This window comes from Carcharhinus amblyrhynchos, chromosome 17 (genome assembly GCF_965287045.1).
Source record: "Carcharhinus amblyrhynchos chromosome 17, sCarAmb.v2.hapA, whole genome shotgun sequence".
Lineage (NCBI taxonomy): Eukaryota > Metazoa > Chordata > Chondrichthyes > Carcharhiniformes > Carcharhinidae > Carcharhinus > Carcharhinus amblyrhynchos.
This window is the reverse complement of record NC_137340.1, coordinates 1,409,597-1,520,379: the sequence shown is the minus strand read 5'-3', so window position 1 is coordinate 1,520,379 and position 110,783 is coordinate 1,409,597. Positions and strand designations below refer to the sequence as shown.

At 43.6% G+C, this 110,783-nt stretch overlaps 1 protein-coding gene across 1 annotated transcript; it reads right to left on the bottom strand.

Moving 5' to 3' along the window:
• Positions 1-2,697: 2,697 nt before the first annotated feature.
• On the bottom strand, positions 2,698-109,186 carry hk1 (hexokinase 1). Its single transcript, XM_080205378.1, has 18 exons — positions 108,789-109,186; positions 100,106-100,268; positions 72,756-72,904; positions 65,463-65,582; positions 57,656-57,751; positions 53,225-53,324; positions 51,515-51,698; positions 50,812-50,967; positions 48,639-48,872; positions 37,475-37,779; positions 34,525-34,673; positions 33,067-33,186; positions 32,823-32,918; positions 20,471-20,570; positions 11,925-12,108; positions 8,987-9,142; positions 8,665-8,898; positions 2,698-3,549 (listed from the first exon to the last, which is right to left on the bottom strand). The coding sequence occupies exons 1-18, from the start codon at positions 108,849-108,851 to the stop codon at positions 3,408-3,410; spliced, it is 2,751 nt and encodes a 916-aa protein (XP_080061504.1). The 5' UTR covers positions 108,852-109,186; the 3' UTR covers positions 2,698-3,407.
• Between the last annotated feature and the right edge of the window lie 1,597 nt (positions 109,187-110,783).

Here is a 110,783-nt window from a genome sequence, read left to right as displayed (position 1 = left end):
TGGGAAGTGGGGTTTGCCAAGTCTAACTGGGACAAGCCTTGAGATTTGTAGTTCTGACCACATGACATCTGATCATATAATATTACATCACAGGACATACAATCACATGACTGACAAATGTTATTGCATTCACTCTGAAGGTTTGAACTCCAGTTCAAGAACTTGTTTGTGGTTTCACACCTGCAGCTGCTGCATGGGAAACTCCAACAATGAGGGAACTCTCCACAAGCAAATGAAGAGAAAAACTGAGGCTGGGGAAGAAGATGGATTGAGGTGGGAAGAGGGAGAACATGGTGGGAAAGAGGATTTGGTTGGTCAGGGTGGGGGTAATATATAGATGTGAAATGAGGGCTAGAGTTTTGTCAGTGGCATAACTGGAAGTGAGCACCATTTCCACTCTCTTGCTTTTTCCCAGATCCCACAAGATTCGAATGAAAATGTGAAGTGCCAGCAGCATGCATGGAAAACACTTAATTGTTGGGGCTACTTCAGTCAAAGAGATAAATGTACAAATATGCCTCTGAGTTACAGGACAGTTAGAGACATTTCTTTATTGTGGACAAAACAATTATGTAAATTTTTGTTCATACTTTATTGAATGGTTAAGTTAATGTCCAGTGTTGTACTCACCACTCTGTGGGACATGACTGAATTTACAGGTTCAGCTGTCCTTCCTTTCTATGCTGTGTCAAAAACAATGCCTGAGATTAATCTTAACAGAGATGGTTTCAAGGTGGTAAATAAACTCAAACCCCTGTAAGGACTTGGCCAGCCAACATCCTGAGATCGACCCACATGTGGACAGTAGCAACACTGCCTTTTTAACCCCTCATTTTCTTACTTCGATTGACTGTTCCTACCACTGTCCCTCTTCCCCAGTCACACCCAGGACTCCCCTCTCCACACCCCCTGCCCCCATCACTGACTTCCCCTTTTGGTCCTGAGCCTCCATGCAAGTGGCCAGTCTCCTACCCCTCTCCACTGTGCCACAGAGACTGGGTAAAGATACCCTTTCCAAGAATAAGTACAGAATCTAAGACCTGAATGGCCTCTTTCTATATTGTAGGGATTTTATGGAATATTTAAAAAGTGGAAGGAAAAGCAGAGAAAAGTTTGGGGAACTTCCCAGTTTGAGACCAGAAAAATGAAGGAGGTCCTGTTCCAAGGTACCCTTGCTCTATCCCAAGGCCCTGTTCCCCACTCCACCCCCCAGCAGTCTCCTCTGTTCCCCACAGTCCACATTTCCTGGTCTCTCCCATGAGCCCCTATTCCCACTCCCCCATTATCCAGCATGATACTGAAGCATCCGACTGGATTAGCAATGCCCTTGGTCTCAGGGCAGGACAGCCAAGTTGACAATGGTATCTTCATATGGGGAGTTATAGCGGAAGTGTGACTGTTTCTAACAGAGTGCTGTGCAAGGAATGCAATCTCCCTCTCCAGCTAAGGAGAAGCAAATGGGTGTTGGCAGTTCCTTTGAAATTTATATCTCACTTCTAAGCCATAGTGTAGTGAATGATTTGACATTGGAGGTCTTTCTTGTTTTAATTAGAGACAGAACTTTCAGAGGAGCTATGTAAAGAGCAGGTTTAAGTGTAAACATCACCACATCTGCTTCACTCCTTTTGTTGAATTCAGAAGATCCTTTGCATTGAAATTATTTAAATAAGATTTCCCAGGTTGTCAAGAACTGTGTGTGTATCAATTGTTGCGTAATCATTGGCTCCAGTAATAAGCTTAGTACTTACCTCCAGTACTTACTTCATCCCATTGTATTCTTTGTATACTTTGCTAGGGATAGCAGATGTGTCGAGTATAGGGCTAACGGGAGGACTTTGAATAGTGTGGATGAACAGAGGGATCTAGGTGTATGTGTACATAGATCCCTGAAAGTTGGGAATTAAGTAGATAAGGTTGTTAAGAAGGCATATGGTGTCTTGGTGTTTATTGGTAGGGGGATTGAATTTAGGAGTCGCAGCGTCATGTTGCAACTGTACACAACTCTGGTGCGGCCGCACTTGGAGTATTGTGTGCAGTTCTGGTCCTCACATTACAGGAAGGATGTGGAGGCTTTGGAGAGGGTGCAGAGGAGGTTTACCAGGCTGTTGCCTGGTATGGAGGGGAGGTCCTATGAGGAGAGGCTGAGGGATTTGGGGTTGTTTTCGCTGGAAAGAAGGCAGCTAAGAGGGGATCTTATTGAAACATATAAGATGATTAGAGGTTTAGATAGGGTGGATAGTGATAGCCTTTTTCCTCGGATGGAGAAAGCTAGCACGAGGGGGCATGGCTTTAAATTAAGGGGGGGGGTAGTTATAGGACGGATGTCAGGGGTAGGTTCTTTACCCAGAGGGTGGTGAGGGATTGGAATGCCCTGCCTGCTGCAGTTGTAAATGCGCCTAGTTTGGGGGCGTTTAAGAGATCCGTGGATAGGTTTATGGACGAAAAGGGATTGGTTTAGGTTAGAGGGTCATTGTTTTTTAACTGGTCGGCGCAACATCGTGGGCCGAAGGGCCTGTTCTGCGCTGTAGTGTTCTATGTTCTATGTAACATGTCCAATCCCTAATACATTGCCAACTCTGCCCTAAGCGCCCACTTGTGTCTCCAATACTGGTGGTTCGCACCCAATCAGTGTTTTGTAAAGTCTTGTAAAGTTCCCTATCAAGTTCTCACAAACACATCACATTGTTCTACATGAAGCACATTAGATCAAGTTTAATGTATTCACAATGTCACTTTAAAACATGTGCGCCTCTACAAGAGTGTATAAAATTAAAGGTTTTGCTATGTCAATAAGGCATGCATTTCACACAGATCTTAACAGACTTGCCTACAAGAGGTGACAGCAACGTGTAACACAACCAACGCTCAACTACAGTTCCTAAAAATATGTTTCAGATTTTTAACAACTGTTTTCATTTCTCAGGGGAATTTTAAGTTACCAAATATATATACTTTTGTTAAGACACAACACAATACTTCACAAAATTATATAACAGAGGTAAATCAGAATATCTTTGTTACTTAATGTTGTACAACTACAACAGAGCCGGTGAGGGGAACTCAATTCCAGTTTCATCTCCTTCAATAGCCTAAGAAAATTCAATGAAGAGACAGTTTAAAAGCTAGTGTATTTGGGTGACAATAAGCACAAAACTGGAGCTGATACTGAGCACAGAAAAATTGGGATTTCTGCAAATCCAGCAGCCTCTAATTTACGTGTGTGTTGCTGCAGTTCTTTTTGGCATTTCATACGGAAGTTTTTTGCATGTTTATCTATACAGTGCTCAGCAGAACACACTCCAAAAACCTCAACTATGACCTTGGAGACATAGCTGATTAAAAAGAAAAGTGCAGGGAATATGCAATAGTACCCCTGTTCCAGGAGTTGGTGCTGTCCGTGAGACCTTTTACTGTCCAGATTCACGAAGTCTACATGCCACTGCTGTAATGAGGGCAGCGCCCTTTCCGCTACCATCTTCTGATAACAGGAATGTCACATCACATTTTGGGGCCAGTTCTTTGACTGTTTTGTGCATGATCTTTGAAAAGCTATTCAGAAAAAAGAAACATGTGTCAGTGTCTAAGCATGTATTCTGCCTAGCCCAAGTCCCATAACAGACCACATCATCAATAAACAAGACCCGTAGTTCTGCAATGAGTTAGTGACTGTAAGTATCAAGGGTACATGAAGGATTCCCAGGAGTTAAAGTAACCCAAACCTGACTGACAGAACATGGTCATAGCATAGACTGTGGCTGGTTATGGGACTGGACCATTAATGTATAGCCTGGAAAAGCTCCAAAGTTCCACCATTAACTTTATTGCAATGCCCATGTGGCCACTCCTGGATTTGCATGTATGGTCAAAATATTGCCAGAACCGATGATTCTGAATTTGAGACATTACAAACTATTATAACATTAGCACAGCATGGAACTCAACTGACTGCCCATTCCTCTTGGTTTTAATGCAAAGTTAAAATGTTAAAGTTCAAATTTGTACAGAGTCCTAGAAAGTTTTATGTTTGTTTATTATTGTCACAAGTAAGCTTACATTAACACTGCAATGAAATTACTGTGAAAATCCCCTAATCGTCACACTCCGGTGCCTGTTCGGGTACATGGGGAGAACGTGCAGACTCCACACAGACAGTGACCCAAGTGGGAATCAAACCCGGGTTCCTGGTGCTGTGAGGCAGCAGTGCTAATCACTGTGCTGGGGCCTCAACTGTTTACCATTTACACAGACAATCTGGAGGAGGCTGAGTGTAGGGTAACAAAATTTGCTGATGAACAAAGATGCGGAAAGTCTGCAGAGAGATCTGGATAGGCTGAGTGAGTGGGCGAGGACCTGGCAGATGGAGTATAATGTTAGCAAGTGTGAGGTTATCCACTTTGGTAGAAATAATAGTAGGAGGGATTATTATTTAAAAGGCGAAAAGCTGCAGCATGCGATGGTGCAGAGGGACCTGGGGGTCCTTGTGCACGAATTGCAAACACCCAGCCTGCAGGTGCAGCAAGTGATCAAGAAGGCGAATGGGATGCTGGCCTTTATAGTGAGGGGGCTAGAATATAAAAGTAGGGAGGTCTTGCTGCAACTGTACAGGGCACTGGTGAGGCTGCAACTGGAGTAGTGTGTGCAGTTTTGGTCGCCGCACTTGCGAAAGTATATATTGGCCTTGGAGGGAGTACAGAGAAGGTTCACCAGGCTGATACCGGAGACGAGGGGGTTAGCCTATGAAGAGAGATTGAATAGACTGGGTCTGTACTTGTTAAGAGTTTAGAAGGCTGAGGGGGGGATCTTATAGAGACTTGCAAAATAACAAAGGGGCTAGATAGGGTAGAGGTAGAGAGATTCTTCCCACTTAGAAAGGATAGCAGAACTAGAGGGCACAGCCTCAAAATTAAGGGGGGTGGGGGGGGGCGCAGTTTAGATCGGAGTTGAGGAGGAACTTCTTCACTCAAAGGGTGGTGAATCTCTGGAATTCTCTGCCCGTTGAAGTGGTGGAGGCTACCTCGCTAAATATATTTCAGTCACGGGTAGATAGGTTTCTGATAGACAGGGGAATTAAGGGTTATGGGGAGAAAGCGGGAAAGTGGAACTGATCCACTTCAGATCAGCCATGATCTTATTGAATGGCGGGGCAGGCTCGAAGGGCTAGATGGCCTACTCCTGCTCCTATTTCTTATGTTCGGGGAAAGGTTCACAATACAAATGGACACTAGGTTTCCACTGTCATTGTTACTCAGACAGATCTGGAGGTGCTTATAATGTGAACTGAACAAATGGCACACTGGCTAGCTAGTGGAAAACTTATTGAGGTAAACTGACAGAACTACTTTATCTGACTGTATCCATCAACTATAGAATATTTCTTTCATGTTGATACTGGGTGTGTGAAATGAGAAGTATTTCATTCCTCAACACAATATTCCTGATAAGACTGGCTATATTGGCAACTCTGTAAATAAGGCCTGAGCCATTTGCTCACTGTGCAAGCTTGGTGCTGGAACAGGGCACATCAAATAAATCCTACGGGGTAACGGCTACGCCAATCATTTTGTGCTGATAGTGCTGGAGATTGTCAGAGGATACACAGGATATAGCTAGATTGAAGAAGGAAGGTGTACAAGAAAGGAAAGGAAAGAAAGGAAGGTGTACAAGAGGTTCAGGGAATTAGGAGATGTTAAAGATCTTGAGGAGTATAAGGACTGTAGGAGGGAACTTAAAAGGGAAATTAGGAGAGCCAGAAGGGGTCATGAGAAGACCTTGGCGAGTAAGATTAAGGAGAATCCCAAGGCCTTCTATAAATATGTGAAAGGTAAAAGGATAAGAAGAGAAGGGATAGGACCGATAAAAGGTGAGGGGGGAAAGGTTTGTGTGGAACCAGAAGAAATGGCGGAGGTGCTTAACGAGTACTTCGCCTCAGTATTCACGGTGGAAGCCGATCTGGGAGATTTTGTTATGGATTTGCAGCAGATGGAAAGGATTGAGTACGTGAATATTAAGGAGGAGGATGTGTTGGAACTTTTGAATTCTATCAAGGTAGATAAGTCGCCGGGACCAGATGGGATGTACCCCAGGATACTGTGGGAGGCGAGGGAAGAGATTGCAGAGCCCCTGGCGATGATCTTTGCGTCGTCAATGGAGACGGGAGAGGTTCCAGAGGATTGGAGGATTGCGGATGTAGTTCCTATTTTTAAGAAAGGGAACAGAGATAGCCCAGGAAATTACCGACCGGTGAGTCTGACCTCAGTGGTTGGTAAGCTGATGGAGAGGCTTCTGAGGGACAAGATTTACGAACATTTGGAGAGGTTTGACATGATCAGGAATAGTCAGCATGGATTTGTCAAGGGCAGGTCGTGCCTTACAAGCCTAGTTGAGTTCTTCGATAATGTGACTGAACACATTGACGAAGGAAGTGCCGTGGACGTAGTGTACATGGACTTCAGCAAGGCGTTTGATAAGGTCCCCCATGCAAGACTTCTTGAGAAGGTGAGAGGGCATGGGATCCAAGGGCCTTTGGCCTTGTGGATCCAGAGCTGGCTTGCCTGCAGAAGGCAGAGAGTGGTTGTGGATGGGGCTTTTTCTGAATGGAGGTCAGTCACCAGCGGAGTGCCTCAAGGATCTGTTCTGGGACCCTTGTTGTTTGTCATTTTCATAAATGACCTGGATGAGGAAGTGGAGGGATGGGTAAGTAAGTTCGCTGATGACACGAAGGTCGGTGGTGTTGTGGATGATCTGGAAGGATGGCAAAAGTTGCAGCAGGACATAGATAGGATGCAGGACTGGGCGGAGAAGTGGCAGATGGACTTCAACGCGGATAAATGTGTTGTCGTCCATTTTGGCAGAACCAACGGGATGAACGAGTACACTATTAAGGGCAGAAGTCTGAGTAGTGTTGAGGAGCAGAAGGATCTTGGGGTCCGGGTCCACAGGACTCTTAAATCGGCCTCGCAGGTGGAGGAGGTGGTCAAGAAGGCGTATGGTGTACTGGCCTTCATTAATCGAGGGATTGAGTTTAGGAGTCGGGAGGTAATGCTGGAACTTTATAAGACCCTTGTCAGGCCTCATTTGGAGTATTGTGCGCAGTTCTGGTCGCCTCACTATAGGAAAGATGTAGAAGCTATTGAAAGGGTGCAGAGGAGATTTACAAGGATGTTGCCTGGACTGGGAGGCATGCCTTATGAAGTTAGGTTGAGGGAGCTGGGACTCTTTTCCCTGGAGAGACGAAGGTTGAGAGGCGACCTGATAGAAGTTTACAAAATGTTGAGAGGAATAGATAGGGTGGACTCTCAGAGGCTATTTCCCCGGTTTGAAATGGTCGCTACGAGAGGACACAGATTTAAGGTGCGGGGAGGGAGGTTCAGAAGTGATGTTAGGGGTAAGTTTTTCACTCAGAGGGTGGTGAGTGAATGGAATCGGCTGCCGTCAGTGGTGGTGGAGGCGAACTCGCTGGGGTCTTTTAAAAGACTTCTGGATGAGTATATGGGGTTTAATGAGATTGAGGGTTATAGATAGGTCTGTAGGTTGGTAGGTGATGTGGTCGGCGCAACTTGTGGGCCGAAGGGCCTGTTTGTGCTGTAGTGTTCTATGTTCTATGTTCTATGTTCTAAGACTTGAGCACAGAAATGGCAGTTGGAGTTTAACCTGGAAAATGTGAGGTGTTGCATTTTGAAGGATCAAATTTAGGTGCGAATTAGACTGTAAATGGTAGGAAAATTAACATACAGATGGACCTGGATGTGCAGGTCCAAAGTTCCCTAAAAGTGGCAACGCAGGTGGCCAAGGTGACTAAGACCACTTATGGCTTGCTTACCTTCATCAGCTGGGAAATCATGTTGCAAATATATAAAACATTGATTAGGCCACATTTGGACTATTGCGTGCAGTTCTGATCACCACACCACCATAGGACACGGAAGCTTTGGAGAGAGTGCACAGAAGGTTCACCAGGATGTTGCCTGGTCTTCAGGATGTTGACTATAAGGAGAGGTTGAATAAACTAGGGTTGTTTTCACTGGAAAGATGGAGGCTGAGGGGAGACCTGATAAAGGTCTACAAAATTATGAGGCATAGAAAGGGTGGATAGTTAGAGGCTTTTTCCTTTTTCCCTGGATGGAAGTGTCCATTAAAAGGGAGCACCAGGTTCAAGGTGACAGGAGAAAAGTTTCAGGGAGGCACACGGGGTGGGAGTGGGGGGGTGTGAGTTTTTCACGCAGAGAGTGGCGGGTGCATGGAATGTGCTGCAGAGGTGGTGGAAGCAGACTTATTAGCAACATTTAAGAGGCATCTGGATGAGTACATAAATAGGGAGGGAGTAGAGGGATAAAGTCAGAATAAGGCAGAAACTTTTTTTAAGTTTAGCTGGGGCATCACGATTGGCACAGTTTGGAGGGCCGAAGGACCTGTTCCTGTGCTAAACTTGTCTTTGTTCTGATATCACACAAACTCATGATTGGTCTTAAAACCACCACTTTCGGTTTTGTAAAGTGTCCAGTCCACCTCAAGTTACTCAGGAAGGGTAAGGTGCCTCAAAACTTGGAGCTTTGGCAGCACGCCCCTTTTATCAGCAATACTCAAGTTCTGTACAACTGAGCAACCATCTGAATTCTCCTAATCTTAACCAGCACAAAAATAATTTTGTGAAGTTAAAGCACTTACTGTGGGTGCAGCTTATAGAGCGTTCCATCAACACCAACAGTAACTTCCAGGTGATCCAAACCCCGGTTCTCCCTTATCTTGTCAACGACAGCAGCCATTCCTGCACCACAGAGCTGGGCTGCTCTCTTAGAAACAGCACCACACACTTCCTTCACAATGATACTGTCGTCACAGGTACTGTCCAGGCCAAGCTGTTGCAGGATTGCACGGACTTGGAGCAAAGCCAAGCGGTCACTGGTCATAAGAAGGGAACAAAGGGGACGTCAGCCATGAATATCAGTATCAGCAAGCTACACGAGTCACCTAAAAAGCAATCACATACCTTTCTATCTGCGACAGAAATTTTGTTTCAAAGATGCTTCTTGTCTTTAGTCTCTCTGAGATCTGTCCTCTGAACAGGAATCCTCGTCTGGTGAAATCGATGACTACATTTCGCACAATCTCACCAAGATACATCCCACTGATCATTTTTTCATATCTGCAGTGACAGAGACAAAATAAAATCTTCAAATGTTTGTGCAACACTTACCATTTAAGGTTCCCCAATGATTGTAGACATTGAGCCAGAGCTTCCAAAATCCATCACTGTTGTGCCAGAGGACCCAACATGTAATTGCCTGGGAAATTCCAGTTTCTAATGGGCTGATTGTGTTGCCTGGGACTCTTCACCAATCTCAGTGTAAGAGACTTGAGCTAGATGCACGCTAATAACCCAGATATTTGCCCTTGAATTGTTACACAGTTAAATCGCTGATGTAACTCAGTATTTTACAGCATAACTCAATCCACCATCCCAACTGACCTCCAACTGTATTCCACCCAATCTGACTTCCCAATACCACATGACCCTCTGCACCCAACTGTCCACCCTCTTTCCTAACCCAATGTCCATATTCACTAACCAGACTACTCACCATCCTTGATCAGACCCTCTGACCCCACTGCCCCTTCCAACTCCACTGTCAACTCTTTCCCATAAGACCATAAGAAATAGAATCAGAAGTTGATCAGAATTGGATCAGAAGCCCGTCACGCCTGCTCCACTATTCAATAGGATCATGGGCGATCTAACATTTTTCCTTCACTTGCCTGCCCTTTTCCTGTAATCTTTTACTGATCAAAAATCTATCTCAGCCCTAAATATACACAAGGACTCTGTTCCCACAGCTCTCTGTGAAGGAGTCCCCAAGACTCACAACCTTCAGTAGAAATTTCTCCTCATCTCAGTCTTAAATTGGCACCTCTTTATTCTGAGACTGTGCCCTCTGGTCCTAGACTCTCCCATGAGGGGGAACTTCCTCTCAGCAATGACCCATTCCGGCCCCTTAAGAATCCTGTATGTTTCAATGAGATCTCCTCCCATTCTTCTAAATTCCAATGAGTAGAATCTCAATCTATTTAACTTTTCTTCACAAAACAATCCCTCCAAACCGGGGTCAGCCTAGTGAACCTTTTCTTAACTGCCTCCAATGAAATATTGGATGAGATTCTCCAGCCTCCCATCTGCATGTTTCCCACCAGCAGGAGGTGATGCGTTGTTTGCTTGCGGTGGGATTCTCTGGTCCTGTCGTCAATAGGAATTCCTACTGATGTCACCCCACGCGGATGAGAAGCTGCCAACAGGGGTGTGCTGCCAACAGGACAGGAGAATCCCACCGGTGTGAACAGCAGAATTCCAGCCATTAACTTTCCTTAAGTAAAGGATCAAAACTGCTCACATAACTCCAGATGTGGCCTCACCAGTACCTTGTACAGCTGCAGCAAGACTTCCCTCCACTTTTAGCTTCAATGTCCTTGAAACAGGAGCCAACATTCCTTTTGCCTTCCCAATTACCTGCTGCACCAGTGTACTAACTTTGTGTGTGTGTACAAGTTCCCCCAAGTCCCTTTGTGTTGCAGGCGTCTGCAGTTTTTCTCCATTTACAAAGAACAAAACAGCCCGGGAAACAGGCCCTTCGGCCCAACGAGCCCACGCCACCATTTTAACATTACCAGTCCCCCCTCCACCCATGACCCTTATCTCTGCTTATGGCATTCCACATTGAGGGAAGACTAATTTAGGGACAATTTATTACCTCCAATCAGCCTAAGAGCACATCTTCGGGGTGTGGGAGGAAACCGGAGCACCCGGAGAAAACCCACGCAAGCATGGGGAGAATGCGCAAACTCCCACAGACACTGGCCCAAATCCACGTGTCTGCACAGCAAACAGTGATAGTCACTGAGCTGTCGTGTTGCCCAGAATCTGGTCCAGTTTAAGTGCACACTAACGACATGAAGTACTAGGCTACTCTCGAACATCCAAGAGCAGCCTTTGTACAACCCATCGCACATATGCCCCTCATTGGACAACAAGGCAGACCGACTTAAAACCTGTGAATTAAAAGAATTTGGAGAATACTCTGTTCTTCTTTTCTCTCTTCCAAAATGAACAACTTCATATTTTCCCACAATATACTTTGCCAACTTTTTGCCCACTTACTTAACCTGTCAATAGCTCTTTGTAAATTGTTTGCATTCCTGTTGCAACTTGGCCTTTCCACCAATTTTTGTGTTGTCTGCAAATTTGGCTACAGTACATTCGCTTTCTTCCTGTCTTTTGCTATTCCTCTCCAGTTCTGCTGTCAAATTTGAACTAGATAGGACGAGTCAGGGTCGATGCAGAAAGAATGGTGGGGGAGTTCAGAACCAAGAGTCACACTCTGAAGATACGGATAAACCTTCTTCACACGGAGAGCGGTCATCCTGTGGAATCCTCTACTACAGAAAGCAGTTGAGGCCAAAACATTAAATGTTTTCAAGAAAAGAGTTATATTCAGATCTTGTTGTTAAAGGGAGCAAAGGACATGGGAAGGAAGAACAGGTTACTGAGCTGGATGATTATCATCATGCCGAGTAGGCTTGAAGAGATGAATAGTCTACTCCTGCTCCTATTTTCTATGTTGCTGTGTAGCAGGACAGGAAGACCTGGCTGGAATGAATGAAAAGGTTGTGATGCAGTGAACTTTGAAATTACTCCAGCATCATCTGAGGCAAACAAACACTAGGACCTCACAGGTACTCATAGCTGACTGAAAATAATGAAACACTGGACTAATTTTCCCCAGCACTGAGCTTATGCCTCTGCAGTGGATGTTAACCATGCACAAAATTTCCCAAACGTTAAACCAGCCAAAGGTGAAGAATCTTCAGCTGCTATTGTTCAGGTCTGGTTGAAATGATTCAGACTGGTGTATGAAATTTCCATTGTGCTAACTTACTTTTGTTTCCCTTGGTTTAATGAGAAATCATCCACAGCATTGTCGTACTCTGTCCTGATATCATCAAGGCATCCATTGTCACCAAAAGCTCCCCATTCCATATTCACACACATGAGCCCCTCGTCTCCCTCCACAGTCTCTGTGTTCTTTGCCTCTTCCATGTAGCAAGTATTACTGCCAGTCCCTGGACAGAAACAGTGACATCAAAGGCTACATGAAAATATCACAACACAAATAACTGCATGGTTTAAATTAAAATAAATATCAAATAGATTTTAAGTAAATGCAACAATTTCACTCGCAGAGTTCAGCCTTGAGTTTGGAGAGCACAAGATATTTGAAATGGAAAGATTTAAAATTGAAACCAGCTTGAAATGTCTTTAATGCATTAAACATCAAAAGTTGCTTTAAGGACTTCCAGTAAAGAGAAAGAACCTGAATTGAGACAGCACGAATGAAAAAATCACTGTTCACACAGCAGCCAGTGGAGTGTTACTAACGTCAAAGTTAAAGACCTGTGTTTGAGGATTTTGACTGAAAGTAGTAAAGCAGAGTCGACTGGTGTCTGTGTCAGGGACAGTTTTTCAGGGGAATGGGGAAAGGTGGTGAGATTCAGAAACAAATGGAACAATGCTGGTGATTAAATTTCTGAGATGACAAAGCAGAATTGAAGAGAATGGTTGTTAGGAAGATGTGAGGAGTTATTAGAGGAGAGCAGACATATGATTGAGGATAAAGAGTTACTCAATTCAGAGATTTTGGTAAGGAAGGCTGTTGAGCAGGTTGGGGTGGAGCGCACACACACACACACACACACGCACACACACACACAGACTGGTTACAATGCTCAGCCAGTGCCTGTTCTGGGCATAACTTTCTGCTTTGTCCCTCACATCCTTTCTGTTTTCTTTTTGGATACACATTGATGTTCATTTAAATGAAATTTTCCTACTTTGTCACTGATCCTGAGCACTTACACATCTTTAAATCAGATCAGTAAATGGTGAAACTGCTGTGGATTTGTTTGCTAAATAATAATCTGAATCCACAGGGCAGTTGATAGGTGGGATATTCTGGCTGTTCCTGACGCTGGGATCATCCTGTCCCATTGAAGGTGAGTCGCTGCTGCAGGTTCCCCACTGCTGGAGGGTGCGAACAACATGAATCCCAGTTGACAGCAGTGGGACCAGAAGATCCCGCTGCTGGCTTATGGTGGGCTGCCTCTGTAAAAACAGGTCACAGGGAAGTGGAGAATCCCAGACAACTTTACAAATGATATCAACAATGTAATAAAATCTGGGATTGTTTTCCATAGGGCAAAGGAAGTTTGGAACAATTTAACAGAAATGCTCAAAATGATCAGGAGTGGAAAATGCACGCATGGTGGGGCAGTGGGCGTGTGACTGGAAACAGATTTAAGGTCACTGGCAGGAAGTCAGCGGGGGGGGGGGGGGGGGGGGGGGGCGTGGAATATAAGCACAGCAAATTGTGATGTAGAATACACCGTCTAAAAGATTCAATGGTAATTTTCAACGGGCAGTTGGATAACTACTGGAAGGGAAAAGGAAAATGGCAGGACTTTTGAGGGAAGTGTAGGAGAGCAGAATTAATCAGATAGATCTACCAAAGAGCTGGTTTCCTTCATAATTCTGGTAAAATGGCACCTATGAAGAATCTCCCAGCCTGTAGCAACCTATAATTTTTCCCTGCTGCCATAAGACCTTTGAATGGACCTACCTTGCATTAAATTCATCTTTTTCTACACCCTGGTTATGACTGTAACGCTGCATTCCGCGCTCTCTCCTTCCCTTCTATCCCAATGCATGTGACAATAGTAAATCAAACCAAATTGGGCAGGGATTACATTGCAGGGAGCCTAAGTCAGAAAATCAGGACTAAAATGTTACCGTTTCATCTCTAGCCTGTAGCTTTTGCTAACACAACTCCCCACAGGAAGCATACAGAAAGGAAGAAATAACTTGCATTTATGTAGTATCCAGTATAGCCACACAACGGACCAAAATGTTTCATAGCAATGAAGTAGTTTTGAAATGTAATCACTATCAAGATCAGCCATGATCTTATTGAATGGCGGGGCAGGCTCGAAGGGCTAGATGGCCTACTCCTGCTCCTATTTCTTATGTTCTTATTATAATGTAGGAAATGCAGCAGCAAGCTGCCCAGTAATGATACAATGAGTGAATAATCTATAATTACACATTATCTTACACTTGTACATTTGAGCTTTCGAAAATCACTGAATGTCCCAAAGCACTCTGCAACTGATGAAGCATTTTTGAACTGTAATTGCTGTGGTAATGCAGGAAAGGTGGCAGCCACACAGCAAGATCCCACAAACAGCGATGTGTTAATGAGCAGATAACCCATTTAAATTATATTGATTGAGGGATAAATATTGAGCTGGGCACCAGGAAGAACTCTCCTATTCTTCTATAAGATAGTGTCATGGAATCTTTTATAACCACCTGAGAAGACAGCATCTCTGACAGTGCAGCATTTAATAAGAACATAAGAAATAGGAGCAGGAGTAGGCCAACTAGCCCTTCGAGCCTGCCCCGCCATTCAATAAGATCATGGCTGATCTGTCGTGGCTCAGTTCCACATTCCCGCCCTCTCCCCATAACCCTTAATCCCCTCTCTTATCATTCTTAATGTATGAAGCTTTGGATAGCATGGCGGGCTAGATGAATAAACAAGGTGAAAGGTGAGAAACAGCTCAAGTACAGATCAAAATAGAGCATGGAGCACTGAAAATATCATGTATTTCTAGTTATAAATTCACAGCTAAAAGGTGAAAAGGAACCAAGAGCTACAGTTCGCAAAGAACCCAACTCAAACGACCAAGAGATAATACAATAAACTGTCTACACAGAATAGTCGCCACCACAAAGTTGAATTACAGTGAACTGATGAAGTACTAAAAATTTCAAATCAGGTAGCAAACATATCAGACCCAGTTGAACTTCATTAAAAATAATCAAAGAATTGGTTTAATTTTAACGACTACTTCATAGAACATAGAACATAGAACATTACAGCGCGGAACAGGCCCTTCGGCCCACAATGTTGCGCCGACCAGTCTTATTTTTAAAAAAAAATTGACCCACTAATCTAAACCAATCCCTTTTCGTCCATAAACCTATCCACCAATCTCTTAAACGCCCCCAAACTAGGCGCATTTACAACTGCAGCAGGCAGGGCATTCCAGTCCCTCACCACCCTCTGGGTAAAGAACCTGCCCCTGACATCCGTCCTATAACTACCCCCCCTTAATTTAAAGCCATGCCCCCTCGTGCTAGCTTTCTCCATCCGAGGAAACAGGTTATCACCATCCACCCTATCTAAACCTCTAATCATCTTATATGTTTCTATAAGATCCCCTCTTAGCCGCCTTCTTTCCAGTGAAAACAACCCCAAATCCCTCAGTCTCTCCTCATAGGACCTCCCCTGCATACCAGGCAACATCCTGGTAAACCTCCTCTGCACCCTCTCCAAAGCCTCCACATCCTTCCTGTAATGTGGGGACCAGAACTGCACACTGTACTGCAAGTGCGGCCGCACCAGAGTTGTGTACAGTTGCAACATGACGCTGCGACTCCTAAATTCAATCCCCCTACCAATAAACGCCAAGACACCGTACGCCTTCTTAACAACCTTATCTACTTGATTCCCAACTTTCAGGGATCTATGTACACATACACCTAGATCCCTCTGCTCCTCCACTCTATTCAAAGTCCTCCCGTTAGCCCTATACTCAACACATCTGTTATTCCTACCGAAATGGATTACCTCACACTTCTCCGCATTAAACTCCATCCGCCACCTCGCGGCCCAGCTCTGCAACCTGTCCAAGTCACCCTGCAAACTTCGACACCCTTCCTCACAATCTACCACACCTCCGACTTTGGTGTCATCAGCAAACTTACTAATCCACCCAACTATACCCTCATCCAGATCATTAATAAAGATTACAAACAGCAGTGGCCCCAAAACAGATCCCTGAGGCACACCACTTGTAACCGAACTCCATGATGAATAATTACCATCAACCACCACCCTCTGTCTCCTATCTGCTAACCAATTCCTGATCCAAGTACCTAAATTACCACCAATCCCATACATCTGCATTTTCTGCAGAAGCATACCATGGTGAACCTTATCAAACGCCTTACTAAAATCCATATATACCACGTCTACTGCCTTACCCCTATCCACCTCTTTGGTCACCTTCTCAAAGAACTCAATAAGGTTAGTAAGGCACGACCTTCCCGCTACAAAACCATGCTGACTATCTCTAATCAATTCATTACTCTCCAAATAACTATAAATCCTATCCCTAATAATTCTTTCTAAAACCTTGCCCACTACAGAAGTAAGACTCACTGGTCTATAATTCCCAGGGAAGTCTCTGCTCCCCTTCTTAAACAATGGGACAACATTCGCTGTCCTCCAATCTTCCGGTACTATACCAGAGACCAACGACGACCTGAAGATCAGAGCCAGTGGCTCTGCAATCACCTCTCTTGCCTCCCATAGAATCCTAGGGTAAATCCCGTCTGGACCAGGGGACTTATCTATTTTCAACCCTTCTAGAATATCCAACACATCCTCTGTATCAACTGCAATACTTTCTATTTTACACCCCTTCACCCCAGTGACCTCCTCAGCTACATTCATATCGTCCTGCGTGAACACCGAAGAGAAATAATGGTTCAATGCATTCATAGAATGATTAGAAATGGAGCGCCAGTCAGGATTTCATGTTGAAACCTTTGTTGGGGTAATATAACAACACATCTATCGGACTGGCTGATTAACAGGAGAGAGGTGTCAGGAAAAATGGATCAGGTTGGAAACTGGTAACTAGTGGAGTGCCACAGCAATCAGTGTTGGGGTCTCAACGAAATACACATTACTGACTTGGATGAACCAACAGTATTGTGGCTGACAATATAAAGACAGGTAGGAAAGCAAGTTATGAGGACAGAGTCTGCAAAGTGAAGTGAGTGAGGAAAAATGTGGCAGCAAGCTGGCACAGTGGTTAGCACTGCTGCCTCAGTGTCAGGGACTCAGGTTCAATTCCATTCTTGGGTGACTGTGTGGAGTTTGCACGTTCTCCCTGTGTCTGCGTAGGTTTCCTCCAGGTGCTCCGGTTTCCTCCCACAGTCCAAAGATGTGTGGGTTAGGTGGAATGACCATGCTAAAATGCCTCTTAGCGATCAAAATATGAAGGTTAGTGGAATTAGTGGGTTAAATACAATGATAGGACTTGAGTGGGATGCTCTGACAGAGAATTGGTGCACTCAATGGGCCAAATGGTCTCCTGCACTGTAGGGATTCTGTGATGAAGTTTAATAAATTCTTCATTTGCCAGGATAAATAGAAAAGCAGAATATCACTTAAATGGAGAAACTACAGAATACTGTGGTACAGAGGGACCTCGGTGTCCTTGTATAAACACAAGAATGAGACATTGGTGAGACCGCAATTGGAGTACTGTGTACAGTTTCAGTCACCGTACCTAAGGAGAGATATATTTACATTGGAAGCAGCTCAGAAGATACAATAGGCTGATTCCAGGGATGAAGGAATTTTCTTATAAGAAAAAGTTCAGACCCAGTGGAATTCATTGAATTGGTATAGTGCAGAAGGAGGCCATTTGGCCTATCATATCTGCATCAGCTCTCCAAATGAACATTTTATGTACTGCCATTCTCTTGCTATCTTCCTGTACTGAGAGATGCAAGGGAGGAAATTGCTGGGGCCTTGAGAGAAATCTTTTTATCCTCATTGGCTACAGGGGAGTCTCAGAGGATTAGAACATAGCTCGGCACAACATCAAGGGCCAAAGGGCCTGTACTGTGCTGTACTGATCTGATCCATGGCCGAACCCAAGATCAAGCTATCCCACTCCCTATCATTCTGCTGTGCTCCATGTGCCGATCCAATAACCACTTGGAAGTTCCTAAAGTGTCCGACTCCACTATCACAGCAGGCAGTCCATTCCACAACCCAACCACTCTCTCAGTGAAGAATCTACCTTGGACATCCCTCCTATATCTCCTACCATGAACCTTACAGTTATACCCCCTAGTAACAGCTACATCCACCCGAGGAAATATTCTCTGCATGTCCACACTATCAATCCCTCTCATCATCTTATAAACCTCTATTAAGTCGCCTCTCATCTTTCTCTGCTCTAAAGAGAAAAGCTCCCTCAACCTTTCCTCATAAGATCTACTCTGGTAAATCTCCTCTGCACTCTCTCCAATGCTTCCACATCCTTCTTATAGTGAGGTGACCAGAACTGCACACAATATTCCAAATGTGGTCTCACCAAGGTCCTGTACCGTTGCAGCATAACCCTAGCTCTTAAATTCAAACCCCCTGTTAATAAACACTAACACACTATAGGCCTTCTTCTTGGCTCTATCCACTTGAGTGGCAACATTCAGAGATCTGTTGGTACGAACCCCAAGATCTCTCAGTTCCTCCATATTCCTCAGAACCCTGCTGTTGACCCTGTATCCGCATTCAAGTTTGTCCTACCAAAATCAATCACCTCACACTTATCAGGGTTAAACTCCATCTGCCACTTTTCAGCCCAACTCTGCATCCTATCAATGTCTCTTTGCAGCCTACAACAGCCCTCCACCTCATCCACTATTCCACCAATTTTGGTGTCATCAGCAAATTTACTAACCCACCCTTCAGCCCCCTCTTCCAAGTCATTGATAAAAATCACAAATAGCAGAGGACCCGGCACTGATCCCAGTGGTACACCGTTGGTAACTGGTGTCCAGTCTGAAAATTTTCCAACCCTCTGTCTTCTAGAGATAGCCAGTTACTTATCCAATTGGCCAAATTTCCCTCTATCCCACACCACCTTACTTTCTTCATGAGCCTACCATGGGGAACCTTATCAAACGCCTTACCAAAATCCATGAATACGACATCAACTGCTCTACCTTCATCTACACACTTAGTTACCTCCTCAAAGAATTCAATCAAATTTGTGAGGGTAAGACTTACCCTTCACGAATCCGTGCTGACTATCCAGGATTAAACTGCATCTAGTCATAAATCCTGTCCCTCAGGACCTTTTCCATTAACTTACCAACCACCGAAGAAAGACTAACTGCCCTATAATTGCCAGGGTCATTCCTATTTCCTTTCTTGAAGAGAGGAACAACATTCGCCACTCTCCAGTCCTCTGGCACAATCCCCGTGGACAGTGAGTACCCAAAGATCAAAGGCTCTGCAATCTCATCCCTTGCCTCCCAAAGAACCCTAGGATATATCTCCTCTGGCCCAGGGGACTTATCGACCCTCAGGTTTATGGGCGCAGGTGGGACTGTGGATTTACAGCCATAATCAGATCATCAATGATCTTACTGAATAGCATAGCCTTCTAATTTTTGAGACAAGTTTGCTACCCTTGGGTGTTGGTTGATCTAAGTGAAAAATATACTTTCAGATATAGGAATGCTAGAAGTTTATGGGTGGTGGGGATAAATAATGCTAAATCTGAATTGTGGATACACAAGACTGAGATCTGATGTAGATTGGTACTTAAGGTGTTAATTCAACATTTAAACCCTTTTGACAAAACTGGACTCCATGGGCAGGATTTTCTGGCTGTGCTCGCCCCAAGCCCAGAAAATTCCACCCAAGGTCAACGTATCTTTGCATGGTCTGTGTCCCTCCCACTACAATTCCCATGGCAGGCAGGACGGGAAAATTCTGCTCAATGTGATTGAGACAATTGTTAAGGTTTGTGGATTGTGTGAGGTCATTTTTGACTGATCTTCTGATAATGGTGTGGATATCAGATGTTTGTGTGTAGGTTGACAATAATTTTTCAACTATTAATTGGTTGAAACATTGACTATTGAATTGCTCTCCTGACAGATCAGGTTCCCATCAGAAGCACAATTTGAAGAACAGCCTCAAACACAACCCTAATGTTTTACAACTTACTTCTCCTGATATATATGGACAATGAGTCCCAGTTGGCAACCCTCCCTCCTAATTTTCCAATTGCCTACACTCAAAACAGCCTATGTGCCCTGCCATTAGACAAAGCTTCAGATGTGAATCATCGAATCCCTACAGTACAGAAAGCGGTCTTCAGTCCATCAAGTCTGCACTGACCACAATCTCACCTGGGTCCTCCCCAATATTTACCCACTAATCCCTTTAATCTACGGATCTCAGGACATTAAGGACAATTGTAGCATGGCCAATCAACCTAATCTGCACATCTTTGGACTGTGGGAGGAAACCGGAACACCCGGAGGAAACCCACGCAGACATGGGAGAATGTGCAAACTCCACACGGTGACCCAAGCCAGGAATCGAACCCAGGTCCCTGGAGCTCTGAAGTAGCAGTGCTAACTACTATGCTGCTTGTGTGGGTGTTAAATTTTAACATTTAACCCTTGCTTTTAGATCGCTTCCAACTTTTCGTCATGTATAGGTTGTAAATGGTGCAGGTTTCAGAATATTGGCAGTAAATTACTCACCGACAATCATACCAACTTCACAATGTGGATCTTCATAAGCACAAGTCATCATTGTTCCAACTGTGTCATTCACAATTGATACAACATCAAGTTCGAACTCCTAGTGGGAAGATTTAAAAAAATGTCAGACATCAGAGAACCAGTATAACCTACCCCAGTTCCTAGCTAACACACCCAAGAACTTTCTATCAGTTAGATGACAGCTATTGATTTTGAATTATTCTAGATAAGTATCAGCAGGTTGTCACTTCAACAAATGTTCTGAAATGAACAGTTTTCTCCAGGTAAACTCAGCTTCCTCCTCACACACCAGATACAGCAGGCTCCAGTGTCTATATAAGAAATATAGCTTTACTCTCCACCCAATCCTCCAGTCACCTGTGTCAGAGGAAGTCTGTTTGAGGACGGGGATCTCAGCATGCTGAGGAAACAGACCTGGTCTATCACTGAATTTGATAGGGAATAATCATAGAAGCCCTTCAGTGCAGAAAGAGGCCCTTCAGCCCATCGAGTCTGCACTGAACACAATCCCACCCAGGCCCTACCCCCATATCCTTACATATTATACCCACTAATCCCTCTAACCTACACATCTCTAGAGTCTAAGGGGCAATTTCTTAGCATGTCCAATCAACCTAACCCACACATCTTTGGACTGTGGGAGGAAACCCACGCAGACACGAGGAGAATGTGCAAACTCCACACAGTGACCCGAGCCAGGAATCGAACCCAGGACCCTGAAGCTGTGAAGCAGCAGTGCTAACCCACTGTGCTATCGTGCCACCCATAATGATCTCCAAAAACGTGCAAGTGGCCTCACTGTGAATCAAGGCCGTATTTCTTTTAAAATCTTAGCAGCACCTATCACCACCCATTACCACAGCAAAGAGGTAAAGAGCACAAGAACACACAAGGGAGTTCCTGGAACAAACTCCACCCCAGAGCTAAAAGAATTAAAAACTACATTACAGTACATATGAGGAAGCAAATGTGATGAAAGAAAATATGTCAGGATGATTAAAATATCACTTACAACTCCCTGAACAATTTGGGGGAAATTTGTTTTCCGGAACAAGGATCAAAGAACTTGCATTTATATAGCACCTTTTACAACCACATTCTTCAGCCAGTGAAGTGTAACCACCGTTGTAATGTAGAAAACTGAATGCTGAGTCATGGCTGATCAAACAACAATCCCAAATTTGCATCCCGCATAACCCCAATAGCCTATCACTCCCTTGTTAATCACCTCTGTCTTAAAAACATCCAAAGTTTACCAGGATGTTGCCTGATATGGAGAGTATTAGATTGAATAAACGGAGATTGTTCACCTTGGAAAGACAGAGGCTGAGGAACAACCTGACAGAAGTTTATAAATTTATGAGATATAGATAGATGAACAGTTGTTCTTTGGCAGAAATGACAATTACAAGGAGACACAAGTTCAAGATAAGGGGGAAAGGTGCAGTGGAGATGTGCGGGGGAAGTTTTTTTTTACACGTAGAGTGGTGGGGGCCTGGAATGCACTGCCAAATGAGGTAGTTGAGGCAGTTACATCAGCCACATTTAAGACTTATCTTGATAGACATATCAACAGACGGGGAATAGAGGGATATAAACGGTTGATCTAGATAGGTAAAGGTGATCGGCCCTAGGCTTGGAGCGCAGAAGGGCCTGTCTCTGTGCTGCACTATTCTTTGTTCTGAAAAGGCTCTGCAAGAGTGTGTGGGAATGACACAATTGCTCGTAGTGATTCAGCATTAGCTCTCCCTGCATTAATGCCTTTACAAACTTAAAGATATTACAGACCTGTTTAACTCACTTAAACAGGAATAAAAACTAAGTTTTGGAAGTACGTTTAATATCAATAATAAGAAACTCCAGATCATAATGTTTAGGTTATCTGTTATGTCATAAGTGAGGTACTGTGTATTTCTCACATTTATTTGGTTTCATATCAGATTTCCAGCATTTGGAGATTTTCCTTTTTTGATTCTAATATAAAAGGATCTAAATATTTTAATAGCAAGTGATTGTGGTGTATTTATCGACTGGATTTATAATGGGCACAATTTGTATGAAGTAGGAACAAGAATCTTCAACAGCTGATGAGGGAACCCATGGAGTGGCAGTGATGGTGGCAGGGTGTGAATGATTGAGGGTGACAGCTACATTAGATTTACAACGAACTGATGAAGAGTGAGCAGTGAATTGAATTATGGAAGCATGTATAATCCAGTGATCATTAAGTTGCTAATTTTAAGATAAATGAATTCTTGAGTGAGGAGGGAAGCTATGAAGTGGATGTGAAGCACATCTGGATTGCTTGCTGATGTTGGGAACACACATTACCAGATCATGCCAGTCAAACTAGACTGAAAGTTATAACACATTAAATGGAACTGCAGCTCTTCTTAGATTCACCCCATTCCTTCTCGAAGTACATTTTCAAAACCTTCCTGGTTCTGCTCAGTAACTTCTGAATTTGGCAAAAATCTTTGTATTTTTGTCCCCACCATATAATGCAGCTGTTCAAAATGAGAAATGAAAAATGAACGGTCTGGCTACAAGTCTTTATTTTCGTGGATACAATCAGTAGTTACCTTTTACAATAATTGAAAACTGTCCACCTTCAAATTACTTCTGGAAGGGGCACACTAGAACAAGGATGTTCCACAGATATTAGTACCATTTTAATCCATATAGACAAGGAATTTGGTATATATTTAATGAACAATCCATTCCATATTATCCTATACTCTGTTACATCACTTCAACAATCAAAGCCTAGCCAAGGGAGATCCAAATTAATCACATCTGAATCCTAAATAAATGTATATGTATTCTCCCCTTACAACCTAGAGTTATGATGTGGAGATGCCGGCGTTGGACTGGGGTAGGCACAGTAAGAAGTCTCACAACACCAGGTTAAAGTCCAACAGGTATATTTGGTAGCACGAGCTTCATCAGGTAAGTGAAGAATTGGGTTCACAAACAGGGCATACACAGACACAAATTCAACTCAATGAAGACAAACATCTCGCCAAGGCCATCCCCACACCCCCACTTCTTGCCTTGAAACAACTGCGCAACCTCAAACAGACCATTGTTCACAGCAAACTACCCAGCCTTCAGGAGAACAGTGACCACAAGACCACACAACCCTGCCACAGCAACCTTTACAAGACATACCAGATCATCGACACGGATGCCATCATCTCACGTGAGAACATCATCCAGCAGGTACACAGCACATGGCTCTTGCAATTCGGCCAACGTTGTCTACCTGATACGCTGCAAGAAAGGATGTCCCGAGGCATGGTACGTTGGCAAGACCATACAGACGCTATGACAACTGATGAATGAATACCGCTCAACAATCACCAGACAAGACTGTTCTCTTCCTGTTGGGGAACACTTCAGCGGTCACGGGCATTCAGCCTCTGATCTTCGGGTAAGCGTTCTCCAAAGCGGCCTTCACGACACATGACAGTGCAGAGTCACTGAGCAGAGACTGATAGCCAAGTTCCACACACACGAGGACGGCCTCAACCGGGATCTTAGGTTCATGTCACACTATCTGTAACCCTTACGACTTGCCTGGGCTTGCAAAATCTCACTCACTGTCCCATCTGGAAACAATACACATCTCCTTAACCTGTGCTTAACCCTCTCTCCACTCACATTGTCTGTACCCTTAAGACTTGATTACCTGTAAAGACTCACATTCCAATCATTAGTCTGTAAATTGAGTTTGTGCCTTTATATGCCCTGTTTGTGAACAAAACTCGCATTCACCTGACGAAGGTGCAGCGCTCCGAAAGCGAGTGGCATTTGCTATCAAATAAACCTGTTGGACTTTAACCTGGTGTTGTGAGACTTTTTACTGTGTTTACCCCAGTCCAACACCGGTATCTCCACTTCTTGGCGGAAGCCAGAGGATGGTTACAGAATTGTTTTTCAAATTGGAGGCCTGTGACCAGCGGTGTGCCTCAGGGATCAGTGCTGGGTCCACTCTTACTTGTCATTTATATTAATGATTTGGATGAGAATATAGGAGTACTCGGAGTACTGTGTGCAGTTCTGGTCCCCACATTACAGGAAGGATGTGGAGGCTTTGGAGAGGGTGCAGAGGAGGTTTACCAGGATGTTGCCTGGTATGGAGGGGAGGTCATATGAGGAGAGACTGAGGGATTTGGGGTTGTTTTCGCTGGAAAGAAGGAGGCTAAGAGGGGATCTTATTGAAACATATAAGATGATTAGAGGTTTAGATAGGGTGGATAGTGATAGCCTTTTTCCTCGGATGGAGAATGCTAGCACGAGGGGGCATGGCTTTAAATTAAGGGGTGGTAGTTATAGGATGGATGTCAGGGGTAGGTTCTTTACCCAGAGGGTGGTGAGGGATTGGAATGCCCTGCCTGCTGCGGTTGTAAATGCGCCTAGTTTGGGGGCGTTTAAGAGATCCATGGATAGGTTTATGGACGAAAAGGGATTGGTTTAGATTTGTGGGTCAGTGTTTTTTTTTAAAAAAAAACTGGTTGGCGCAACATCGTGGGCCGAAGGGCCTGTTCTGCGCTGTAATGTTCTATGTTCTATAGGAGGCATGGTTTGTAAGTTTGCAGATGACACCAAGATTGGTGGCGTAGTGGACAGTGAAGAGGGTTCTCTCCAATTGCAACGGGATCTTGATCAAATGGGCCAGTGGGCTGACGAATGGCAGATAGAGTTTAATTTAGACAAATGCGAGGTGATGCATTTTGGTAGATTGAACCAGGGCAGGACTTACTCAGTTAATGGTAGGGCGTTGGGGAGAGTTACAGAACAAAGAGATCTAGGGATACATGTTCATAGCTCCTTGAAAGTGGAGTCACAGGTGGACAGGGTGGTGAAGGCGGCATTCAGCATGCTTGGTTTCATCGGTCAGAACATCGAACAGAAGAGTTGGGACATCTTACTGATGTTGTACAAGACATTGGTAAGGCCACACTTGGAATACTGTGCGCAATTCTGGTCACCCTAATTATTAAATTAGAAAGTGCGGAAAAGATTTACTAGGATGCTACCAGGACTTGATGGATCGAGTTAAAGGAGAGGCTGGATAGACTGGGACTTTTCTTCTTTGTAGTGTCAGAGGCTCATGGGTGATCTTATAGAGGTCAATAAAATAATGAGGGGCACAGATCAGTTAGATAGTCAATATCTTTTCCCAAAGGTAGGGGAGTCTAAAACTAGACGGCATAGGTTTAAGGTGAGAAGGGAGATAAGGGGCAATTTTTTCACACATACACATTTACCATGGCCAATCCACCTAATTTACACATCTTTGGACTGTGGGAGGAAACTAGAGCACCCAGAGAGATCCTGCACAGATACAGGGAGAAACTGCAAACGCCACGCAGATGGTGACCAAAGGCCAGAACTGAACCTGGGCCCCTGGTGCTGTGAGGAAGCAGTGCTAACCTCTCTGCCACCGTGCTACTCTATCACCGTTTTTCCAATTAAAACATCTCAGTCCTTAGGCAAAGTTACAATTCCATATAAGAAGCTGAAATATAGATAATACCAGCAGACATAAGATATATTTGTGGATCTATCACACACTCTTCCTCAGCACTCTCCAGCGTGAACACCAACCTGGATCAATAATAAGAATACAAAGGTTTGCTGTTCAGCTGTGTTTGTCCAAGATCTTTGGAAGGGACAGCAGTAAAGAATGTGATGTTCCTTTGGACACACATGATTTTCTCTTCTGAGAGTTGTGAGAATGAGATGAATTCAACAAGTTGCCTACATGAATAAGTCAGACACAAATACATCCTAGACAATTGTTTAAGACAAAGTTATCTTATGTTATTGACCATCTTTTGACCTTGTAAAAGCTACAAAAGGGAATTTGAATAAGAACTTGCAAGGAATACGAAATCAACAGAAAAAGTTTTCACAATTATACTTAGACAAGGTAGATGCTGAATAGCAATGTGGGTGCCTTGAAAACTGAATGTGGGATTATCAATGAAAGTTAGGGATTGGCGAACATGTTGAATAACACTTTAATTCAGTATTTATAAAAGAAATAGAACTGCAGGTCTGAGAGGCACGAACTGGGATCTGTCTGTGAGGATCTGCATAGAGGTCGTAATTATAACTGTATTTATTAATAGAAACTAGAAGCAGGAGGAGGCCATTCAGTCCTTCAAGCCTGCTCCGCCATTCATTTTGATCATGGCTGATCATCGAATTCAATATCCTGATTCCTCCTCCTCTCTCTCTCTCTCTCCCCCCGCAGCACCCCCCCCCATATTCCTTGATCCCTATAGCTCCAAGAGCTACATCTAATTTCTTCATGACATCAGACAACATTTTGGCCTCAACTACATTCTGGGCTAGTGAATTCAACACATTCACCACCCTCTTCTCACTTCAGCTCTAAAACGTTTACCCCTTATCGTGAAACTATGACCCCTAGTTCAGGATGCCTCTGCCATTGTGTTTGTGGACATTGTGTGCCTCGTGGCAGGTTGGTGCAAAAGGTTAAATCTCATGGGATAAAAGGTGAGGTGGCTAGATGGGTGGAGAACTGGCTTGGCCACAGAAGACAGAGGGTAGCAGTCGAAGGGTCTTTTTCCAGCTAGAGGTCTGTGAATAGTGCTGTTCCGCAGGGCTGTGTACTGGGACCTCTGCTGTTTGTGATATCATGATCTGGAAGAAGGTGTAACTGGTGTGATCAGTAAGTTTGCAGACGACACAAAGATGGCTGGACTTGCGGATAGTGATGAACATTGTCAGAGAATACAGCAGGATATAGATAGGCTGGAAAACTGGGCGGAGAAATGGCAGGTGGAATTTAATCCAGATAAATGTGAAGTGATGCATTTTGATAGAACTAATGTAGGGGGGAGCTATACAATAAATGGCAGAACCATCAGGAGTATAGACACACAGGGGGACCTGGGTGTGCAAGTCCACAGATCCTTGAAGATGGCAGCACAGGTGGAGAAGGTGGTGAAGAAGGCATACAGCATGCTTGCCTTTATAGGACGGGGCATAGAGTATAAAAGTTGGCATCTGATGTTACAGCTGTATAGAACTTCGGTTAGGCCACATTTGGAGTACTGCGTCCAGTTCTGGTCGCCACACTACCAGAAGGACATGGAGGCTTGAGAGAGTGCAGAAAAGATTTACCAGGATGTTGCCTGGTATGGAGGGTCTTAGCTATGAGGAGAGTTTGGGTAAACTGGGGTCGTTCTCCCTGGAAAGACGGAGAATGAGGGGAGACCTAATAGAGGCGTATAAAAATATGAAGGGTATAGATAGGGTGAACAGTGGGAGCTTTTTCCCAGGTTGGAGGTGATGATCACAAGGGGTCACAGATTCAAGGTGAGGGGGGGTGAGGTATAACTCAAATATCAGAGGGATGCATTTTACACAGAGGGTGGTGGGGGCTTGGAATGCACTGCCAAGCAGGATGATGGAGGCGGACTCGCTGGGATCGTTTAAGACTTATCTGGATAGTCACATGAACAGACTGGGAGAGATACAAATAAATGGTCTAGTTGGACTAATGAGCGGCGCAGGCTTAGAGGGCCGAAGGGCCTGTTCCTGTACTGTATTGTTCTTTGTTCCTGGATCTATAAGTTTCTATGAGATCCCCTCTCACTCTTCTAAACTGCAGTGAATATAATCCTAATTGATTTAGTCTCTTCTCATATGACAGACCTGCCATCCGAGGAATCAGCCTGACAAACCCTTGCTTATTTTCTCTATAGCAAGGGCATTCTTCATCAGACAAGAACACTATTATTTCTATAATAGAAAGGATATTATTAAACTAGAAAGAATGCAGAAAAAAAACTTACTAGGATGGTACCGGGACTTGATAGTTTAAGTTATAAGGTACTGGGACTTGATAGTTGTGAGAGAGGCTGGATAGACTAGGACATTTTTCTCTGGAGCGTAGAAGGCTGAGGGGTGATCTTATAGAGGTCTATAAAATAATGAGGGGCACAGGTCAGCTAAATAGTCAATATCTTTTCCCAAAGATAGGGGAGTCTTAAACTAGAGGGCATAAGTTTAAGGTGAGAGGGGAAAGATACAAAAGGGCAATTTTTTCACACAGAGGGTGGTGAGTGTCTGGAATAAGCTGCCAGAGGTACTAGTAGAAGCGGGTGCAATTTTGTCTTTTAAAAAACATTTAGACAGTTACATGGGTAAACATAGAAACATAGAAAAACTACAGCACAAACAGGCCCCTCGGCCCACATGTTGCACCCTACATGTCCCTACCTACCAGGCATACCTATAACCCTCTATCTTACTAAGTCCCATGTACTTATCCAAAAGTTTCTTAAAAGACAAATCTGCCTTCATCACCATCGCCAGCAGCCCATTCCACGCACCCACCACCCTCTGAGTGAAAAACTGACATCTCCTCTGTACCTACTCCCCAGCACTCTAAACGTAAACCTAAACCTGCATTTGGCCCATATTCCTCTATACTTATCTGTAAGATGAATGTAGAGGGATATGGGCCAAATGCGGTCAATTGGGATTAATAAAGAAAAGGGCAGCATGGACAAGTTGGGCTGAACAGCCTGTTCTCATGCTGTAAGCCTCTATGGCTAATGACACTAAAACCGCACGCAATACTCCAGACCAACACCCTATACAACTGCAAAACATACCTATCCCTGTACTCAAATTCTCTCGCTATGAAAGCCAACATAGCATTTGCCTTTTTGACTGCTTGTTGTACCTCAGTGCTTACTTTCAGCAACTGATGCATGAGGATTTAAAATGATGAGAATAAAAGCTATATATATCCAAATTTGTCAATGACACAAAGATAGGCAAAACTGTAAACAATGTAATTTTATGCTTCTGCCCAGATAGAGATATTGAGAGATTAAACAATTGGACAAAACATAGAACATAGAACTTTACAGCGCAGAACAGGCCCTTCGGCCCACGATGTTGCACCGACCAGTTAAAAAACAATGACCCACTAACCTAAACTATGATATAATAATATGGCAAGATTAGGGCCAGTTACAGACAGTAGGGGGAAGTTGTGTGTGGAACCGGAAGAGATTGGAGAGGCATTGAACCATTATTATTATTATTATTATTGGTAGGGGGATTGAATTTAGGAGTCGCAGTGTAATGTTGCAACTGTACACTACTCTAGTGCGGCCGCATGGCTTTAAATTAAGGGGGGGTAGCTACAGGACGGATGTCAGGGGTAGGTTCTTTACCCAGCGGGTGGTGAGGGATTGGAATGCCCTGCCTGCTGCAGTTGTAAATGCGTCTAGTTTGGGGGCGTTTAAGAGATCTCTGGATAGGTTTATGGACGAAAAGGGATTGGTATAGGCTAGTGGGTCATTGTTTTTGTAACTGGTCGGCGCAACATTGTGGGCCGAAGGGCCTGTTCCGCGCTGTAATGTTCTATGTTCTAAACCAATCCCTTTTCGTCCATAAACCTATCCACGGATCTCTTAAACGCCCCCAAACTAGGCGCATTTACAACCGCAGCAGGCAGGGCATTCCAATCCCTCACCACCCTCTGGGTAAAGAACCTACCCCTGACATCCGTCCTATAACTACCCCCCCTTAATTTAAAGCCATGCCCCCTCGTGCTAGCTTTCTCCATCCGAGGAAAAAGGCTATCACTGTCCACCCTATCTAAACCTCTAATCATCTTATATGTTTCAATAAGATCCCCTCTTAGCCGCCTTCTTTCCAGCGAAAACAACCCCAAATCCCTCAGTCTCTCCTCATAGGACCTCCCCTCCATACCAGGCAACATCCTGGTAAACCTCCTCTGCACCCTCTCCAAAGCCTCCACATCCTTCCTGTAATGTGGGGACCAGAACTGCACACAATACTCCAAGTGCGGCCGCACCAGAGTTGTGCACAGTTGCAACATGACGCTGCGACTCCTAAATTCAATCCCCCTACCAATAAACGCCAAGACACCGTATGCCTTCTTAACAACCCTAACTGTGACAAATGGATTTCAATGTGGGCAAATGTAAGGTCATCTAGCTTGGATCTAAGAGGATAAAACAGGCTACTTTCTAAGTGGCAAAAAGCTTAAAACAATAGCCATCTAAAGTGATTTAAAATGTAAACAGATGCAAAAGATAACCAAAAAAAGCCAATAGAATGACCATGTTCATATCTAATAGACTAGAAGACAAGGACTCACATTTCAGTTGTACAAGGATAGGGCGTGAGCAGTCCTGGATAGGAAAAAGCAGCCTTGGAGAGTTTCAGCATAGTGACAAGTAAGTGATACGTGGACTTCAAGGGTTAAACAACAAGCGGTTTATTCCCTGGACTTGAGGGTTAAGGGTGATCAGATTGAGGTTTTTAAGATATTAAGGGGAACAAAGTAGAAAGAGAAGAATGATAGACAATAGAAAAATGATAGATAGTAGATAAAGAGAAACGGTTTCCACTGATGGGTAAGTCAAGAACTTGAGGACAATCAAAAACAAGGCTAAATCTCCTGTTCTCTGGACTTTTGGGCACCAGATGTGGGGCTGAAAAGGCCTTGCATGCAACAAACTTGCGAATTGTTAGGAAATTTGAACTTCCCATGGGTAATTAGCCTGCTCCCAGGAACTCTTAGTTACAGTCAAGAGACTATGGACAGGTACACAACACTTGCTGTGTAATATCCAGGTAAAGGTTAGACACGTTAAAATCTAGTCTCATACTCCAAAACCAATATGCAACCCTGACCCTCCAACTCGCCCCCTCACCCACTCAGCCAGCCCTCAATCTAACCCAATTTCCTAATTGACTACTCCTCCCATTCACCCCACAACCCGTCCCCGCCACAAGCTGACCATCCACCTCACCCAACTGCTCCATGACCCGACTACCCTCAAACCCAACTGTCCCCCCGACCTGACCCAATTACTCCCAAACACAAATACCTTTGATGCAATTACCACCTGACCCATCTACTGACACATCTCACCCATTCATCCAATCACTAACATTCAGAGACTGGACCTTTAATCTCACCATAGAGTAGAAAGTGCTGTAAAGAGGAGGCACGAGCTGACTTCTCCGACTCTCTCAATACGTTCGAACATAGCTGATCAACGAGTGCTGCTCTAAATATTTATGCAGCAGCATAGAGTTGGGAGAATCTTTAGTGCAGCAACAATCCACTCATCATTACCACTGCTTGCAAGATTCAGCCCCAAGAGTCTAAGAACAGTTTAAATATTCAAGAGCAAAATTAAACAGGTCTACACACAATGCATTACAGTATCACTGAATTGTCACAGTGCAGGAGAATGCCATTCAGCCCATCGTGTCTTGCACAGGCTCTCTAAATGAGCATTTAGTGCCTTTTCGCCAACAAAAAGTTCAAAACTCTCTTCCAGAAACAACAATGATGCGAGAGAGAATGCGAAATTTAAATTTGAGAGTGACAGATTTACGTATTCCAAAGCATTAGGGAAATGCAATAAAGGCAGCTGTGTGACATTTGGTCACAGATCAGCTAAGATCTCACTGAACGGCAGAAGTGGTCAAAGCAACTAAATAGCCGATAGTTCCTTTGTTCCTGGAAGCCTGAGAGAAAATCAACTTGGGTGTTTCAAACAGACAGATTCTTCAGGAATTAAGAAGGTGCGGTGAAAAAATAACATGACTGCACTCGCTAACAAAATTAATATAAAAGATGGTAACCAAGAAACCATATAGGATATATATAAATATAAATATAAAATACAACACAACTGTCTTCACAAAACAAAACCAAAGGCAATTCAGAAGAATATTTCTTTACCAGAGTGGTTAGAATGGAAAACACACTGTCACAGAGACTAAATTTTTTTTCCAAGTTTATTTAAAGTTTATTTATTAGTGTCACAAGTCAGCTTACATTAACACTGCAATGAAGTTACTGTGAAAATCCCCTAGTCACCACACTCCAGCACCTGTTCCGGTACACTGAGGGAGAATTTAACATGGCCAATACACTCTTTTGGACTGTAGGAGGAAACCAGAGCACCCGGAGGAAACCCACACAGGCATGGGGAGAATGTGCAAACTCCACACAGACAGTTACCCAAGCCGGGGACTGAACCAGGGTCCCTAGTGCTGTGAGGCAGCAGTGCTAGCCACTGTGTCACCCCACTCAACTCAATTGAAGTGAATGATGTAGATTCACATTAGGATGAATCAGAAAAACGTACAAGAGAGAAACGAATTGAAGGTTATAGTGAAAAGGCTGGATAGAAAGCATGGGAATAATCTCAAATGCTTCTATAATTGTCCAGGTAATGATCAATTATAAACAAATATAGAAATATACAATGAAAATACAACTTACATCTCTTCGTTTAATGGCATCCCTTAGCATAGTAACTACATCCTCTCCCTCACAATCTGTTGCTTTAAAACCTTTGGTCCATTTTAGAAGAATACCCTGAGATTAAAAGAAACTTTTATAATTCCACAAGTTGTCTTGAAAGCATCTTAAAACAGCAATGTCCTATTACAAACAACATGATTTACATTTTAATATCCATTAGCTACGGCAACTGTGAATTTATATTATATATAAATGGGCTTGCCTCATCCAAACTCTTCTGTTCACAAGGAAAGGAAAATGTGAAACCAAGAGGAAGCCGAGCACCTTTCATTCCCATGTAATCGAGGAAATCAGAGATGCAATGAACAATGTGATCAAATAGCTGAAAATCAGAAGAAAATCACATCTAATTATTATTGGTAGATTATCAACACATAATGAAAACAGTTATTTTCGTACCTCTCCCTTGTACTTCTTGGTCATACTCTGTGTGGTGTGGTTTCTTTTGCCAGCTAATGGGATGTTAATCTCAGTGAAGGCAGTTTAAGAGTATGTATACCAATAGGTCAGTAACAGGAATACATTATCAATCTAACACAGGTGAAGTGAACTTCTAAAGTATCTGGGACATGACGTTTTGGGGTTGTAGGATCTGTCACCAAAAGCAGCAGAAAAATAAACCTCCCTTCCAATTTGCACTTTTGTAGGCCAAACGGAGGTCGGTGGCTAATCCCCTTTCCAAACCTCCCTTTCTAAAGATCTTTTGCCACCATCTGGTCCATATCCCTCTATCCCCTGCCTATTTATATCTCTGTCAAGATGCCTCTTGTATGTTGCTATCTGCTTCTACTACCTCCTCTGGGAGTGCATTCAAGACACTTACATCCTTTCCCCCTTTAACTTTAACCCAATTTGTAACTGACATTTGTAGCCAGGGAAAAAGACTCTGACTATCCATACTAACTACAACATATACACCCACCCCCGCCTCCCCCCCACACTCTAGCGGCATGAGGTCACACTTGTCTGAATCATTAATGGTTTTCAAAAATGAAACACAAAGTGAGGTACAGCCTCTGCGTGGTGCGGTCTTTTTGTGGGTGGAAAGGGGTTGTCCTTCTTATGAGGGTTGGGGCCTCTTCCCCTTATTTGTCAGTGGTCCCGATTTCCCTCGAGGGAGGGGGGGTTTCTAATTTAATTTAGAGATCAAGACACTCATTAAACAGCTGGCTGCATGATCCTCGTCAGCACTCAGAGTCTCGTGGCTCTCAATAAGGTTGCTCCTCATTCTTCTAAACTCCAATAAGTACAGGTCCCAACTTACTCAACCTCTTCTCTAAAGAAAATCCCTGTATTCCCCAGATCAACCTGGAGAACCTTCTCTGAACTGCCTTCAATTTTGGCATATCTTTCCTTACATTAGAAGACCAAAACTATTCAAGTATTTCAAATACAGTCTAATACGTTGTATGGTTTCAGCAAGAATTCCCTACTTTTTTTACTCTATTCCTGTTGCAATTAAGATCCACATTCCGTTTGTGTTTCCTATTACCTGCTAAATTTGCACGTTAGCTTTTTATGATTTTTGCACAAGAACCCCTGTAACCCTCTGTGCTTTCTGCACAGTCTTTCTCCATTTAAACAATAGTGAGCTCCTTTATTCTTCTGACCATCTATTTACTATTTAAATGCCTACTGAATTACCCAGAAAAAGACCTACCTCTTCACCTGTTCCTTGCATTATCTCCAAAGGAATAGCATAGATCTTATTGTGCATCTCCACTGTTCGTCTCTTGCCACTACGAATCTTCACGAGTAGGACACGGAAGTTGGTTCCACCGAGGTCAAGAGCCACAAAATCCCCATTTTCTGTTAACAAATACTCAAGATTCTTATTACATATTGTGACCCCTGCTTTTGTAAAAATTACCTTTACATTAAAATAAACAAATTTTCTATGGTTATTACTCTGGGGTGGTACTCTCAAATTTTTACTGAAAACACTGAATAACACTAAATCAATGATTTGTTGTACACACATTAAGAAATACAGATACACGCACATTTATGGAATGCCTTGTAGTATCTCAAAAGTTAAGACCTACAACCATAGCTGTCCACTCCAATGCCATTCTACTGCCCTTTTATTGACTCTTTTTCAATCACTTTCCAATTTCACTTTGATCCGTGAAATTAGCTCAGATTATTGTCTGGGTCAGGCAAACACAAACTGTGTGTGGGAGAGCGCAGGTTTTGTCAGCCTCAATGCAGTGCAGGTGTGTAGATTGATCTGGAGTATGCAGGGATTTTCTTTTGAGGAAAAGCTGGTTAGATGGCCCTGCTCAGCTCTGGAGGACAGTGGTCCAGTTCCTAACATTGTTCTTCATGTTAAATTTCCTAAACCTCATTTATCACCTCCCACTAATTCCAGCCCCCCCAATTCTCGCAAGTCTCCTCGTTTTCCCATGCCCATCTTAAGATGCTTCATCTTACTCCCGAGCCTCCCTCATATCTGTCATGCCACTCCGTGTCCCCCATATCCAAATGCCCAGTATCCACAATTAATATCCATCTTTAAAACCAATATTAAAAAATAAACTTTGAACAATCTAATAGCTGCCATTTAAAGACACTTTGTACTAAAATCCACACTAATTCTACCAAAATAAATTCCCTTGATTTGTTACAAGACAAATCACTTATTGCCATATCAGGGACAGGTAATTCTTTAGTAATCTCTTAAAACTATCAAATTATGAACATAGCTCCTCGTTGAGATAAGTAGTTCCGTTCCTGTGCCAAGTATTCAAAATGAGATAACTGTCAAAACACATTGGAATATCTAAACAATGGAGTCAATCAAAACTGAAAAACCAGGTGGCACCAAATGTCATATCAAAGTAGCCCAAGCGCAGCTGCTATGTTTTTTCCTCTAAATGAATGCTGCTAAAGGTTATTTTTTTCAAATTTAAAGGACTTTGCATTTAAATCACTGCAGATTATTCCATTTGAGATTCCAGGCAGTGCTTACTTCAGCTTTGAATGCACGAGAGAACTTCTTCCCAATTACATTGGAACATTATCCCATCTCAACAAAGGTCAACTTACCTTTCAGGAGAGAGTCCTATGATAAACCACTACACACATCTACATACTGATACTAATAGTGACATCTAACTGCTTCTCAGCCATAACCAAATGGATTTTATCCTTTCCCTCTCCTGGACATCCTTTCTTTCCAACACTATAGTGTCTTCCCTAATCAGTGCTGCCACCCTACATTTCTTGGTCCTTCCCTATCTTGTCCCAATACTTTATAACCTGGAATATTAAGCACCCAGTTTTCACTGTTTTTAAGTCTTGTTTCTGTTACTGCCACACCCCCACCCTGCCCATTCTCCCTTTCCTCTTCAAATCTCTTGAATGCTTTGTTATCGCTCAAATTGATTCCCATTTTTCCTGCAACTTTGAACCCATCCAATCAGGTTTCTATCACTGCTGCAGTACCTCATCAAAATAAGCAAATAGCATCCTAAATGGTTGTAAACTGTCCCTCCTTGTTCTTCTTGACCTAAGTGCAGTTCTTGACATGGTTAATCACACCATTCTCCTCCAATGCTTCTCCACTACCATCCAGCGAGTGAGACTGCACTCTCTCCTGCTTCCATTTTTATTAACTTAATCATAATCAGAAAATCATCTCCGATGGTTTCTGTTTTTGTTTCCCCACTGTTAATTCTGATGTCCCTCATGAACCCTTCCTAGTTTTCCTTCATGCTGCCCCTCAGCAATGTGACTAAAAGCTTGACACCAGCTTCCACATGAAGTTGACACGATTACCACCAATCAACTCCTCCATTCTCTCAGTATTATCAAGCTGTTTTTCCAACAGAGATTTCATTGGGCCCCGCTATAAATTCCGTTCCCCAGCCACTGATTCCAACCCTTTCCCCAGCTACTATCTGAGGCTGAACCAGTCTCTTTGAAAAGTGTGTGTCAAGATTTGAACCCAAGGTGAGCCACCGACATATATGGGTGCCATGAGCAAGAACACCTATCTCCACATCTGTAACGATTGCTGTCCCAGAATCATCTGCTGTTGGAACCTTCATCTGTGCTATTGTTATCTCTAAACTTCACCATTCTAGTGCATTCCTGGCTGCTGTCTCACATTCTATCCTCCGCAACCTTGAGTTTATCCAAACATCTGCCACAGGTTTCCTAACTCGCATCCGAAGTCCCATTCACCCATCTCTATTGACCTTGCTAAGCTACACTGGTTCTCAGTTCAACACATCAACTTTTAAATTCTCAATCCCCATAGCCTTGTCCCTCCCTATCTCCAGAACCCTTTCTAGCCCCATAATCCTCTGAGATACCTGTGTTCATTTAATTCTGGCTTTGAATGTTCCCAATTTAAACGCACTGCTATTGCTGGCTCTGCCTTCAGCTGCCAAGACTCTAGAATTTGCTTCTAAAGATGTTACTAAAACCTCCCTCTTTTACATAGCCTTTCATTCCCTGTCTAACAACACTCATATTTCAGGGTCTAACTGTTTTATAATCTCATGTGGAATGTTTTGGGATGTTTTATGTTGGGCAGTTAAGTAAATACAAGTTGTTTCTGTAAGCTATAGCAGGTACATGAACCAAAAGAATAAATTGGATACCTGTCCCATCTGGGGTGCTACGAACAAAGGTTGGCAGCATTTTCACTGTTGCAGCATCATGAGATTTCTTCTTTAAACCAAGCTCCATCTCTGTTCTCATCCTTTTCTTCACCTCAAACAGCTGCTCTTGCGTGAGCGTGAACGAAGCCAGTGTTTCGTCTATTTCTTTGCGTTGAGACACGAGTCTGGTGGCTACTGCAGTCACCATGGCAGCACCTTTTCCACTGCCACTTTCGGAGAGGAGGAACCGGACCTCACAGTCAGGAACCAGGCGTCTCACTGTTTTTTGGAAACGTCTGGCAAATCTGTAAAGGAGACCAAACAATAAGAATTCTCCCATACACAAATGGAATGTTATAATTTAAAAAAACACTAACATGAGAAACAAACTTAGGGCTGTCCCACCTCAGTTGGTAAAGCCAATGAGTTGTAAAATACAAATTCCCAACTTATCTTCCTACTGTGCTGAGTAGTCAGAACCACAGTAAGAAGTTTCACAACGTCATGATGTGGATGTGCCGGCGTTGGACTGGGGTAAACACAGTAAAAAGTCTGACAACACCAGGTTTTAGTCCAACCGATTTATTTGATAGTAAATGCACAAGCTTTCGAGGTCTCCCTCTTCGTCAGGTGAATGGAGAGTTCTGGCCTCAGACAGAGCATAGAAAGCACAGACAGTTTAGAGATTACTGATTAGAATGCGAATCTTTACACCTAACCTGCTGTTCAAGTCCTAAAGTGGCCGACAATGTGAGTGGAAGGAGCACTGATCACAGGTTAAAGAGATGTGTATTGTCTCCAGACAGCACAGTAAGTGAGGTTTTGCAAACCCAGGCAAGTCACGGGGGTTACAGATAGTGTGACATGAACCCAAGATCCCTGTTGAGACCGTCCTCATGTGTGCGGAACTTGGCTATCAGTCTCTGCTCAGCGACTCTGCGCTGTCGTGTGTCGTGAAGGCCGCCTTGGAGAACGCTTACGGCGCTCGACTCATAGATCGACAGTTCCGATGTGCCACAGCGAAAAACCGCACCGATCTCCTCAGAAGACAAACACGGGACACAGTGGACAGAGTACCCTTCATTGTCCAGTACTTCCCTGGAGCAGAGAAGCTATGATATCTTCTCCGGAGTCTTCAACATATCATTGATGAAGAAGAACATCTCGCCAGGGCCATCCCCACACCCCCACTTCTTGCCTTCAGACAACCACACAACCTCAAACAAACCATTGTTCGCAGCAAACTACCCAGTCTTCAGGAGAACAGTGACCACAACACCACACAACCTTGCCACAGCAACCTCTGCAAGACATGCCGGATCATCAACACTGATACCATCATCACACGTGAGAATACCATCCACCAGGTACACGGTAAATACTCTTGCAACTCGGCCAACATTGTCTACCTGATATGTTGCAAGAAAGGATGTCCCGAAGCATGGTACATTGGGGAGACCATGCAGACGCTACGACAACGGATGAATGAACATCGCTCGACAATCTCCAGGCAAGACTGTTCCCTTCCTGTTGGCGAACACTTCAGTGGTCACGGGCATTCAGCCTCTGACCTTCGGGTAAGCGTTCTCCAAGGCGGCCTTCACGACACACGACAGCGCAGAGTCGCTGAGCAGAGACTGATAGCCAAGTTCCGCACACGAGGACGGTCTCAACAGGGATCTTGGGTTCATGTCGCACTATCTGTAACCCCCGTGACTTGCCTGGGTTTGCAAAACCTCACTCACTGTGCTGTCTGGAGACAATACACATCTCTTTAACCTGTGATCAGTGCTCCTTCCACTCACATTGTCGGCCGCTTTAGGACTTGAACAGCAGGTTAGGTGTAAAGATTTGCATTCTAATCAGTAATCTGTAAACTGTCTGTGCTTTATATGCTCTGTCTGAGGCCAGAACTCTCCATTCACCTGACCAAGAGGGAAACCTCGAAAGCTTGTGAGTTTACTATCAAATAAATCGGTTGGACTAAAACCTGGTGTTGTCAGACTTTTTACATAAGAACATAAGAACATTTACCAAGTTTCACAACACCAGGTTAAAGTCCAACAGGTTATTTGGTAGCACAAGCTTTCGGAGTGTCGCTCCTTCTACAGGTGAGCTGCTTGGTGATAGCAGGGTTTTAAAAAAAGTCATTTTATGGGATGTGGACATCACCGATTGGGCCAATATTTACTGCCTATCCCCAATTGTCCTTGGGAAGGTGGTAGTGACTGCCTTCTTGAACTGCTGCAGTCCATGTGGAGTACACCTACAGTGCTACTGGGGAGGAAATTTCAGGATTTTGACCCAGCGACAGTGAAGAAACGGCGACATATTTCCAAGTCAGGATTGCTTGGAGGGGAAACTTCAGGTAATAGCATTCCATGCGGCTACATCAGTTGCCAGCTGAATTGTATCTTGAAGCAAGGCCAGGACCAGCAGTGTAACTCTTTCGCCAATCTTACATTCACGCCACTGTTCCTGCTGAGTTTCTATTCATGCTTCCAGGTAAGTGTGTGGCATGCTTTATCATTCATTTCATCCAACACTGGTTAAGGATGCATGAGCTCCTTCACAAATAGAATCCCAATCACTTTCAGATATGATTCCAAAGAATCATATGCTGGTTACAGCACAGAAGGAGGTTTTTCGATTAGCCCTATCTATTCCAGATCTGCAACAATTCAGGTAGCCTTACTCTCTTAGCCTAGAGCTCTACATTTTCTTCTGTTCAGATGATTCTCTTTTTGAAAATCATGCTTGAACCTTCTTCTGCCACATTCTCAGGCAACACATTCCAGATCCTAATCACTCGCTACCTAAAAACGTCTGTCATTATGTAGCTTCTGCTTCTTTTGCCAATCACCTTAAATCAGCTTCCCTTGGTCAGTAACCACTCAGCCAACTTCCATATCTAATCTGTCCAAACCCGTCATGATACTGAACACTTCTATCACATCTCCTTTCAACTTTCCATCACAATTCCAGATTCACCAATCTATCTGCGTATATATTCATTGTTGTAAATTGTTTCTGCACCCTCCCTAATGCTGTTAAACCGTTCCTGAAGTAAGATGCCAAATACAGTAAACAAGATACCTGTTGGTATTGAACAGTCCTTATGAAAATTTCACCAAACCTCCCTTGCTTTTGTACCTTATGGGTGTACCCATTGTGCCCATAAGACCGTAGTATGAAGTTCAGGTGTAGGCCATTTGGCCCCTCGAGCCAGTAGGACCATGGCTGATCCGACATTCCTCACATTCACTTTCCTGCCCTTTTCTTGTAACCGTTGATTCTTTACTAATCAAAAATCTCTCTCTCTCAGTCTTAAACATACACAAGGACACTGCCCCCACAGCTCTCTGTGGCAAAGACTCTCAACTCTCAGATGAAATCCCTCCTCATCTGTGTCTTAAATTGGCACCCCTTTGACTCATAAGACAATCCCTCCATATCAGGGACCGAAAGAGTAAATGCTAGAAAATCTTAGCAGGTCTGGCAGAATCTGTAAGGGGAGAAAAAAGCTGACATTGAGTCCAGATGACCCTTTGTCAAAGCTAAAAGGCACAGAAAGTTTACAGTGCAGTGTGAGGGAATGAAAGATGAGTCACAGAAACCAGGGGAAAAGACTGCTAATAGCTGTCCACAGAGAGAATAAAGGGTGTCAATGACCAAAAAACAGCAGAGAAGCTGTAATAGATGGTGGGGGGGAGGGGGAATGGGATGGGACAGAGGTAGAATGTAGAAAAGGGGAAGTGGGTGGGGGGAGAAAAGCTAAGGGGAGGGAGATGAAATAGGGGGAAGAACGGGGGGGGGGAGAAGAAAAATGAAGAAAAACAATAAAGGAATAAAAAAAGTAGAGAACAGTAAAAAAGAATGAAAACTACCCTGAAATGGAGTAGAGCAAATCATCTGAATTTGTTGAATTCATGTTGAGACCAGAAGGCTGTCAATTGCCTAACCAGAAAATGAGATGCTGTTCCTCCATTTTGCGTTGAGCTTCACTGGAACATTGCAGCAAGCCAAGGACAGACATGTGGGCATGGGAGAAGGATTGTGTGTTAAAATGGGAAGCAACCAGAAAGTCAGACCAAAGGTGCTCATCAAAGCAATCACCCAGTCTACGCTTGATCTCTCCGATATACAGGAGACCACATTGGGAGCAGCGAATGCAATAGACCAGATTGAAAGAGGTGCAAGTGAAATGCTGCTCAACTTGGAATGAACGTTTTGGACCTTTAATGGTAAGCATAGAAGAGGTAAAGGGACAAATGTTACACCTTCTATGACTGCATCAGAAGGTGTCATGAGTGATGGGAGAGGTGTTGGCTATAGTAGAGCAGTAGACTAGGTTATCCCAGAGGGAACGGTTTCTGCAGAATGCTGACAGAGGGAGTGAAGAGAGTGTTTGGTGGTGGCATCACGCTGGAATTGGTGAAAACGGCGGAGGATTGTGCTTGGCAGGTGGAGGCTGATGGGGTGAAAAGTGAGAACAAGGGCAACTATATCTTTGCTCTAGGAAGGAGCCGAGGTGGTGAGGATCGTGGCGCAGGAGATAACTGCATGCTGTTGAGGGCCCTGTCAATAACTGTAGATGGGAATCCACAGCTGAGGAAAAAGGAGCACATATTAGAAGCATCACTTTGGAAAGTGGCATCATCGGAATAAATGTGACAGAGGTGAAAGAGCTGAGAGAAAGGGATGGAGTTCTTACAGGATGTGGGGTGTGAAGAGCTGTAGTCCAGATAGCTGTGGGAGTCAGTGGGCTTGTAACAGACATTGGTAGATAGTCAACTGCCAGAAATGGAGACAGAAAAATCAAGGAAGAAAAAGGAACTATCTTGAGATGGACTAGGTGATGGAGGGGTCAAAACGGGAAGCAAAGTTGATGAATTTTTCGAGGTCTGGATGAGAGCATGAAGCAGGACCAAAATAATCAATGTACCAGTGAAGGAGTTGCGGGAGGGGACCTGGGTAGGCCTGGAACAAGGAATGTTCCACTCACCCCATAAAAAGACCAGCGTAGCTAGGACCCATGCAGGTACCCACTGCTACTCCTTTGAGTTGGAGAGAGTGAGATAAGTTGAAGAAGTTGTTGAGAGATAGACAAGTTCAACCAGGTGGAGGAGAGTGGTGGTAGATGGGAATTGTTCAAGCCTCTTTTCAAGAAAGAAACTGTCCTGATGAAGAGAGATTGCACACCCATGGTGAATAGGAGGCAGTTAGGGTCTGTGAACTGGAAGCTGTCAATATGACGCAGGGCATCAGAGGAATCCCAGATATAGGTGGGGGGGGAATGGACCAGGGGAATGAGTGTGGATTCACGCCTCCATACGAGGGATTAGCTTAGTGAGCCTTCTCTGAACTGACTCTGATGAAATAGTATCTTTCTTTAAGAAAAGGGCCCAAAAGTTGTTCACAGTACTTCTGTTGTGGTCTCACTTGTACCTTGTACAGTTGCAGCAAGACTCTCCTACTCTACCCCAACTCCCTTGAAATAAAGGCCAACATTCCATTAACCTTCCTGATTACCTGCCACACCCCTGTGCTAGCTTTCTGTGTTTCGTACACAAGTTCCCCCAAGTCCCTTTGTTGCAGCTTTCTGCAGACTATCCCAATTTATATAATAGTTATTTTGTTCTCCTTTCTAAAATGAACAACCTCACATTTTCTCAAATATTCTCCGTTTTCCAACTTTTTCTCCAGGCCGGGCAGTGTGCCCCTCCTGCTGCTTGCAGTGACATCAATGGGAAATCCCATTGACAGCAGCAGAATCACAGAATCCCGCTATCAGTGAACAATTCAGCACCTCTTACCGCTGAGAAACACATCACTGGAGGATTCTCCCAAAATTTCTTTGTTAACTGTATCTCTCTCACAACTTGCCTTTCCACCTATTTCTGTGTCATCTTAAAACCTGGCTACAGTACATTTGCTTCCTTCCTCCAAGTCACTATTATATATATTATAAACAGAAGTGGTCCCAGCACTGATCCCTGTTAAACCCAACTGGTTACAGGTCACCAATCTGAAGAAGTACACCTTATTCCCACTCGTTGTTTCCTGCCTGTATCCATGCCAATTATTAAGGAGATTTTATTAAGGCCATAGCAGAATCTTCAGCAATGTATAATCTAACCAGAGTCAGCATAGCCTCATAAAAAGGAAATTGTATCTGACTAGTTATGAGTTTTTCGAGCAAAGTCTCAACCAGAGTGGATTGAAGGCAATCAGTAGATGTGCTGTACTTGAATTGTATCCAACACTATGAGCCCTTATCTTATGACTTAGCCTTTTGTAAGGTACCTTGTTGAACACCTTCTGGAAGTCCAAATAAAGCACATCTGATTCCCTTCCAACCACTCTGGTCGAAACCTCCTCGAAAAACTCTTAACTAGTCAGACACAATTTCCCTTTCATGAAGCCACGCTGACTCTGCTTCATTAGGTTATAAATTGCCGAATTTGCTGTTATCTCCTTAAGAATTGATTTCAACATTTTTTTAACAATGATATTAGATTAGTCGACCTATAGCCAGCTGCTTTTCGTCTCCCTCTCTTTTTTGACAGGGGTGTCACATTAGCAGTCTTCCAATCCTCTAGTACTTCTCCAGAATCCAGTCATTTTTGTAAAATTACAATCAATGCATCCATCATTTCTGCAGTTATTTCTTTTAGGATCCCCGGATGCAATTCATTAAGATCAGAGGCTTACCTGCCTTTAGCCCCAATAGTTTGTCGAATACTTGATTACCAGCTTGGGTCACTATCTGTGGGAAGTTTGCACGTTCTCCCCATGTTTGCCTGGGTTTCCTCCAAGTGCTCCGGTTTCCTCCCACAGTCCAAGGATATGTGGGTTAGCTAGATTGGCCATGCTAAATTGCCTTTTACTGTCAGGGGTAAATGCATGGGTTAGGGGGAATAGAGCCTAGGTGGGATTGTGGTCGGTGCAGACTCGATGGGCCGAATGGCCCTGCCTGTATTTTAGGGATTCTTTGATTCTATGATAATTATCTCAGATTAATTTTCTAAGGTGCCTATGTTCACTTTGTCTTCTCTCTCTTCCTTTTTATATGTTTAAATAACCTCTTGTCAATTTTATATTCCTCACTGGTTTTCCCTCAGTTTATTTTCTCTCTTTATTATCTTTAGTCCTCCTTTGCTGGATTCTGAATTTATCCCAGTCTCTGGGGCTATCACTGTCTTTTGCTTCCTTGTATGCTTTTTCTTTCAGCTTTTTCTATAAACTGGAAGGAGGCGTTCTTAGGGAAAAGTACCGAAGGAAGGTGGCGGATATTCAAGGAATGTTTGTCTGGAGCTCTGCACGACAACGTTCCAATGAGACAAGGGGGTTTTGGTAGGTCGCGGGAACCGTGGTGCACGAAGGCTGTGTTGAACCTAGTCAGGAGGAAAAGGAAGGTGTACAAAAGGTTCAGGGAACTAGGAGATGTTAAGGATCTTGAGGAGTATAAGGACTGTAGAAAGGAGCTTAAAAGGGAAATTAGGAGAGCCAGAAGGGGTCATGAGAAGACCTTGGCGGGTAAGATTAAGGAGAATCCCAAGGCCTTCTATAGATATGTGAAAGGTAAAAGGATGAGAAGAGAAGGGATAGGACCTATAAAAGGTGAAGGGGGAAAGGTCTGTGTGGAACCAGAAGAAATGGCAGAGGTGCTTAATGAGTACTTTGCCTCAGTATTCACGGTGGAAACTGATCTGGGAGATTTTGCCTCGGATTTGCAGCAGATGGAAAAGATTGCGTATGTGGATATTAAGGAGGAGGATGTGTTAGAACTTCTGAATTCTATCAAGATAGATAAGTCGCCGGGACCAGATGGGATGTACCCCAGGATACCGTGGGAGGCGAGGGAAGTGATTGCAGAGCCCCTGGCGATGATCTTTGCGTCGTCAATGGAGACGGGAGAGGTTCTGGAAGATTGGAGGATTGCGGATGTAATTCCTATTTTCAAGAAAGGGAACAGAGATAGCCCAGGAAATTACCGACCGGTGAGTCTGACCTCAGTGGTTGGTAAGCTGATGGAGAGGCTTCTGAGGGACAAGATTTACGAGCATTTGGAGAGGTTTGACATGATCAGAAATAGTCAGCATGGATTTGTCAAGGACAGGTCGTGCCTTACGAGCCTAGTTGAGTTCTTCGATAATGTGACTGAACACATTGACGAAGGAAGTGCAGTGGACGTGGTGTACATGGACTTCAGCAAGGCGTTTGATAAGGTCCCCCATGCAAGACTTCTTGAGAAGGTGAGAGGGCATGGGATCCAAGGGCCTTTGGCCTTGTGGATCCAGAACTGGCTTGCCTGCAGAAGGCAGAGAGTGGTTGTGGATGGGTCTTTTTCGGCATGGAGGTCAGTCACCAGTGGAGTGCCCCAGGGATCTGTTCTAGGACCCTTGCTGTTTGTCATTTTCATAAATGACCTAGATGAGGAAGTGGAGGGATGGGTAAGTAAGTTCGCTGATGACACGAAGGTCGGTGATGTTGTGGATGGTCTGGAAGGATGTCAAAAGTTGCAGCAGGACATAAATAGGATGCAGGACTGGGCGGAGAAGTGGCAGATGGACTTCAACGCGGATAAATGTGTAGTCGTCCATTTTGGCAGAACCAACGGGATGAACGAGTACACTATCAAGGACAGAAGTCTGAGTAGTGTTGAAGAGCAGAAGGATCTTGGGGTCCGGGTCCACAGGACTCTTAAATCGGCCTTGCAGGTGGAGGATGTGGTCAAGAAGGCATATGGTGTACTGGCCTTCATTAATCGAGGGATTGAGTTTAGGAATCGGGAGGTAATGCTGCAACTTTATAAGATCTAGTCAGGCCTCATTTGGAGTACTGTGTGCAGTTCTGGTCGCCTCACTATAGGAAAGACGTAGAAGCTATTGAAAGGGTACAGAGGAGATTTACAAGGATGTTGCCTGGACTGGGAGGCATGCCTTATAAAGTTAGGTTGAGGGAGCTGGGACTCTTCTCCCTGGAGAGACGAAGGTTGAGAGGCGACCTGATAGAAGTTTATAAAATGTTGAGTGGAATGGATAGGGTGGATTCTCAGAGGCTATTTCCCCGGGTTGAAATGGTCGCTACGAGAGGACACAGATTTAAGGTGCGGGGAGGAAAGTACAGAAGCGATGTTAGGGGTAAATTTTTCACTCAGAGGGTGGTGAGTGAATGGAATCGGCTGCCGTCAGTGGTGGTGGAGGCGAACTCGCTGGGGTCTTTTAAAAGACTTCTGGATGAGTATATGGGGTTTAATGGGATTGGGGGTTATAGATAGGTCTACAGATTGGTAGGTGTTGATGTGATCGGCGCAACTCGTGGGCCGAAGGGCCTGTTTGTGCTGTAGTGTTCTATGTTCTATGCATGTTCAAACTTAAAATCTCCTTAACTTCCTTGGTTAGCCATTGTTGGTTTTATCTCCCTTTTAGAATCTTTCCTCCTTACTGAGAAATACTTCTGAAGAGACTGATAAACTACCTCTTCATGGCTGCTATTTGGGGGTCCAAACACTACCCCTACCAATGTCTTCTTTCCCTTGCTGTTTTTTCACCTCCACCCAAATGGACTTAATATCATCCAAGCCAAGATCATCTCTCTTATCAACAGTGTGACCCCACCAACTTTTCCTTCCCTCCTGTCTTTCTGACAATTTCCCCCACTCCATGCTTGCTGGCATTGCCCCCCCTCCAATCCATATTCACAGCAAATTACCCCCCCCTCCCCACCCCCGCTCCCATTACCATCCATCCTCGTTGGCATCTTCATTCCCTCTCTCATCGATCCACTCCACCAGCAACACCCCTCCCATCCAACTGGGTGTGGAATTCCCCCACACCCAATTCATCTATCCTTGCCAAAAATCTCCCGCCCCCAGCCACCATCCATATTCGCAGCAACTCCTCCTCCTCCTGCCATATCCACCTTCTCTCGGGCAATCAGGACCCCATCAACATCTCACCCTTTAATCCTAACCCCATCCCTTGGGAGCATCAAACCTGGCAGTGCCAGGGCCCTTCTTTGCCTTGTCCCTGGCCATCCAGGGGCTACGCTGGCCTTCATCCACAGTGTAATCATTTCAAATGGAAAGAGCAGTAGTTTGGGAGGTGAATGGGGATATCAGAATCAGGAAGAGAACATCTGATGCCACTGGAAGCTGTGCATTGCGTCATTTAGGAATATTTAAATCTATCGTTACCTAATTTTAACTGAAAACATTTTGTCTTGACCCCTCCAGGGCATCCTCTCCAACACTAATATTTTGATCAAAAATTACTGCCACCAGTCCTCCTTTCTTCCCTAGCTTTAATGCACACCCTGCATCCAGCTTTATTTAGTCCACAGGCAGTCATACTGTTTCTCAAGTCAGGTCTCCATTATTGCCACAACATTAGTATCTTGAATTCTCTTCCACAGAGAGCAGTGCAGATGGGTCATTGAATATATTCAGGGGTGAGTTAGACGGATTTTTGATCTACAAAGGAGTCAAGGGTTATGGGGGGCTAGCAGGGAAGTGGAATTAAGGCAACAATCAGATCTTAATGGGGAGTGGAGGCGGCTCAAGGGGCCAAATGGCTTACCCTTGGGGAAGAGAATTCCAGCACTAATCACACTCAGAAGAAATTTCTCTGCGTGTAAATGGGGGACCAATTATTTTGAAATGATGGAAATCAAATTTTTTCTAACTGATTAGCCAACCAGGTTGAAGTCATAAATACTCAAGACCATAGCAGCTTTTGACCAGAGCCACAAGGCAAAACTAATCTCAGGAATCTGAGGAAATAGAGTCGAGCTGGAGGCATTTGATGGCTGCATCATCAACGAGGCTCACTGGTATCTTCTTATTATTCCACACTCTGAAAACTGCTCCTAGGAGCATAGGCAGGGTGTCAGCATTATACACTAAGAGGAGTAACACATTAGGTAATTTTGATTTTGAATCAGGAGTTTTGACAATGGCTCAGCAGACATGCCAGATTGATCTGTTCTCACGTTTGTGAAGATAAAACTGTCTCATTCAGACATGGCTTTAAATAAAGTACTTTGGAGACAGACTGGATTTTCATTCCTCCAAGACGTCAGCTGGTCACTCCTGAAAACAGGCTGTGCAGTTCAAGTCAGATTTTAGAATCGTGGAAGGTATGCACTGGCAATGACTTACTGTGGATGCATTTTGTAGAGTGATCCATCCATTCCCACTGTGGTCCGGAGTCGTGGCACTCCTTTATTATCTCTAAGCCGGGTCAGGATGGCTCCAAGGGCAGCAGCAGACAGATTGGCTGAACGGAATGAAACAATTGTACAAACATGCTGTACAGCAATGCAATCCTCATCTGATGGCTCCAGACCCAGGCGTGTCAGAATATCCCTGGCTTTTGCCAAACCACCTTTGTTTCTGTAAAACAAAGGTCATAAAATTATGACTGTTAACATTTAAAGACGAAATCCGAACATCCAGCAATTAAGTGATATGTTTTTAACAAAAGCAAGCTTTATTGTATATATAAAAGAATTAAACAGAGCAGGCACTATTAACAATATAGTCTATATAGTTCTCTGCTATAAATTCATTTTAACAGTTTCCTTATCTGACAAAACCGCGAAGCTTCATTCACTTTTCCAGGGACAAACACATATGCCACAGCCCCCCTAAATTTACTGTTCTTCTTGGTATCCAGCTTTTCCTTGAGGTACAAATTATGTGGGGATCTTTCCATCAGCTTTTGGTTCAGTGATCCTCCAAATTTATCTTGAAACCTCAACTGTGGACTTATGGGGAAACCAAATGCAAACTGATTTCTGCAATGCCTCTGCTAAACTTGCAAGCATGACTTGAGCTACTGATTGCTTATCAGTTTAATTCACCACATAGATCTCATCCTCACATCTCCGCCCTTGACCTGCTACACTATTCCAGTGGAGCTTACCACAAGCTTGAGCAACAACACACCTTCAGATCTGACACTATACAGCCTACTAGACTCAACGCTGAGTTTACTCATTTCACGCCATGAACTCTGTCACTCAGGTTGATTCTGTTTATCTGCCATGCACTGATCTGAATCTGTTTCTCATGTTGTGCTTTCAGACTGAACTGGATTATTATGTCATTTACACTCACCTGGGACCAATGCTTTACCTCTTTACTGTAATCATTACACATCCTGGACTTTCTCTCTTCCACCTTCTTCCATCGGGAAAAAGATACAGAAGTCTGAGGTCACATATCAACCGACTGAAGAACAGCTCCTTCCCTGCTGCTGTCAGACTTTTCAATGGCCCTACCTCGCATTAAGTTGATCTTTCTCTACATCCTAGCTATGACTGTAACACTACATTCTACACTCTCACTTCCTTCTCCACGAACAGTATATTTTGTTTGTATAGTCCGCAAGAAATAATACTTTTCACTGTATGTTGATAAATCAAATCAAATCATTATCACTCCCTTTGTCTTTTGTTCATGGCGTCTTTGTTATTTATCTCTGACTCTCTACCCTATTCCAGACCTGTCCTTGTGATTTTCCTCCCCCACCCCACTTTCAGAGCATAAAATCCATCACATTTTTACTCTCTTTTAATCTTTAGAAACACCACATTTGATTTGAAAGAGTCCATACATGTCTAAACCTCGGACAAACAGCTGAAGAAAAACAAAGTGCCGGAAACACTCAGCAGGTCTGACAGCATTTTGTACACACCACAGTATCACACATAGAATCATAGAACCCTACCGTGCAGAAAGAGGCCCTTTGGCCCATTGAGTCTGCACCGAACACAATCCCACCCAGACCCTACCCCCATATCCCTACATACTATACCCACTAATCTACGCATCCCTGGACACTAAGGGGCAATTTCTTAGCATGGCCAATTAACCTAACCCGCACATCTTTGGACTGTGGGAGGGAACCCACTCAGACACGAGGAGAATGTGCAAACTCCACACAGACAGTGACCTGAGCTGAGAATCGAACCCAGGACCCTGGAGCTGTGAAGCAGCAGTGCTAACCACTGTGCTACCGTGCCACCCTTTGAGGACAGTCAGCAAGAACCCACTGGCTGCCCGCTCTGAGAATACTGTCCAAACAGTAAATTTAACAGCCTTGTGCTAAAGAAAACTTCCCTCCAAACATTGGGCCCATTGGGCTAAGGCCCCATACCAAAAGTCCTGTTCTTCTGTCTTGCCTTATTCAGGAAAAGTCCCAGTGGGACTGTAGTCTAACAGGTGCAAGGAGGAAGTGGAAGGGATAAAAGTGATATGTTACCCACAATTGTTTGAGCCTGGGACTAAGATTGTGCCGGGAATTAATATTGCACCAAGTGATACTTACTTCTCAATAGCAGATACATGCTTCGTTTCCAATTTTCCTTTGGTAAGAAGTTCTGGTGTGATGTTTCCTTCAAAAATTAGCCCTTCTTTGGCCATCTTTACGAGAATGAGCCTCACGAGTTCTCCCATATACATTCCGCTAATCATTTTTTCAAACCTGTACCATTAAGTTACACAGATATGAGTTCATATGTCTTGGTGCATAATAATTCAATATTAGATTCTCCTGTTGTTGGACACTTGTTAAATTCACAAAGTCGCATAACCTGTGTGCTAATGTACTCAGTGCCTGAAATTTGTAGTACCAGCAAATTGCAATCAAAGCAGTACTGAAATGGTGATTGATTTTAGAAGAAACTGTTTATTTCTTTTTGCCAGGACTTTGGCCATTATAAAATGGCAGAGTCCTGCACCTCTAGGGCGTAACTCCACTTGGGAATTTCCCTGGTAAGAGAAAGGAAGGCTGACATTTTCTAAATTGCCTTCACAGCCTTGGGAAGCCCAGAAATAAGGCCTGACGTGTGTTGCCTTGGAATAATTAAAATCAGGAGCGGGGCTCACATGCCCTCATTAACAATATCCCATCTGGTTGTCCATTGGAAAACTGGAACTTGGAGATACGTTCCTGGCATTTAGTCCAGGGAAACTTCAACCTGGGGAAGCAACTCTCCAGTTAATAATCAAACGGAAATGTAGGAACTTACAGCTGCTTTCCTGGATTGAGAGAGCCACGATCAATCTCCCGATCAAATTCAGTCCTGATAGATTCCAGTGAACCATCATCTCCAAAACCACCCCATTCTATGTTGATGCACATCCGTCCCTCATCACCCTCCACCAGATCTATATGTCTCAGCTCTTCCATGTAACAAGCATTAGTCCCGGTGCCTGCATATCAATCAAAACACAATCAGCTCAAAAACAACTATTTGTAAAATCCAGTTCTAAGCTCCTAAGACAGGGTAAAAATCAGACACTCTTTGGTAACTAACTGAAAATTTTTTCACTGTGGCACACAGCACACATCATTCCAAAGACTGGGAAGCTGGGCTCAGATAAATAACAATTCCCAACTGACCACTGACAGGCCTGAGGATGGCAGCAGGGATTTAGTAGTAGGGAGCTGCCGCAGGTGACTTCCCTGCTATCTGGGAAAGGGTTTCCCTCACACTCCGTATGGCGAGGGCCCCTCATCTTTAGAGATTTGGTGGGGTGGGACGAATTGCATCCTGCTTGGGTGTGGGTAGGATTCCTTTGTGCTAGGGGGCAGTGGAGGTAGTGTGCGGTGGAGGTGGTGGGTCCCCTGCCTTTGAGGACTGGAGGGAGTTCCTCAATGCTCGGGAGCTGGAGGGGTCCCCCTCGCCCACGGGATTGGGAATGGGGTGGGTTTTTTTCCTGCTTGGCAATGAGTTTTGTCCTCATACTTGGCGTTTATTGGTAGGGGGATTGAATTTAGGAGTCGCAGCGTCATGATGCAACTGTACACAACTCTGATGCGGCCGCACTTGGAGTATTGTGTGCAGTTCTGGTCCCCACATTACAGGAAGGATGTAGAGGCTTTGGAGAGGGTGCAGAGGAGGTTTACCAGGATGTTGCCTGGTATGGAGGGGAGATCCTATGAGGAGAGACTGAGAGATTTGGGGTTGTTTTCGCTGGAAAGAAGGCGGCTAAGAGGGGACCTTATTGAAACATATAAGATGATTAGAGGTTTAGACAGGGTGGATAGTGATAGCCTTTTTCCTCGGATGGAGAAAGCTAGCACGAGGGGGCACGGCTTTAAATTAAGGGGGGGTAGTTATAAGACTGATGTCAGGGGTAGGTTCTTTACCCAGAGGGTGGTGAGGGACTGGAATGCCCTGCCAGCTGCAGTTGTAAATGCGCCTAGTTTGGGGGCGTTTAAGAGATCTGTGGATAGGTTTATGGACGAAATGGGATTGGTTTAGATTAGTGGGTTAGTGTTTTTTTTTTATAAAGCTGGTCGGCGCAACATTGTGGGCCGAAGGGCCTGTTCTGCGCTGTAATGTTCTATGTTCTATGTACTCTGCAGTTTGTGGATATTCCATGGATTGTGGGGACCTCCTCATAATCAGGATTTGGGTGGGGTTAATTCCAATGCAACCAGAGCTGGCAATTTCCTTGCAATCCGGGGTGGTCATAGCTGCGGAGGTCCACAGATCTCTGCAACTGAGCTCTTATAACGCAGACAAAGAGAGAAATTTCTTTGACCATATCTTGTCTGTCATCAGACAGCACAAGTCTCCTCACCTTGCAACTAATACCATCGATTAGGACACAGGTGATGATTTTTGTTTCTGATCTCTGCTTGCTCCTAGTAGCGGTCATCCCTGGAATCGAACCTAGGATTTTTTGGTGTGAGATTCACTGCTACACCCAAAGTTATTCAACTTCTTTACCTATAATAAGGCCAACTTCACAGCGCTGGTCGTCAAATCCACAGGTCATCATGGTGCCAACAGTGTCATTCACCACAGCCATGATATCTACATCATAGTCCTTGGGAAGAACAAAAACAACTCTGTCAGAAAACCAGTTCAGGAAAAGAATGAATTTATAGATATATTCAAACACAGAGAGATTGATATGGTGTTAGCTGAAGCACATCAGTTGCCTGCCCTTGTTTAGCAGGCCTGAGGTGTTCAGCGACTGTATTCAAAGCTAAGATCAGTAGACTTTTGAACTCAATGAGAATTGGAGTATGGGATCAGCTGAGTGTCAAGATAAAATGGTGAGAAGTCGTGTGCCAAAATGACCTAGTTTTGCTCAGATTTGTGTTATTCGTATGACAGTGAGGTCAAGAGCTTTAAAGATGGAACGTTAAGAGCTCAGAGCTGAGGCAGCTGGAGAAATGGTTGCTAATATTGTAGCAAAATAAATCAGGAGTGTAAGAGACACATTGGAGAAGCATTGGAGCAACTCAAAGGTTTTGTTTTGTTGGAGAAGTTAGAGAGACAATGAGAGGCAAATGGAGGGATTGTCATACTTCCCAAAAAATGAAATCATCTGTCAGATTTAAATCAATATCGCTGTAATAGAATACAAAATAACCTTGTAAATCAGCAAGTAATCAGCTGAGTATTCAAAACACTGACTGAGTTTCAAGGAACTGCTTTTTAAGGAGATAATTTTAAGATCTTCTCCACCATGGGATACAAGTTCCAGCGCTGACAGCAAACTCCAATAATAATTCTTTAATCTCATCAATGAGCATCAGTGGATTATTCTATCACAGAAACCACCACAGTGGAACTAGAAACTGAGAGCAGATTGAATGAGCTCATTTCACTCATCACTAAGAGAATATGAAACAGGAGAAGCAGTAGCCATTTCCCTATCGATTCTGCTCTGCTATTCAATAAGATCTTGGCTGATCAGACTGTAGATTTAACTTCCTTTTCCTGTCTGTCCCCGTTACTCCCTCAGCAATCAAAACTCTCTGATTCAGCCTTGAATATGACCCAATCTCCATTGCTCTCTGGGGAAGCGCACGCCACAGACTAATGCCCCTCAGATGTTTATCTGGCAGTAAGAATTCTTCAATTGCAAGCAATAAGAGGACCAGCTTCACAAAATAAATCAAAGAAAAAGGTTTCATAAAAAAACTTCATTACACCAACACTCAGGCCACACCCTGGGCCATGATAGCAAGTGGGGATTGTGGGGAGCTTGCTAGTTATACCAGGTGAGCTGACTCTCACAGCATGTTACCAATGGTTACACAATAAGAGAAAAAAAAGCATCCTCATCCATATCTTAAACAGGAGGCCCTGTCCTCCTGAAGTTAGCAAAGCTAACGCAACCGGCTTCAGAAATTAGGGAGGGAATAATCATCAAAGGTTTTTACTCCTCGTATAGTCTGTGCTTGGTGTAGTCTAAATGCCATCACCTAGGGGGAAAAGATGTAGAACCACAAATTTGCAAGGAAACTACAGAAAGATGCAAGAATTACAGACTAATTGTAACTGGGGCTTTAATTATTTGAATATGGTCTAGGAGGTCAGTGGGACTAGGCAAAAAATGGTTCAGCACAGACAAGAAGGGCCAAAAGGCCTGTTTCTGAGCTGTAATTTTCTATGGTTCTATGTTCTATGATAGTAGCAGTGTAAAGGGCAGAGAGGGGGAAGAGTTCATGGTGTGTGTTCAGGGAAATTTTCAACAACAGTATTATAGAATCCCTACAGTTCAGAAGAAAGCCATTCGGCCCATCAAATATGCGCAGGTTCTCTGGCACAGCATCCCAGCCAGGCCCCATTCCCATAACCCCTTGTATTTACACCACCATTTTCTTTAACTTAAGCACCTCGGGACACTAAGGGGCAATTTACCATGGCCAATCCACATAACCTGCATATTTTGGAATGTGGGAGAAAACTGGAGCACTCGGAGGAAACTCATGCAGACAGGGAGGGAACGTGCAAATAGACAGTGATCCAAGGCCAGAATTGAACCCAATTCTCTAGTGATGTGAGGTAGCAGTGCTGACCACTGTGCTACTGTGCTGTATGTTTCCAGTCTAATGAAAAAGGAGGCTACTAAAGCACACTCTTAGGAATGAGGTGGACCAAGTGACAAGAGAGGAACATTTAGGGGAAAGTGATCATTGTTGGAAGGGGACAAAGGACATTCCAGAAAGAGAATAATTAATTGGGGAAACATCAATGGGGCAAGAATGGGAAGTAAAACTCTAATTGAATAATGAGCTGTCTTTAGTGAAGAGATAGTTTGGGCACAGTCAAGGTATATTTATGTTTATGGACGAAAAGGGATTGGTTTAGGTTAGAGGGTCATTGTTTTTTTTAACTGGTCGGCGCAACATCGTGGGCCGAAGGGCCTGTTCTGCGCTGTAATGTTCTATATTCCCTGGAAACAGAAAGCTTCCTGGATGACAAAAGATATAGGGATTAAGATGAAGAACAAAAAGTGTACTCAAAACAGATTTCAGGTAGATAATACAACCAAGAACCAGATTAATGTAGAAGGTTCAGAGGGGATTTGAAAAAGCAAATAATAGAAGTATAAAAACAGACTGACACCAAACGTATAAAGGAATCCTAAAATATAAGCATATAAATAGTAAAAGGCTGGTAAATGGTAGGTTGGTGAAAAAGGTTAAGGCTCATGGGATACAAGGACAGGTGGTTAGATGGGTGGAGAACTGGCTTGGCAATAGGAGACAGAGAGTAGCAGCGGAAGGGTCTTTTTCTAGCTGGAGGTCTGTGACTAACGGTGTTCCGCAGGGCTCCGTACTATTTGTGATATATATAAATGATTTGGAAGAGGGAGTAACTGGTGTGATCAGCAAGTTTGCGGATGACACGAAGACGGCTGGACTTGCTGATAGTGATGAACAGTGTCAGACAATACAGCAGGATATAGTTAGGCTGGTAAACTGGTGAAATGGCAGATGGAAATTAATCCAGATGAATGCGAGGTGATGCATTTCGGAAGAAATAATGTAGGGGGGAGTTATACAATAAATGGTAGGACCATTAAGAGTAAAGAAACAGAGAGACCTAGGGTGTGCAAGTTTACAAGCCCTTGAAGGTGGCAGCACAGGTAGAAAAAGGTGGTGAAGAAGGCATATGGTATGCTTGCCTTTATAGGAAGGGGTATAGAGTATAAAAACTGGCGTCTAATGCTGCCGTTGTATAGAACGTTGGTTAGATTTGGAGTACTGCATCCAGCTCTGGTTGCCGCACTACTGGGAGGATGTGGAGGCCTTGGAGAGGGTGCAGAGGAGGTTTACCAGGATGCTGCCCGGTATGGAGGGTTTTAGCTACGAGGAGAGATTGGGCAAACTGGGGTTGTTCTCCCTGGAAAGACAGAGAATGAGGGGAGACCTAATAGAGGTGTATAAGATTATGCAGGGTATAGATAGAGTGAACAGTGGAAAGCTTTTTCCCAGGTTGGATGCGAAAATCACGAGGGGTCGTGGGCTCAAGGTGAGAGGGGCGAGGTATAATTCAGATGTTAGAGGGATGTTTTTCCACACAGAGGGTTGTGGGAGCCTGGAATGCACTGCCAAGTAGGGTGGTGGAGGCAGACACGCTAGGGTTGTTTAAGACTTACCTGGATAGTCACATGAGCAGACTGGAGATGGAGGAATACAAAAGAATGTTCTAGTTGAAGATCAAGAGCCTCAGGGCATTCCTGGGAATTAACAGATTCCTATCGGCCGTCCAACAAATTTTAAGGCTCACCTGTCTCTTACATTGGAGCTACTGGGGATCTTCTGTTAATGTCTGTATAGGCTGTTGTATGTTTATTGATGTCTCTTTTTTAACATCCACAGGTGATTCGGTCCGCCTTGTTGGCCAACAAGGGGCATACACGCAGTGGGTCACGCGAGGGCTGCTCTTGGATGTTGCTTTGAGAGTTGCCTAGTGCTGCATGTTATTAGTGTACGTTTAAACTGGACCAAGTGACGGGCAACACGACATGAAGCACTAGGCAACTCTCAAAGCAACATCCAAGAGAAGCCCTTGCACGACCCACCGTGTGTATGCCCCTTTACCAAAGAAAATCTGTCCAGGTCACGGTGAAAGAAGAGAGTTGAAGGGGTTGAAACTGATAAGGAGGTGGCACTGAATAGGCTCTTTGTACTACTTGTCGATAAGGCACGACACCAGATGAGATGTATCCAAGGATAGCGAGAGTGGAAATTGCAAAGGCATTGGCCATCATTCAATCAATATTCTGATCCTAAATCAGGGACATTAGTCTTGTCATTATGTTTCTTCAAATTCTAGCTTCAGTATCCATATCAAATAGCAATATCAGAGTCATGACATATTAGTTTATCTGGTTTTATTTGGTATTAGATATACCCCTCTCTTGTCGATGGCCTTGCGTAGCAGCTTCACCACATCTGAGCCCTCCACTCCACTCGCTTTGAAACCTTTTGTCCATGTGATCAGAAAACTCTGTAACAGAAAGATGACCAGCTGAACATCGAACAATGTTTGCAACCGATACTCCAGCATTATTAATTTGTAAAATGGAAGAGACAAAAATTTGAAAATAAACAACTGAACATCTCCTTTCATCCCAGTTTATTGTAATAGTTGCATCTTTGGAACATCCTTTTGTCTGGTTTTGAACGATAAGTCCCTATCCGTTGTTACTTGGATAGTAACATTATCCAATGTTAATAAAACTGTGACATCTGACATTCGATGCTCTGAACCTACTTATAATTTATCCTTCAAATCAGTAAGGACACACCCACATTTTTCCTCATGAATAATAAAGGACATCTGACAGAAGAGTTTGGAAATATTGGGTGGAATTTTCCCATATTCTTTCAGTGTCAGGCTCAGACTGAAAAGCATTCTACAGTTCTCCAGATGCATAGCCCAGTTTTCATTCCAGATAGAACACAGAACAGTACAGCACAGTACAAGCCCTTCAGCCCTCAATGTTGCGCTGAGCTATGTCCAAACCCAAGATCAAGCTATCCCACTCCCTATCATTCTGGTGTGCTCCATGTACCTATCCAATAACTGCTAGAAAGTTTCTAAAGTGTCCGACTCCACTATCACAGCAGGTAGTGCATTCCACGCCCCAACCACTCTGAGTGAAGAATTTACCTCAGACATCTTCCTATATCTCCCAGATGAACCTTATAGTTACACCCCCTAGTAACAGCTACATCCACCCAAGGAAATAATCTCTGCACGTCCATTCTATTCCCCTCATCATGTAATAAACCTCTAAGTCACCTCTCATCCTCCTCTGCTCTAAAGAGAAAATGTACTGTACTAAAGAGAAAAGCCCCAGCTCCCTCAACCTTTCCTCATAAGATCTTCCCTCCAAACCAGGCAGCATCCTGATAAATCTCCTCTGCACCCTCTCCAATGCTTCCACATCCTTCTTATAGTGAGGTGACCAGAACTGCACACAATATTCCAAATGTGGTCTCACTAGGGTCCAATATAGTTGCAGCATAACCCCACGGCTTTTAAACTCAAACCTCCTGTTAATAAACACTAACACACCAAGCCTTCTTCACGGCTCTATCCACTTGAGTGGCAACCTTCAGAGATCTGTGGATATGAACCCCAAGATCTCTCTGTTACTCCACATTCCTAAGAACCCTGCTGTTGACCCTGTAATCTGCATTCAAATTTGTCCTACCAAAATGAATCACTTCGCACTTATCAGGGTTAAACGCCATCTGCTACTTTTCAATCCAGCTCTGCATCCTATCAATGTCTCTTTGCAGCCTACAAGAGCCCTCCATCTCATCCACTACTCCATCAATCTTGATGTCATCAGCAAATTTACTAACCCACCCTTCAGCCCCCTCTTCCAAGTCGTTGATAAAAATCACAAACAACAGGGGACCCAGCACTGATCCCGTGGTAACTGGCCTCCAGTCAGATCTTAAGCTCCTGAGTAAAAATAATAACTGGGTGGGGTTTATGCTGTCAGTCTGGAAGGACAGGCAGGGTGAACGAGATCAGAGAATCCTGGGCTATGTCCAACTCAAGTCTGTCAGCATCCTCCTTGCTGTTGATTACATCAAAAAGTTTTGTAATTTCTGAAAACTTTAATCTATATAAACAAGTTCAGCTCATTAATATAAATCAAAAAGCCACAAGACCAATAGTAACTCCAAAATAACACCACTGTCCTAACCTCCAGTCTGAAAAACCACCATGTGCCATTACTCTCTGCTTTCTGTCCCAGATTCGGATTTAGTCCTGCCGTTTCGGACTTCACCAGCAGGCCTGGAAGCAGTCAGTAATCTTGTGCAGGAAGGATGCAGCTATCTGAACCTGATCACTTGGCCGCAAACTCATGGATGGGGTGATATGTGCTTAGCAGTGGGGAGTGGCTCAGGCTTTTGGTAAGTCGCTATGATCCCCGTGCAGGAGACAGCATCGTATTGAAAAGTATAGAAAGCCCTGTGTTACAGCAGGCTTTCTGAGGTGCCTGCATAGTATTTGTACAGAAAGTTCTGGTAGGTATCCTGGTGTTTGAATGCTACATTGAACAAAGGTTATTGCCTTGACTGTTGGTCTTTTGGAATGTCAAGGATATGTCCAGGCTTTCCACTCCAAAAACACAATACATGTGCTGCTATAATTCCCATCCAGGGTTCCTTCCTTTAAACTTGGAGACTGATCTCATTTTTCTCCCATGCTCTCCTTTTCACTTGAGCTCCTTTCTGTTTCATCCAAATCCACTTCTTAGCTCTGAACAAGGATTATTTAACTTCCAGTGGCATTTCCAATACGTAAAGACAATTTTTTAATCAATTCAAACTGTTTCATTTCACTGTCCTTTAATGCTTGTAATTCCTACTCAACCTTTTTCATCTGGGAGACAGCTTCTTATTTTTATTTATTCAAGGGATATGGGCTTCGCTGGCTAGGCCAGCATTAATTGCTCATCCCTAATTGCCCTTGAGTAGGTGATGGAGAACTGCCTTCTGGAACCCCTGCAGTCCATGTTGTGTAGGTACATCCACACTGCTTCCAGGAAGGGAGTTCTACATTTGAGCAACAACAGTCCAAGAACAGCAATATATTTCCAAACAGGATGATGAGTGACTTGGTGGGGAACTTCCAGGTGGTGGTGTTCCCATGTATCTGCTATCCTTAACCTTCTAGATGGTACTGGTTGTGGAATTGGAAGATGCTACCTAAGGAGCCTTGGTGAGTTCCTATAGTGCATCTTGTTGATGGTATAGGGATGTCAATCAGGTCGGCTGCTTTGTCCTGGATGGTGTCAAGCTCCTTGTTGGAGTTGCATTCATCCAGGCAAGTGGAGATTCCAGCACACTCCTGTCTTGTGCCTTGTCAACAGTGGACAGGCCTTGGGAAGTCAGGTGATGAGTTACTTGCTGCAGGATTCCTAGCCTCTGGCCTGGTCTTGTAGCTGTAATATTTCTCTGGCTAGTCTAGTTCAGTCTCTGAACAATAGTAACCCCAGGATGTTGATAGTGCAGGACTCAGCATTGGTAATGTGAAGTTCCACCTGGTTAATTACTGCTTTAAGCTGCTCCATCATTAAGGCTGTAAACTTGCACCAAGTAAATCCTGTTCCCCAAATGGTTTCACATTGTCAGCCGTTGTCTCCTGTTCTAAGAGAAACAATTTCAGCTAATGAACTTTTCCTTTCAATTTATTCTTTAAGTTCAGATTCAACTTGTTTTAGTCTGTTTAGTTCAGATTCCTGGCAAGCCCACAATTCTGCAAGAGAACCTGTTCCCTTCTCTTTATTGTCCAGAATCAATCTTTCTCTGAAAAGAGGATGTCACAGAATCAGTTTTGTGTAGTTTATTATTGGAAGACAATGTCTGCTTTGAGCAGACATAGAACATAGAACATTACAGCGCAGAACAGGCCCTTCGGCCCACGATGTTGCGCCGACCAGTTACAAAAACAATGACCCACTAGCCTATACCAATCCCTTTTCGTCCATAAACCTATCCAGAGATCTCTTAAACGCCCCCAAACTAGACGCATTTACAACTGCAGCAGGCAGGGCATTCCAATCCCTCACCACCCGCTGGGTAAAGAACCTACCCCTGACATCCGTCCTGTAGCTACCCCCCCTTAATTTAAAGCCATGCCCCCTCGTGCTAGCTTTCTCCATCCGAGGAAAAAGGCTATCACTATCCACCCTATCTAAACCTCTAATCATCTTATATGTTTCAATAAGATCCCCTCTTAGCCGCCTTCTTTCCAACGAAAACAACCCTAGATCCCTCAGTCTCTCCTCATAGGACCTCCCCACCATACCAGGCAACATCCTAGTAAACCTCCTCTGCACCCTCTCCAACGCCTCCACATCCTTCTTGTAATGCGGGGACCAGAACTGCACACAGTACTCCAAGTGCGGCCGCACCAGAGTAGTGTACAGTTGCAACATTACACTGCGACTCCTAAATTCAATCCCCCTACCAATAAACGCCAAGACACCGTACGCCTTCTTGACAACCTTATCTACTTGATTCCCAACTTTCAGGGATCTATGTACACACACACCTAGATCCCTCTGTTCATCCACACTATTCAAAGTCCTCCCGTTAGCCCTATACTCGACACATCTGTTGCTCCTACCAAAGTGAATTACCTCACACTTCTCCGCATTAAATTCCATCCGCCACCTCTCGGCCCAGCTCTGCAACCTATCTAAGTCTCCCTGCAGACTATGACACCCTTCCTCACAATCTACCACACCTCCAACTTTGGTGTCATCAGCAAATTTACTAATCCACCCAACTATACCCTCATCCAGATCATTAATAAAAATTACAAACAACAGTGGCCCCAAAACAGATCCCTGAGGCACACCACTCGTAACTGCACTCCATGATGAATATTTACCATCCACCACCACCCTCTGTCTCCTATCTGATAGCCAATTCCTGATCCAACTTCCTAGATTACCCACAATCCCATACATCTGCATTTTCTGCAGAAGCCTACCATGGTGAACCTTATCGAACGCCTTACTAAAATCCATGTATACCACGTCAACTGCCTTACCCCCATCCACCTCTTTGGTCACCTTCTCAAAAAACTCAATAAGGTTAGTAAGGCACGACCTACCCGCTACAAAACCATGCTGACTATTTCTAATCAATTCATTACACTCCAAATAACTATAAATCCTATCCCTAATAATTTTTTCTAAAACCTTGCCCACAACAGAAGTAAGACTCACCGGTCTATAATTCCCGGCAAAGTCTCTGTTCCCCTTCTTAAACAATGGGACAACATTCGCTATCCTCCAATCCTCCGGGACTACACCAGAGACCAATGACGACCTGAAGATCTGAGCCAGAGGCTCTGCAATCACCTCTCTAGCCTCCCAGAGAATCCTAGGGTAGATCCCATCCGGACCAGGGGACTTATCTATTTTCAGCCCCTCAAGAATTTCCAGCACATCCTCTTTATCAACCGTAATACTGTCTATTTTACACCCCTGCAACCCAATGTCCTCCTCAGCTATATTCATGTCCCCCTGCGTGAACACCGAAGAGAAATATTGGTTCAATACTTCTCCAATCTCCTCCGGTTCCACACACAACTTCCCCTTGCTGTCTGTAACTGGCCCTAATCTTGCCCTGACCAACCTTCTGTTCTTGACATACCTATAGAACGCCTTAGGATTCTCCTTAATCCTATCAGCCAAAGTCTTCTCATGTCCTCTTTTAGCCCTTCTCAACTCACTCTTCAACTCCCTCCTAGCCAATCTAAAGCTTTCTAGTGCACTATCTGAGCCCTCCAATCTCATCCGAACATAAGCCTCCTTTTTCTTTTTAACCATCGACTCAACTCTTTTAGTGCACCACGGTTCCCTAGATCTACCAAATCCACCATGCCTGACAGGGACATACCTATCAAGGACTCGCAGTAGCTGCTCCTTGAAAAAACTCCACATTTCAGACGTTCCCAGTCCCTGTAATCCCCTAATCCAATCCATGCTTCCTAATTCACTCCTGATAGCCTCATAATCGCCCTTACCCCAGCTAAAATTGCTGACCCGAGGTTCATGCCTATCTCTTCCCATCACTAAGGTGAACGTAACCGAATTGTGGTCACTATCACCAAAATGCACACCAACTTCCAAGTCTATGAAAAGGTGATGTAATTTGTAATTAATTCCCTGGAAAGGAACAGTCTCTTTAACATGTGCAGGTATGTCATTCTGGTTCTGTCAATTTTTAGGTGCATCAGGGGCCCACACCTGCCTCTGCCTTGCCCCCTGATTTTCGGTTATTTTGCTTCTTCCAGTTGCTGCTACTGAGCTGCCTGCACTGGTTCCCGTGCAACATGGATTTCCTGCAGAGCACTGATTCCCTTGGACACTGAGGGTGAAGGAGTGAAAAGTAAAGTTGCCATAATCCCAGATGACCATAGGTTGCTCTACGCTTTGAGGAAGAGAGCTAACTGATAGTGATTTAACCTGAGAATCATCACATCTCAGGCAAGGGGCAAGATCGAGAAGGTGAGCCTTCATGAATAACTTCAGCCAGTACAGGAATTGAACCCGCTTTGCTGGCATTGCTGTACATCACAAACCAACTGTCCAGCCAACTGAGCTAAACTGAATTTTGAAAGAGTACAGACTGAATGATTCTCACTGTGCTGCAACCACTCCCTTTCTTTAAAGGCAGCTTCTGAGGTGTCCATTCCTTCAAGACTCAGATACGCAATGCTGCTTTAATGGCCCCCTTTGTCTTTTGGCTCTGTGCTCCCTCCTTAATTTTTGGACTCAATACCTTTGGCTTAAGATACTTCCTGCCTCTTGACTTCAACATCAGCAAGTCATATTATTAAGTTTAAACACATAGGAAAGCTCTCTAAAAACAGTGCAGCTCCCTGTGCTATCCCTCTTATAAGAGGAAACAGTTCTCATAGAGAGTCAGATAAGCCACATATTATAAGTTGCCAGCATTCAATGAGCAGATTGTCAGTTTAATTTAATGATCGAGGCTGCGTTAAAAAATGGCAAATTATTTTTAAATGGTCCAAAATACAAGGCTCCTACCACGAACAGACAATTTCCCCGATTCATGGCTTTCTGCCACCTTTATAATGGGGAACTATTTTACTGCTGCTAGGCTTTGACACATGGCCACCCACGCAATTCTCTGAGCCTGCACCATAATAAAGGATATGGGATAAGTGCAGGAAAATGGGATTAGCATGCCTTTAGTGGTAGATAGTCAGTGCAAACTCAATGGGCTGAAGGGCCATTTTTGCGCTGTACTAGTCTATGTGCCTGCTTTAGCAGGTCCACAGAATCCAACCCATAGTCAATTTCATATTCAAGCAGCCATTGCTCCATTAATATTTATTTTGTAATATTTTATCAAAACACTTCTGAAAGTTGGCTCATCCATTACCCATAGACTAACTATTATAATGTTTTTCTGACTGACCACCCATCTTCCAATCCATATCAACTGGAGCCCAATATCACTACCACATGGAGAGGCAACAGCCTAGTGGGATTATCGTTCAACTATTAATCCAGAAATGCAGCTAACAAGAACATAAGAAATAGGAGCAGGAGTAGGCCATCTAGCCCCTCGAGCCTGCCCCGCCATTCAATAAGATCATGGCTGATCTGTCGTGTCTCAGTTCCACATTCCCGCCCTCTCCCCATAACCCTTAATCCCCTTGCCCATCAAAAACCTATCAACCCGCATCTTAAATATATTTAGCGAGGCAGCCTCCACCACTTCAACGGGCAGAGATGTTCTGGGGATCCAAATTCAAATCCTGCCACCGCAGATGGTGGGATTTGAATTCAACAAAAAAAATCTAGAATTAAGAATTTACTGATAATCACGAAACCATTGTCAAATTGTCAGAAAAACCCATCTGGTTCACTAACGTACTGCAGGGAAGGAAATCTGCTGTCCTTACCTGGTCAGGCCTACATGTGACTCCAGACCTTCAGCAATATGGTTGCCTTTCAACTGCCCTCTGGACTAGGAATGAATAATAAATGCTGGCCAGCCAGCGACGTCTATGTCCCATGAACGAATAAAAAACCTAAGCAGCCACTGATTCATATTATTCACCTTAACTGTTACAAGTTTACATTTCTTTTGAATATTGAACGTTGCTAAATAATTTCTCCCTGCCCTTGACTGTTCACTCTTACCTCATCCAATTTGTTTTGTCTGCAGGGAAAGGAAAATGTGAAGCCAAGAGGAAGCTTTTTATCTTTTATTTCCTGTTTTTCAATAAAATCTCCCAGGCATTCAGCAACATGATCAAAAAGCTGCAAGGTAGAAGGAAGAACAAAGTACAAGGTTAGAAAATCATTCTTCTCATTGGTTGATCACGGCAACACTATTACTTTTGATCTTGCACTGTCACCAATTGCATACGTAGTTAAGTTAATCGAGCAGCTCAATATATCTGTATTTCAGATTAATTTAGAAAGATAGAAGGTGTGATTTTACGAAAAATATTTGAAGTCCAGGATGAAAACAGGAGAGTTTCTGAATCGTTTTTTGGGCAAGTACAAATCTGCGATCTTATGCACTCAAGTGCATGAGAAAAAAACAGCAAAAGGCATTTCTCGCTTGTAGGAGAGAGGGCGAAGCTTATATCACCCAAAAGCTGGCTGAGACAGCAGTGTACACAATTGTGCATGTGAAAGTCCCTCTGTTCTGAGAGCAGAGAGATCTGTCACTCAGCCTCTGCTGCTATCAGCCAGCCTCCATGGCCTAAAGCACCTGCCCACCCCAGCCACTGCAAGGGCTCCCCGCCCTGTCACAAGCCCCTACCCCACAAACACTACCAGGCTGGCACTACCCAAGGAGCAGCCCCCCCTCCCTTGCCCCGACCTCCCAGGGGGCTTCAATCTAGTAAGACTGCCCCCGGAATGTCTGAAGTAGTTGACGTGCCAGAATTATATGCAAGTAGTTATGGGAGTAAAGACAAAAGGGATTATAATTTTTTCTTAATTATACAGTGTATGCTTTTCTTTGCTTAACATTTTTCCTGTTTCCAACAGCTAGTTATAAATTCAATGTTTCAAATAATTTATATTTTTGAAAGCAAATTAAACTAATATAGAGTATCAATCTCAGAATTGCTAAAAGAGGCCAATGGACCCATTGTATCTGCACTGGCTCTCTGAATGAGCAATTCACTAAGAGCCTTCACCCCATAATTTTCCTCTTCAGATAACAGCTGAATTCACTTTGAATTCCACAATTGAATTTGCCACCACACTCAGGTAGCACAATCCATACCCTAACCACTCGCTGTGTTGTAAACATTTTTATAGATCATATTTTAGCAGCTTGGATTTGGCACTGAGAATAGCAGCGATCTAATGATGCTCCGGCACTAACTTGTAGGTCCTGTATCTGTGGTTACCCAACTCCGCCACAGGCAGTGCTCTAGCAATAGCTCTCTGAGAGATTCATCATTGAAGTCAATATAGTGTCGTTGTGTTACCCACTAACTCACTAAGCAGCAGCAGAAGTGAGAATTGGTGCATTCATGTGTAAATGAAGTTTTAAGACTTAATAAGCCAAGGTGTAGAATACTTTGAAGGTTTATTCATTTCTTGATTATTTAATTAGATTTAAAAAGAAATTTTTTTTCCCATCTTTTTCGGTTTCTTTTATCGCTCTTAACTTCATCTTTCTTTTTCAATCTTTATTTTTTATGGTACATGATTTAAATCCAATATATAATTCCTGATTTAGACTATACAGCCATGACCAATTGTATGTCATTTTTCAAATTCTTTCACAGAATGTGGTTTCGCTGGCTGGGCCAGTATTTGTTGCCTATTCCTAACTGCTCTTGAACCACTGCAGTCCATGTAGGAACAGCCACAATGCTGTTAGGAAGGGCATTCCAGGATTTTGATCCAGTGACAGTGAAGGAATGGCGATATAATTCCAAGTCAGGATGGTGTGTGGCTTAACAGCGAAACTTGTAGGTGGTAGAATTTCCTTGTGTCCGCTGCCTTTGTCCTCCCAAATGGTGGAGTTTGTGGTTTAAAAGGTATTGTCAAAGGGGCCTTTGGTGTTTAATTCTATTCAGGATGTGGGCATTAATTGAGGACTCACCTGGGTATATAGATGTATAGAAGCAGAATGAAAGAACGTTGTTGGTTGGAGAACGTTGTTGGGTGGGGGTGAGGATTGAGAAGCACTCCTGCTCATTTTGGCCCACAAGCAGTACTGTAAAGAAATTTGCCTGAAGTTGTCCTCGCTTCCGTTTATCAGCCAGGTCAAGATCAAAACTGGAAGACAGCCCTATTATAATAGTTGAGTACCTAACACACTTACTGGAAGTGGGTAGACTGCCCGATCTTGCCTCGCCTCCATTAAACCCAGAGGTGGCCAACATGATGGCAAAGTGGTTAGCAATGCTGCCTTACAGCACCAGAGACCCGGATTCGATTGCCGGCTTAGGTCATTCTGTGTGGAGTTTGCACGTTCTGTGTCTGTGTGGATTTCCTCCAGGTGCTCTGGTTTTCTCCCACAGTCCAAAAGACATGATGGTTAGGTGCACTGACCTGAACAGGAGGCAGACTGTGGCGACTAGGGGAATTTCACAATAGCTTCATTGCAGTGTTAATGTAAGCCATATTATAATTAATAAACAAACAAACAAACAAACAAACAAACAAACCTTTCCCTTTCTTGGATCTCACATGCCACAGAACCCAATAGAGACCACCACACAGGATCAAACACTCAATGACATTAAGCCTATGCTCAAAGCTCGTGTAAACTCTGGACAGCTGTCAACGTGACTTCTTGGCCACTGACGACAAAGTCAAGGAAATAAAGTTACTTAAAAATTTTCAGAAAAACTTTTCAGTTAATTTTCTGAAATCACTAGTTTGGAAGGTGAGGGGGGGTGGTTCTTTACAGTTCAAACAGGAATGCTGGGGGTGGGAGGTAGTCAAGAGTCTAGTTGTTACATAGGTTGAGGTTGGGCTGGTTGAGCTTGTAAGCAAGGGATAGGATGCTGTTGAAAAGCAGAAGGCCTGGGAATTCCAGAAGTTGCTCAAGATGTATAACAGGGTGAGAGGTGAGGACTCCACCTGTTGAAAAGGAGAAAACCATGGGCTCCCAATCTTGAAATGAAGGGTTGGAGGCTCCAGATCTTGAACAGGGGTGGGGAGCCAAGGATACTCCAGGTATTGAAGGGGAGAGCTCGAGCAATAGTGCAAGGGGAAGACCTTCAACTGATCTACCTGGCTGTTGCCTTGGTTACTGTCTTCAGTACTATTAAAATTCAGGAGACCTGGTTCACTCCTGAGTGTGTGCTAACTTGACTAAATACTACTGTGGCATAGTCAAAGGAGCACAATTGGTCTCTGTATGGAGCAGTTAGGGAGCAGAAATAGTAAGATACATGGTCAAATGGGCAGATAGTAACAGATGGAATTTAACTCTGAAAAGTAAAAGGTAATGAGCTTTGGGTGGAGTAATTTGACAAGGAAGTATTCAATGAATGGCATGACACTAGGAAGTTCTGTAGAACAAAGGGACTTTGGCGTGTTTTTCCATAGATCTGTGAAGGCGGAAGGACATGTTGGTAGGATGGTGAAAAACAATTGCCTTATCAATCAAGGTATAGATTATAAAATCAGGGAAGTCATGTTGGAGTTGTGTAGGCCACAACTGGAGAACTGCATGCAGTTCTGGTCGCCACACTATAAGGAGGATGTGATTGCATTGGAGGAGATTCACCAGGATGCTGCTTGGAATGGAGCATTTAAGTTATGAAGACAGGTTGGATAGGTTTGGATTGTTTTTGTTGGAGAAAGAGTAAAGGGGCAACCTGATTCAGATGTACAAAATTATGAAGGGATTGGACAGAGTGGATAGGGAGCAACTGTTCCTCTTAGTTGAAGGGTCAAGAAGGGTCAGGAAACTCAGGCGGGGGGGGGGGAAAAGAGAGAGAGAGAGAGAGAATGTGAGAAAATCTTTTTAATGAGGACGGTGATGGTCTGTAACGTGTTGCTTGGGAGGGTGGTAGAGGTGGTTTGCCTCACATCCTTTAAAAAGTGTCTGGATGAGCATTTGGCACATCATAACATTCAAGACTATGGGCCAAGTGCTGGTAAATGGGATTAAGTGCAGGTCAGGTGTTTCTTACTTGTTGGTGCAGACTCAATGGGCCGAAGAGCCTTTTCTGCACTGTATGATGTTATGATTCTTTGATTGGTGCACGTAGCTATATGTTGTGATACTCTTCATGGTTAACTGACCTGCATATACTTACTGTCTAAAGAATAACACATTCTGTGGCTACCAGTATTCATGGTAGAATTGGTAAGGGTTTGGAAAACAATGTTGTTATGTAAACAGAGAATTATTTATTAGCAGGTACTTCCTTTCTTGCTGCTTATAAAAGGGCAACAATTTCCACATTTTTAGAAACAGTTGGCAGAAAGTTAGTTTTTGCTAAGTGTGGTAGTGTGTGGCTCCAGTTCCTGCTGGCCTAAGTAACAGGTCCTGAATTTGCATCCAATTCCGTACTTGGAAACTTTTTAGTTACGTACAAGTGAACATCTCTCCAAATCAACTTCGGTCAGGAATTGATTCATCTAGCCCCTGTCAGCTCAGTGGGCTGGGATGGCTCGAGGAAGCACACAAACCTCATCTCTCCAGCCAGGGAAGCTATTGCCTAGGTCTGTGCAGCAGGCAACTGCAGAAACAACACACAGTGCAGGAAGCAGGTGAATGTTCAGGATGGATAGGATAGAGGTGGAGAAACTCTTCCCGCTCAGAAAGGACAGTAGGACTAGGGGGCACAGCCTCAAGATAAAGGGGTTTAGAACGGAGTTGAGGAGGAACTTCAAAGGGTGGTGAATCTCTGGAATTCTCTGCCTGTTGAGGTGGTGGAGGCTGCCTCACTAAATATTTTTAAGACGCGGGTTGATGGGTTTTTGATAAGAGAGGGGACTAAGGGTTACGGGGAGAGGGCGGGAATGTGGAACTGAGCCACGACGGATCAACCATGATCTTATTGAATGGCGGGGCAGGCTCGAAGGGCTAGATGGCCTACTCCTGCTCCTATTTCTTATGTTCGTCAGGCAATGCCTCCACCCCAGCCCCATCCCCCTTGCACCTACCCCTGGTTGAACTTCAGTCCACTGGAGGAGTGGAGGATCCATGAGTCCCATGACACCACGTGTAAACACCAGTTTGGCATGGAGCTGGAGGGTAAGAACTGGTCTGTCCCAGCAGAGTGGTGTTCAGCACAACAGCTATAGTGCAGCATTATGCAGGTAGGCTGTGATTGTTGCATTCACTTCAAAGTTTCAAGCAAACTGAAGGCTACCAAGTGCACGTCACTCTTTTCAAACAGGTTTGAGGTTTTCTGGCAAGATGGAAGACCTAATTTAGGCAAGCAGTTGTTTGATAAGCATTCGTGAGATGCAGACGAATGCTAAAGGTCTTCATGCCCCCAGGCAGTGAGATAACTGACCTGCCATTGGGAGAATTTCAAACTTTTTACATCAACTTTCTGACTTTTCAGCTCTTGCTGGATTCGCCACTCCCAGCCAGTAAGCTGAAGCAGCACGGTGGCAAACACTGCTGCCTCACAGCACCAGGGAACCAGGTTCAATTCCTGCTCGTATAGTGCTTAGCACTGCTGCCTCACAGCGCCAAGAACCCAGGCTCAATTCCAGCCTTGGGTGACTGCGTGGAGTTTGTATATTTCCCCCGTGTCTCTGAGTTTCTTCCAGGTGCTCCGGTATCCTCCCACAGTGTAGAAGACACGCTGGTTACATGGATTGGCCATGGTAAATTCTCCCTCAGTGTACCCAAACAGACACTGGAGTGTCGTGACTAGGGGGTTTTCACAGTAACTTCTTTGTAAGGCTACATGTAACACTAACTAATTAATTAATTAATCAACAGATGCCAGGCAATGACCATCCCAATAAGAGAGATTCTAACTTGACATTCAATGGCATTGCCATTACTGAATCCTCCAGTACCAACATGATGCGGGTTATGATTGACCAGAGACTGAACTGGGTTAGTCACATAAATAGTGTGTACCTCCTAATTCCGCAAAGGCTGTCCACAATCCAGAAGCTGCAAGCCAGGAGTGTGATGGAATACTCTCCACTAGTCTGGATGAGTGCCACTCGAATAACAGATGCTCATGCCACCCAGGACAAAGCAGCCCACTTGATTGACATCTCATCCACAAATATTCATTCCCTCCATCACTGATGCACAGTAGCAGCAGTGTGTACCATCTACAAGATGCACTGCAGCAACTCACCAATCCTTGGACAAGGGCAGCAGACGCATGGGTACAGAACCATCTGGAAGTTCCTCTCCAGGTCACTCACCATCATGACTCGGAAACATATTGCCATTCCTTCACTGTCACTGGATCAAAATCTTGGAACCTCTTCGCCAACAGTGTGAGTGTATCACCTGGATTGCAGCAGTTCAAGGCAGCAGCTCACCACAACCTTCCAGGGGCACTTAGGGATGGATAATAATGCCAGCCTAGCCAGCAACGCCCACATTATTTGAATTAATTTAAAAATACATCTTACATTGCACCTTTATTACAGACCTGCTTCTGATAGAGGGATTTGGCTGTAATCAGACTGCGATCCTCTAAGATTCTGACAGTCCAGCAGCAGATTAAGAGATCCCTCTGCCTGCCTGATGTATGAGCCATGGCCCAGAGCCGAGTGCTACTGCTGACTGCTGCTTTCCCTGTGTCATCACTGAGTGAGCTGACAGGGACATCCAATCAAAAGATCCCACCCAAATGTTTTGGGGTGAACTTGATATCATTGGCACATGGGTTTTGTTTACAGGGATCTTGCTGTCAGTCTTCTTGTTGCCAATGGAGTTACTGCTGCCATAGGCGTTTGCAGTACAGGGGGCATTCAGCTCCTTGAAACAGTGCTGTCTCTTTATTAAAACAATCTACAATTAATCCCAATCTCTCCTGATATCCTATCTCTGTCTTCGCTTCAAACATTTATCCACTTTCCCTTTGAAAACATGCAATGGTCTTTCCTTGTGGTGAAATATCCAAAGCTTGAACAGCCCTCCATACAGAATTCCTCCTAATCTCTACCTCTCATCAGAATTTTAAACTGATGACTGTGCCATCCCTATCAGTGACTCTATTTATTCCATCATAATTTTTAACGTTTCTATTCACCTTCTCTTTGGCTATCTTTGCCATTAACATATGGAAACATTAGTGGCATGCAAGAAATTTGTTTTATTTAACCATTGTCTGAATTGTGTGTGAATCAATGGCTTTGCATTTCATTAGACAAGGGAAGGGGACAAAGCTCTTTTCAATTACATCCATTTGGCTGTAAAATTCTATGATTGAAGACAATTTATTTTGTGATCTGCTTTGCCCTTAAATACCTTTTCAAACAATTTGTCATAACAGTGAATGAAACAGCCCATACCCGTACGCCACTACCATGCACGATATCCTCTGGTGTAGGATAGATCTGGCTTTCCATCTCCACCTTCTGCTGTCGTTCATGAGACACTTTTACACGCAGAATGCGAAAACTGGAGCCTCCCAAATCCAGAGCAAGAAAGTCTCCTTTCTCTGTGATAAATATCAGAAACAAGAGCTCTTTAGTTACAGTAAATTTTTGCAGAACTTTAAGATAAATCAGTTATGAGTAAATGAAGAAAATATTCAACACGAAAACAGAAGATGCTGGGAAAACTCAGCAGATCTGACCACACCTGTGGAGAGAGAATAGAGCTGACGTTCTGAGTCTGGATGACCCTTCATCAGAACTGAATATAAGGAAAATAGGGCGAGATTTATACTATCAGGGTGGGGGTGGGCGTTACTGACAAAAATGTCAGGCAAAAAGATGACGGGGATGTAAAAGGTGGTGATCAAGGCTGAGAAGGGCGGTGCTAGCAGCCCATTAAGAGATCAGAAGCTTAAATGGCAATGTGTCAAAGGACAACCTGAAACACGTAACAGATAGCCCAGCTGGGGTGGGAGGAGGGGGGGGATACCCAGATGGAAAGTGAGATTTAAAAAAAAACCAAAGAAAAATGAAAATTTAAAAAATATTGAATAGAATAATAAAAACAAAGATGGAAGATTAAACAAATTAAAATAAAAAAATGGAGATGGGATGGAGGTGGAGGGCAGTGTGCGCATTCTGAAGTTGTTGAACTCAATTTTCAGTCCAGAAGATGTAAAGCGCCCAATCGGAAGATGAGGTGCTGTTCCTTCGCTGAAACACTGCAACAGACATGTGGGTATGAGAGCAGGATGGTGTCACAGTGGTTTGCACCAATGCCTCACAAAGTCAGGAACCCAGGTTTGAGTTTTGGCTTGAGTCACAGTGAGTGGAATTTGCACATTCGCCCTGTGTCTGCATGGGTTTTCCAGTTTCCTCCCACAGTCCAAAGATGTGCAGGTTAGATGGACTGGCCATACTAAATTGCCACTTGTGTCAGGGGGGACTCGCTAGAGTAAATACATAGGGTTATGGTGATAGGGCCTGGGTAGGATTGTGGTTAGTGCAGACCCAATGGGCCAAATGGCCCCTTCTGCACTGTAGGGATTCTATGATATGTCAAGTAACAGGAAGATCTGTTTGCAGACAGACCAAAGATGTTGCAAAAGGTCACCCAGTCTGCGTTTGGTCTCTCCAATGTAGAATTGACCGCATTAAGGAATATATTCAATTTTGCAATTCTATTAAAAGGACACAATATCATGATCATGCATGAGTCACTAAAAGTTAGTGCACAGGTACACCATGTGATCAAGAAGGCTAATGGATTGCTATCTTTATTACAAGAGAAGTTGAATGTAAAAGTTATACAGAGCATTGTTGAGACCACAGCTGGAATTTTTCAGCTAGCAAGGCTGGAAGCGAGGACGGAGAACTTGACACTCAGCCAAATCTCCATTCACTGTAGCGGGGCCAGGGAATCTCAGTGGCATGAACTGCTGGAAAGTTCCGGCTCACATCTCAACTGTGTGTTTGTCCTCTTTATTTAAGGAAGGATGTAAATTCATTGGAGGTATGCTTCAAAGGAGACTCACCACATTGACACCTGGAATGAGTGAGCTGTCTTGTTAGGGAAAGTTAGACAAACTGGGCTAGTTTGCACTGGAGTTCAGAAGAGCGAGAGCTAACTAGATTGTCTACAAGATCATGAATGTTCTTGACAAGGTGGATGTGGAAAGTATGTTCCCTTTTGTGGGCTAGTCAAGAACTAGTGAGCACTGTTTTAAAATCAGGGGTGCTCTTATCGCAAAGAGATAAGTTCCCTCATGGGAGGTTAGTTAGGAAGGTTCAGTCGCTAGGTATACATGGGGAGGTAGTAAATTGGATTAGACACTGGCTCAATGGAAGAAGCCAGGGAGTGGTTGTGGAGGATTGCTTCTGAGTGGAGGCCTGTGACGAGTGGAGTGCCGCAGGGATCGGTGTTGGGTCCATTGTTGTTTGTCATCTATATCAATGATCTGGATGATAATGTGGTAAACTGGACCAACAAATTTGCTGATGATACAAAGATTGGAGTGTAGTGGACAGTGAGGAAGGTTTTCAAAGCTTGCAGGAGGATTTGGACCAACTAGAAAAATGGGCTGAAAAATTGCAAATGGAATTTAACGCAGACAAGTGTGAGGTATTGCACTTTGGAAGGACAAACCAAAGTAGAACGTACAGGGTAAATGGTACGACTCTGAAGAGTGCAGTTGAACAGAGGGATCTAGGAATATAGGTACAGAATTCCCTAAAAGTTACGTCACAGGTGGATAGGGTCGTAAAGAGTGCTTTTGGTACATTGGCCTTTATAAATCAGAGTATCGAGTAAAAAAGTTGCAGTGTTATGGTAAGGTTATATAAGGCATTGGTGAGGCCGAATTTAGAGTATTGTGTACAGTTTTGGTCACCTAGTTACAGGAAAGATGTAAATAAGGTTGAAAGAGTGCAGAAAAGGTTCACAAGGATGTTGCCGGGACTTGAAAAGCTGAGTTACAGAGAGAGATTGAATAGGTTAGGACTTTATTCCCTGGAGCGTCGAAGAATGAGGGGAGATTTGATAGAGGTGTATAAGATTTTGATGGGTATAGATAGAGTGAATGCAAGCAGGCTTTTTCCACTGAGGCTAGGGGAGGGAAAAAAAAGGGGGCATGGGTTAAGAGTGAAAGGAGAAAAGCTTAAAGGGAATACTGGGGGGGGGGCTTCTTCACGCAGAGAGTGGTGGGAGTGTGGAATGAGCTGCCGGATAAAGTGGTAAATGCGGGGTCACTTTTACCATTTAAGAAAAACTTGGATGGGTTCATGGATGAGAGGAGTGTGGAGGGATATGGTTCAAGTGCAGGTCAGTGGGGCTAGGCAGAAAAATGGTTCGGCACAGACAAGGGCCAAAAGGCCTGTTTCTGAGCTGTAATTTTCTATGGTTTCTATGGTTCTAGATGAGGAGAATTTTTTTCTCTCAGAAGGCTGCGCAACTTTGGAACTCTCTGCCTCGGAGGCAGTGGAAGTTGGATCATTAATATTTTTAAGATGGAGGTAGATTGATTCCCTTGCCTAACAGGAATCTAAGATTATTGGGAGGTAAATGGGAATGTGGATCTCAAAACACAAAAAGATGAGCCATGGTCTTATCGAATGGCAGAATAGGCTGAATGGCCCACTTATCTTCCTATAATACATAGATGAATATATACCCAGTAAAACCCTCAGGCTGTTTTCTCTAAAGTTACTGCATTCTGAGTGCTCAAAATGTTTGCATTTCACATTCAATTCTGGTGATTATTCAAAGAAAGCGATTGTAAATTTTTAAGCATGTGGAAATGATAATTTGAGACAGGTACTTAGATAAATGTGAATTAATTAAGGGAAGTCAGGATAGATTTGTGAAAGGTAAATCATGTTTAATTAAGTTGCCTGAAATTTTTGATGAGATAATGGAGAGGGCTGATGAAGGTAACGCGAACGATGTGGTGTACACGGACTTCCAAAAGACATGTGATAAGGTGTTACTTTGAGGATCAAATACTTTCTTTTTAAAAGATAACATTGAGGAATATTGTGTTATTCTATATAGAAGGCTGTGTGCGTGCATGCATGCATGTGTGGGGCACACCCACATGACTGCATGAATGGATTGTGTGCGCGCGCGTGTGTGTGTGCATGCGCATGTGGGGTGGGTTGAAGTGTGCAGGGGGGAGAGGCTTGTGGAGGGTGCATTGTGTGTCAGTTTTGGGGGGTGTGTGTGTGTGTGAGTGAGAGATGGGTTGAAGCGTGTGTAGTGAGAGTGTACGGGGAAGAGGCTTGTGGAGGGTGCATTGTGTCAGTTTTGTAGGTTGGCGGGGGGGTGGGTTATGATTTAAACGTAGACCATGGGTGGATTTTTCCAAAAACTTGAGTGTCAGGTATAGACTGAAAACCGGTGTATATCTCCCCACATGCACAGTCCCACCCCATACATGGAGGACCCTCCCCTCCCCCACAGACATGGAGAACCCAATCCAAATACATCAGGTAACCATCCCTTTCCCCCCACCCCGTCCACTTTACAAGCATTGGGGCGATTACCAGGCATTGGATCGACTAATTCCACCCACCCCTGCCACCCAGCATTGGGTACCACTTAATAGATGTACATACATTTCCAAAGTATAGCTTACACATAAAAAGATAACCTCATCGTTGTATCCTGAAGGTCAAATGTACGAGTTTTTTGGCCACAGTTCAGAATGAGTCAAACTGAAGGACGTTCTCGTTAACCTTTCCTCAGTAATCACAGCCTTTAAGAGATAAATTGGCTTCTTTCCAAACAGGTGACTTTGCTCAAAAGTAGAAGGTGAAATCACAGCAGCAAACTGATCAGCACTCAGATCAACCTGCCGACACTGCCCATAAATGTAACTGTGCAAATGATGAGGGTTGCTGTTATTAACTTGACAGCCACTTCAAGAAGCTGACAGCAGTCATTTAAATCACATCAGTTGTCTATGAATAAAGGAAAGCAAACAATGAGCTCGTTGTCCTCTGCTGAACTCACTTTTCTCCAAATCTCTTTCATAGAAATAGCAGTGTGGTGAGTCAGCACTTCAAATATTTTCCATTTAAATTATGTCTAAGCTATCAGAATTTAACTTGAAGTATTAAAATAGTTTTATTAAAATCACTGTCTCAAAGCAAACAAATTAGAAGTAACTGAGCAATATGAATCCAGAAACCATAAACTAAATGAGAACATAACGGGATGAAAGAGCAGGAGTGGTCTTCCAGAATAAAGTGTACACCTGCCGAGTTAAAATGTAAGCAATTATTTACTACTTATCCTTAAACTAAAAAGACGCCATGCTCATGAAAAAATATTTTCCTACTTTAATGACAAGTGTACAATGCACTGACATAAATTATATTAAAAAGTGTCCGGAGGCCACCTTGTTTAAGGGCAACTAGAACAAAATTATACGCAATTCGTCTTCCCCCAAAGTGGAACAGCAATCCTGATTTTCCATCATGATAGTGTCGCTTTAAGGCTATTTTCCTGGTGTGATTCATAGTTTGTATCAGATATCTTTGTATTGGGACAAAGTCCTCATAGTCTATATCACAATCGGTAATTCAGTCTGTCAAAGCCAAAATGCAGAGGAGGGAGTCATGTGATACAACCCCCCCGCCCCCCACCAAGCTGGTGGAACCGGTCATATAGTCTTGTGAAGCTACAAATCTCAGTCTGTCATCTTTCCATCTACCCAAGCAGCAGCACAGAAAAGGGGCTCCATCCAGGTTTGAACGTCAGGCCCCATCTACACTGCATCAGCTGGAACTGCTGTCACTTTGCCAGCAAGAATGATTCATCTCAACGTACCTATTTTATCACCGAAGTCTGTGTACTGGAAAACAGAATGATCTAGTATAGGTTTTCAGTCTGCCAATGCCTGTGAAGGAATACATCATTGGACTTTGATTCTGGATTGAAACAATAATTCTTTGTTCTTGCGGTCTTTGCCCTGTAAATCTCTTTCTCCATCCCTCATTTATTTTATGAATTGCAACCTCCCTCCCCCATTTGAGAAATTAACCTTCTGAGTAGGGGTGGGTGAATGGATAAGGGGGACAGTTATGTTGTGAGGATGGGGTGATGGCTGTAGGGGCTATCGCTCCCACTTTTTGCAGTCCAGCAGTGATGTTGCGGCAGGGGAGCATTTTAATTTTTTTTTTAAACAGACCACGCGCAATTGAAGGCTCTGATTGATGTGATAAGCCTGCCTACCACACGATTCAGATTCACAACCTTTTTTTCAGGCCAAGTGCATATCGAGGTGCCTGGGAACACGGTCTACAAGTCAGATCTGGATGACGCCCAGATTCAGCACTTAGAATCAAAATGGTAAAATCGTCCTCTCTGTAACATAAAATGTGTAACTTGCTTTGGTAAAACAACAAAAGCCATACATCTTAAGTCTTAATGTATCTTGTTTAAAAGGACAATTAGTGAAACTTTACATAGGAAACAGCACGTCCAGGCTGGGAAGCTTGCCAGATGATGGGCCCTCATCCAGCAATGAGCCAGATGAACCAATCTTGACAAGTTAGCAAAAAGCTGAAAAAGCTAAAACTGTAGTTTTGCATTGCTAAGCAACCAGGCAGCCATTTTGTTTAAAGAGTGTGCTTCCGACAGTTGAATGAACAAATGACAAACTATTATTCAAGGTGTCATATTATAATTTGATTTAAGAGTGCTGTCATGAATAGATTGACATGTTTAATACTAACTGAGATCACGTTAAGCTAATTACTGGGTAACAGAATTGTATAATTAATTGTATTTTTTGGCACAGAAGTGGATTTTACGGAGAATGCTCAGTGGTACTGTTGTGATGTTGGACCCATCTTGGATCCCCGTTTGGCCGAAGTTTTTGTTTATTGTGTATTTTTCGTTTTTAAGTTTTTTATGTTTTAGAGAACTGGTTTACAAATAAAATTTACTGCGCTTTAAAAACTGAATTTCATTTACCTTTGATAAGTAAACTCTCACGAAGTTGCTTTTTAGAACTTTCTAAAGTAATCCAGCCACTGAAACAGAATTCCCCATTACAAGGGTTATTAATTGAAATTGGATCACAACAAAACTGAGGATTTGGGCAACATATCACCACTCATACAGGGGGAAGCAAGTTAAAAACCACTTGTTTGTGGATGGTGGCGAGAAATGAAATCAGGGCTGTTAAAATTAAACCTCCTCCCCCATCCACAAAAACTTTATGAAGTGCAGTCACTCTGTCGGAAATGCAGAAATTAATTTGTACACAGCTGAAGTGTTATTGTGTTTGAGAGATAAACATTAGCTAGAATACTGGGGAGAACTTCCCTGCTCTTCTTCAGAATGATATGGACGTTGGACTGGGGCAAGCACAGTAAGAAGTCTCACATCACCAGGTTAAAGTCCAACAGGTTTATTTGACAGCACTAGCTTTTTGGAGTCTCGGGCTCCTTCGTCAGGTGAGTAAAGAGCTGTGTTCACAAACAGGGCATATACAAACACAAACTCAATTTACAAGATAATGTTTGGAATGCAAGTCTTTACAGACTTGAGGGCGGCCTTCACGACACACGACAACGCAGAATCACTGAGCAGAAGCTGACAGCCAAGTTCCGCAGATGAGGACGGCCTCAATCAGGATCTTGGGTTCATGTCGCACTATCTGTAACTCCCATGACTTGCCTGGGCTTGCAACATTTCACTAACTATCCTGGCTGGAGACAATACACATCTCTTTAACCTGTGCTTGGTCCTCTCTCCACTCACACTGTCTGTACCTTTAAGACTTGATTACCTGTAAAGACTCACATTCCAACCAATATCTTGTAAACCGAGTTTGTGTCTTTATATGCCCTATTTGTGAACAGAACTCCCACTCACCTGATGAAGGAGCCTGAGACTCCGAAAGCTAGGGTTACCAAATAAACCTGTTGGACTTTAACCCAGCTCCCTCAACCTTTCCTCATAAGACCTACTCTCCAAACCAGGCAGCATCCTGATAAATCTCCTCTGCACTCTCTCCAATCCTTCTACATCCTTCTTACAGTGAGGTGACCAGAACTGCACTTTAACCTGGTGTTGTGAGACTTCTTACTCTTCTTCAGAATAGCGGCATTGGTCTTCTACATTCACCTAGGGGGTTACCTCCCTGGTAATTACGTGCGCCGCAATTGACTAATCACAGAAATAAATCCCTATCAATTATCCTTCAGAACACTCCAGCAAGAGATGAACAAAATTCTCCGTGGTGGAGAGCTTTGGGAACCATAGGTCCCAAGTTACTTGTTCCTCCCAAGCAGATCTTAAATTATTCTCATATGTATTCCAAATTATTCTTTTCTGAAACAAACTTATTTAATTTCATTCGAATAACACAGCATTGTCTCATTCTCCCTAGACAACCTTTCCAGATTGATTGATGGAATTTAATGCGGAGAAGTGTGAGGTAATTCACTTTGGTAGGAGCAACAGATGTGTCGAGTATAGGGCTAACGGGAAGACTTTGAATAGTGTGGATGAACAGAGGGATCTAGGTGTGTGTGTACATAGATCCCTGAAAGTTGGGAATCAAGTAGATAAGGTTGTCAAGAAGGCGTACGGTGTCTTGGCGTTTATTGGTAGGGGGATTGAATTTAGGAGTCGCAGTGTAATGTTGCAACTGTACACTACTCTAGTGCGGCCGCACTTGGAGTACTGTGTGCAGTTCTGGTCCCCGCATTACAAGAAGGATGTGGAGGCGTTGGAGAGGGTGCAGAGGAGGTTTACTAGGATGTTGCCTGGTATGGTGGGGAGGTCCTATGAGGAGAGACTGAGGGATCTAGGGTTGTTTTCGTTGGGAAGAAGGCGGCTAAGAGGGGATCTTATTGAAACATATAAGATGATTAGGGGTTTAGATAGGGTGGATAGTGATAGCCTTTTTCCTCGGATGGAGAAAGCTAGCACGAGGGGGCATGACTTTAAATTAAGGGGGGGTAGCTACAGGACGGATGTCAGGGGTAGGTTCTTTACCCAGCGGGTGGTGAGGGATTGGAATGCCCTGCCTGCTGCAGTTGTAGATGCGTCTAGTTTGGGGGCGTTTAAGAGATCTCTGGATAGGTTTATGGACGAAAAGGGATTGGTATAGGCTAGTGGGTCATTGTTTTTGTAACTGGTCGGCGCAACATCGTGGGCCGAAGGGCCTGTTCTGCGCTGTAATGTTCTATGTTCTATGTTCTATGTTCTATTGTTCACTCACTGGAGTAATTAACGGCAGGGATTTTTCAGCCGCTCCTGGAGGCAGGATCTTCCAGTCCTGCTAAGTCAATAATCATTTAAAGGGTTTGCTGCATCTGCAACAGGGAAAACCACCAGGGCAGGGCCAGGAAATTCCACAGCATTTTTTTGAATTTACTTCCCTTCCTGTATCTTCTGGTTCTCCTAATCTCAAAAAGGTGAAATAGTTTATTGTGGTTAGAATCCTAAAAACAGCAATTATGTCACATCTCAAATATGAGTGGCACAGTGGTTAGCACTGCTGTCTCACAGTGCCAGGGATCCGGGTTCAATTCCAGCCTTAAGTGACTGTGTGCAGTTTGCATGTTCTCTCCGTGTCTGCATGGGCATCCTCCATAAACTCCAGTTTCCTCCCAAAGTCTGAAAGCCATGTAGATTAGGTTGATTAGCCATACAGGGGGAGAGGCCGCAGCTGGAGTAGTGTGCAGTTTTGGGCGCCCTACTTACGCAAGGATATTTTAGCCTTGGAGGGAGTGCAGAGGAGGTTTACTAGGCTGATGCCGGAGTTGAGGGGGTTGGGCTATGAGGAGAGGCTGAATAGATTAGGCTTGTACTCGTTAGAGTTTAGAAGAATGAGGGGAGATCTCATTGAGACGTATAAGATGATGAATGGGATGGATAGGATAAAGGTGGAGAGACTCTTCCCGCTCAGAAAGGATAGTAGGACTAGGGGGCATAGCCTCAAGATAAAGGGGGGGCGGTTTAGAACAGAGTTGAGGAGGAACTTCTTCACTCAAAGAGTGGTGAATCTCTGGAATTCTCTGCCCGTTGAAGTGGTGGAGGCTGCCTTGCTAAATATTTTTAAGACGCGGGTTGATGGGTTTTTGATGAGAGAGGGGATTAAGGGTTATGGGGAGAGGGCGGGAATGTGGAACTGAGCCACGACAGATCAGCCATGATCTTATTGAATGGCGGGGCAGGCTCGAAGGGCTAGTTGGCCTACTCCTGCTCCTATTTCTTGTGTTCTTATGAGAGCCTAGGAGGAGTGGTCTTTTGGCGAGTCTGTACAGACTCGATGGGTCAGATGGTGTCTTTCGGCACCATACAGATTCTATGGTTCTTTGTTCCAGTGAGAACGTGCCCAAAGTAGACCATCGCTTCTCATAATCCAATCCTTCTAACCCTTATACTTATTCCAAGTATTGCTGGACAAAGTGCAGAATTACCTCATTATTTGATCTCTAAATAAATTAAGCTAATTGAGATAGAATTTTTTTCTTTCAAGGCCGAACTCTGTTAGCATATCAGTTGAACTCAGCCCCACTACTACAATAGGTGGGGAATGAACAGTGAATCATTGAGATGTTGGTAAGATGCAGAGCTGGGCAGAGAAGTGGCAGATGGAGTTTAATCCTGATAAGTGCGAGGTGATTCATTTTGGTAGGACAAACTTGAATGCGGATCACAGGGTCAATAGCAGGGTTCTGAAGAATGTGGAGGAACAGAGATCTTGGGATTCATATCTCTGAAAGTTGCCATCAAGTGGATAGAGCCGTGAAGGCGGCTTATAATGTGTTAGCGTTTATTAACAGGGGGTTTGAGTTTAAGAGAAGTGGGGTTATGCTGCAACTATACAGGACCTTGGTGAGATCACATTTGGAATATTGTATGCAGTTCTGGTCACCTCACTATGAGGAAGATGTGGAAGCATTGGAGAGAGTGCAGAAGAGATTTACCAGGATGCTGTCTGCTTTGGAGGGTGGGTCTTATGAGGAAAGATTGAGGGAGCTGGGGCTTTTCTCTTTAGAGCAGAGGAGGATGAGGGTGACGTAATAGACGTTTATAAGATGATGAGGGGGATAGATAGAGTGGAGCTTCAGAGACTATTTCCTTGCGTGGATATAGCTGTTACAAGGGGGCATAACGATAAGGTTCATGGTGGGCGATACAGGAGAGATGTCCGAGGTAGATTCTTTAGAGAGTGGTTGGGGTGTGGAATGGACTGCCTGCTGTGACAGTGGAGTTGGACACTTCAGGAACTTTGAAGCGGTTATTGGATAGGCACATGGAGTGCACCAGAGTGATAGGGAGTGGGATAGCTTGATCTTGGGTTTGGACATAGCTCGGCACAAATCGAGGGCCGAAGAGTCTGTACTTTTCTATGTTCTACGTACAATCACATTGATGTAAGCATGGAGTCACATGTAGGTCAGACCAGGTAAGGATGGCAGATTTCCTTCCCTAAAGAACATGAGTACAGTGAACTAGACGGATTTTCCCAGTACTGAGACTAATTTGTAATTTCGGATTTTTTTAAATAATGAATTGAATTTAAATTCCAGCGGCTCCTGTGTACAATAGTCTGGACCACTGACGCATCATTGTGACCCCCTAAAAATCAACTGAAACCTTGCCAGTGGTGGAATTTGAACACATTCCTTTTCAGAAACTAGAACATGAATACAGCACCTTACACCATTTGGCCACGCTACCGCAAAATTGTTTGGTCTCACTGCTGCTGTTTCTTCAGAGCTGTGAGTTACTGTTTTCTAGGATATCTGACCACATTTCCTTTAACCTGGAACAGGGCCATCAGGATGCCCTGGGTGCAGAATTCAGTGCCATCGCCAGGATGCCCCAGGTCCAAGGGGCGATCAATGGCACACATCACCATGCGGAACCATCTCAAGATGGAGAGTGCACTTCATCAACAGGAAGGGATTGCACTCCGTGAACATCAGCTGGTGTGTGACCACCCACTGCAAGTCATGCACATCAGTGGGAGTGTATGACACATTCAACACAATTTCACAGTAACTTCATTCTAGTGTTAATGTAAGCCTCACTTGCGACGAATAAATAAATTAAATACTGCAACATTTGGAGGTCCCCAGCATCTGAGGGTAACCCTGAACTGAGGGGCTGGCTAGTGGGTTTACCCACTGTCATTGGTAATGATGCCTGAGACCAAGGCTGAATCCTGCTACAATGAAGTCCACTCTGCCACCAGAAATGTGATCAAGCAGTGCACTGGCCTTCTGAAAGCAAGTTTCTAAAGTTTAAATTTATTAGTGTTACAAGTAGGCTTACATTTACATTGCAATGAAGTTACCGCAAAAATCTCCTAGTCACCACACGCCAGTGTCTGTTCGGGTACACAAAGGGAGAATTTTAGCATGGAGGAAACCGGAGCATCCAGAGGAAACCCATGCAGGGGAGAACGTGCAGACCCTGCACAGAAAGTGACCCAAACTGGGAATTGAACTTGGATTACTGACACTGTGAGGCAGTAGTGCTAAACACGCGATGTATGGACCGCAGTGGTGGAGTTCCTTTCCAACCCGTGTCTCACTGTCCCCCCCCTGCCCCTGCCCCTGACCCCCCCCACATTTCCCACTTTCATCAACCACGGTCTCATCCCCACTTTCTCCAATCCTTGTCTCCCTTTTTCCTTTCAATCTCTACTCTGTTTCACAAATTGTGCTCCCTTACCCCCCTCCAAGGGTCACCATTAATCACAATCTGAATTGACCATGTCAGCAGCTTTGCTCAGAAGGCAGGAGGGTGATGATGACTTGCTACGAGGAAAGCTCTGTTGCTCCTCATCATGACATGTCTGAGCTGCTGGCTCATTCCTGAGTGTGCAATGGGGGCAGTTTCATCCGGACCAAAGTTAAGGTGGGGGGAGGGGGTGTGCTGCAAAGGGAGAGCATTCTCTCACTGGGTGGTGGACCTGTCAAACAAGAATGTCTGGTCCTCTTGTGGCCTCCCATGTGAGGATAAGGCTGTAGGACCTGTTTAAAGCTCTGAGCTGGAGACAGAAAACTCCCAGCCCATGCCCCCACCCACCATTGCATACAATGAAAGGCAACTCACTCTGTACACAAACACTGGTGTAATAGTGAGACATAACATTTTGTACCCCCTTTTCTCGAATTAAAGCTGTGAGAATGCACCCTTGCAATTCAGTGGTCCTGTATCTTTCTAACCTTATTTCCACCGCCACCACCCCCCCACCCAATCCTTCTAGGTGCTTCCACAGATCACACACCAGAAGTGGAGGCAGCCAGCTCTGACTTGTGGTGACCTGGATAGGCATCTTCTGGAGGGCCTGGACTGACTTTCACAGGTGACACTGTGTCATGCCATTCTGCCCGCTTCCCAGGATATGCACCAGTGTCTCCCTACTGGTAGGCCCTGTGATGGGGTCCAGCATTCCCTCCTCCCTTGGGGTTCACATAGAACATAGAACATTACAGCGCAGAACAGGCCCTTCGGCCCACGATGTTGCACCGACCAATTAAAAAAGCAATGACCCTCTAACCTAAACCAATCCCTCTCCATCCATAAACCTATCCACGGATCTCTTAAACGCCCCCAAACTAGGCGCATCTACAACTGCAGCAGGCAGGGCATTCCAATCCCTCACCGCCCTCTGGGTAAAGAACCTACCCCTGACATCCGTCCTATATGTACCACCCCTTAATTTAAAGCTATGCCCCCTCGTGCTAGCTTTCTCCATCCGAGGAAAAAGGCTATCACTGTCCACCCTATCTAAACCTCTAATCATCTTATATGTTTCAATAAGGTCCCCTCTTAGCCGCCTTCTTTCTAACGAAAACAACCCCAAATCCCTCAGTCTCTCCTCATAGGACCTCCCCTCCATACCAGGCAACATCCTGGTAAACCTCCTCTGCACCCTCTCCAAAGCCTCCACATCCTTCCTATAATGTGGGGACCAGAACTGCACACAATACTCCAAGTGCGGACGCACCAGAGTTTTGTACAGTTGCAACATGACGTTGCGGCTCCTAAATTCAATCCCCCTACCAATAAACGCCAAGACACCGTATGCCTTCCTAACTACCTTATCTACTTGATTCCCAACTTTCAGGGATCTATGTACACATGCACCTAGATCCCTCTGTTCATCAACACTATTCAGAGTCTTACCGTTAGCCCTATACTCTACACATCTGTTATTCCTGCCAAAGTGAATTACCTCACACTTTACCACGTTAAACTCCATCCGCCACCTCTCGGCCCAGCTCTGCAACCTGTCCAAGTCTCTCTGTAAACTATGACACCCCTCTTCACTATCTACCACTCCTCTGACTTTGGTGTCATCAGCAAATTTACTGATCCACCCAACTATACCCTCATCCAGATCATTTATAAAAATTACAAACAGCAGTGGCCCCAAAACAGATCCCTGAGGCACACCACTTGTAACCAAACTCCATGACGAATACTTTCCATCAACCACCACCCTCTGTCTCCTATCTGATAGCCAATTCCTGATCCAATTAACTAAATCACCCCCAATCCCATACATCTGCATTTTCTGCAGAAGCCTTCCATGGTGAACCTTATCAAACGCCTTACTAAAGTCCATATATACCACGTCAACTGCCTTACCCCCATCCACCTCTTTGGTCACTTTCTCAAAAAACTCAATAAGGTTAGTAAGGCACGACCTACCCTTCACAAAACTGTGCTGACTATCTCCAATCAATACATTACTCTCCAAATAACTATAAATCCTATCCCTAATAATTTTTTCTAAAACTTTACCCACAACAGAAGTAAGACTCACCGGTCTATAATTCCCGGGGAAGTCTCTGTTCCCCTTCTCAAACAATGGGACAACATTCGCTATCCTCCAATCTTCTGGCACTATACCTGTGACCAATGACGACCTGAAGATCAGAGCCAGAGGCTCTGCAATCGCCTCTCTTGCCTCCCAGAGAATCCTAGGGCAAATCCCATCCGGACCAGGGGACTTATCTATTTTCAAACCCTCAAGAATATCTAGCACATCCTCCTTATCAACTGCAATACTATCCAGTTTACAACCCTGTAACCCAGTGTTCTCCACAGCTACATTTATGTCTCCCTGCGTGAATACCGAAGAGAAATATTGGTTCAATGCCTCTCCAATCTCTTCTGGTTCCACACTGTTCCCACTGCTGTCTCTAACTGGCCCGAATCTTGCCCTAACCAATCTTCTGTTCTTAACATATCTATAGAACGCCTTAGGATTCTCCTTAATCCTATCAGCCAAAGTCTTCTCGTGTCTTCTTTTAGCTCTTCTTAACCCACTCTTTAACTCCCTCCTAGCCAATCTAAAGCTTTCCAGTGCACTACCTGAGCCCTCAAGTCTCATCCTGACATAAGCCTCCTTTTTCCTTTGAACCAGCGAAACAACTTTTTTAGTGCACCACGGTTCCCTTGCTCGACCATTTCCTCCTTGCCTGACAGGGACATACATATCAAGGACTCGCAGTAGCTGCTCCTTGAAAAAACTCCACATTTCGGATGTTCCCAGCCCCTGTAGTCTCCTAGTCCAACCTATGCTTCCTAATTCTCTCCTAATAGCCTCATAATTACCCTTCCCCCAGCTAAAACTACTGACCCGAGGTTCCAGTCTATCCCTTTCCATCACTAAGGTGAACGTAACCGAATTGTGGTCACTATCACCAAAATGCACACCAACTTCCAAGTCTAACACCTGGTCTGGCTCATTTCCCAGCACCAAATCCAATACAGCCTCACCTCTAGTTGGCCTATCTACATACTGAGTCAAAAAACCTTCCTGCACGCTTTGTGCAAAAACTGACCCCTCTAACAAGCTAGAGCTATAGCAATTCCAATCAATATTAGTAAAGTTAAAGCCCCTATAACAATTATCTATTACTTTCACTCCAAACCAGGATCGTCTCCGCAATCCTTTCCTCAGCCTCTCTAGAACTTTTAGGAGGTCTATAAAAGACTCCCAACAGGGTGACCTCTCCTCTCCTATTTCTAATCTCAGCCCATACTACCTCAACAGACAAGTCCTCATCAAACTTCCTCTCTGACACTGTGATACAATCCTTGACTAATAATGCTACCCCTCCCCCCCTTCTACCTCCTTCTCTACTCCGACTGAAGCATTTGAACCCCGGAACCTGCAACAACCATTCCTGTCCCTGCTCTATCCATGTCTCTGAAATGGCCACAACATCAAAGTCCCAGGTACTGATCCACGCTGCAAGTTCATCCACCTTATTGCGAATACTCCTCGCATTAAAGTATACGCATTTCAAACCATGCTCTGCTCCACCCCCACGATGCCGTGCATTGCAGTCCCCATCTATGCCCCTCTCACTTTCATCCCTGCTACTCAGGATCCCACCCCCCCTCTGAATCAGTTTAAACGCCCCTGCATAGCCTTTGCAAATTTTCCCCCCAAGATATTTGTTCCCCTCTGATTCAGGTGTAGACCATCACTCTTGTAGAGGTCCCACCTTCCCCAGAATGAGCCCCAATTGCTCAAGAACCTGAACCCCTCCCTCCTGCACCATCCCCTCAGCCACAAGTTCAAACTTTCCCTCTCTCTGTTCCACTCAACTATCCCGTGGCACAGGCAAGAGTCCCAAGATAACCACTCTGTTCGACCTGGCCTTAAGTTTCCACCCCAACTCCATAAATTTCTGCTTAATATCCCCTTCCCTTATCCTCCCTATGTCATGCGTCCCCACATGAACTATGACTTGGGGCTGACTCCCCTCTCCCCTAAGAGTCCTGAACACCCTCTCTGAAACATCCCGGACCCCAGCCCCTGGGAGGCAACACACCAGCCCCTACCATTACTGCTGACTCTCCTATCTGTCCCCCTAACTATGGAGTCCCCAATCACCAGGCCCAATCTTTTATTTCCCCTATCCACCTGAGCCTTCACAACAGGCTCACCTCCAGAGACCTGCTCCCTTTGGCTATCTCCAGTTGATTCCTCCTCAACTGTAGCCTCCAGGACAGAAAACTTATTTTGGAGGGGAACAGCCCTAGGGGATTGTTTCCCTAATTGCTTCTTACCCCTCTTCCTAGCAGTTACCCAAGACTCATTTTTAGGAGTGACTATCTCCTTGTAACTCCTATCAATGTCTGCCTCAACCTCCCGAATTATCCGGAGTTCCTCCAATTCCAACTCCAGCTCTTTAACATACTCCTCCAGAAGCTGCAAGCGTACACACTTCCTGCAGGTAAAATCAGCAGAAACACTACTGGTGTCCCTCACCACGTACATACCGCAGGAGGTGCAGCGTACTGCCTGAACTGCCATCTCTGAAACAATTTCCAGGAGAAAAAAAAACTTCCCACACACTTATAATTAGGTTAGAGGAGGGGGGAGGGTGGGATTCTCTACCTGTGTAGAGGATCGGGTATCCTCTCTGTACCAATTTATCGGGTCAGAGAGACGCAAATAAAAACTACAAATACCGGTAAGCCTCCTAGTGACGACTTCCGGTTTCTAACTAATTTAAAAAAAGAAAAAAAAACCACCGCTGCTCGCAACTTTAACTAGAAATGAAAAGTTAAAATTTAAAAAAGAAAATTTACCTCAATCGCGACCTCCACACACGCCCAAAAATCGCTGCCTCTCCGTGCTGCTCCACAGGAACAATGAGGCCGATATCCGGAGGTAAGTACTTATAAAGGTAAGAAAAAAAAACTACAAATACCGGTAAGCCTCCTAGTGACGACTTCCGGTCGCCCCTGGGTCACAATCAGACAGAGGGGCAGCTGGAGTGAATGCCAGAAGTCTCAACTTCTTCCTGGAAGCCTGCCATTGTCTGAGCCATGCTGGTGATACCCTCAGCCGCAGTCTGGTGTGACTGGGACACGCTGTTGATGCCCTGAGTTACGTCTGGGGTGAATGGGCTAAACTCTGGAGTGTCGTAGCAATGTCTAGCTGTCCCAGTGACGTGTCCGTGCGACTGATCCCTGCTGTCCTGTACCTCAGCCACGGACATCAGGGAAGGCCAAGCCGTGAATGTCATCAGTCATGGCTAGACGTCTTGCCCCAGGCTTTCCACCCTTGCAATGTTGGCCCGAGTACCGTGCATTGCTGACACTATTTCCTGCGAGAGAAGGTTTCTGGACTCCTCCAATGGCCTTGCACTTTTTGGAAGATTATTGATACCCGTTCCTAGCTATGCTTTTGGATCTGCACTTGTACTGGGCTGACTTCTTCCAGAGGGTTAACATCTTAGGAGCAACAGGTTTCTATACCAGCAGACTTCCTGCTAACTTACAATTTATTACACATCCAAATTAGTGTCAGCAGAAAATGCCTTGACTCCTCAGTACAATCTGCTTTGGTTTGATTTATTATTGTCACATGTGTGAACATACAGAGAAAAGTATTGTTTCTTGCGTGCTATACAGACAAAACATACTCAGAGAAGGAAACGAGAGAGTGCAGAATGTAATGTTACAGTCATAGCTAGGGTGCAGAGAAAGATCAACTTAATGCAAGGTAAGTTCATTCAAAAGTCTGATAGCAACAGGGAAGAAGCTGTTCTTGAGTTGGTTCATCTATATAAATCAAACAACTGTGGTCCCAACACTGATCCCTGAGGCACACCAATAATCACTGATCACCAATCAGAAAAACACCCATTTACCCCCACTCTTTGCTTTCTGTTAATTAACCAATCCTCTGTCCGTGCTAACACATTACCCATAACACCTTGCAGCTTTATCTTATGTAGCAGTCTTTGGTGCGGTACCTTGTCAAATGCCTTCTGGAAATCTGGATACACCACATCCACAGGTTCTCCACTGTCCACTGCGCATGTAATGATCTCAAAGAATTTCACCAAATTAGTCAAACATGACCTGTCCTTCATGACCCCATGCTGCATCTTACCAGTGGGACAATTTATATCCAGATGTCTCACTATTTCTTCCTTGATGATAGATTTAAGCATTTTCCCTACTACACAATTTAAGCTAACTGGCCTATAGTTACTCGCCTTTTGTGTATGTCCTTTTTTAAACAGTGGCATCACATTTGCTGTTTTCGAATCGGTGGGAACCATCCCAGAGTCCAGCAAATTTTGGTAAATTACAAATAGTGCATTTGCTATTTCTCCCACCATCTCTTAGTACCCTGGGATGCATTTCATCAGGACCAGGGGACTTGTCTACCTTTAACCCCATTAACTTGCCCAACACTACCTCTTTGCAATAATGATAGTTTCTAGGTGCTCACCTGCCATAGCCTTCCTGTCATCAATTTTTGGCATGTTATTTGTGTCTTCCACTGTGAAGACCGACACAAAATACCTGTTCAATGCCTCAGCCATTTTCTCATTTCTAGTTACTACATCCCCTTTGTCATCCTCTAAAGGACCAATGTTTATTTTAACCACTTTTTTGTTTTATATATTTGTAGAAACTTTTTGCTATCTGTTTTCATATTCTGAGCTAGTTTACTCTCATAATCCATAGAACGTGGAACAACTACAGCACAAACAGGCCCACAAGTTGCGCCAAACATATCCCTACCTACTAGGCTTACCTATAACCCTCTATCTTACTAAGTCCCACGTACTTACCCAAAAGTCTCTTAAAGACCCTATCGAATCCACCTCCTCCGGCAGCCGATTCACGCACCCACCACCCTCTGAGTGAAAAACTTACCCCTAACATCTCGTCTGTACCTACTCCCCAGCACCCTAAACCTGTGTCCTCTTGTGGCAGCCATTTCAGTAATCCATCTTACTTTTCTTTATAGCTTTTTTCATGACTTTCTGTTGACCTTTAAAGATTTCCCAATCCTCTAGGTTCCCAATAACCTTTGCCACTTTGTATGCATTTTCTTTCATTTTGATACTCTCCTTTATGTCCTTAGATATCCATAGCTGGTTATCTCTTTTTCTACAGTCATTCCTTATCACTGGTATATACTTTTGCTGAGCACTGTGAAAGATTGCTTCGAAAGTCCTCCACTGTTCCTCAATGGTCCCACCATAAAGTTTTTGCTCCCAGTCCACCTTAGCCAATTCCTCCCTCATCCCATTGTAGTTTCCTTTGTTTAAGCACAAGACATTGGTATTGAATTTTACCTTCTCACGCTCCATCTGTATTTTAAATTCAACCATACTGTGATTGCTTCTTCCGAGAGGATCTCTAACTGCAAGATCATTAATTATTCCTGTCTCATTACATTACACAGGACCAGATCTAGGATAGCTTGCTCCCCGTAGGTTCCATTACATACTGTTCAAGGAAACTATCGCAGATACATTCTACAAACTCCTCCTCAAGGCTGCCTTGACCGACCTGATTTGACTAATTGATATGTAGATTAATATCCCCCATGATAAGTGCTGTATCATTTTTACATGCAGTTATTTTTCGCCCCACCATGATGTCATTATTTGGTGGCCTATACAGTACATTTATCAGTGACTTTTTCTATTTTTAATTTCCACTCAAATGGATTCAACCATTTTTTTTTCATAGAACCTATATCTCTCACTACTCCCTGATGTCATCCTTAAATATCAGAGCTACACCACCCTCCCTTACCTTCCTGTGGGTCCCTCTGAACAGTCTGTTACCCCTGGATATTTAACTCCCAGTTGTGGCCATCCTGGAACCATGGATGTCAGAGCCAACAGCGATAGTCATTAAGGCACGCTGCTTGGTTTTTCTTAGGTTCCGGGATGATGGTTGGCTTCTTGAAGCAGATAGGGACCTCAGACTACTGTAAAGAGGGATTGAAGATAGCTGTGAATACCTCCGCCAGCTAAACCATGCAGGATCTGAGTGCACATCCAGGTACCCCATCTGGGCCAGTTGCTTTCCAAGGGTTGACCTTCAAGAAAGCAGCTCTGACATCTGCAATGGTGACCCCAGATACAGGTTCATCCAGGGCTTCCAGGGTGGAGGGCATGCTTCGCTGACCCCTTGCTCAAAAAGGGCATTGAGCTCATCAGGGAGGGGTCCGTTGGAGCCGATGATTTTACAAACTTCATCTTGTACTCTGTTATGTCTTGCAGACCTTGTCATAATCGATGGGGTTCAGTGTGGCTAGCCTGGGACTCTGGCTTGGTCCGGTACTGTCTTTTGGCATCTTTGGTGGATCTCCTTAGATCGTATCTGGCTTTCTTGTGTAGATCAGGGTCGCCTGGCTTGAACATCTCAGATTGGACTTCAACAAGGCATGGATATCCCTGTTCATCCATTATTTCCAGTTGGAAAACACACAGATTTGGTTCTTTGGCACACAGTCTTCTACACACTTACTAATGAGGTCAGTTACTGTAGTGGCGTACTCGTTCAGGCTGGTCGCAGAGTTTTTAAATACTGACCAGTCCACTGACGCCAAGCAGCCCCGTAGGAGATCATCTGATTCCTCAGACCAACATTGCACGGCTCTCTTTTATGGATTCTCCCCTTTCAGTTTTTGCTTGCAAGCTGGAAGCAGGAACACTGCCTTTGTGGTCTGTGTTGGATATAGCGACTACATTCATACTAACAAGATTTGGCTGCTATATCTGCTGGCTGTCAAATCCATCAGAATCCTTAATAACTTATTTTAAGAAAGGAAAGCCCTCGTGAATTTCAAAGTTCCTGCTGCCACCACATTTGTGAATTCTTTCAGAAATGAATATTTAATAAGGGAATGATTTCAGTATACGCAAACTTTGTTATAGAGTCAGCAGCAGGGACAGTAGGGGATGGTGGGATGGGACAAATGTTCAGCAAACAAAGTTTCTTTGGGCAGCTGCTCGAGATAGCTGGCCAGGTTAAAACAGTTTAAGCACTGCCTCTGTAATTGACTTCTATGGAACTGGAAAAGGTCAGTGTCATTTATATGATGCAAGAGGCTGGCATGTCCAGGATTGGGTAAGTGATGGGCACTGTATATAGAAATAAGACAGTAAGAAGTCTCACAACACCAGGTTATAGTCCAACAGGTTCATTTGTAGTAGCTTTCGTAACTGGTTGTCTGGTGTTTGCTACAAATAAACCTGTTGGACTTTAACCTGGTGTTGAGACTTCTTACGGTGTCTACCCCAGTCCAATGCTGGCATCTCCACATCATATAGAAATAACAACAGAGCCAATGCACACCATGAGTGGATGTGGAAATTTGCCACATCCACTCAGTCCAAGAAACTTCCTTTCCGTTTTATCCATTGCATTTTGCCTTCTTTATTCTCTTGTTTTCCCTTTGCCATCTTTCCCAAACATCTCTTGCATGGAACATTATCAAATGGTTTTCATAGTGACCATATTTCCTTGAATTGTCCTCTTTTTGAAGAATTCTATAAGGACTCAAAATAACCAGAGGTGAAGTGAGAATGTATTTACACAACAAGTTATGATGATCAGGAGTTGCTTGAAAGGGTGATGGCAGCAAATTTAAAAATAATAACTTTTTAAAAATAACTTTTTGAAAGAGAATTTAAGGGGAGAAATCTGCAGGATTTACAGAAAGAGCCAGGGAGTGGGACTGATTGGACAATCCTCTGATGTAGCATCCTATGACTCTAAGGTTGTTGAATTCCATTCTATCTTTTCAAAATCCATGCTGGCTGGTCATTGATTAACTTAGTTATAACCCTTTTAGAGTGGAAATGAGTGAACAAGATCACCAGCTATTACAGCTATCTTTGACTTGTTTGCCCAAGCACAACAGGGATGTGATTAGAAGGCTAATGAGCTAAACATAGCTTTCTACCTATACAACAGAGGCAGACAGGCAATATTAGACAATCTTTAGCAAATTGGTTCACCAAACAATTCAGGCAATGCACTGTCAACCTGCTACAGCATTCAGATGGTATCAGGCTGCAGGGGTTCAGTATTTCTGTTCTCTATATAACATTGTTAACAGCAATGATGGAACCCTCTTTAAAATGAAAATATTCCAGGTTACTGAGCCAAGTGTCTAATTGATGAAACAAAACCATACCTAAATAAATGGTTGGAATTTTTCAGCTGTTTGCACCCCATCGCTGCTGCCAGTGAGAATGGAATATTTGGCACCCAGCCAAATCTCTGTTCACTGCAGCGGAGCCAAAGAATCCCAATAAATATTTGTCTTACATTCATCTGACACTATAAGTAAATCTTATAACATTTTAAAGTTTATTTATTCGTGTCACAAGTAGGCAATGAAGTTACTGTGAAAATCTTAGTTGCAATTCTGGTGCCTGTTTGGGTACACAGGGGAGAATTGAGCATGGCCAATGCACCTAACTAGCACGTCTTTCAGACTGTGGAAGGAAACTGGAGTACCCGGAGGAAACCCACATAGACACGGGGGTAACTTGGGGAAAACGTGTAGACTCTGCACAGACAATGGCCCAAGCCGGAAATTGAACCTGGGTCCCTTGCGCTGTGAGGCAGCAGTGCTAACCACTGTGCCACCCTATAAAGGTATTGGTTCACCTACAGGAATCATGTGACTATTTGCAAGTTACCCTGCAGGTGCCCCATCTGCTGAAAATGCCCACCAGGATGTCAGCAGCATTTATAATGCATTCTGCCCTTATTTGGAATGGAAGCAGGTGGCCTCTCAATGTTTGAGGGTCAATAAGTGACTTGCAGCTTGAGAGGAGCAGCAAGCTGTAATGGAGGGTAAGTAACTGAGAAGTCACTTCAATATGGAAGTGCAGTCTCACTAACAATTCAACCTACAATTGAAAAAAAAACAGCCATACTGCCACTGTGGGAGCAGGAATCCCTGTACCCCGATAGGGAGAGATGGCCTGTAGGATTGCCTGAAGTGGTAGCCCCATTTGGCCTGACACTGGGGCCCACTAACAGGCAATTAAACTGCTCTGACAGTTGAAGGATGCATATAAAATCTCTGTAAAAAGTCTGACAACACCAGGTTTTAGTCCAACCGATTTATTTGATAATAGACTCACAAGCTTTCGGGGTTAGCCCCTTCGTCAGGTGAATGGAGAGTTCTGGCCTCAGACAGAGCATATAAAGCACAGACAGTTTACAGATTACTGATTAGAATGCGAATCCTTACACCTAACCTGCTGTTCAAGACCTGAAGTGGCTGACAATGTGAGTAGAAGGAGCACTGATCACAGATTACAGAGATGTGTATTGTCTCCAGACAGTACAGTAAGTGAGGTTTTGCAAACCCAGGCAAGTCACGGGGGTTACAGATAGTGTCACTATCTGTAACCCCCGTGACTCTGTAACCTGTGATCTCTGTAACCTGTGATCAGTGCTCCTTCCACTCACACTGTCAGCCACTTCAGGTCTTGAACAGCAGGTTAGGTGTAAGGATTCACATTCTAATCAGTAATCTGTAAACTGTCTGTGCTTTATATGCTCTGTCTGAGGCCAGAACTCTCCATTCACCTGACGAAGGGGCTAACCCCGAAAGCTTGTGAGTCTATTATCAAATAAATCGGTTGGACTAAAACCTGGTGTTGTCAGACTTTTTACTGTGTTTACGCCAGTCCAACGCCGGCATACCCACATTATAAAATCTGTCGGTTAAAACCGTGTTAATACTGTTAATAACAAGTGGAATTGGTTTATGTCTCTTGAGGATGAAGGCGCTCCTAGGATTAGGTAGGGAATGGAACTGGCCATGAAGGCGCCTTTGCAAAAACATAAAGCACTGAAAACAAAGTCAGGAATCTGGCACACTGGCTGCTGTTTTCAGGTTCCAGGCCTTCCTCTCCCACCCTCAGTGGGGTCCAAAGATTCAGTCCAAACCTGGAAACAAATGCTGACAATTCACCATCTTCCGATTGCAGGACTGTCCTGATCTATTAACCCACTCAAACATATTGGATGTATTTTGGGAACAGGCCTTTGGCCATCTGAGCTTGTCAATTATCCAATTACATAGTTGAACTACACATCGCAATTCCATTTACCCAATTTACGTTCATCCCCCATAATACCCTTACCTAATAAATAATCTATCTTGCAGCAAGTTAGGCCATTTAACCCAACTTGCTGCATTTATGCTCCATACCAGTCTCCCCTTACTTCACCTCATCTGATCAACATACCATGTATTTATTTCTTACTTATGTTGTTAGCTCTAAAATGTATTGATACTATTCACCTCAGTTACTTGTAGCAGATTCCACATTTTCACCATTCCATAGGTAGAGAAGTTTCTTAATGGTAACAGCTTGTGGGATGTAGGTATGTGGAGAATGCTCAGAATCAGCTGAATGTGCAGAAAGACAGATGAGTGGATTAAGAGAGTAGAAAAGTGCTGCTAAGTAGAGTTAGATAGAAAAAGGTAGCCAAGAATGGACATTAGAAACTAAAACCTGACAACCTTAGCCAGGCAACAACTGAATGAGAAGTCAAGGTAAAAACAGAAGAGTAAGAAGAAAAAGGGTGGTTAAGTGGATAACATTGAGGCATGGACTAAGGGAGGCTTCAAGAAAACCAAAGAAGCAGCAAGGTGGTGGCCAATGGCTCAGTCAATGCTACAGTGACAGCAAACAAAATGAACTGACCTTTACAGAAGTGGCAGATGAGATGCTATCTTGGGGAGCACAGACCATTATTAACATTGACTCTGGTTCCTATCTTGTACTATCTATTTACCTCCAGTCCTGATGACAAATTGATGTTGAGCGAGCATAGAATTAAGAATAATTTATTCCTTCATGGAATATGGGCATGGACAAGGCCAGCCCTCATCACCAATCTCCAATATCATAGCTTGCTTGACCATTTGAGAGGGCACATTGCAACAATGTGTTTGGCTCTTAACTCCCCTCTGAGTGCCATGCTGTTACGTACTAAAGTCTTTCAACTGGAATTTGAATCTGCAATCTAAATGGCAAAAGTGCTTCCACCCAGCCATGGCTCACATCCAGATTGTCATTTTGTTTCAGATGCACAATGTTTCATCACAGCCACACTGTAAAAAGGTGAAACTGGAATCTTCAACTGATGAGGGAAACTAATGCTCTCCTCTTCTAGCATTTCTATCTGGCAAGTGGGCAATATTAGATTCAATGTCTTGCTTGGAATGTAGGTTAGTTCTTTCATCCTCTCATGTTACAGCTACAAAAGCTGTATCCATTCAGGGCTTATGATGTGGAGATGTCAGCATTGGGCTGGGGTAAACACAGTAAAGAGTCTCAACACCAGGTTAAAGTCCAACAGGTTTATTTGGTAGCACAAGCCACTAGCTTTCGGAGCACCGCTCCTTGATCAGGTAATTGGGAGTTCTATTAACAAACAGGACACATAAAGACGAACTCAAATTACAAAATAATGATTGGAATGCGAGCCCTATTCAGGACTACACAGCAAGCTGTGACACTTCTGTTTAAAATCCACAACTGCTTCAGTTATATAATGTTAATCTCAGCCAAAGCATCATTGAATCAGTTTGACCATTCCCTCTTGTGTCACCAACCAAATCTTGTGCTCTCTCCAATGTAATGTGAGTTTGTATTACTTTCCACTGGACACTAGGTTGAAAAACCCGCCCTCTTTGACTGCGCAGTGGCATAACTCAGGTGAATGAGAATCAAACGGAAAATTCTCCAGTAGTTGTTCTCGTATTTGATACATAAGGAAGGCGACCTTGGTTTTAGAGACTATTCATCACTGCCCCCGGACATTAGTACACGAGTTCCCCAGAGAAGGGCTCAACCATTTACAGCTGCTTTATTGCTGATTTTCTCTGTCAGTTGATAATTCCACAGTGAACAGCTCTATTCATAGCTCCTCTGAAACAATGTAAGCCAGACAACAGCTGTAACAACGTATTCAACAGTGAGTTTCTGACTTCTCAAAACCTCTCCACCATTTACAAGTCTGTTGTGTTGAATTAAACAAAACTTGGCTAAATGGATACAATATATGTATACCAACATTCAAGAAGCTCTGATGAAAGGTCATCCAAACTCAAACCGTTAGCTCTATTCTCTCTCTGCAAATACTGTCAGACCTGCTGAGATATTCGAGCACGTTCTGTTTTTGTTGACTAAGCTTAACACCATCCACCATTGATCAGTAATCTTGACAAATGCCGTGACCACCGGAGTCAAATATCCATTCCCCCCATCACTAGCACAATCGATTAGAAAAGCTGCAGCAACTCCATCCATGCACAGCACTTCCATCACCAAGATTATTTGATGGTTTATGTATACACATCATGATGAGAACATCACGTGTCACACACCATCCCAGTTTGGACATTTGTTGTTGTTTTCACATCGTTGCTGATTCAGAATCCTGGATTTCCTAATCTAACCCCAGGAGCATCTTCATCACAGTGACTCTGCACCCACTCTGTAGCTGCTAACATATTTGTCATATAAATCTCTTCCACAATGGAAATAAAAATCAGGTTGATTTGCAAACAGACAGCTGAACTTCCACCTGGATAGAAAGGTGAAACATACCCAAATTTTATTTTGTGATCTGAGGAATCATAACTTTAGTTGCAATTTAATAAAATCTGTTGTTAATTTTTTGCCACTTTTTATTTCTTATTAATGAATTAAAATCTGATTACGAAATATTAGGCCACATGGCTTAATAAAAAGATTACCCTAACACCAAAAAAAGAGTTGTGCCATTTCTAGTGGGCAAATTACAAAGAAACTGTAACAATAGAAGTGTCCTGAATGACCACAGTTCATTGTCAATTTTTCTAATATTCTTTATCTGATAAAATGAGCACACCGCTTACACTCTGGCAGAACTTACTGGCAGGATATGTCCAGTATAAAGGACATCTCACCTGTTCCATCAGGAGTTGATCGTACAAAGGTAGGCAACATTTTGAGAGTTGCTGTTGGATTAGTGTCCCGTCCTAGTCCTTTCTCCATCTCGGTCCTGAATCGTGCCATAACATCAAGTAAAGTTTCATCTGAGAGACGCGCAGCATACAGATATTTGTCGATCTGTTGAAAAAAAGTGAAATTTCTATCAAGACTTATTTCACAGCTGAGAACACTGATTGAAGAAGAGAAATTTAAAATGAAATGGTGTGCTAATCCAGTGATTTAACCTGCTATTGCAGCATGGATAACTGTTACAAATTTAGACTTGCCATAGATATCTTCATGGATTTGGCGCCATAAGATTCTCCCTGATGCAATGAGCATTTTAGATTTAGGAGTTGATTTGCACTGCCCGATTTCTATTTATACAATCACATAGTCCAGCGGCAAAGATAACATCTCAATTTTTTACTCCAATAGAATATTTATGTATTTCATATGCTTCTTCAATTTCTGAAGACACCAAGCGAACATCCGGTTATATTACGGATATTAATTCTGACAATGCTCTCCAATCTTTGTGTAACATTCATGGGCCAAGTTACTCTGCAACAGCATTCCATTTTAAATTCTTACTGCATGCTTACGTCTGTGTCTGAGATTTATTTTTCAATGCACACAGACAGAGAATGATCAAACATAATGATGGGGATTTCCTGCTCCTGTTTTTGGTGAGCAGGAGTTGAAAATTCTACGGGAGGCCCAGAACACAATTTACGCTGGAGAGATTACCTGCTGCAATGGAACTTCTGACATTCAGTGTCAGGATCCCTGTTATAATACATTAACCTCTGATTATCAGATCTCAATGCGCAATAATTTTGCCCTCTGTTACGTAATCCATACAGATTGGCATGAGGGTACTGCCACTCCATGGTTGGTGGAGGGGGGGTTTAATTTATTTTTATATTCGTATCGGCTGGCTCAGTCAGGGTCCACTCTGCCAGCGAGACCAACCCCTGCATTTTTTCCAGTTACGAGCTGAATACAGAGAAAAAAGCCATCAGGCAATCCCGTTTTTCCCACTCGCTGTGCCATCTCACCAAAGAATGGAAAAATCCAACCAATGAGTTTAAAGTATTTTTAAATGGCTGACAGTCCAAGAATTGATTATTCAATCAACTGAAAAATAACAAATATTACTCATTGCCCTCTCAACTAACTTCAGTCTCAAAAATCTTTTTTAAAAATCTGAGGAAACATAATGTGTTTTTAAGAACTCAACATCAAAAGTAACTGTTTTCCAGATCCTCTCTGTGGAGTATAGTCAAAGGATTCTGCATTGTGGAACAGCATTATTTCATCCCAACCCACAGCAATGTTTTCCAAACACACTAACATTACCATGGTGAACAGCTTTATTTGTTCACAGTATTTACTGCCCATTCGAACTGCCCTTGAGAAAGTGGTGGTGAAATTTCTTCTCGAACCTCTGCAGTCCATGAGGTGTAGGTACACCCACAATGCTATTACGGAGGCAATTCCAGGATTTTGACCTGGTGACAGCGAAGGAACAGTGACTTAGAGCAAAATTCTCTGGCCTCCCCTCAGAGTTCTTCTCGGAAGCAGGAGGTGACCCATCACTCGCTGGCAGCAGAATCCTTTAGTCCCTCTGCTGTCAATGAAAATTCCTGTTGAAGCCATCCTACACCTTGCCAGCAGGACCAGAGAATCTCACCAGCACAAACAGCCAAGAATTCAGGCCATAGTTTCAAATCAGGGTTGTTTTTGGCTTGATGGGGAACTTCCAGGTAGTGATGTCCCCATGCATTTGCTGCCCTTGCCCTTCAGATGGTAGAGGTCGTGGGTTTGGGAGATGCTGGCAAGGCGACCTAGCTGAGTTGCTGCAGTGTATCTTGTAGATGGTACATACACTGCTGACATTGTGCATCGGTGGTGACGAGAGTGAATGGGGAACAGATCAAGTGGGCTGCTTTGTCCTGGATGGTGTAGCATTTGAGTGTTGTTTGAGTTGCACCAATCCAGACAAATGGAGAGTATTTCACCTTCCACCACACTCTTGACTTGTGCCTTGTAGATGGTAGACAGGCTTGGGGGGAGTCAGGAGGTGAGTTATTTGCCACAGGATTCCTAGTCTCTGACCTGTTCTTGTAAACACAGTATTAATACAACTAGTCCAGTTCAGTTTCTGATAAATGGCAACCCCCAGGATATTAATAGTAAGGGATTCAGCAATGGTATTGCCATTGACTGTCAAGGTAAGATGGTTAGATTCTATGATTATATAAGTAGCCATTGTATTCAACCGCAATTTGTGACCTCATGGCCCGGCATTTCCCCCGCTCTACCATTACCACCAAGACAGGGACTAATCCTGGTTCAATAAAGTATGAGGAAGGAAATGCTAGGAGCAGCACCAGGCATACCTAAAATGAGATGTCAACCTGGTGTGTGAAGCCCAGGTATATCCTCTTTATAAAAAGCAGGACAACCTCACTCCAGACATTTACCACACCATCAGTCTATTTTTGACCATCAACATTGCAATGGAAGATGTCATTAACAATGCTATGAAGCAGCACTTATAGAATCTTAAAATCCCTACAGTACAGAAATAAGCCATTTGATCCCTCAAGCCTGCCCAACAATAATCCTACCCAGTCTTTATCCATGTAACCCCATGTATTTACTCTGCTAATCCCATTGACATTAAGGGGTCATTTAAGCATGGCAAATCAACCTGACTCTCACATCTTTGGACTGGGTGACACAGTGGTTAGCACTGCTGCCTCACAACTCCAGGGACCCAGCTTCAATTCCAGCCTTGGGTGACTGTATAGCATTTGCACATTCTTCCCATGCCTGCATGAGTTTCCTCCAGGTGATCTGGTTTCCACGCACACTTGAAAGATGAGCAAGTTAGGTGGATTGGCCATGCTAAATTGCCCCTTGATGTTCCAAAATGTGTAGGTTAGGGGATTAGCCATGGCAAACATATGGGCTTAATGAATAGGGTGGGAGAAGGAGCCTGAGTAGAAAGTCTGATGGAAAATTGGTGCAGACTCAAGAGTCGAATGGCCTCCTCTGCATTGTATGGATTCTGTGAAACTGGAGCACCCAAAGGAAACCCACATAGGTACGGGAGAAAGTGCAAACTCCACACAGTTATCCAAGGCCAGAACTGAACCTGGGCCCCTGTTGCTGAGAGGTAACCATTGTGTCACAATAAATAGTAATAACCTGCTCACTGACATTCAGTTTGGATTATGACAAGGTCACTCAGCTCCTGAACACATTACAGACTTGGTCTAAATGTGGACAAAAATGGTGAATTCCAGATGTGAGGTGAGAATGACTGTCCTTGACATCAAGGCAGCATCTGACCAAATGTGACATCAGAACTCAGACTTAATGGGCTCAATGGCCTCCTGCACTGCAAAGTTTCTAAGACTTCTGTGAAGGAGTCCTCGCAGAACTAGAGTCAATGGGAATCAAAGGGAAAACTGGCTAGTGTCTTGCATGAAACAAAGAAGGATGATTGTGGTTGTTGGAAGTTAATCTTATCAGTCTTGGGACTTCACTGCAAGTGTCCTTCAGGATAGTGTCTTGGGCACAATCATCTTCATTCTGCTGTTTCATTGATTACCTTGCCTCCATTAAAAGAATGGTGCTGATGACTTTCAGTTGCATTCATGACTCTTTAGCTACTGAAGCAATTACATGTCCATATGTATCAAGACCTGGACAATATTCAGGCTTGGGCTGGTAAGTGGCAAATTGCATTTGTGCTACACAGGTTCTGGCAACCAATGCAAAAAATGTGAGAGTCAGGTTGATTTGCCATGCTTAAATGACCCCTTTGTGTCAATGCGATTAGCAGAGTAGGATCTACCCAGAGTAGAACTGGGTAGGATTATTGTTGGGCAGGCTTGATGGGTCAAATGGCCTATTTCTGTACTGTAGGGATTTTAAGATTCTATAAGTGCTGCTTCATTGCATTGTTAATGATATCTTCCATTGCAATGTTGATGATCAAAAATAGACTGATGGTGTGGTAAATGTCTGGAGTGAGGTTGTCCTGCTTTTTATAAAGAGGATATACCTGGGCTTCACACAGCAGGCTGACATCTCATTTTAGGTATGCCTGGTGCTGCTCCTAGCATTTCCTCCCTCGTACTTTATTGAACCAGGGTTGGTCTCCTGTCTTGGTGGTAATGGTAGAGTGGGGGAAATGCCAGGCCACAAGGTCACAAATTGCGGCCGAATACAATTCTGCTGCTGCTGATGGCCCACAGCGCCTCACGGATGCCCAGTTTTGGTGTGCTAGATCTGTTTAAAATCTATCCCCATTTAGCATAGTGGTAGTGTCCATAACACAATGAAGGATATCCTAAATGTGAAGGTGGGACTTAGGTCTCAAGGACTGTGAGGTAGTCACTACGTCAATACTGCCATGGACAGATGCATCTACAATTGGCAAATTGGTGAGGACCAGGTGAAATAGCTTTTCCCCCCTCTGGTTGGTTTCCTTACAAAGAACAAAGAACAAAAACAGCCCAGGAAACAGGTCCTTTGGCCCAACAAGCCCACGCCGCCATTTTAACATTACCAGTCCCCCCCCTCCACCCATGACCCTTATCTATTGTTTTATGGCATTCCACATTGAGGGAAACTAATTTAGGGACAATTTATTACTTCCAATCAGCCTAATAGCACATCTTTGGAGCTGATTACCACCTGCCTTTAGCCTAGTCCAGCAGCCATGTCCTTTAGGACTCTGCAATCTTGGTCTATAGTGCTGCTACCAAGCCACACTTTGTAATAGACATCGAAACGCACACCCTTGCCACCCTCAGGAGTACTGACTCATCATTCCTTGGGACTTCATGGGGTGCAGATTCGATTCCTGAAACAACTCCATCCTGACTGTATCATTGTGCTGGGTCTATGCAGTTCCAGCTGCCAGTATCAAAGAGCAAGCACAAATGCATCAGAAATACAAGAGCCCTAACCTCCATGTTAAATAACAGTTCATCCTATCAGGCAACTAATATCAGACATAGGACCTTTGCACAAAACATCCACCCAACAAGAGATTTACATGTATTCGCTATGTCCCCCAGTGTTGAGGCACCTGCTTTGAGATATGAATTACTTATATTTCACATATTGCACAGCTTTCTATACAAATATAGCACATTTCCAGTTCTTGGAGATGGACACAAGCTGTATAAGCAAGAAAAAATACTTTTCATTGTATACTAATGCATGTGATATTAATAAATCAAATCAAATCACATACTATTACTACAGAATTCATTCTTAATAGCAATTCATGTGCTAATATAACGTAAGGCTAGAGAGGGAGAAGTATCATTGTGGCTCTGCTGAAAAGTCAATGCACAAGTGGATGCCACTGACACCAGGTTCAGCTGCGATGAATGCCACAGTTTAATAATTGCATGACCCTCACCATCTAGACTCACTCATTTTACTTACCACTTGGGTAAGGAGTGAAATGATGGCCAGTAGTTGAATAATTTGCCAGTTTTTAGGTATTTTACTGATGAGAGTCACTTATGTGATGCTGGAGAAGTTACACAGTGCTCAAGTCTGGGAGGCAGCAAACGGGCAAAAGAATTGAGGAACGTTGATCTGAGAAACTGAAGCTGAGAGCTGGGAAGAGACAGTTCCACTTCCAATGCCACTCTTAATTCCCATTTCTCAGTGATAACATTCTTGTTGCTTTGTCAGTCGACAGAGTTCTGGTTCCATTCAGAAATTAAGTTCATTACTTCACTCAAATACAGTACTAAAGGAATGTTGTATTATCGGAGTGACAGACTTCAGGTGAGTTGATGTCCATATCCTAACATACTCGACTTGCTGGACCCACCCCAATAAAAAATACCCCAAAGCACGTGATTTTCTCTGTGGGGGTACACCCATCATACTGTCCAGACCAACTCAAATTCCCTACCACCTGTCCCCTTTCCTCTACCAGCAAAAATTGGGTCTGTGGGAAATGAAGGGTGGACTTCTGCATTCGAGCCCTGCCCTATTTTTATGGTCTGCAGATGACTATACAAAAAAACCATGTGTTCACTGATGAGTAGCTCTGGGCCCCATGCAATATTGCTTGTTTTTAATTCCTTCATGACCTCATCCTTCACTGTCTCTAAACTCCTTCAACCCTCCACACTTCTGAGATTTGTGTTTCTCCAATTCTGGCATCTTGCACTTTTTATTATTTTAATCACTCCACTACTGACACTAATCCTTCAAACGCCGCAGCACCAAGCTCTTGAATTCCTTCCCTAAACCTAACCACCTTTCTCTGCCCAATTAAGACTCTCCTTCAGACTGACCTCTTTGACCAAAACTTTGGCCATCTGTGGTCTGTATAAGATTTGGTTGCATAATACTTCTTGGTACATTTTACCATGCTAAAGGTGGTATATAAATACAGTTGTTGTTCAATTAAAGATTCCATAATTAATCATACAAGTTCTCCTCATTGCAAAGATTATTTATTTCCACCTCCATAACATCAGCCAACTTTGCCACTGTCTCAGTTCATCAGCTGCTGAAACCCTCATCCATACCTGCTAATTCTAAACATCTAATGCATTCTTGGCCAGCCCACCATATTTCACCCTGCGTAATCTAGAAGCTACTCAAACCTTTGTTACTCATGTACTTACTTGCACCAAGTCCTGTTTAGTAGGTGCTCAGTGACTTACACTGACTCTTTGTTAAGCAAGATTTAAAAATTTGAACCCTTGTCTTCAAAACCCTTCATGGTCTTACCCCTATCCATGTAAATCCCATCAGCAGCACAACCCCCTGAGATAGCCACCCCCCGTTAATTCTGACATCACGAGCATCCTTGATTTTTGTCACTTAGCCACTGGTGGCCATGCCTTCAACCTTGACCCCTAAGCTATTGAATTCCCTCTTTAAACCAATACACTTATCTCTTTAAGAACGATATATTTTTCCACATTTCTGCTGACCTAGGGTGTTCTCTTTTGTTTTACATTGCCTGTGAAGCACACTGGATGTTTTATTAGGTTAAAAATACTATACAACTACATGTTCATATTGTTATTATTGTCATGTGTTCCTCATTCAATCAACACTTCAAAGGACAGAAGACCCATTCATTCATTTCTTTGCACTGCTCCTGCCATTTGGCCAACATAAGCATTTATACAAAGTACAGATTCAGATTTAAACCATCATCTTCTTGCTTTAAGCAATTAATTGCAAAAATGGTATTAAGACTTCAAAGAATAAACACAATTGTGCAGATGACCAGTATCTTGATGCATTCAGGTGCAAATAAAAAGATTAAAGTTCCAAGCAGATGAAAGGGTTTTCAGAACGTTTTTGCAGACGTCATGAGTCTAAGAAAACTGTTGCAGTTTGCTTTTATATAGGAGGGTATGGAGGGTGAACAGACACAATGCTTGAGGTCAAGCCAAATCATGTGTGTTAGTTGACCAGGCTGAACAACAAATCTGAATGCAAATCTTTCTTTAAAAGGATGGGAGTGCTGGGGAATCCTTCCACCATTTTGTAAACTGGTTTATTAAACTAAGCAATAGTTCTACCTTTGCTCTAAAGTGTCAGATTTGGATAAATGTAATTATAAACTGTGTGCTACAGCATAGTAAAAAAGGCAGGTTTGTTTTGTTCATCTTTTATAGAATGATGCATATACATTAGCTTCTTTTTAAAGGAAACTGTTTGGCCTGAAAGGGAAGGATGCAATGACCTACCTTAAAGATGACTGGCAGTGAGATAATTATTCGTTACAAAAGAGCAGGGTAAAACAGTAAGAAATATTTTTGAAAATACACAGTAACTGTTAAATGTCTCTGTTACTACAGTGGGTTTACAGTGAATCTTGTGACTGGTTTATAATATTCCCTTTTATATTTTAGCTGCAGACACTTGGTTAAAGAAATTCTTGAATAAATTATTAGAAGCTTTTCACACCCAGTTTTTACCCATTTCTACTAAAGAACCTAACTACCTAAAATGAATATGATGTACTGCTGTATGTTTTTGCCAGAGAAAATTAGCTAGTATTAATAAGTATATTGTTTCATTAATATATTAATTAATAATACATTTATAACAGTATTTGTGTACCCAGTACTGAAATGATGTTTCTTTAAAGCTTTTTAACAAGAACCCTGGAAAGGCCTGTATCTAGGACACACACACAATGGGGAATGATAAGATGGCAAAAGCCAACTAAAAAAAGTAAAGGTTTTAAATTTCAATAAATTATAACAATATTATAATCAGTGGCCCAAATTAAATAAAATACCTATAGTAAAACAAACGTAAAACAAGCCTGCAGAGTATGAATGACACCACCATATTGCTTTCAAGGACACTGCAGTAAGAGATTAAGGAAGCCATTACAAATCCTTTCAGAATTATAGTTCTAGATCACACCTCGCAAATTATAAATGTAAATGTAACACGCGAGGTCTGTTTTAAACAGCAGGCATACTTCCTCAGCTCTTTTGTACCTTGTCTCTTAATTGTTTCCTTCTAATGATGCATTTAGAGTAGATTTCATTTCAAACAGATTGCATTTTTAAAAGCATCAACAATATATGTAACAGTAACAATGAATTACATGTAAAGAAGGAGGCTCACCTTTTTGACTTGGTCAGCCTTTAATTCTGTGAAGAAATAGGCCAAAACCTGTGCAGCTATCATCCTGGCTGGAAATCAGGAAACAATTCACACACACAAGCTTCAAAGACAGTGCTGGCTGCAGCTTCAGCGAATCCTGTGTAGCTTTGTGTAAGTACACAATACTTCTGACCTCTCCTGAAGTAAATGTGCTCACTTCTCGTTTCAAAAATGAATTCTAAAATCCTACACTCATCCGGCCTTTTTCTCGTGTGCAAGTTGAGAGATGCAGCTTTTCAGCCTGGTATGGTAATGGGCTAGAACCTACCCACTTCCTGTGTTGTAATCGGTTTACTGGGGGAGCCTTTGCTGCATAAGGAAAGAAGCAGAACTCTTGAGCTCTGACTGGCTGCACCCACATTCTCCATACAGGAAGCTGTGTGGGTGTGGGGGACTCCTGGGTAGGACTAATGCATCATAGCACGCTCCTCACGTCTTCAAAATCAACGATTTGACCTCTAATTCTTGTGGAAAGAGATGCAGAGGACATTTATTCAATTTTTTTTATTTTAAAGACATTTATTCAATTTAATCATGTTCTTCAAATTAGAGAAATCAAATGAGCCAAACAGAGCCATTTATTGTAACTTTTCTATGGAAATATGGTTCTATGCGTCTGATGTCTACTTTGAACAAAATAATTTCTCAATAAATAATTTAGAATAATTTATTTATTTATTTGCTCCCTCGATCCTGATCATCCTAAAGGTATTGGCTATAATTCTGGGAGGATATTTCACTGAATATTCAGGAAGTATTATATGCCATACTGCAGTATATATTTGAGATTACAGATAATTTGCTTCACATCGCAGTGTAAAGTGCATCACAGACTCACTGATAGTACACAGCAATAAGCTACACAATGTAATTTGAGCAAAGCTCAGGTCTCACTTCACTGTCACGTGACCAGTCATGACTCCTGCCGTGCCTCTCATTGCGCCTCTCCTTTCCCCTCCCCCAAGGTCCTATAAATGCTGCACTGAACAGACACACTGGCCACAGCATTTTATCTTATCGCTGTGCCTTCCTAATGGTTGGCTTTACAGGCAAAAAATGCATTATCTTATAATGAGTAGCAATGTTAAAGCTATCTAAATTGAAAGCTGTATTTCTAATATTAATATAATGCTAGAATCATGAGAGAAAGAAATTCAACTTTTATTCCTTTCCACAGTGCCAGGAACTGACAAATTACCACAGCAACTTCTATGTATTCATGCCACAAAAAAATGGTCAGAGGATCTATGCAGCCCTGTGTTTCATCTGTCTAGACCGTGCCCCACCCCCTGTGAGGCTCTGCTGCCTGGCCCATCCAGCGTCCACCTGCCTCACCCAAAGATGAGTTCCAAAACAATTTTATATCATGGCATACCTTTATACTTTAAAATAATTTGAGGCACATCACCCATTTTCTCCAACTGAACTCACAAAAACCCTTTATTTCTAAAAACTCCTAAAAACATTGAATGCAATTTTAAACATAGAACAGTACAGCATAGTACAGGCCCTTTGGCCCTTGATGTTGTGCCAGCTTTGCCCGGAACCAAGATCAAGCTATCCCACTCCCTATCATTCTGCTGTGCTCCATGTGCCTATCCAATAACCGCTTGGAAGTTCCTAAAGTGTCTGGCTCCACTATCACAGCAGGCAGTGTATTCCACACCCCGACTACTCTCTGAGTAAAGAACCTACCTCAGGCATCCCTCCTAAATCTCCCACAATGAACCTTATAGTTATGCTCCCTAGTAACAGCTACATCCACCCGAACGTCCACTCTATCTATTCCCCTCATCATCTTATAAAGTCACCTCTCATCCTCCTCTACTCTAAAGAGAAAAGCCCCAGCTCCCTCAACCTTTCCTCATTGGACCTATCCTGGTAAATCTCCTCTGCATTCTCTCTAGTGCTTCCACATCCTTCTTATAGTGAGGTGACCAGAACTGCACACAATAT

Bases quoted from the DNA above. Each gene is read 5' to 3' on its own strand.
- hk1 (XM_080205378.1), bottom strand. From the start codon at position 108,851: ATGATAGCTGCACAGGTTTTGGCCTATTTCTTCACAGAATTAAAGGCT. The intron at 57,752-65,462 runs GTAAGAGTGAAC...TTTCTGTTACAG, and splicing joins GACAAAACAAATTGGATGAG to AGTTTTCTGATCACATGGAC. The intron at 3,550-8,664 runs GTAAGTGCTTTA...TTTTCTGAATAG, and splicing joins CTCTATAAGCTGCACCCACA to CTTTTCAAAGATCATGCACA.